Here is a 110,347-nt window from a genome sequence, read left to right on the forward strand (position 1 = left end):
TCCATAGTGACTGTATCAATTTACATTCCCACCAACAGTGCAAGAGGGTTCCCTTTTCTCCACACCCTCTCCAGTATTTATTGTTTGTAGATTTTTTGATGATGGCCATTCTGACTGGTGAAGGCCCTCATCAACTCTTGACTGAATTATTGTAGTAACTTCCTAACTGGAGTCTTTGACTTCATTCTGGTCCTTCAAGTTTATTATCCAACTGTCAACCAAATGACATACTTGAAAGATAATTCTAGATTCTGCTTCTAGTGTAACCCAGTAAGCTCCTGATGGATTGACTTTATCATATGTAACAACTATAAATTCAGGGGGAAAAAAAACTAAAGATGCAGAAGTGGAACCAAGAGCAGGCAGTTTCTGGGTGGAAGTCAACACTTGGTAGAGAGGAATGGCATTAGATGAGTGTCTCATTTTTATGATATCTTGCCTGAGAATGGCCCAAATCTCTAGCTGAATCACGAACCACATACGTGTGGGGAGGAATCCAAGCATCCTAAGAATCAAAGAACTAAACTGACATTTGAGATGCTGCCCAACAGAAAGAGAATCAAACCAAGTTAATTGCTTTCTTAACCAAGCAAACGAAACACCTCCAGAGGCATGTCCCAGAATCCAGAGTGTAACATAATAAATCCAACATCCATGATACAATCCAAACTTACCTGGCATACAAAGAAATATAAAAATATGACCTAGTCTCAAGAGAAAACACAATCAGTGGACGTTCACCCCAAGATCTTATTTCCAACATCTGGAATTGGCAAAGATATTACAATGGCTCTTACAACTATGCGTGACGATGTAAAGAAAAACATTCTCATAAATGTACAAATAGGCAATCCCAACAAGAAAATAGAAGCTATAAGAAGTTACCAAAAGGAAAGTTACCAAAAGGAAATTTTCCTTGATTGAAGACATAAACTGGCAAATTATAGAAAGCTCATGAGAGGTCCAATAAATTGCATTATTTAATTGCATGTATAATAAAAGTATCTCTGGAAGGTAGTTAACGAGTTTGATGTTACTGTCTCTGGGGATGGCAACTGGCTTTCTAAGGTAGCAAGAATAGTAGAAAGACTTCCCACTATATAAGCTTTTGTATCATTTGCATTTGAACCATGTAAATGCATTGCCTATCCAAATATAAATTCATAAAATGGAAATAAAAAATAAAATCTTTAAGTTCAAGTGGAGGAATGGGGCTTAGACAAAGGAAGATACACTTTCTTTGAGATAGGAGGCAAAACCGAAGGGCAAGAGTCAAGTAGAGACATTTGTTAAGTTGGAGGGTCAAAGTATTGGGATTAGGTTATGCTGCATATGAAACCCAAAACAACGACTGCTTAGACAGACAGTATCTGGAGTTGGCAGTCCACACCTGGTATAACAGCTCCACAAGGTCAGTCCACACTTCGTCTGTTCGGTTCTGCTATCTTCATCACATGGCTTAAATCCTAAAGGTCATTTATGGTCAGTAGTTGGCTGCTTATACTCTATCCATTTTTTTCCCCTGTTCTAACCTGGTGAGAAGAGGGGATGATGTGATTGGAAGGGGGATTTTCAGGGCTTCTCCCTGTAAGGTACCTTCATAAAAGTTCTATATAACACATCCACTGGCCAAAAGTTAGATCCACGGCCACACCTAGCTGCATGAGAGTCTGGAAAATGTAGTCCTTATTCCAGGCAGCCCAATTTAATCAAGCTAGGTTCTGTTACCAAGGAAAATGTGTATTTGGTGGGCAGATGGCAGTCTCTGCCTCAGTGAGCAAGTTGAGGGAATTTCAACCTGATAGCTTCTATTTTCTCTGAAGGTGGAGACATAGTGATTTGCTGAAAGGGCAGAAAGGGGTATGTGGCTGGCATGAGGACAGTGGTAAAAGTCTGAAATAACTAATGTGAACAGTAAGAGAGATAACTGAGGTGGGACATGCAGAAAAACATGTTTCAGGTGGGTTAGACATCATGCAGTTGTGGTGCATCAATCTTCAAGGTGGTGTGATTTTTTTTTTTCCTACGGCATTCAGCAATCTGGGAGTAGCAGGTCTGTGACGGAAGCTATTATTTAGGAAGAATGTGCATAAGGTTAGTGAACAGCACTGGGGATCTGTCTCAAGTTTGTTGCTGCAAATACTGTGACATAATCTAAAAATTCAGCAGATTCTGATCCGTGGCTTGCAGGATCTCAGTTCCCCGACCAGGGACTTAACCCGGGCCACAGCAGTGAAAGCCTGGAATCCTAAGCACTAGGCCACCAAAGAACTCCCTCTCCTTTTTTTTTTTTTTTAGCAGATTCTTAATCATGGTTAGAATTTTCTAGTCTTATACATACTCTGTATCCCAAGAGATGGCTCAAATTTTTGAAGGAGGTAGAGGAGGACTGCCAGTTGCAATAAACCAGGTGAGTGAAACTAGTCCTGAAAGTCCTTTTAGATTTCTCTGATGAAATGTAAAAAGTGTCTCCAAATTCTTTTTTTTTTACTGATTTAATGTATTTATTCTACAAATATCGAATTAATGTCTGCAATATGCTAGACATTGCCCTAGTCAAATGGAGGAAGTATCTAACTTCATTAAAGTTTACCTACTGGGGCAAGAAAGACAGCAAATACATAATGTCGAGAAATGGTCTGCATGTCGTTCCCTCCTGTGTAATTCCAGGAGTCACAACATTTCTTGCAAGAGTCGCCCAATCTATTCTCTCTCCCCTCCAAACCCTTCTACTTACAGTTGCCAAATCAATCTTCCTATTTCCTGTCTAAATTATGCCTTCATTTGAATACCTTCAACGGCTCCTTTGTGCCTGTTGAACAAAATTTAAACTCTTTACTGACACCTACCTTTTTACCTACTTTTCATTAACTTCCCGGTATGTGTCCTATGATCCTGCCAAATTACTGTCACCATTCACCAGAAAAAATGATCTCCAATTTTTCTGAGTCCCAGTTTGGACGCAATCATTTTAGAGGGATGGTGGTTGTAGAAGCCACACTGCAAAAGAAGAAATGATTAGTGTAGTAGTCATGAGGGCGGTACACAAATATTCTGTTTTTCCTTCAGGGCACACTGTAGAGCTCAATGTCCCATCTCTTTGAAATCAGGCTTGGCCACATGACTTGCTCTGGCCAATGAAATGTGGACAGAAGTGGCACGTCTCATATCCAGGCAGAAGTTATGCAAGTTATCGCATTTTCTTTTTTCCACTGTCCAGGGTCCCAGTGCCTGCATCCACTCTACCATGAACATATAGAGTAAATGAGAAGAAAAAAATTCCTGGCGTTTGAAACCTCTTCAATTTAGAGAGGTTACTACAGGGTTCCTTAGTCTTCCTAGACTAGTACAACTAGTGAAGAGACAGAAGTAGTAAATGTAAGCCACTGTTTGGAGGTTTTTTAATTTTAAAAATTAACTTCATTGAGGCATAAATTATGTACAATAAAATGCATCCATTTTATGTGCACTGTTCAAGGTTTTAATAAACATATACACCTGCTTAACCACTATAATTGAGATATAGAACATTTCCATCACCTCAAAACATTTCCGCATGCCTTCTTGCAGTCTAGTCCTTCCCCTCACTTCTCCCAACCCCCAATCCAGCCTCAAGCAAACACTGACCACCTTTCTGTTACTGTCGACTACTTTTGCCTGTTCTAGAATTTCATATAAATGGAGTCATGTAATATGTATTTATTTTGTGCCCTTTGAGAGGCTTTTAGACTATAAATTGCCTTTATAATTCAACATACCTTTTCACTCATATAAAAAATAAAGGTTGATTCAGTCTAACTAGGGTAATTAACCTGTACCTCCCTGAATTGTTTTTTCATTTCAAAAAGCTATACTAATTATACTTTCCTATACTAATTATACTTTACATTACAATAGAGTTCAAATCCATCATAGCAAAACTATTATTTTCTACTTAGTTGAGAATTTTACAAGACTTTAAGCTTCATGAAACATTCTATTTTGTTGACCACTGTTTACCCAATGCCTACAACGCTGTCTGGCATGTATTAGTTGCTCAATAAACATCTGTGGAGTGAATGGATGTTATTTCCCTTGAATTGCCTTTATATAAGTCTGTGTTAAATTAATGGGATGCTTTAAAATCATAATTTTAATTACCATGCACTCCTAGAGGATAACGTGTCTTAAGTGCCTCTATGCCACCTTAGGTGGAAGTAGAGGATGGAGATCCTGGAGGAGGCATGGCCACTAGTACTGTCGAGTACGTATGTTTCTGTACATCGTGCAATATACTTTTGTTGTCTGGTTGCATTAAAATGTTGACCAAAAAAATCAAGAATATAAAATTCCACCATCATTGTGTCCGAATACCTTTGTTTACCCATTCTCTATTTTATTCATGTTATGTCGTGACAAGCGCCTCAGCCAAATTCTGAGTATTTGGTTCTAAAACAGGATATGTCACAAACGAATTGTTTGACCCTTGACACTCACCTGTAAAATAGACACTCTGACCTCCTAACCTCTGAAGAGAGTGATGAAAATCAAGTGGGAGGAAAAGTGAGGAAGCACTGCGAAAAACATATTGAGGAACACGAGAGGGTAACTCTAATTTGAGTCATTACTACCCGCCTCTGCCCACTCCGCTCGGGAGGCTGTGGCGCGGGACTGCGCAGGCGCGCCCCGTCGGCCCCGCCGGCCCCGCCCCAGACCGTCGGCCCCGCCCCACCTCCGTCGACCCCGCCCAGCCGGCGCCCGGCGCGCGCACGCCGCCCGGCGTCCTCGCTCCCGGGGCGTAGCCCCGCTTGCGCCGGAGTCTCCGAGGTTCCCCCCAGCACCGGAAGTGACCCTGGCGGGTTTGCCTTCAAATTCTCGGCGAGTGGAAGCAGTGCCCTGAGGCTGCTGACGGTTGGACCAGGCAGTGCTGGGTCCGTGAGCACAAAACACGGTGGTTGGGGCAGAACAGGGCAGGGCCCTCCTTCCTCGCTGCCCGGAGCCCCGCTCGGCCCTCCCGCTCCGCCTCCCGCTCCGCCTGCCGCTGGGCGGCTTCCCGAGGAGCCTCGGAGACACAGGTGAATGTTGGCTCTCTCGGTCTCCTGGGGGATCCCCGACCCACGTGGCCGGCTCGGCGAGGGATTCGGGAGCCTGTGATGCGATCCCACTGCGCATTCTGCTGTGAACTTGCCGGTGCCTGCGCCGAGGTCCTAGGTCCTTGCTGTTGTCGCTGACACCTGTGGCTCGGGTGAAGGTCCCCCTACCGGAGGAGTCCTGTCCGGCCGGAGACTTCTGGGGGCTCCTGCCGATCCCACTCTAGGCCTGTCCCCTTAGAGAAGTCTCCGGCCGAGAGAACCTGTTTTTATTTCCTCGCTTTTTTGACTGGTCCTCTCCCGAATTCGTCCACGCCCCCGCCCGAAACCCTCTACCCTAAAAAAAAAACCAAAAGCCTTGAATTTGGGGATGCAGCTTCCTTTCTTATGTTTTGTTCGGTAGGTGTGCCATTGTTGAGGATGTTATTTCTTATTTAGTTTATTCTGGAGCCGGGCGTCCTCTGGGAGGCTATGGCCCTTTTTGTTTAGAGTTGGTACCTTTTACAAAACGTATCCCTCGAAACTTTGTTTCATATTGTATATTATATGGTGATGAAGTTAGCGATGAACGTGGATCCTTAATGCCTTGCAGTGGAGAGTCTCAGGCCCTTATTTACTCAAAAATAATTTTCTCTTTTAACTGCGAAGTGCCAATTTTATATCAGTTACTAACTTTTATATCAGTTACTAACATTGCTGCTCTCTTGAAAGCACTCATTTGTCTTCCTCTTTGAAATCAGACCTTTAGATACTGCTGAGGACATTCCTAACGTTTTAGAATGTGTGAGATAAATCTTTGCCCCATAGTCACAATGCTAGAACACCAAGGTATCAAGAAAGATTCTTGTGATGTTCATACAGGCCTAAATATCTCAGTGTGCAGCCTTATGTTCTTTTCCAAAGGAGATGGTTTTGTAATCAGTGAGTTCTCACACAAAGAAATAGTGGCAAAACTCTGTCTTGTATTAGTATTAATAACTTGTGACTTGTTTTATATCTTTAAAAAAAAAAAAAAGGCAGTGCCAATCGACTTTCCAACATTCTTAGACTATGAAAAGCTATATAAAGCTCCTTTATGGCATTGGTTATTCAAGACCTTTTTACATTTTATAGATTCAGTATTAGGCATATTATATAGTCTACAATGGATTCTGCATCTTATTTTGAAACTGGTATCACAATTCTGACAAATACTAAGGATTAGAGAATCTTGTAGAATTTACTGTATTAAAAACAATGTTGAATTTCTGTTTACAACAGTGGTTCTGGATTGTTTGTTTTTTAGCTGTTTGATTGGTTAAAAAGATACTCTTTGTGGACCACACAGCATCACATTAAGTTTGCTAGAAATTTTGCTGTAATATTGAGTTTTTAGTGTTTAAAAAAATTTTGACTCTGTTATTTGAATTAAAATTTCATGTTGCATCTTACTTAGTTTAAATGAATGAATTTAGTCATTAAGATAAATAAATAGTACACTTAAGCAAAAGGGTGGTTCTGATAGGAAGGATCATGTAAAGGAAAAGCTTGCTGTGAGATAAAGCATGCACCACCTATGCTTATGTCTATTTTTCTCTTTAACAATCTCTCTTTAAAAACCAACAGTGTGTTTTTGGACAGTCTCATTTTTTATAATTTTATAACCTCATTTTTGTTCTATTAATTGAACCAACAGGTAGTGTTTACAGTTCACTGTGGTTAAAATTTGGTCTACAGGCTTTTCTTCACATATATTTATTTCTTCAAGTACTGCCAGATATTGTGTCAGGTAGACCCAAATTCTGTCTTCCTAAAGTGTAATTTTGGCAATGATAAGGATATATTCTTGAAAATTGAAGAATCTCATAAATTTATAGTGTTGACATTCATTTGAGAAGAAGAATGATGCTAAAAGAATAGGAAAATTTGTTTTTTGTCTAACATTTAGTCATTGCATGGTATTTTGATACATTTTCAGTAAACACATCGTTTCTTTGATAACCAAGAATTTTTCAGGTCATTTTTAACGTGGCCTTTACATTTGTTTGTTAGAAAATGTCGATTCATTGGCTCCTCAGGAATTTTATCTGACTAGAAAGAAGTATCCATAACACGGAACCTTCAAAGAAGGCCTGGAGTGACTTCTGTGAATTTTGGAACATTGAGCCCTGGCCCTCAGAAATACAAAAGGACAACCTATATATAAGTAACAACTTAATTTAGATTTTTTTTTTTTTTTTTAGTTGGGGGAAGGGAAGAAAGATCTGGAGGGAGTCTGTTAAGGAAAAGAGAGAGAGAAGGAAAAGACGTTAGAGTCGTGCTGTCTCTGCTTATCCAGATCAGCGATACACTGCCAGCAGCCAGCTGCAGCTGTACCCTTCTAACATTATTGCTCAGACGAGTGTCGCTGTAGGGCATATATAGCTTCAGAGCAAAAGCAGTCACACAGCTCTGGTAGGGATGAGTTGAGGATCAAGCAGTGTGAGAGTGCTGAGGGTCAGAAACTGGACAAAGGTAAGAAATCTTAGTAGTTAGACAAAACCTGACAGTATTCATTCATTCAAAGATTTACTGAGGGGCTTCCCTGGTGGCTCAGTGGTTAAGAATCCACCTGCTAATGCAGGGGACACGGGTTCGAGCCCTGGTCCGGGAAGATCCCACATAAAAAAAAATTAAAAAAAAAAAAAAAAAAGATTTACTGAGTATCTGATGTGTGAAAGGAGCATGGTTCTAGGTGCTGGGGATATATCCATAAAATAACAGAGAGCCTTGGTCCCTGACCACAGAGCTCTTACTAAGATGGAATATTTTCAGTGGTCATGCTTTTCAGTCATGGGATTTTTTTTCCTTTTCTTTTGGACCTCAGATGCTCAGTCTTGAATTACTTACAGACCTCAGTTCATAGCTGTATTGCTTCATGACAAATTACCCGAAAACTTAATGGCTTAAAACAACAAACATTTCTTGTCTCACGGTTTCTTTGGTCAGGCTCTGGGCATAGCTTGGCTAGGTGCTTCTGATTCAGGGTCTTGCACAGGCTGTAGTCAGGGTATCAGTCAGGGCTGCATTTATCTCAAGGGTCAACTGAGGGAGGATCCAACTTCCTGCCTCCCTCACATGGTTGTTGGCAGGATTCAGTTCCTCTGGACTGTTGGACTGAGGGCCTCAGTTCCTCACTGGCTGTTGCCCTTGGGCCTCCATCAGTTCTTTGCCATGTGAGCCTCTGCACTGGGCAGCTCACAGCATGGTAGCTGGTTTTCCCTTAGAGTAGTCCAACGAGAGAGCAAAAGACAGTAAGCGAGGTGGAAGTCCCAGTCTAATCTCAGAAATGATGTTCCATTATTTTTGTATATTCCATTTGTTACAAGCTCACATTGAAGGGGAAGTGATTACACAAGGGTATGGACACCAGGAAGCAGAGGTCATTGAGAGCCACCTTACAGGCTCTCTGTGATTATTGATGGATATAAGGCCCTTCTTTTGTTGTATTTATTTTTGGTTACTCCCCTACCCTTCATCCTCTTTTTTCATTCATAATTCCCTATCTCACCCTCCACAGACACTGTAATATATTTAATATATATTCTTAGGTGTGTACGTGTCCTTTAAAAAAGAGTGTTTTATACACCATATATTTTGGGTTGGCCAAAAAGTTCGTACAGGTTCCATGACATCTTAGGGAAAAACCCGAACAAACTTTTTGGCCAACCCAATAAATATAGCATAATTTTAAGTTTATAAAATGATCTTGGCATTTAGACCTTGTTCTATGTCTAAGTTTTTTTTATACCCAACCCTGTATTTTGATGACCTATCCATGTTGCTATTTGCAAATTTTGTTCATTGCTTCCATCTGCTACGTGGTATTCCATAGGGTGCATCCACCATATTTCCTTATCTGTTTTCTTAGCAGGGAATAGATAGGTTACCTCCAACTATTGATTTCTCAAACAGTTCTGTCATTAACATCCAAAAACAAGTCCCTTTGTGGATCTGTGTGAAATTTCCTCTGGAATATTTACAGAGAAGTAGGGTTGCAGGGTCATAGGATATATGCATACATAATTTCTCTAAGTACTGCCAGATTGCTCTCCAAAATGATTATACCAGTTTATGCCCACACATTGTATGTGAGAATGTCCTTTTTCCCAAATAATTGCCAATACTTAGTATTATTGGATTTATTAATTTTTTTAATCTGGTAAATGTAAAAGGGGTCTCTCATTGCATTCTTCTATTACTAGTATCTGTACTTGTTAACCGTTTGGGTTTTCCCTTCCATGAATTACACTTTATGCCTTTATGTGCTACCCATTTTTGTATGAAGTTCTTTTGTCCGTTAGTGTGAGGAATTACAAGGATGGATTTTCTCAACTTAGATTATAATTGCATTCCTGGGATAAACCTTCTTGGTCATGGAGTGTGTGTGTGTGTGTGTGTGTGTGTGTGTGTGTGTGCGCGCTGATACATTGTTAGTTAGCTAATCGTTTTTTTTCTTTTTTTTAGTTAGCTAATCTTTTATTTAAGATTACCACATCATGTTCATAAGTGAAATGGACTTTTTATTGCTCTTAATTAGTTTTGAAATTGAGATGATTCTCACCTCATAAAAAGTTGATCAGTTTTCCCCTTGTTTTCTGGGCCAATTTTTATGTGATTGGAATTAGCTTCTGTCTAGAGGGTAGGTAAAAACCCACCTATAAAAACCCCATATCCATATATCCACATCCTACTAAGTACAAAGACTGTGCTTAGTTCTTGTATATGGAAAGTTTCAGGGAAGATGCGTTTAGCATTTATTGAAGACCTACTCTTTGCCAAGTACTATGGTAGGTACTCTAAATAGCCATTTATTCCTTCTAGTGCAACTCTTGGAAATAGTTACTATCCCAATTACAGATTTAAAAACTAAGGCTCAAAAAAAAAAATAAAAAAAAAATAAAAACTAAGGCTCATTAAAGTTAAGGGGCTTGACAAAGGTGGCAGAATTACATTTCTAACCAAGATTCTTCTAACCTCAAAACACGTGTGTTTTCTGCTGTATCACAGTGCCCTCCAAAAAATGATCTAACATTCTACATTTGTTCTGCAGATGTTCAATAAGCCTTGTACGTCACGCACTGAAGTTACCATCTCAGACCTTTCCTCTGTAAATCCTGCCCTAAAAGAACTTAGAGATTCAAGGTAGACAAGTGCCTTGAGAGGAAGGCCCCAGTAAAGTGCCAGGGGACTTTAGAAGGGGGAGGGCTTATTTTGAACTGGGAAGTTCAGAAGGTTGACATACTGGGAGAATTGCCATCTGAGTGGGGTTTTGACACATAGGTAGGGTTTGACTGTGGGAACTGAGAAATTTCTTTGAAGGAGTGGAAATTAGCATGAACAAATGTATAGAGATGGAAAGTACATTGTGAGCGTCTTCAGGGATCCTTGGAAAGTATACTTTAAAAAAACTCTTTGTAGTACTTATTTTTAAGAGGTAATATTAAATGTTTCTTTCTTTTTTTTAGCTTATAATTGAGCATGAGTCTTCTTATGATTAGTGAGAATGTAAAATTGGCCCGTGAATATGCATTGCTGGGAAATTATGACTCTGCAATGGTCTATTATCAGGGAGTTCTTGATCAAATGAACAAGTATCTATACTCAGTCAAAGATACATACCTCCAGCAGAAATGGCAACAGGTAAGAATCATGACTGATGTTTGTTTTAATGGTTTAAAATACTCAGATGTAAATAGGTAGTGCTTTTGCAGCTATACATTAAGAGTGTATAATTTATTACATGGATTTGTATATAATGTTTCTTAAAACTTGATTATTATATTAGTCCATATTCGCCATCATCAGTATGATGAGTTCTACTCAGTTATTCTAATTTTTGGTATCTAATAGTAATGGTTTTGAAATTTTTTTCTAGATCACATTTTTACCTGGTAAAATTAGAATTGACTTTATTAAGCCATTGTTGAAACTGCAGATGACACCTGAATCTCACAAGTACCATATTCTCTATAGAACATCATAAAGCAGACCATACTTGCATCCCACGTGAGGAACTTTAGTCGCTGAGGACCAGTAAAAGTTTATAGGTAGAAACTATAAACAGGTCCAGTTGAATATGGCATTTATAATAGGGTTCAACAATGTCACAGGAGAGAAATATTATAGAAATTAATAGTCTTTTTGTGCTGGTCTTCTAGGTAGAGTATTATCCCTCAGATTCTACTAAACTGCTTTTTTCATAGTATTCCATATTTGTCCTAAATTTCTTTAAAAGAGAGAAATATTCTACTTAAGTTCAAATATTCTTTGAACTTAACCTCTTAAGTCTGCCTCTGCATATTTTACGTTAGAAGGGGAAAATACTTTATTTCATAAAGAGTCTTAAATTTGTCACTGAAAGACTTTTAAGACCTTTTGTTCTTAGGCCAGCAGCTTTTACTTTAAAAGTCTAAGCTTTTTTATAAGGATATTTAAATCATTTAGTTTTAAAACCAAATATTGCTAACTTCATTTCAGTATTTCATATATATATGTGTGTGTGTGTGTATATATATATAGTTTTAAAATTGAGTCAAGACTGCTTTTAAAAAACATATATTGGTTGTGTGTGGATTGAGCCATTTATCCTCTGAAGCTTTATTTTTCAAACTGTGGGATGCAGTCCATTAGTGAGTTATGAAATTAGTGGATTCTGTTCAGCATTTTTAAAGTCAATTAAGTAGCATAAGAACCATCAAAGCGCAACTTGCAAAAGTATTGTTTTTACCAAACTTTGAAGTTACGGCTAACTTTTAAATTTGTTATGCATTTTGAATAAGAACCATAAGTCAGTCATGATGGCTTAATTAGCCAGGATACTTAATTCATTTTATCAGAATTAATTTTGCAATTAGAAATAAAGAATTCATGAACCATTATTAAAATTTCAACAGAATATTTTGGTATGGTTTCCTGGATATCTGATGTCAAAATGGAGGCTTCTGACATCTTTAATAAATGGCCCAGCTTAATCTTGGCAGTGATTTATTAGTTATAGAGATTTAAAGAGCCATATTCTCCTTTGAAATCAGGTTTGGCAGGAAATAAATGTGGAAGCTAAACACGTTAAGGATATCATGAAAACACTAGAAGGCTTTAAACTAGACAGCACTCCATTAAAAGCTGCACAGCATGAGCTTCCAGCATCCGAGGGAGAAGTCTGGTCCCTGCCTGTACCTGTTGAACGAAGGTAAGTGGAGACCCTTTAAGAAACACACTGGCACAGAAAACTGATAGCATTGGTTCTACCTAGGAAGAGAACTGGGGACTGAGAGACAGGAATGGGAGAGGGTTTTTTACTGAATACCTTTTGTAACTCTTAAATTGTATATCATGTAACTCTGCCTCATTTCAGTAAATTAAATTTAGGTAGACATAGACCAAAAATATGCTTTTGTGAATGAGCTTAAAGTAGTGGAGGCACTGTTATCTTATGGAAGGAACATGGGGATGGAGATTGAAATATCTGGGCTCTAGGTCTGTATTATTATTTGTAGCTCTGGGAAAATCATGTAACCTTTCTAGAGCTCAGCTTTTTGTTATGTAAAGTGAGGGAATTGTACTAAAACAGTGGTTTTCAAAAAGCTATCACAGAATACTGCTATTTATCAAGCTATACTGCTGCTAAAATTTAAAAATGGGCTTTTTAGTTCACAGAAAAAAAGAAAAGATAAAATGTTCTCAGTTACAGGTTTTTCTCTGGTGTTTTTATCCCCAGCTTCCTACTACCTGGTACCAGCAAGTGAACAATTAGTGAAAGTTGGTATTTACTGAAATGCAAAAGAGCCAATTACGCTCCGTTCCACTGCATATTTTTTAACTGACGAGTGTGCAAGTGGGTGTCACTTATCTATTTTACTCACATAACAGATTTCCTAGTTTATATTGTGGGTTTAAATACATTAGTGTAAAATAGAATTGTACAAAGAACACCGACTTTCAGGTTCTTTGTCCCTTAACCAGTTGGAGAACCTTGCATTAAAACATTGCTCAGGTGTTTTTCAGGTGTTTAAGATTCTGTCATTATAACTGTTAATTCTCAATTGTATTTTATGATAGGTGCTAGATATTGAGTGCTCACGGAGTTCTGAGCACTAATATAGGATACACATGTTACTTTATTTATTTCTTACAATAAGCCTTCCAAATAAGTCATATTTTCTCTGTGTTTCAGGTAAGATAGCTGAGGTAGAGGGAAGTTAAGTAACTTTTTCCCATTATCACGAAGGTAATAACTGGTGGAGCTAGGATTCGAACCCAGATATGTTTGATTACAAAGCTGGCACTCTGCCATACCAGTCATTCCCAAACTCTAGCATACATAAAGATCTCCTGGGATACTCATTCAGAATGTGGATTCCGGGGCTTCACTCCCAGAGAATCTGGTGTAATAGGAGGTGGAGCCCAGAAGTCTTCAGGTGATTCTGATACAGGTGGTCAATGGATCACACTTCGAGAAGTACCATACCAAAGTGTTTCCCCCTCCAGTTTAAAATTAACTGATGGGTATTGATTGTTTCTTAGCCACTTTGATTTTCTTCAGCTCCAGATAAAAGTACTAATGTTCTATTATTGACGCTGATACCTTCTGAATATTTACTAAATTTTACCCTTACTCAAAGTACTTTTATGTATATTTTCTGTTTTATTTTAGAATTCACTAAAAATAAAAAAAAAGTACAGCAATAGGCTCATTAAAGAAAAATAGGAAAATGCATAAAAGTAGGGGGGAAATCCTAGAGTCATCCTAGTGCAACTTCTAGCCTTTTATGCATTGTTTATTTTCATAGTTGTAGTTGTGCTATATCCATAATATAGAACCTTTACCCTGTTTTTCTTAAAAATCCTAGAAGTAGACAACAATTATTATACACTTACCAAATACCGTGTTAATTGCTTTACATATATTACATGTATTATTTAATTCTCAAAACAGTCTTAGAAAGTAGGTACTAAAGTTTTAGCCCCAATTTCTGATAAGGACACTTAAGGTTAGATAGGTTAAGTAATTTGCTCTTTATATTGTAAACGTTGATAATTTATAAGCCATCTTAGACCTTATTCTCTGCTGCTTTTAAAGGGTTGTTTGCTACTCTTTTGAGGGATATAACCTACATAGTTAACCATGCTCTTATCCATTGTTTCCTCTTTTTTTTTTTAAATTTTATTTATTTTTGGCCACGTTGGGTCTTCATTGCTGCACACAGGCTTTCTCTATTTGCGGCAAGCGGGGGCTACTCTTCGTTGCGATGTGTGGGCTTCTCATTGCGGTGGCTTCTGTTGTTGTGGAGCACGGACCCTAGGACATGCAGGCTCAGTAGTTGTGGCTCTCAGGCTCTAGAGCACAGGCTCAGTAGTTGTGGCTCACAGGCCTAGTTGTTCCGTGGCATGTGGGATCTTCCCAGACCAGGGATCAAACCTGTGTCCCCTGCGCTGGCAGGCAGATTCTTAACCACTGGGCCACCAGGGAAGTCCTCCCCTTTTTTGTTGTTATAAATAAAATGAATATTTTTCCACATTTATGATTACTTTTTCTTAATTTCAAAAGTAGAACTAATAATAGATGAGTCAAGTTGTGTTTTTATTTTATTTTACCTATGAATATGTCTTACTCCTACTTTCTTTTTTTTTCCTCCTTCTGGAGAATCATCATTTGGCCCTTGTATTAGTCTACTCTGGCTGCCATAACAAAATACCACAGACTGGGTGGCTTAAGCAACCCTGGGTGGCTTCTATTATTTCTACCATATAACCATACTGCACCACAGACAGCTATGTCCAGTTTAAATGCTAGACCTTAGATTTCAGTGACCTCAAGTTTATTCAGTTCTATCTTGTGTTCAGTTGTTGCCTTTGCTTCTTTAGTTCATAAACTAACTTACACACTATGTGTGTTCAACTAACTATATGTGGACCAACTCCAAGAGTTGATTATGATTTTCATGATCTTGTGTTTGATTAGACCCTCACCAGGACCTAGAAAACGCCAGTCATCTCAGTACAGTGACCCTAAACCACAGAGTAACCGTCCAGGTACAACTGTCAGAGTTCACCGTCCGTCCGCACACAGTCTTCACAATGACAGAGGGAAAGCTGTTCGTTGTCGGGAAAAGAAAGAACAGAATAAAGGAAGAGAGGAAAAGGTAAATGTTACTGATTTTCATAAGTGAAAAAGTTATTTATTAACCTTAAAAATGAAGACTGTACAAATTTTAATAATTTTTAGTAATTAAATCTGCTACTCTAATAAAACCGTAGTCACACCCCACCTAGGCTAGGATTTTTCCTACTCACTATTCAACAGCTATTTTTGGTTGTTTTTTGTAACTTTCTATCTTGATATAATTTCATACTTGCAAACAAGTTACAAGAATGGTATAAAGAACTTCCAGTGTGATGAATTGGGAGATTGGGATTGACATGTATACACTGATGTGTATAAAATGGATGACTAATAAGAACCTGCCGTATAAAAAAATAAATGAAAGAAATAAAAAAGAACTTCCATATATTCTTTACCCAGTTTTACCAGTTATTAATATTATGTCCCTTTTGCTTTATCATTTACTCTCTGTATATATTTTATTTTTCCTGAAGCACTGAGAGTAAGTTGTAGAAGTCATGCCCTTTTACCCTTAGATATTTTAGAGTGAATTTCCTAAATACTAGGACATTGCTTCACATAAAAACAATGTAGTGATCAAAAATCATAGATTTAACATTGATACAGTACTGTTATCTAATACACAGACCTTTATAAATTTTTGCCAGTTATTCCAATAATGTCATTTATAGCTTTCCCCCCGCCGCCCCGTGCCAGGACCCAGTATAGAAGCATACATTGCATTTGGTTGTCATGTTTCTTTAGTCTCTTTTATTTTTTTATTTTTTAAAATTTATTTATTTTATTTATTTTTGGCTGCATTGGGTCTTTGTTGTTGCATGCGGGTTTTCTCTAGTTACAGTGAGCAGGGGCTACTCTTCGTTGCAGTGCGCGGGCTTCTCATTGCGGTGGCTTCTCTTGTTGCGGAGCACGGGCTGTAGGCACAGGCTCAGTAGTTGTGGCATGCGGGCTCAATAGTTGCGGCTCACGGGCTCTAGAGCGCAGGCTCAGTAGTTGTGACGCACGGGCTTAGTTGCTCGGCAGCACGTGGGCTCTTCCCGGACCAGGGCTCGAACCCGTGTCCCCTGCATTGGCAGGCGGATTCTTAACCACTGTGTCACCAGGGAAGCCCTCTTTAGTCTCTTTTAATGTGAACATTTCCTCTGCCTTTATCTTTTTTGGCCTGACTTTTTTAAGAGTTATTTTGTAGAATGTTCCTCAGTTTGGATTTGCCTGATGTTTCCTCATGATTAGATTTAAGGTTGTGCATTTTTGGCAGGAATACCACTGAAGTGAAGTTTTGTTCTTCTCAGTGTGTCATATAAGGAGGCACAGGATGTTTATTTGTTCTATTACTTGTGATACATTGGATCACTTGGTTAGGGTGGTGTCTGCCAAGTCTCTCCACTATACAGTTACTCTTTTTCCCTTTATAGTAGTTTGTGGGGAGATACTTTGAGGTTATATAAATATCGTATTTCTCATTAAAGTTTCAGTTACTTGCTTTAGCATCCAGTGATTCTTGCCTGAAGCAGTTATTCCTCTGATAATTGAAAAATCATTTTCTAATGCTATTATCTCTTCTACGTTAATTACTTGACATTGAACTGTAAGAAAAAGTTCTACCTCTTCCCCTTTATTTAATTTTATCAGTATGGACTGGTGGACTCTTATTCAGTGAATTAAAATCTATTACTATCTTTTTGATGCTTAAATTGTCCAAGATTTGAGGAGCGGGAGACCCTTGAAGCTGGATCTTAAGTCTTTTTGACACGTACTCACCATTCTCTGAGCATTTCCTCATTTTCTGGCAAAATAGGATGTTCCAGGCTCTTCGTGTATTTACCCCATTTCTCCAGGAAACCCTGGTTCCTATTAGTGAGGAATGAGACTTATAAACCAAGATCTCAGTACCAATTAACATTTGAGGGCCTGTGCTCTCTTGCAGTAAGAAGTGTATGGGACTCTGAGAACCTGGTTTCTGTCCTCTCTACTTCCACCTCCCCAGTCCCTTGCCCCAGGCACATACCTAGTCTATGAAATGGTAAAGTACAGGCTCACTTGTTGGCTTGTTGTACCAAAAGGACCCCTCCACACCACCTGGGCAGAGTGAAAACTGGGTTATAGCAAATGTAAAGCCCCCAGTGCTGCCCATTCAGTCCTTTTCAAAACATCATATCAGCCCGTACTTCAAGATCTTTTTCCTAAATTTGCAATCTAACTTTGTAATTCTGCTTGAGAACCTCATCCAGTAACCAGCCAAGCCACACCTTTAAATACAGCCTTCCTTGTTGATATAGATACACATGTGCATTTAGCTCTTGATTTTGTGTCATCGCCTTTATTCCCCGCCCTCCCTGTTTCTGGAGGTCATTTGCCATTGCACATCTGGATAGTCAGTTCCTTGAGTCCCTCTCACCATCGTTCTGTAGTCCCGTATTTCTGTACTTTCAGCAACAGCAGTTCTGTCGTAGTTCCTGAAACAAGGAAGGGTATGGGGAAGGTGGCTAATGCCTCGGGCCTTATGCAGTATTATCAATACCAAGGTTGCCCTCGCCTGTCATCTAGGGTTTGGGTTGTAAGCCTTTTAACCATCTGTGGTTTGTAGAGGTCAATGTCCTATACCTTTTTCATTTTGTATCTGTACTTTTATACCCTGAGAATTGATGTGTAGAACCTGAGGTACTATAATCAGCAAATCAGTTGTCCAAGATAAATTAAATTGAATTAATATGATTTGCTTGTTAAAACAGGAAGATATAAAGCTTTTCAAAAATATAGCATAGTGATTAAGAGTGTGGGCTTTGGAATCAGGTAGACTTGTATTTAAGCGCCATCCCTGCTGTTTCTGGATGTATTACCATAAGCTACTTGGTCTTTCTAAATTTTATCCCCTCATATGTAAAATTACTTTTAACACCTGTCTTATAGAGTTTTTGTAGGATAAATAAAATAACTTTTTTTAAAAATTTATTTTATTTATTTATTTTGGGCTGTGTTGGGTCTTCGTTGCTGCACGCGGGCTGTCTCTAGTTGCGTTGAGCAGGGGCTGCTCTTCGTTGTGGTGCGCAGGCTTCCTCATTGCAGTGGCTTCTCTTGTTGTGGAGCACGGGCTCTGGGCACGCGGGCTTCAGTAGTTGTGTCTCACAGGCTCTAGAGCACAGCCTCAGTAGTTGTGGCACTTGCGGTTAGTTGCTCTGCGGCATGTGGGATCTTCCCGGACCAGGGCTTGAACCCATGTCCGCTGCATTGGCAGGCGGATTCTTAACCACTGCGCCACCAGGGAAGCCCCAAGATAACTTTTTTTTCTACCTAGTGTGTGCTCAATAAATGTTAGCTATTACTTCCCAAACATTCCAGGTAACTGAGATTTTTGTTATATACGCTATTGACTTAAACAGTTTCACCATTGCATTTTTTAAAATGTTAATGGAATATCTTAGAGGTTGATGACTACATTCAAAATGCTCTTTAATTTATCTAAATGCAAAAGTAGAATTATTAGGTTAAAAGTAGGATAAAAATAAATTCCCCAGGAGGAGGCTCACTTAAAAAAAAAGTTCTTATTTACCAATGGAAGTATTTTAGCCTTCAGTTTAAAACATATAGTGTTTCCATCACTCTTTGATTCTCTACTGTTTCAAGAATAGGGCAAGAGGACAAAGTATAATAAATAAACATAAAATCAGCTACATTAAGAGGAGATCTTATCTGTGTCTTTGCTGAGTGTAGACATGACTTACGTGCTAAAATCCTCAGGACTTGACAGCCAAAGAACAAGTGTATAGAATAGATTTTCTTCCCAAATCAACCAGTGTGTCTTTGTCGGTAATATGTGCCCAGTGTTGAGAAACTTACATTTGGGGAGATCAGAATAATATATTTCAAACAATTATAGAACAATTAGATGCTAAACTGGTAGTAGCTAGTGACTAAAAATAGCAGAATTCTTAGAAGGAGATGGTAGTAGTCAGAACGCTTCATGGAAGAGATAAAGCCATTAAGTCATAAAGAATGAATAGATTTTTTTTTTCCTATTTAAAACCTTTTGTTGCCCATTCACTTAGAAAATCAGAAAATAGAGCAAGTGGAAAAAAAAAAAACTCAGACTCACATTCTTACCCACCCAGAGTTCTGTTAATCTCATGGTATATGTTTTGTTTTGTGTTTTTTTTTTTTAATTATTATTTATTTATTTATTTATTTTTTGGCTGTGTTGGGTCTTCGTTTCCGTGCGAGGGCTTCCTCCAGTTGCGGCAAACGGGGGCCACTCTTCATCGCGGTGCGCGGTCCTCTCACTATCGCGGCCTCTCTTGTTGCGGAGCACAGGCTCCAGACGCGCAGGCTCAGTAATTGTGGCTCACGGGCCCAGCCGCTCCGCGGCATGTGGGATCTTCCCAGACCAGGGCTCGAACCCGTGTCCCCTGCATTAGCAGGCAGATTCTCAACCACTGCGCCACCCGGGAAGCCCCGGTATATGTTTTTAATCCTTCTCTATTGCGTGATTTTTTTTTTTTTTTTTAACTGTAACCGGAATCATAAAGTAGCCTGTTCTTTTCGATTATGAATGTATGCTAACAATCTTTCAATGTTGAGTTGGTCTATTCCTCTAAATAGTAGCTGTACAAATGACTAAAGAAAAGGAAATAAGAGCACAGAAACAAGTGTCTTCAGTGAAATGTCTCTCTTAAGTCTATTGCCCATTATGCAAATAAATTTTTTTTTAGTCTTGAGTTTTGAGAGTTCTTTATATAGTCTAGAGACTAGTCCTTTGTCAGTTATGTATTTTGCAGATATTTTCTTTAAGTGTGTAGCTTGTCTTTTCATTGCTTTAGCAGGATCTTTCACAAGGCAAAAGATTTTAATTTTGATAAAGTCCAACATTTCCTTTTATAAGTTACGCTTTTGGTGTCAAGTTTGTAATTCTTTGCCTAGCCCTAGATCCCAAAATTTTTTTATTTTTTTCTTAAAAGTTTTATAATTTTATGTTTTACATCTAAGTCCATGATCTATTTTGAGTTGATGTTCGTGTAACGTGTGAGACTTAGGTCAAGGTTCATTTTTTGCCTATGCATGTTCAATTGCTCCAGCACCATTTGTTGAAGAGGATTTGTTATAGCACAGGGAACTACATTCAATATCCTGTGATAAACTATAGGGAAAAAACATGAAAAAGAATGTGTATATATATATATATATATAACTGAGTCACTGTACTGTACAGCAGAAATTAATACAACATTGTAAATATACTTCAATAAAATAAATTTTTTATACCTTGCTCAAAAATTATTTGGGCATATTTGTGTGGGTCTGTTTATGGGCTCTCTATTAAGTTTCATTGATATATGTATCTGTCTCTCAACCAATACTCCACACAGTCTTGGTTACTATAGTTATATACTGTGTTATATATATAGTAAGCTTGAAATTGGGTAGACTAATTCATCCCATTTTATTCTTCCTTTTCAAAGTTATTTTAGCTATTCTAGTTCCTTTTTTTTCATGTAAATTTTGGAAGCAGCTTTTCTACATCTACAAAGAATCTTGCTGATATTTTGATAGGAATTATGTTAAACCTATGTATCAGTTTGGGGGAAATTGAGATCTTTGTTACACTGAGTGTTCCATTCCGTGAACATGTTATCTCCTTTAGATCTTTGATTTCTTTCATCAGCATTGTGTAGTTTTCAGCATACAGCTCTTGCATATATTTTGTTAGATTTTAAACCTAAGTATTTCACTTTTCTAAGTGATTGTATAAGTGGTATTGTATTTTTTATTTCAGTATCCACATATTTATTGCTAGTATATAGAAATACAAGTGACAAAAAATTTTTTTAAATTGTGGTTTAAATATGTATAACGTAAAATTTACCATTTTAGCCATCTTTAAGTATGCAGTTCTTAAAGTGCAATTGAGTACATTCACATTGTTGTGGAACTATCACCACCATACATCCACAGAACGTTTTTAATTTTGCAAAACTGAAACTCTGTGCCCGTTAAACAATAACTCCCTGATAAGGAAAACTCTATTTTTCTTTCTGCTTGCTACTTACAAAACACTTCTGTACTCCAAATGTGTAGGAATTTTTTTCCACATCAAGCAGTTCTTTGACACCAGTTGTGTGTCCTACAGTGTAACTCAACTGGCATCAGATCCACAGGTTAAGAGTTCAGTTGCACAGGGTGCCCCCACATCACATGCCAGTTGCAAGTCCAGCTTGTCACCTGTGCTTCTGACCAACTGGTATAAATCAGAGGTTACCAAAACTCCCCCCTTGGGTTTGATAATTTGCTAGAGCAGCTCACAGAACTCAGGAAAACAGTTTTCTTACTAGATTACCAGTTTATTACAAAGGATGCAATTCAGCAACAGCTAGATGGAAGAGAAGCCCAGGGCAAGGTATGTGGGAAGGGACGCAGAGCTTCTTCCATGCCTTCTCCAGACACGCCACCCTCCTAGCACCTCCGCATGTTCACCAAACCCTGTCCTTTCGGGCTTTTGTGGAGGCTTCATTACGTGGATATGATTGATTAAATCATTGGCCATTGGTGATTCATTGAACCTCCAACCTCTCTTTCTCCCCAGAGGTTGTGTGGTAGCACTGTAAGTTCCAGCCCTCTAATCACAAGTTTGGTTCCCCTGGCAACAGTCCCCATCCTGTGACTAACTAGGGGCTTTCCAAAAATCACCTCATTAACGTAAACTCAGGTTGAGTTGAAGGGGCTTGTTATGAATAACAAAAAACCCCTCTTTCACCTTTACTGCTCTGGATCTATTTCAGGAGCTGGGAACAAAAACTGAATATTATAACAAAAGATGCTTCCATCGCTCTTATCAGTTAGGAAATCATAAGGGTTTTAAGGGTTATATGCCAGGAATAGGACTAAAACTAAGTATGTATTTCTCATTATAAATCGTAATATCGCATTCCCTGTTCCTTCTGCCTGCCCACAGCCCCTGGCAACCACTATTCTGCTTTCTGTCTCTATGAGTTTGATTCCTCTAAGTACCTCATATGAGTGGAATCATACAGTATTTGTTCTTTTGTGACTGGTTTTTTCTACTTAGCATAATGTCTTCAGGGTTCATCCATTTGACAGCATGTGTCAGAATTTCATTCCTTTTTAAGGCTAATATTCCAGTGCATGTATATACCATATTTTGTTTATCCAGTCATCCATCAAAGGACACTTTGGTTGCTTCCACCTTTTGGCTATTGTAAATAATGCTTCTATGTCATGGGTATGTAAATGTCTCTTCAAGACCCTGCTTTCAAGTCTTTTGGAGATATATATATATATATATTCATATACAGAAGTATTTGTGTATAATTCTGTTTTTAATTTTTTGAGGAATCACCAAACTTTTCCACAGTGGCTGCATCATTTCACATTTCTACTAACAGTGCACAAAGTTCCAATTTCTCTACATCTTTGCCAACACTTGTTGTTTTCTTTTTTTAAAAAATAAATAAATAAATAAATAAATAAATTTATTTATTTATTTATTTATGGCTGCGTTGGGTCTTCGTTGCTGTGCGCGGGCTTTCTCTAGTTGCAGTGAGCAGGGGTTACTCTTTATTGTGGTGCGCGGGCTTCTCATTGCAGTGGCTTCTCTTGTTGCGGAGCATGGGCTCTAGGCGCATGGGCTTCAGTAGTTGTGGCACGCAGGCTCAGTAGTTGTGGCTTGTGGGCTCTAGAGCGCAGGCTCAGTTGCCCCATGGCATGTGGGATCTTCCCAGACCAGGGATCGAATCCGTGTATCCTGCATTGGCAGGCAGACTCTTAACCCACCAGGGAAGTCCCTGCCAACACTTGTTATTTTTTGTGTGTGGTTTTTTTTGTTAGTTAGTTTGTTTTAGTTTTGTAATAGCCATCCAAATGGTGTGAACTAGTATCTCACTGAGGTTTTGATTTGCATTTCCCTAATGATAAAATTGACTTGTTATGAATATTTAGTATCCTGCCACCTTGCTGAAGTCATTTATTAATTCTAGGAGAATTTTTGTAGATTCCTTGGAATTCTCTGGGTAAACATCATGCCATCTGAAATAGAACAGTTTTATTTCTTCCTTTTGGATTTGTATGTGTATATGTCCTTTTCTTGCTCTATTACACTGGCTACAACTTCTAGCACTATGTTGAATAAGTGTGATGAAAGTGGACATCCTGATCTTAGTAGGAAAAGCATTCAGTGTTTCATCATTAAATATAATGTTAGCTGTAGAATTTTTTTGTGTGCTTCTTACCAAGTTGAAGAAATTCCCCTTTATCCTGAATGGATGTTGAGTTCTGTCACGTGCTTTTTGGCATCTTTTGTATGATCGTGTAGTTTTCCTTCTTTGCCTGTTATTATGTGGATTATATTGATTTATTTATTGTTTGAATTTTGAACTAGCCTTGCATCCTTGGAATAAACCTCACTAGGTCATGGTATATAATTCTCTTTATATCTTACTGAATTCTATTTGGTAATATTTTGTTAAGGATTTTTGCATCTATATTTATGAGGGATATTGGTCTATAATTTTTTCGTCTTGTTTTTTTAGCTCTCTTTGATTTTGGTATCACAGTAATAGTAGCTTCATAAAATGAATTGAAAAATGTTCATTCTGTCTTCTGGAAGAGATTGTGTAGAATTGGTAGTTCTTGTTTAAATGTTAGATAAAATTTTCCAATGAAACCATCTGGGCTTGGATACCTTTTTTGGAAGTTTTAAAATTATGAATTCAATTTCCCTGGAAGTTGAAGGGCTGTTTAAATGATCTTTTTCATAATAGTTGACTTGTGGTAGTTTGTGTTTTTCAAATAGTGATCCATTTTGTCGAAGTTGTCAAATTTATGTCAAATTTATTTTGAGCACCAAAAAGGAGTCTGCATTCTTTTTAACCTCTCTACTGCTTTCTTTTACCTCCTGGTAGTTGTTAGTATTTTCCCTTAGAAATGTCAAAATTTGAAATTCCATAGCTCCCCTTGGCCGACCTATTATAGAATTGTTTCTCCTTTCTGCCTATCTGAAATTTGTTTTGCTTTGTCTGCAAACATTCCCTCAGCACTGTGTTCTATGGGAGAAAATAAGGTGAGAACTGTTGATATAAAGTGCCTTATATCTGTGTTTCCCTGGGCTTGCAGTTGAAGTTTCTAATAGTCAGGAACAGTGTCTTCTTTCTATCCCCCGCAGCTGCTCGTACAGAATAGATTCTTGGTAAGTATCTGTGAATGAATAACAACTTCATAAATACTTAGAAGAAAAGATAACCTCCTCTTCTAAGTGTTATACGACACCTTCCTTGAATCTTTAATGTTCCTATTGGATACTAAATATGTACATTGTGAGACAGGCACTTATTTGGTCATCTAGTGTAAGACTTTGAATATCATAAATATTGGTTAAGTCTAGACATTAGTACTGACTTTAGACAGCACCAGTGACAAAGAAATCATCATGTTATGGGCAAAAAAATGTTATGAATTTTGGAGATGGGGTAACAATCCTAGTACAAGACCAAGTAAATGATTATTTACACCAATATAAAGTTTCATAAATTTTCTTGGCTTATAAAATTCACGACTGTCTCAGCAGTTTTTTTACAGCACCTCTAGGACAAAAAGAATACCCATCCATTTGAAATTTGGTTAAAACAACTGTTTATGTCCCAACAACACCTTTTGGACACTGTACAGTTTCTCAGACCTTGGAGTCATAGTGGACATTCCACTGTCATTCCTCTTCCACATTGATTTTTCCCAGTATATGTTTTATCACAGCAGCTGCCAAAAATCCAGCTTCACAAAAAATATGGGATTATTGAAAGGAATGCAGCAGTCTTAACGTAGAAACTGTGAACTACCTCGAGCTGGTAGTTCACCCCATGTTCAAACAGGTGTTTTTGTACTTCCCTCAAAAACCTGAAAAATCCCGCAGTGCCCTGTGAGTTCGCTGTTGTGCCTTGGAGTGCTTTAGTGTGCAGCTTGCGGCCCTAATGACTGTCATCACAGAGGGTGGGAGGGAAAATCTCTCTGAAGGACTGAGGTGTCTTTTGGAGGGATGTGGGAATAGTGAAAAGGGATGTTTTGGGAGCATCAATGGGGACCGAGTACATGTTAAAGATTGACCCATAATCTTAGCTAAATAAACCATCTGTCTATAACCTTATCTCTTCTAAAGCTTTGAGTTAAATGCCATACATATCTAATATTCACTAGGGACTACAGTTTATCTCAATATTAATTTTTACTATTGTCAGTTCATATGCATAATATTTTTATTTTTCTTTAATACCGTTGTCATATTTTTTATGTAAAAATAAAAATTCAGTATGAAACTCTGATGTTGATGTAGAAAGATGACTTGTAGTCTTTGATTCTGTCCTTATTACTTGTACTGTTACATTAGCTTTTTAAAAAATGTCACTTGAGTCCAATCTTTGTTTCTGACTCATAGAAACAAAATACAATTTTTGAGTCAATCAAAAGCTCTTGTTTTTTCTCTCTATTTGTGTAGAACAAATCACCTGCTGCAGTTACAGAACCAGAGACAAATAAATTTGATAGTACTGGATACGATAAGGACTTAGTAGAAGCTTTGGAAAGAGATATAATTTCTCAGAATCCCAATGTTCGATGGTAAGTTATATCACAACAAAATAATTGGATGTTGCTTTTTGGAACAGAAAATGGAACAAATGTGGGCATGTACTGAAGATCAGTCCTTGAGGATAGAACCTGAGGACATACAATGTGAGCATGACACATAATGAAAAACTTGACTTTGGTTCAGGCTGTACCAGTTTTTGTCTGAGATTTTTTAATTTAATAAAATAAATAAATAATAATAAAATTTTTATTGAATTAAAAATTCTACATACAGAATGGGAACAAGATCACAGAAATTACATCTTCTTTTTGGGACATTCTCCAATGGTAAAATGGCAGTCATTCTTATGCATGTGTATTGCTTGTTATCTTTAGGTTTATACAATATATGTTGCTTTTATATCCTATTAGAGCAGTGGTTCTTAACTTTATTACTGTTATATCTAAGGGGTAAATTAGGAGTTTGGGATTAACATATACACACTGCTATATATAAAATAGATAACCAACAAGGACCTACTGTATAGCATAGGGAACTATACTTAATATTTTGTAATAACCTAAAGGGAAAAGAATCCCTTTGGAATAACCTAAGGGAAAAGAATCTGAAAAAAAAAAATAGATATAGTTGTATGTCTAACTGAATCACCCTGCTGTACACCTGAAACTAATACGACATTGTAAATCAACTATACTTCAATTAAAAAAATAAAAATAAATATTATATCTAATCAAAGAACCGTAATTTATCACAATGAGTTATAAATCTCCCTTTCCCACAAAGTTAGGTACATTCTGTTATATGTTTTTTGTTAAAACTTTAATTATGTTTAGGTATAGTTTTGAGGGATATTTTAAAACATATTATCCTGTCATATATCATAATATATTATCATGCCATGTGTACCGGTTGTTGTAGTAGTAGTAGTGTCCCAGTGGTTGGAGATGACGTCACGGCAATCTCTATGATACTCTTTAATCTTGGTGTCTACCTCTTGATAGGGTTGGGGACAAAGCAGCAGTTTCGCAACCTGTGTCTGCTTTATGCCCTTTTTATTCTTTATGGGTTTTTTTAACGGGCTCATTGTTTCTAAATCATGGAATTTATGGAATGAGCATTTTAAGAGCAGAAGTTTAAAATGAGATGGCATAATAATACTTAAATTGTAGGCCTGTAGACCTGTGTTCTCATTCACCAAGCTGAAAATCATTACTCCCAAGAATTGAAGATTCAGGGACTTCCCTGGTGGTCCAGTGGCTAAGACTCTGTGCTCCCAATGCAGGGGGCTCGAGTACGATCCCTGGTCGGGAACTGGATCCCGCCTGCTGCAACTGAAGATCCCGCACACGGCAACGAAGATCCCACGTGCCGCAACTAAGACCTGATGCGGCCAAATAAATAAATAAATATTTTTAAAAATTAAAAAAGAATCGAAGATTCAGATTGTGCTCTTTCTATATACTGGTTGGTGTGGCAGGCCTCGTCACAGTGTGTTAGTTCACTAGTGCCTAGGAAGAAGCTTAGCATTCGGTCAGCAACGTCAAATCATGTGCTTTCAGCGATTCTCAAGAATGACTACATAGAGTTAAATATGTGATCTAAGGTTGTTGATAAAATATCTTCTCTTTCAGGGATGATATTGCTGATTTAGTAGAAGCTAAAAAGTTGCTTAAGGAAGCTGTGGTGTTACCAATGTGGATGCCAGAATTCTTCAAAGGCATTAGGAGACCATGGAAAGTAAGTGTATTACTATAACGGCATTATCAAAGCAGATGGCAAGTGAATTGCTATAGAAAGCCAATATTTATCTGTGTTGGGGGAAGTGGGAGGAGAAAGTAGAGCAGGTAAAGAAAATTTTAAACTATGTTGTGTTATTCAGAACTTTGTTTAGACCAAGAGCTACTGCAAGGTTTCCAGAATAAGAAATAGGTACAGGACTTCCCTGGTGGCACAACGGTTAAGACTCCGCCTGCCAATGCAGGGGACATGGGTTCGAGCCCTGGTCCGGGAAGATCCCACATGCTGCGGAGCAACTAAGCCCGTATGCCATAACTACTGAGCCCACGTGCCACTACTACGGAAGCCTGCGCACCTAGAGCCTGTGCTCTGCAACAAGAGAAGCCACCGCAATGAGAAGCCCGCACACAGCAACGAAGACCTAACGCAGCATAAATAAATGAATGAATGAATAAATAAATTTACTAAAAGAAAAGGAATAGGTACAATGTGGTATTTGGAAAGTTGGACACATAGCAGATTTATAATGAGCTTATATTTGCAAAATATGAACAGGTCACCTAATGCAAAAATATTCCATTTTACGTGTTGTGTTGCAGAACTTATATCTGTATTTCTTGGAATTGTTCTTAAGAAATTAATAAGGTATATCTGTATCTAATGAGTACTTTTTAAAAGTCATGGGCTGATACGAAAAGAGACTGTCCAAAAAAGTCTTGGGTTTGGGAAATGTGCTAATGGCTAACTCTGTACTTATTTTTAAAAATTCTTGAAAGGTTAAGTGATAAGCAAGATACAAAATTATAGACATACAGCTATGTAAAAAAAAAAAACAACAACAACTAATTTGAGCAAAAAGACTAGCAGGAAATATATCCAGATACTAATAGTACCTGTGTTAGGGTATGATATTATATCAGTACTATAATATTGATTATATTTTTTCTCATCTCTTAGTTCCAATTTTTTAATAATGTGTAGTTACCCTACTTTTGTAATGGAAAAAGTAAATTTGTGATAAAGTATCCTTCTGTTTATCTTTGTCTTTTACTTGTCTTAATATTATGTGTAAGTTGGTTGAAAATTGATCCTTAGTAATGGAATTCTTGTGAATTAGACCAATGGCACATAAATCCTTCACTGATGCTCTTATATTCCCAACAGGGAGTGTTGATGGTTGGCCCACCTGGCACAGGAAAGACCCTCCTTGCTAAAGCAGTAGCTACTGAGTGCAAGACAACGTTCTTCAATGTCTCTTCATCAACTCTGACTTCCAAATACAGAGGAGAGTCTGAGAAGCTTGTTCGTCTTCTGTTCGAAATGGTGAATGCTTGAGCCAACCCTAATGATTCTTTACCTCTAGAAGGGGAGAAAGTGAGTTGTAACTACAGCACGTAGAATCGCTAGGCAGGATGCTTTTGTGCCCAGAGTGTCATTCCTGTGCTCTTGAAGGTAGAAAATTTTTATTCATTACTAACATGAATAACTTGCTTTTCTCTTTGACTCCTTTTCTCTGGAGGAAGGGCTGTCTCTGTTAGCTTATGGACATGCTCATGTTACGGGATCTGCATTACTGATCTGCTATAGGAATGTGAAATTATTAGGGTTTTTAAATCAGGCTTCGTTATAGTAAATGCAGTATTAGAACAATAATGAGAAAAGGTGAAAATCATAAGTAGATATGGAACTGAGATACCTCCAGTCTATTAACTATATCAAACACCCTGAGTTTAATTAACCAGTCTTTGGATTAAGTTCTTCGCTTCTTTGAGTTTCTTTTTCCTTCTTCCACTGCCACTCATCTGAGTATCAGTAGAAGAAATGTAATTCAAGTTCTGGTTGAGTGTTTAGGTTGAATTCAACAGCTATTTAGACTTCAGACTTTAAGTTTCACTTACTATTTCCGTCTTACCTCATTTAAGAAATTGTGTAGTTATATGCATGAGGACAGAGTTATGTTTATTATATAGATAGTGAAAAAGATTTACATTCCTGGTCATGGTGGACAAAACCTTAGGTGACCATGCTAATATTATATCAGATCTTCCTTCCTAGGCTGAGAATAAAACAAACAAAACCCCTCACAATTTCATGTTATCTGTTTTCTGTAAAGGCTTCTTCCTGTTTCAGTTCCCATTTTCTTTCTCCTCCAACTTCGATAATTCATAAGGCAGGATGTAAATTCTGACAGGTTCTTATGGATTATTAATAGTCCATCCCACAATAGGAATCTAATGGAGAACCTCTTAGATCATTTTGAAAAATTAGCTTGCTATTTGCTTCAGGGGTAAAATTATATTGTCTGTATTCCAGAATAACTAGGCTTTTTAAAAATGTAAGCTAGGGGACTTCCCTGGTGGTCCAGTGGGTAGGACTCCGCGATCCCAGTGCCGGGGGCCCGGGTTCAATCCCTGGTCAGGGAACTAGATCCTGCATGCATACCGCAACTAAGAAGTCTGCATGCCGCAACTAAGACCCGGAGCAGCCAAAAAAATAAATAAATAAATATTTTAAAAATTTTATTAAAAAAAAATGTAAGCTAAATAGGGTGAATGGGGACTTCCCTGATGGTCCAGTGGTTAAGACTCCACGCTCCCACTGCAGGGGGCACAGGTTCAAACCCTGGTTGGGGAACTAAGATATCCCACATGCCAAAAAAGAGAAAAAAAAAAAAAAGTAAATAGGGTGAATGGCTAAGTGTGGCGTCTTTAGGGTCAGGTGGCCTGGGTTTAGATCCCACTTCTGTCACTTTCCTAGATGGCTAACTGTGGGAAAATTCCTCTCCTGTCCCTCAGTTGCTTTATCTATAAGAGGAGGACAATAATTTAGGACCTACCTCTCTAATGTTTGGAGGGTGAAATCAGCCAATACATGTAAACTGCTTAATACAGAGCCTGACTCATAAGGACTCATAAATATTAACTGTTACTGTTTAAGAGTTATTTGATTTTTTTTTTAACGTAGGGTTTTATATTAAGGAAAAAGGACTATTTTCTTCTATGAGGGAAAGCCTCTTACAAAGTGGTAATTTGCAATACTTTTGTATACTGCAGTTTATAAAAATATATCAGACAACTTTTTTACTGGCTTCCCTGGTATTGCCTAGGAAAACCTTAACCATCTTTAAATAAATCCTGGCTTATCTGGAGCACGCTACTTTGAGTTGCCCACTTGAGCAGCGGCTCAGTCACAAACCAGTGCCTGCAGATTGGAGCTTCTGCCTGTCTGAATTTTGGTTATGGCTCATTTGAAACCACCTTGATTTTCTTCTGTTCATCATATGGACTTTCTCGAGTAAAATTGTACTGCCTCTCAAATCTTGGTTTTGACTATAGATGACTGCCTCTCTCTTGAGTGCCCCTCCCCCCGAATCTCAAAGTGAGCATTCCTCAGGACCTGTATTTTGAATAAGGCCACTTAAATATTATAAAAGTCTGTCCAGGGTTTTTCATGTGACATGGTAACAAACACATATAAAAACTTAATTGTATAGTTTTTGTTGTATTGTCAGGAACTTTCATTTTCAAGTGTCAGAAATCTAATCAAATGAACAACAATGTCAGTTGTTCCAGCAAAATTCCAGAGATTAATGTTCGGTCTCTTTTGAGTCACATGCTTATGCCTGGACCCTCCTGGGACTCCAGCAGAGTTGGCCTCTCTTGAAGTAATGGAATAAGAATGAGACAGAGATGATTTACAAATGAAAAAGGGAGCTTCTCTTATCAGAAGGAGTCGTGCTGTGCAGGCAGAAACAATTGGTTTCCTCTCCACGTCTCTCTACATTACTTTCTCAGGTCATCCAAAGCCAATTTTAAATGTGTCACATAGCCTCTGCTTTAAGTCAGACCTTTCTACACACCCTCAGTATTTGGGAAGACTCAGTCTAGTAATTTTTGCTTGAAATTTAATTTTTATTGTTGGTTCTGTTGGTAGATGGTTGCTGGCTAGAATTTCAGTTATAAATTTTCTTGCATGTTTGCTTTTTTCTTTCTTTCCCTCCATCCAGTTTTTTTTTTCTCCTTCTGTCTGTTTCTTGAAAAGAAAGTACAAAATTTTTTGTACACAGTACCTAAGATCCAAGTAGGGATACCTTATTAAAAATGTATTATTAGGGCTCTTGGTTAAGAATCTGCCTGCCAATGCAGGGGACACGGGTTCGATCCCTGGTCCGGGAAGATCCCACATGCCGCGGAGCAACTAAGCCCTTGCGCCACAACTACTGAGCCTGCATGCCACAACTACTGAAGCCTGCGTGCTTAGAGCCCATGCTCTGCAACAAGAGAAGCCACCACAATAAGCCTGCGCACTGCAACGAAGAGTAGGCCCTGCTCACCACAACTAGAGAAAGCCTGCACACAGCAACGAAGACCCAATGCAGCCAAAAATAAATAAATAAAATAAATAAATTTTAAAAAGTGTATTATTGTCCATCCATTATTATTATTATTATTATCTTACTATCCCTTTGGAGGCAATAGATGACTTAGAATTCAAGTTTTTAACTAGAAAAGAAAGTGAGATTTAACTATTAGGATTTTCCAAGTGAACAGACTAAAACTGAATCTATACTTTGGAAGCACTGTGCTTTCAACACAGTTAATCACCTCTTAGAGGATACTGAATTATAACCTCATGGTCCAAAGAATTGATGGACCCAGTACAATTGCATGTTCAAATCTGTAATGTTCACTTGCCATTGTGGACTTCCATTTTTAGAAGAACCTTTAAAATGCTGTTTGATCACTTAAGCTCTGTTTTGAGAAATCTTTGCCATCATTTACGTTCAAGCTTTCTTGTGCAATGATTTTGTAAGTTTGGATATTTTGGTTAGAAAATGATTAACAATAAACATTAGTTACTATAATAAAATGCTTATCAACTATACTCCAATTAAGAAAAAGTCTACTAAAAACAAAAAGAACAATAAGTAAATAAAATTAAATGCCTCTTCAGTCTCCTTAAGAAACGGGTGATACTATTGAGTCTTACACAGCTGTTTACTAGATAATACTTGACTAGATCTATTAGTTAATGGATTAATCTTCCCTGTCCTTTGGTTTGGGGAAGAAATGCATTTAAGGTACAAAAATAAACTTGGGGGATATTATTCAGCCATAAAAAAAAAAAATGAAGTACTGGGACTTCCTGGTGGCGCAGTGGTTAAGAATCCGCCTGCCAATGCAGGGGACATGGGTTCAATCCCTGGTCCGGGAAGATCCCACATGCCACGGAGCAACTAAGCCCGTGTGCCACAACTACTGAGCCTGCGTGCCACAACTACTGAAGCCTGCGTGCCTAGAGCCCATGCTCTGCAACAAGAGAAGCCACTGCAATGAGAAGCCCGCGTGCCGCAACGAAGAATAGACCCCACTGTCCGCAACTAGAGAAAGCCTGCGCGCAGCAACGAAGACCCAATGCAGACAAAAGAGTGAAGTACTGTACATGCTACAATATAGATAAACATTGAAAACATGCTAAGTGAAAGAAGGCAGACACAAAAGGCCACATATTGTATGATCCCATTTATTTGAAATGTCCAGAATAGGTAAATGCATAAAGACAGAAAATAGATTTGTGATTACCAGGGGCTAGGGGGAGGGAAGTATGGGTTATTTTTGGAGGGCAGTGAAAATGTTCTGGAATTTGATAGTGATGATGGTTGCACAACATTGTTAATATACTAAATACTGAATTGTCACTTTAAAATGGTTTAAGTGGTGAATTTTATGGTATATGAATTTTATCTCAAACAAAAAAAAACTGAGGCCATTAAATTGACCTCTAATTGACAACTTAAGAGGATAAAAATCAGTTGACCCTTGAACAACGTGAAGGTTAATCTGCATATAACTTATAGTGAGCCCTCTGTATCCACGGTTCCTCTACATCCTTCGGTTCAACCAACCACAGACTGTGTAGTACCGTAGTATTTACTATGGAAAAATATCCACATTATGAGTGGACCCATGCAGTTCAAACCCGAGTTGTTCAAGGGTCAGCTGTACTTGTATTAGTCAAGTGAAAAATAGCAATTTAATTAGAATCCCTTAGAGGGAATCTATGTGATTTTATTTAAGGTAATGGTTCTCTTTAACAAAAATTTTTCTAGAACTTTAGAACACTTGTCAGTATCTGTAAATGTCTTCCCACCATTGTTGTCCATATTATTGTAGTGTACAGGATAATCCTGTATTTATATGACTCATAAACAAATACATGTTGAATATAATCAGTTATAGTATTGAAGAGTATAAAAAATTGCCACGTAAGATTTAAGTGTATGATAGGTCTATACTGGAAGCTGTATCTTAGCTGGTCCCATTCTATCCTCTCTCCCCAGTCTTAGGCAAAGGGGGCGCGATGCACAGGGTGGCAGGCTCCACGGCTCTGTTCTGATTGCTAAACTATACATGACTTTTCCATGAAATAAAAACCTCGTGTTGCATGGCTTCTCCCTTTAGGCTCGATTTTACTCTCCAGCCACCATATTTATCGATGAGATAGATTCCATTTGTAGCCGCAGAGGGACTTCCGAAGAGCACGAGGCAAGCCGAAGGGTGAAAGCCGAGCTGCTGATTCAGATGGACGGTATGCGAGTGTCTCTGCGTGAGCTGAGCGAGCCCCACTCACAGTGCTGACCCACACAGCCCCAGTGACGCGGGGCTGGCCAGTAGGTCCTGGAGATTGCCGGCGGTAAACTGGGGGCACTGACAGTGGTGACACACCAGCAGTTATGGCTGTTTATTCACAGGACACCCTCTGTCATACACACTGATCTCATTTTTAGCCATGAAATTGAAACAGATGCCGATTAACTGGCCTTAGAGAGGGATATGTATGGTTTTGAAGAATTTTTTAAATTGCTATGTAGTTGTGCTGAACTAGTCTTTTGATCAAATCTATTTTGAGTCCTATTTTTTGCACACTGCAAAAACTCATTTTTCTTGGACCACAAATTCACATACGTACCAGTTAGCTTTGTAAGTCTTAGGGAGGCTTGATGATTACCCTGCTTTTAATGTTGTGCTAAATATTTGATGATCTTTAAGTAGTTGAGCTTTGTTTTTTATTTTTTTACTGTGTTCTTATCCTTCCTCAAGGTGTTGGAGGTGCTTCTGAAAATGATGACCCTTCCAAAATGGTTATGGTTCTGGCAGCTACTAATTTTCCCTGGGATATTGATGAGGCTTTAAGACGACGTCTTGAAAAAAGAATCTATATTCCATTACCATCAGGTATCTTTATTTGAATCAGAAAGGTCATGTTAACTCTTAGGTAGTTTTGCTTAGAAATTTTAAAATTTGGTATTAATTAACTTTCCTTTAAAAGACAAATGTAGGATGTCTTTCCTTATTTTAACTGGTTTGGCTATATCTGGAGCCTAAAGCCTTGATACTAGGAAATTTAAAATTCAATGAAATACTTCCAATTTTAAAAAATAAAAATTAATTAATTAAAATTTAAGAATAAATACAATAAGAATAGGTCTTAAATTTTTTAAGCAAATGAGCTCTAAGAATTGGAAAACAACTTCTCAAAGTAGACTGGAGAAAAATAAAACATTGTTTATGTTGAAGGCTTATATTTTTAAATTTGCTTCTACCAATAGCAAAAGGCAGGGAGGAGCTATTACGAATAAGTCTACGTGAGCTGGAATTGGCTGATGATGTTGACCTTGCAAGTATAGCAGAAAACATGGAAGGTTATTCAGGTGCGGACATTACCAACGTGTGCAGGTATGAATTATTTTGGAAGCATAGGTGTTTTTTTTCTTTGTTTTTTGAAGCATAGGTTTTTGTGGGTATAAACTTCTATTATGAAGTTTTTATGCTGAATTAAGATAGATGAAGAATAAAGACCCACATTATAATCTAGTCAGAGACACAAGTTTTGGTATTAAGTTAGTGTTAGCTAACAGCTTCTCTCCTGTCTCTGTGATGCTTATTCTTTATATTATGGTTACACTTTTAATAAAATTTAATTGCTATCTTATTATATCCTTTTAATTCTTCTTGGGCTTTTTGCTCAGATTCAACTGCTAAAAAAACAACTCAAGAACAGGCCTTATAGTCCAGTACTGGATTCTGTGCAGTACTACATATGTATATGTAATAAGATAATTACAGAATAACATACGCACTGAAAAATTTTTTTGTTTACACGTTTTTATTCAACCAAAACATCATTTTGTGGTTTTTTGTTTTTGCTTTTTAAATTTAAAACCTAGGGATGCATCCTTGATGGCAATGAGAAGGCGTATTGAAGGTTTGACCCCAGAAGAAATCAGAAATCTTTCAAGAGAAGAAATGCACATGCCTACAACTATGGAGGATTTTGAAATGGCTTTAAAAAAGGTTTCTAAGTCAGTATCTGCTGCAGACATTGAAAGATATGAGAAGTGGATATTTGAGTTTGGATCATGCTAAATTCTCACATGCAAACTGTGAGAAGCCTGCATTAAGTGTTTGAATAATAATTAAAAGTAGTATTTCATTGCACCAAGCGCTATATTTTTTTAAATTTTCATAATGGTAAGAGTGAAAAAAAAGTATGATTCTGAATAAAGGAAATTTTTTAAAGTTACAAGCAAATTTGTTTTACTTTAGCATTACTGTATTTCTCTTTCACTGACAACATATGTTGCAGCACAGATGCTATTACTTAGCTTGGAAAACTGTCTTATATGTACATCTAAGTATACCATCTTCTCTTCCACTGCCTGCGGCCGCTGTTCCTTCTAAAGAATAAGACTGGCTCTAGCTCCACAGGTGCCAGTGGATAGCTGAAAATTCCTGAACATTTTTATACAAGTAGCCATTTGATGCATGAACCACACCCAGTGTGCTTTCCTTCCTGCATGGTGTTATGGTAACTTCCCTCCTCGTCCTGAGAGAGCTTTAAAGGCCCTTCATTTTACTGTGCATTTAAAAGGAAAAAACAATATACATCTATATAAAACCTTGCCTGCCTGACTTTATTCTGCCTGTGTAAGAGGCTGCACTGTAGGCAAGTAGGTACTTTTAAGCCTGTGCTGCTCTTTGTACTCCAGTGAAACTCATTAACCCGTCACTCATGGATACAAAGCATAAATAAAATATGTAATAGTTAATGGTGGAAGTAAAAGTTAATAAATGAAATAAAGGTTAATGGTATAAAATTTAGGTAAGATTTTATTTATAATTACTTGTAAAAAAAACACTTACTGTGGCATCCCAACCATAGAAAACAGCCTCACAGGTAAGGAGAGAAGTCAGGATGGGAATTGCTGACTGCAGAGTCTACACTCTCCAACAAAAGCCTCCTACATTGTTCTCACTAGAATCTTCAAGCTTATGCTTAATGGATGAAATAAGACCCTGTCATCATTTAAAGTTAGAACTGGTGATTTTTAGCAACTGAGAGAGTGAGGAGGACATAAAAAAATAAAGTGTTACCAGCTGGGTGACTTGAGGATCAAATTGTAAACCGCATACTATTATTTATTCATCTATAATATGGAGATAGCACATTACAGGGCTGTTATTCCTTATTAAAAACAGCTAGGCAGGACTTCCCTGGTGGCACAGTGGTTAAGAATCCTCCTGCCGGACTTCCCTGGTGGCGCAGTGGTTAAGAATCTGCCTGCCAATGCAGGGGTCACGGGTTCGAGCCCTGGCCCGCGAAGATCCCACGTGAGTCCGTGTGCCTAGAGCCCGTGCTCCACAACAAGAGAAACCACCGCAATGAGAAGCCCACGCACCGCAATGAAGAGTAGCCCCCGCTCACCGCAACAAGAGAAAACCCACGTGCAGCAACGAAGACCCAATGCAGCCAACAATAAAATAATTTAAAAAAGAAAAAGAATCCGCCTGCCAATGCAGGGGACACGGGTTCGAGCCCTGGTCCGGGAAGATCCCACATGCCGCAGAGCAACTAAGCCCAGGAGCCACTACTACTGCCCGCACACCTAGAGCCTGTGCTCTGCAACAAGAGGAGCCACCACAATAAGAAGCCCACAACAAAGAGTAGCCCCCGCTGACCGCAACTAGAGAAAGCCTGCGTGCAGCAACGAAGACCCAACACAGCCAAAAATAAATATTAAAAAAAAAAAAAAAACAGGCAGAATGAATCATCACTCCTTTACTACCTTCATCTTTCCTCCACACATATTTAGCCAAAATCTAAGGTGGTTGGTCTTAAAAACCAGTCATTTCTTTTTTGAATAATGTGTTTTAAATGATGGGTTGCAATCAAAAGAAGAATTTTAATAAGTATTATATGTCCTAGATCACATTGTAAAATATACATCAATTTGGGTGATGGTTAAACACTATTGTAGGGTAAATAAGATTATATTTAGAACCACAAGAGCAAAGGCACGTTGTAATTCCGTGACATTGATGGACTCATTAACTGATGTGAGCCTTGGGTTTCAGCCAGTGTTATGTGAAAGCAGCTATTATATATAAGTAACTCTCACATGGGCACAGTTTTTATTCCAAAAAGATTGTACTTTTTTCTTCAAAAAAATTTATTTTTAGAGTGAGAACATGTCACTATTTTAAAATCCTGGTTCATTCAAGGTAAGTAGTCTTGGTACAGGATACAATTAAATCATGATATACTTCAGTGATTTTATACTGAGTCACATACTTAATATTAAGGCACATTGTACTCAATAAAAAAATAAGTGTTAAGTTCTTGAGCTTTTAAATTAGAATTTCATAAAGTGCTTTTCATAAAGTCTTATATATTATAGCAATTAATTGTATATAATTTCATTAACAAAGGCACCTTGAAAAGTATTGGCACATGGCATTTTGTCTTGCCTTTTTTTTTTTCTTTTTGGTAGTTTCAAAGTTTCTTCACATCTTCTCTTCCATTTTGTTTAAATTTTCTTGAATAACTCACCATCTGAACAGCCAGACCCATTAATAAGGTGAACTTTAAATATCACTTTAAAGGTCAAGTTTTAGGCAGTTTTAGGAGTTTAGCAATTTCTTTACTGTACAAACTGATTCCTAACGATTTAAAGAAAATTATATTCGAGTGGCAAATTTGAACCAATAGACTAATTCTGAGTCCATGATTTGAGATGGTGTATTAAACACATGTTTTATCTTCAGGGTTTTCTGCTGTTTTCTCAGTACCATCTGGATATAAGTTGACAGCTGTCACAGGCATAACATTCACTTTATCCAACTGAAGAATTCCTCTGAAATATAAAAATTAAAATTAAAGTAAGATAGGGTTACTTCGAGGTTATAATTAAATATATACCTGAGGTAATTTTGCTTCATTTTATTTAGTTTATGATGGTTATATAAATCCTAAGTCCAAAGTTCACTTTAACCAAACTGATTGAGGGAACAGAAAGGAATAAGAGGAAGTTCTTTACCTGGTACTGTAGGAGATGACAGGCTAAGTTACAGATCTCCAGGGCAGACAGAGTCCTAGATTTGCACAAGTTGGGCAAAAAGACTAGGCCCAAGCATCTTTCTAACCAGTACTCCAGTGGAATGCAACCTTAGATCTTTAGACAGCATTTCTCCTGTTACTAAAGTACCTGACCATGGAGATCTTTGGATTGGATCCAAAACCCTGTATTGCAAGCTCAGTATTACCCTAATCAGAATGTAAACAGAAGTTAGTTGCTTATAGACCTGAACAAGCTGATTCTGAAAGTGCACAAGGGAGAAACTGCAAGAATAGCTGTGACATTTTTTTTAAAAAGAACAATGCAGAGAAGAGACAGTTGCCCTAACCAGCTAGCAGAGAATTTATTAAAACACTATTTATTAAATTAAAACCATGCTACTGGCACAGGAATAGACAAGTAGATCAGTGGAAGAAGAGAGTCCAGAAACAAGACTAACGTACATGGGAATTTGTTCATAATAAGGTAATATTCCAAGTCAACGGGCAATAGAACAATGGCCTCTCTGGGAAGCAAAATCAACTAGCTCAAACAATACACAAAAGTGATGGTAAAAACTAAGTTTTAAGAAAACAATGTAATTTTAAGATGGGAAAGGTCTATTTGAGAAAAAATTAAATCCTAGAAGCCATAAGGGGAAAACATGAATTGCCCTGAGCCCAAATTTAAAATTTCTGTATGACACAGAATACCATAAATAAAAGCAAAAGACAAATCATAGTCTGGGATTTAAAAATATACATATATCTGCAATACATATTATGTATGTATAAGACAAAGGAGTCCTACATGTTAATGATTACAAAAGGCAATACAACTGAAAAATGGGCAAAGGTTCTAAATAGGCTTGTCACAGGAGAAATATACACAGCTAAGCATCACAAAGATGCTAGACTTAGCTAGACCTAGACTAGTAAAGATGGTAGTAAGAAGAAAATGGAAATTAAAATGAGATTTTTGTCCACAGTATAAAAAGCAAAAAAGATTGCTATCAGGTGTTGAGAAGATGTTAAATACATATACTCTGACCCAGTAATTTCACCTTTTAGGACTCTATCCTACATAAATATACATGTGCAAAGAGATATATGAACATTTAAGAATATACACCAGAGCATTATTGGAAGTGACATGAAATTGGAAATTACCTAAATGTTTAATGGAGGAATGGTTATATTATGGCATACCCATACTGTGAAACACTATGCAGCCATGAAAAGAGTAAGTCCATATATGTATTGATAGGAAAAGATCTTAAGCCTATGGTTACCAAACTGCACTGAGACCCCTGGCATGGCTCACAGAGGTGCTACAGAATATTTAAAAATTTCAAGACTTCCTCACACAGAGAAAGAGAAATATCGTATGATATCGCTTATATGTGGAATCAAAAAAGAAATGATACAAATGAACGTATTTACAAAACAGAAATGGACTCACAGACTTAGAGAAAGAACTTATGGTTACTGGGCGGGGGAAGGGTGGAGGGAAGGCACAGTTAGGGAGTTTGGGATTGACATGTACACACTGCTATATTTAAAAAGAATAACCAACAAGGACCTACTGTATAGCACAGGGAACTGTGCTCAATGCTATCTGGCAGCCTGGATGGGAGGGGAGTCTGGGGGAGAATGGATAGTAGATGTATATGTATGGCTGAGTCGCTTTGCTGTGCACCTGAAACTACCACAACATTGTTAATCGGCTATACTCCAATATAAAATAAAAAGTTAAAAAATAAAATTCAAGACTTCATGTGTAATACTAGCTTGAGGGTAGTTCACAATTTTAACATTAGATTGTACTACACATTCTTTTTTCAACGAAGTCTCATCTTTGCAAAGCTGGATTTTGGGCAGTTATTGTGATAAAAAGCAAATACAGTACAAAAAACTAATGTTGAATGGGAAATGAGGGTGGCAGTGTCCAATCTGATTCTAAGATGTGAGTATTGTGTAGTGCCCTGTAGGTACACAATCCCATTAGTAAGTTAAGAAATAAAAAATATTTTTTCTTTCAATTTTTTTTCTGGCCTAGGTAAGGGCACCAAGAAAAAATTCCTGGCACACTGAGTGCTATGAACCAAGAAAGTTTGGGAACCTCTGTTATAAGTGAGTAATACAATTTGTGGGACAGTTAAGAGTCTAGACTGATAAGTATCTAGTATACAATGACATCAATACACAGAATTTGGATAAAAGATGCATACCCAAACAGTTAACAATTACTACCTCTAGATACAAGAATTAAAGAACAGGGAAGTGAAAAGGTACTTTTAACTTTCTGTATTGATAAAATTTCTACTACCAGAAAGAATCCTCAGTACAATTGCCAATGATAAAGTATATTGAAAATTAGGTTTTTAATTTTACATTGCATTTTTTTCACACAGAGGAGCCCATGATAAATAAAACATTTGGTAAAAGAACAATTAAAAAATTTACAACACTGTTTTCTATGTAGATTTGCATAATAAAGATCAAAAAAAAGTTCTGAGCTTCCTGGCAGTCAGAGGAAAAAGGAAGGAACTATTAAGTTATAGAATTTTCATTATTAGAAAGAAATGGGAAATGGGAATCCTCCAGGGGAAACACAAACTAAAAGGTGGGAGGGGCACTAATATTTCTTTACTCTCAGTTGCTCTGCTTGTATTATGACTTTGACCTCTAACAATCCTTTAAGGGAGGCATTAGTTCAGTGTTCCACATGAAGAAATGGAAATTTTGAAGACCTCTTGACAAGCAAGTGGAAAAAAAGCAAATGTTTAAATTGGGTCTTTTTTAAAAAAAAATAAATCCTGTGGTCTTCTCCACATAGTCCAATGTAATTTAGCTAAGCCAAAAATTGTGGTCATCAGGCTTCCCTGGTGGCGCAGTGGTTAAGAATCCGCCTGCCAATGCAGGGGACATGGGTTCGAGCCCTGGTCCGGGAAGATCCCGCATGCCGCAGAGCAACTAAGCCCGTGCGCCACAACTACTGAGCCTGTGCTCTAGAGCCCGCGAGCCACAACTACTGAGCCCGTGTGCCACAACTACTGAAGACCGCGTGCCTAGAGCCCGTGCTCCGCAACAAGAGAAGCCACTGCAATGAGAAGCCTGCGCACCGCAATGAGGAGTGGCCCCCCGCTCGCCGCAACCAGAGAAAAGCTCGCGCGCAGCAAGGAAGACCCAGTGCAGCCAAAAATAAAATAAATAAAAATTAAAAAAAAAAAATTGTTGTCATCTCTATTGAGATTTACTTCTAGTAAGATGACTAAAATGACTAGTTATTTAACTTGTAAAAATGTCAACAATAAATTCATTTTTAAATTTATAAAATAATTTCTTACAGTTAAAAAAAAAATCAAGCTGTACAGAAGGGGAAAAAGTGAAGGTCTCTCCACTCCTGCTCTCATTCTCACTTATTAGACATAACATCTCCCTTGTCATTCTGGAAATCTTCTGTGCATTTATATACATATACACGTACTACTTTTCTTTTACCCAAATTGGATGATACCATTAGACAACTTTTTTCCCCATCTAATACATCTTGGACTTCTTCCTTTTATAAGCTGCACAGAATCCCACTGCATGTGTGAACCATTAGCTATCAACCTCCACCTATAAACAGTTCAGAGGTTTCCTCTTTTGCTTTTGTTTTTTGTTACAAGCAGTGCTGCCATGAATATCCCGTTAGTCTTCAAAATTTTACTTCATTTTAAATTGATACTTTGGGGTTGAAAATAGTGAAGCCCTCTTGTTTCATTTCTTTCTTATTATACACATTGCCATTTTCCATTATAGAGATTTGTTTCCTTTCTCTCTCTAATAAACTAAGTTCTTACACAGCAGAGTTTGTCCCATCCACATATGAATTCCCAAGACAAGTGTCTTGACCATAATAGGTATCTAATAAATGTCTTTTAATTTTGCTAAAGTTGAAAGATGGGCTAGAAAAAAAAGATGTTATTTTCCCTCCCACTTCTCTTATCCTTCCAAATTTTTATATTTCCCACTCTGAAATATAGTAAATACAACTACTTTTTAATCATTAAAAATACTAAAATTGATCCAAAATAAGAAATACTTACTTGTATTCACAAACTGGGAAAAGCACCTTTAAGATGGTTATTACTATAACTGCTCCTATAATTCCAACCACCATGACATTCAAAAACATAAAGAATACTGGGAAAACACTACACCAGAACCTGCACAGATCTTTTCTGAACTTTTCCATCCACTGACACATCACCTTTAAAAAAAAAGGGTTTTGATTAGATATGCAAGTTTCATTTGAGCTCTAAGAAACTTTAAAAATTATGTTCTAGTTTTGGGTGATGATAACATTATATACCTTGACTGTGGTGGTGGTTACATGGGTGTCTACACTTCTCAAAATTTATCTAACTGTACATTTTAAGTGGGTGCATTTTATTTTTAAATGTACCTCAAAGTTATTTACAATTTAAAAAATTATGCAAAACAGGCACAGAAATGTTGCTATACTTTACAATTATTTACACTGCTGTCTAACTGTAAACCGAGTGAAAATAATTGCTAATTGACAAGAAGAAGGCTAGTCCACTTACAGAAAATGGACCTGTCAACTATGTGTTTCCAATATTTGGAGGACAAGAGAGGGAGAGAGAGACAAACATATCAGTCGCTTTTGAAACAGATGGGGCATTCACTGTGCACAAAACCTACTTCTGTACTTAAAACAGTGACAAGAAACTCAGGTGTGCTCTGATGGCATGGGCTCTGAAGACTCTGTCCTTGGTCTTCCTTGCTCTGAAGGAGACGGGGCAGACAGTGAGGGCGCTAGGGTTCAGGCAGCACAAAGCGACCTAGATTTCTCCAGCGACCCCATGTAAGCAGTCCTAACCTTCAGTGAGAACCTCTTCAAAGAATCATCTCTGGAATCCATTTCAACTAACCACACATCCTGCTCATTTAAATGTAAATTATTCCGAGCGAGGGGCCTAGCTAACATAGAGAGAGATTCCAGGATACTCTCTCTGAACCCAGAATATCTTCCCAGTCAGCAGTATAATGTCACTAAGAATATACAAGTCCTTAACAGGTGTCAATGCGTATTTACATTTGCACCCATCTTATTTCAGTCCTCACAACAACCTGACGAGAAAGGCATCACTTTACGGACCTTTGCTGTACGGATAAAGGAAAAGGTTAGAGAGGCTAGGAACTTGTCCAAGATGATACAACTAGCGAGTGGCAGAAGCAGGATTCAAACCTAGGCAGTCTGATTCCAGAAAGTACACTCTTAACCAAGCGTGCTTAGTCACTGTACACGGTCCTGAGGGGACCATGCATGTGTGTTTGTGTTAGAAGTCACAGAATAAACAGACAAATGGGGACATGAGAAAGACTCTGAAAGGGAAGATCCCAAACAAAATGAAATCCAATGCCTTAATCATCATTATCTGACTACATTACTAAGTGAAACTTGAAAAGGAAGACAGGAATACCTAAAAATATCACATTAAAACAGTGATGAGTTCATTATTAACAATATCCCATGGATCCAATCCTCATGGTTTCCACCTCATTTTAAATGCTGATATTTATTTTCTTTACCATAACCATAAATGCTTGTAGTACATATAAAGAGAACCCCAAATGCCTGATTTACCTTATACGAAGATGGAGGCTCTGCTCTGAGAGGAGTTTCAGGTAATTTGCCAGGTAAAGCGTCTTCATTTACAGTGGTTTCCACATTCCTGATAAGATACTGGCTGGTGGTCTGCAATGAACTAACACTTTCTCCTGAGGAGGAAGAGCCAGGTTACCAAAATGCTAGGCTTATGCTGGTGTCTCTCCCACTAGTTCTAAGACTACTACACCAATAACATTTCAGATAGCAAGAACATACATTTTTCCATGGGAGAAAAACAAACATTTGATTGTTTAGCTTTAAATGCCAGAAAGGAACCCCAAATTTAGATAGTTAAAAGGGAGGGAGCTACAGCAGTTATGATTCTGTCACATAGAAAGTCAAATTTTTTAAAGTTCTGTGTTTCAGTGGGAAAAATGGATACTTCCTCCTCTAAATGAACTTAAATGAATGACATTCTTATTATGTATTTTGTGATGATTACCCAGAGTAAGAGTAGATAGATGATTACAGCAAAATGTCACTCTGTAATCAGCATTGATCACATTCTGCAAAGTCCTCAAATGGATATATAAAGCAATACATGTTATAAAGCATTTTTAAGAGAAGCTTACTTCGAAACATATTAATTATGATTAAAAAGTTACCAACTAAAGAAATAATTTCCTTAACACTTTAAATAATGGTCTTTTAAAGTACCTTTTTTGGAGAGGTTGGGAAGGGTAAATAAAATGTCACTGTCTCGGGAAATCGAGTACAGCATGCTTTCTTCCAAAGGCAGGGTGTAGTTTGAATGTCTGAGTATTCCCTGATTCTTAACTAGAATATCTATTTCAGTAACGTCCTTCTGTTGAGCCTATGAGAAAATATAAGCAATTACTCTTTATTTTAAATAATGGCACAACCTGGTAAGAAACTAAAATTGAATTTTCCTCCCTGATTTCTGAAACTAAAAACCTTGTCCTAGTCACACACAATTCCTCTTTCTTTCCCCCCCACTTTAAGGCATTTAATTTGCAACTTTAATCACACTCCTGTGTGCTGACTATTAGAGGCTCGCTCTCAGTTCCATTTCATTGACTTGGAGAGACTTAGCCAGAGGAGATGGCAGCAGAGCTGCGAACCAAATTCAATCTCTTCACTTACTTGCTCTGTTTAATGATACTTACAATATTTTAAAGTGATATAAATATGTATGAATGTGATCTTTTTTAAAATTAAGACTTCAAATGCTAAACAAGTAAAAAATTCTGAGTGGATACACGCAACACTAACGTAACTTTTTTCCTTATTAAGTCAGAAATAAATAATAAAATAACTGAACACATGCATAACACTGAGCACAAATCTTTATAATTTAATTCTCAATTAGTAAGCATACTATCTTACTTGTTTTCCATCAATCTCTACTACCTCTTCTTGAACGACAATTAGTCGCAAACTGGAACCAGATGTCATAGGCCACTCATGAACTAAAATCCTTACACTGACAATTCCAGAATATCCTTTTTCCTCCAAATTTTCCAGATTTTCATTCTTCACTATAAAAAAAAAGTAGTGACAGCTTTGAACAAAAATTGCCACCAAATCAGTTACTGAATTTGATTATTTTGATGACATTTACATGGAACGAGACAGTTGTATACCAATATCCTTGCCTTTCTTCATCTCTGACCTTATATTGATGTTTCAGATCTATGAAAACAAAGACAACTTGACAAATCCTTACAATCCTTATACTCATTTGAAAAGGGGAAAATGCTTGATGGCCTTTAGATTTTGTACCGAACTCCACACTAGCCACAGCCTTCCTATTCTTTTATATAGATTGTCAATGAGGAACCGACAAGGCGTTAACTATTTACAAAGCAGGCCAGAAGACACAGACAATCCCATGTTTTAGCAAAGTGAGCACGTTCATCCATCCATTCATTCGTTCAGAAAATCCAGTGATAGAAGGGGCCCAAGCAGTGAGGACACGAGGCTTTTTCTCAATCCTGTCTCCAGTAAGCGACTCGTTACTGTTGGAGAGCTCAGGAATGGGGAAGAGGGTGGGAGAGCCCTTAATGACTCTCCACTAATGGACGATGGGGTAGGATCAGCTACCGGCCCTGCTCCTCTCTAGCTGAGAAACCCCACCCCACCCTGGCGGTGACGGGGTGTGGCAGTTGCAGCTGGCTTATAAAGCCAAGAAAGTGAAAAAGATAGAAAAAGATAAATCAACAGAAACCAACGAAACTGCCACAAAAGAAGCATTTTGCTTCTGTTCCTCAAGTGTTATTGTCTGAGAATGACTTGCCAAAAAGGAACCCAGATGGATATTCTGCACGCATATCCAGCTGTTTAAAGTGATGCTGTGCCTTTGTAGAGCTGTTCCCTTGACCTAGAACGCTCTCCGTGGGCTTCCCTGGTGGCACAGTGGTTAAGAATCCGCCTACCAATACAGGGGACACAGGTTCGAGCCCTGGTCCGGGAAGATCCCACGTGCTGCTGAGCAACTAAGCCTGTGCACCACAACTACTGAGCCTGCGCTCCAGAGCCCACGAGCCACAACTCCTGAAGCCCGGGCGCCTAGAGCCCGTGCTCTGCAACAAGAGAAGCCACTGCAGTGCGAACCCCGCACACCGCAACGAAGAGGAGCCCCCGCTCGCCGCAACTAGAGAAAAGCCCGCGCGCAGAAACGAAGACCCAACACAGCCAAACATAAATAAATAAAATAAATTAATTAAACAAAAAAAGTTACAGAATGCTCTCCATTATTCACTCTCCTCCCATACATTTTTAATAAACTCCTACTTGGGTAGTTCTAGATACCATATCCCTACAATGCTGAGTTCATGCCTTTTTTTTTTTTAAGCACTAACTTTCTCGCAGTGTAGCTCTTAGTTTAGAAACCTGTCTCCTCAACTAGGCTGAGTTCTTTGAGAGAATGCATCAAGTTTATTGTTCTATAGCCTTTGTGAATCAGTGATTCCACCCAGAATTATAAATACATAATTTAAAGTAAATATCCTATCATAAATTGTCAATAATGTTCAGACACCTGGTCTAGTGGTTCTAAATCCTAACTATGCATCAGAATCACCTGGGAAGAGTATAGATGCCAGAGCCTCACTCTAATCTTAATAAATCAAAATCTCTGGGCAGTATAGACTAACATTTGTAATTTTTTAAACAGGTACAGGTATTTTGATTGAGAAACAAGTGGCCTAACCCTTGGTCTCAATCTAAGTTCACAAACCTGTTCTTCCTTGACTTCTCTGTTTCTGTTAATAAACCCACCCTTCTCCAACCTACCAAGGACAGGAATTACTAGGTTACCTTTGACTTCTTCACCCTCCTCCTCTGTATCCAGTCAGTTGCTTCCTTTGGACCATTCCAAAGTATCTCTTATATTTGTCCTTTCCGTCTCCACCTACCTCCCCACTCAATGCCTAGTTCATTAGCTACTTACTATTACGATACTTACCTACTCTCCCCTTCCGTAATCCCTCCCCCCTTCAAACCATTCACACAACAGCACCAGATTAATCTTACCATGACATGGTTTTGATTATACAGTCTCCTTGCGCAAACGCCTTCAGCAGCACCCCTTTGACCTCTTTGCTGGGTCTCTGCCTGGTCCTCCTTCTTCAGGCTCGTTACAGTGTGCCCTCTCTCTAGTCTGCCTAACTTCACTCACATCCTCTGAGGCTCCTAACTGGAAAACTTCCCTTCTCTCGTGGTCCACGCCAGTGTTTTCACTATTTACCCGTCAGTCTCCCTCATGGAACAGTAGGAGTCACAGCCTAGCTGTATGCCCAGAGGCCAGCGCGCTAGGACACAGATTGAACGCAGGAGAAAATGCTGTCCTATAAATACCTCAAAGCAGGGACTCTTCAGACTCCAAATCGGGTACTGCTGCTGTAGAATAAAACTAACAACAACAAAAGCCCTCCATATGCTGACTTGCCCTACTGAGGCAGACAGCTTTCCAAAATGGCTCTCAATGACCCTTGCCTTCTGACGTTCACGCCCCTGTGTAACTGCCTCCTGCTGAGTGTGGGCTGCACCTAGTAACTTGTTTCTAACAAACAGAATACAGCAAAAGTGCTGGAACGGCACTTGTGTGATTAGATTATAAAAGACTGTGGGGGGCTTCCCTGGTGGCGCAGTGGTTGAGAATCTGCCTGCTAATGCAGGGGACACGGGTTCGAGCCCTGGTCCGGGAAGATCCCACATGCCGCGGAGCAACTAGGCCCGTGAGCCACAACTACTGAGCCTGCGCGTCTGGAGCCTGTGCTCCGTGGCGGGAGAAGCCACGATAGTGAGAGACCCGTGCACCGCGATGAAGAGTGGCCCCCACTTGCCACAACTAGAGAAAGCCCTCGCACAGAAACGAAGACCCAACACAGCCAAAAATAAAATTAATTAATTAATTAACTAAAATACTTATTAAAAAAAAATAAAAAATAAAAAATATATAAAAAAAAGACTGTGACTTGTGTCTTGCCGGCACTCTCTCCCTGACACTCTCTCTCGTACTCTCACTGATAAAGCCAGATGCCACGTTGTGAGATGCTCTACAGAGAGGCCACGTGGCATGGAAATGAGGGAGGCCTCCAGCTAACATCTTGTGAGGAATGGAGGCCTCAGTCCAAACAGTTCACAAGCAACTACATCCTGTCAACAACCATGTGAGTGAGGTAGGAAGCGGGCCTTGCCAGTCGTGCCAGAGCCGGAGAACCCAGCTAAGCCAAGCTCAGATTCTTGACCTGCAAGAACTAGGAGATAATACTGACAAAGACTACTAAGTTGGGGGTTAAATTGTTACACAGCAGTATAACTAATATATCTACAAAGAAGAAGTTTTTTTTTAAAGAATTAAGGATAGAAGACTTTTTGTTGTAGTGGCATTTAATGTTTTAAAGATTCTTGCAACTGATAAGATAGGCTTTTACTTCCACTTTCAAGGAAATAAACTCTATGCAACTGGGATGACTAGAAAGATGACTGTAACAAGTAAAGCAGCCAGACTGCACTCCGTGTCAAATCCCTAATAAATACAGCACCCGTGGGATATTATTCAAGCCAGGAATGGCGCTTCTTTTCCTAGCTATGACGGATTAGCTTGTAGTACACCAACTCTCTCCCTGAGAACCACTAGAAAACATGTAAAAATGTAAACACACAAACAGACACTCAAATCTGCACTAAAAAAATACTAAGGGGAATTCTTTAGGCAGAGGGAAAATAACCCCAGAGGGGAACACTGATATTCAGGAAGGAATGAAGAGCAATGGAAAGGGTAACTGTGAGGGTGAACATAAATGAATACTGGACTACAGAAAACCATTAAGTACAGCTATGTTGCTTAGTGTTTAAGAACCCAAAGAGTTAAAATGCATGACAATAACAACACAAAAGCAAAAAGGGGGGAATTCCCTGGCGGTCCAGTGGTTAGGATTCAGTGCTTTTACTGCTGTGGCCTGGGTTCAATCCCTGGTCAGGGAACTAAGATCCTGCAAGCCACGTGGCACAGCCAAAAAAATAAAAATAAAATTTTAAAAAGCATAAAGGGAATCAGTGGACTTTACATGTTCTAAGGGTCCTACATTGGTTGGGAAATGATAAAAGTACTAGTTTACTGATCTCAAGGGTAACCATAGTAAAATAATATGAAAACCAACAAGATAGAGGGGAACGATGAAACAAAAAGTAAATAACCCAGAAGAGGGCAAAAAGAGAAGAAAAAGAAACAGAACAGGTGAGACACAAATAGGAAACAAATAATTAAGAGAGAAGATCTAAATCCAAATATATCAGTTATTACATTAATGTAAATAAATCAAAATTCCAACTAAAGACAGATTGACAGCCTGAATAAAAAAAAAAAAAAAGAAAAGAAAGAAACCACAAGTATATGCTGCTTGTAAGACATTCACCTCAATTATAAGGACCCAGGAAGACTCAAAGAAAATGGAAAGATACCGCAAAGCAATCCACATCCCTCCCCCATGCCTGGCCAAAAAGCAGTTATTGGTAAAATAATACAGATAAAGCTGATTTTAAGGCAAGAACATCACTAGAGATAAATAAGGACATATTATAATGATAAATGAGTGGATTCACCAGGAAGACATAACAGCTCTAAATATGTATGGATTTAGTAATATTGGGTCACAATATATAAAGCAAAAATTGACAAAACTGAAAGAACAGACAAATATACATAGTGGAGATTTAACATACCATTCTCAGTAATTGATAGGGCAAGCAAAGAAATAAACAAAAAAATCAGTAATTCCATAAAAGATTGAACACGATTAACAAATTTGACCTGACATACATAGAACATCATATCCAAATAACTACATAATTAACTTTCTTTCAAGTACACACAGAAAGCAACATTTACTAAAACTGACCATCTGCTAAGCCATACAGCAAGTCTCTAACTTCAAAGGGTTAAAATTATACAGATTATATCTCTGATGATAGAGATGGAATCAGTAAAAAAAAAAAAAAAAAAAATCCCAAAATGTTTGAAAATTAAGCAATATACTTCAAAATGACCCACAGGATAAGGAAATATCACTGTAAATAATTAGAAAACACCATGAATGGAATGATAATAAAGATATATAATGAATTAAGTATAGGATACAACTGCTCAGAGAAACATTTACTGTCTCAAATGCATATATTAAAACAGGTAATAGGAATACTATACAAATTTTTCATATCCTTTATTTCATTCAAATAATGGCACATTCCAAGGTAACATATTTGCTTGTCTTTAAACAACTCAAGATTTTAAAAGGTTAAAAAGGAAAACAAAAAAAAATTTTTTAATAAAAAGGAAAACATTATATGGACATAAAGGTGGAAGAATCAGAAAGACAATTCACTTTTCTCTTTATTTTTTACAACTGTGATAAGCACTCCTCTGAAGATTTTGCCTCTTGCTTGTAAATCTCCATTTACTACCTCCAGGCACATTCTTACATTGTTATCAACCTACCAGACATGAAGTTCCAAGCAATACCAATCTCATGACAGAGAAAATGTGAATATGCCAGAAATAACCAATATAAAGTAGGAAAAAAAGTACACACAAGTGTTATTATATACTCTAGTAATGATGTGTAGTATTAATTTGAAATGGAAATATATAACATCAAAGAATTGTGTTTCACTAATTTAGTATTATTAAAAACAGAACAATTACAGAAGTAATTTAGCAGTACTTACCTATCAAAGTCTGACAGCTTATTCGGGTTACACCACTATTTACAGGGAAGTCATTTACATATACCTGTCCACTCTCATAGGTTATGTTAAGAACAACCTTAAAATAAAGCAGCATATACATTAATTCCAATGGTTTACAAATGATGACAAACTCTTCATGTCAAAAATACATTACCTAACTAAATTGGATATATAGATTAAAAAATAAAATAGGCTGCATGATACTTAGCTAAGTGATATAATAAAAACATAACCAAAAGAGACAAACCTGTTCTTTAGATACCTCCCCATCATCTTTCAGGGTAGTTACATTAATTCTGATGCTGTCCTGCAAAACAAATATACAAATTGGGCAGGTATACGTTTCACAAACTGAGAATAACTCAGTTCTTTTTCTTCTCCCCTCAGTTATACTTACTGTATGATCACTTATGGCAACATTAAAAGAACACTTTTAAAAACTCATCAATTTCATCCTTACAGCCTTTTAAATACCCTTCACAATTCCAATTTTTTATAAACTATATACTTTTCCACTTAATTATGAAATATATCACATATCTGAGCATATAAAATGCAAATATAGAGTTTAAAGGAAAAGATTAACACTCACATACTTACTACCTAGGTTAAAAACTAGAATGTCATCCACACTTTAGAAGTCCCCTGCATGACCTTTTCTGTCACATTCCCCTCATGCCCCTCAGAAGGAATCCCTATATTGTCTTCTATGTTAACATTTCTTGCTTTTCTTTATAGTTTAACTACCTGTATTATCTCTCTCTAAACAACATATTGTTTAGTTTTATCTGTTCCTGAACTTTATATGAGTGGAATAATATTATAATGTACTCTTCTGGAACTTCTTTCATTTAAAATTGTTATGTATGCAGCTGTAGACATTTATTTACAGCATTGTGTAATATGCCATCAAATTGTTACCGATTTACTTAACTGTTCCCTATCAGTGGACATTTGAAATGTTTCCAACTCTATTGTTTTCATGTACAAAGTTGCTCTAACCCTCCTTACATGTGTCCCCTAGTGCCCATGGGCAAGGACTTTCAGTGCACAGTTTCAGTGCCTCTCAAGGTATGCTCAAAAGCACTCTACTCAAATATTTAAGTTTAGTCATGACATGCTTACTACAGACAAGAAAGCACTATTCTAAGTAATCAGGGTCACAGGAACTATAATTTGTTATCTGTAAATCAAATTCTTTCCTAAGTGTATTCACAGACAGACATTGTTACCCTAGAATAAAAACAAGACTCCTCTTAAATACTTTCTTTGTGAGGATATTCTTAATTTTGAAAAGACAAAAATTATTCTAAACATCAAACCAATATACGAGTGTATTTCTTGGCACTGTGAGCAACTCCAATACTTTATGTATTTCTAACAAATGAGAGACTAAGACTGAGTGATTTTATGAGATTGGCTTGATTCCTGGGACAACCTGAGGAAAAGGATTCTAACATGTAAGTTCATACCATCTATTCAGGATGACTTTGGTACACTTCCCAACTCCCATAGGAGCCCAGGAAGCTTTAGGACTAGTGATTCCTCAGATCCAGCCTGGCTTTCTCCTGGCCCACCCTTATCTAGAATTAAGTGTGGGCTAGAACAAATAAACTCATCTCTAGAACAAACTAACATTCAATAAATCATCAAGTTGGTGGCTGTATTGTTTTATGCCCAAATTCCAGCCAAGAATTCATTCCTCTTTTCAAACTAGAGGATCTGTTTGAAAACTGTAGACTAGTGTTCTTCTAACAGCCCAGAGATTACCCTCCACTCATGGTGTTCTGAGAAACCTTTTTATAGCTTCTGCCTTTCAGTAGAGAACATACACTATATTGTGAGTAATTTATTGCACTTACGTACATCATTTGCCCAGTAGAAATATGCAGTTTGTAAAAGACAATTAACAGACTGTATAGCACACTATATTTTCCAGAGAACTAACTTCAGTCAAATTCCTTTTGATCCTCTTGAATGATTTCATATCAGGGGAAACTCTCATCCCTTACTGCCTCCAGACCCAAAGTTCAGAGCCAGGTCATATTTCTTGTTCTTCCTGAGAGCCTCTGACTGAACTGGAAGTTCAGGCTTGTCAGCCAGGGCAGTATATGCTTTAAAAGTGAGTGGCAGAACTGAAGTTTCTCCCCACTCATTTTCAGTTCTCCTCTAATTCCTTCACTCACAAATGCCCATCTGGAACAAAATGGCTTCCTAAGGACAAAGGTAATAGATACCTGGTTTAAAATAAGTCTGAGGGAAATACATGAAATAAATATTTACACATATAAGAAAATAAGTGTCCTCTGGATGCCTCCCTCTCTTTGGTGACCAAGTCATTTTAATATTAGAAGAATGCACTGTAAATTTTTTTTATTTCACAATCTTTGTAACAATTTTTTTCCCAATTTTTTTTTAATTTCACAATCTGTGTAACCTTAACTTCTGACAACTACATATGTAAACAAAACATAAAATGCGGGACTTCCCTAGTGGCACAGTGGTTAAGAATCCGCCTGCCAATGCAGGGGACACGGGTTCGAGCCCTGGTCTGGGAAAATCCCACATGCTGCGGAGCAGCTAAGCCCGTGCACCACAACAACTGAGCCTGCGCTCTAGAGCCCGCGAGCCACAACTACTGACTCCGCGTGCCACAACTACTGAAGCCCGCGCACCTAGAGCCCATGCTCCACAACAAGAGAAGCCACCGCAATGAGAAGCCTGTGCACCGCAACAAAGAGTAGCCCCCGCTCACCGCAACAAGAGAAAGCCCGCGCTCAGCAACGAAGACCCAACACAGCCAAAAATAAATAAATAAATTTATTTTTAAAAAAACAACAGAAAAATGCTTATAACACAATAAATCTGAGTCACTGAAGAGATACAGGGAGAATTTTCCTGACTTCAACCAGTTTTCTTACAGTTAGGTCAGGCTGGATACAAAGATGAACAAATGAACAGATGTGTGATAAAGCAAGTATAGTAAAACATAAATGGTAGTCTAATTTGGCATTATTCAATATGGTATCCACTAACCACATGTGGCTATTTACATTTAAGTTAATTAAAACTAAATAACATTTTAAAAACTCAGTTCCTCAATCACACTGGCCACATTTCAAATACTCAGTAACGACAGTAGTCTAGTGGCTACTGTAATGGAGAGAGCAGACATACACCATCACTGCACAAAGGTCAACTGGACAGCTCCTATCAAATATGCATGACCACTGTAAAATTCTCTCAAATGTTCTGTACATTTGAAATTTTTCACAATAAAACTGAAAAATTTTTAGATCAAGAGGCCTCAGTTTCCTATATACACCTTTCCAAGGAATGAAATTCTCCTTCTAGTTGCACAGCATTCACTTAACCTACGAAATTCTGAGTGTAGATCTAGACTTTCCAAAAGTAGAAAGAAGTCATAAGGAGAACTGAAATGATGAACTCACTAAGAGCCCCAAGGTGTGGTGTATTTTCAGCTTGCAGTCTAAATGTTTTTTTTTTTCACATTATAGGAACAGACTCAAATGTCTTTCGGGTTTATAAATAACTATGATGAATCTTTAAAATCTGGAAAAGGGAAAAACAATGTCTCTATTTCCAGAACTCTAGGAATTATTTCATTTTTATTTGGTCTCTTGATCTCACATCCATATTTTTGAACAGCTGCAACTGTGGTCCACATACTTCAGATATAAGTGGTTCTTAGAGCTTGGGATGCTGTGGCTTCTTGGAATGTCCCAAGAGAACTGAAACTAAGCTATGCTATTATTCAACCCAGGAAGGGTAACGTCGTCACTCTCAAACACTGAAAGTAAAAAAGTGACATTTATGGTGTCATTCACCCCTGAATTTTGAGCATTCAAGTCTTGATATAGTAAGAAAAGGCGCACCTATGTCGTTTCTCTTCATTCTGGGAAAATCTCATTTTAAAGTCTTCAGACGTTTCCCTACCACACACTGAATTAATGAAAGGCAAATACTGGTTAATTCCACCCGGCCAAAGCAATAAGAACCAGCCACCCTTCAGGACAAGCATGCAGTGGTTCCCAAACTTTAGCCGACCTCGGAATCACCTGGAGGGCTTGCTGCAACAGAGTGCTGGGCCCCTACCCTAGAGCTTCTGATTAGCCCGTTTCTGCCAGGTTCCCAGGGCATGCTGGTGCGGCTGGTTCCACCGCGCTCGAAGATCCACTCCTCTAACAACTCCCGCCAAAGGGACGACGTCGGGGTCAGCGTTGGCCTTCAGCCTCCCTCCCTCTCCGGCCCAGCGACCCGGCTGGCGTGCACCCGGAGCCCTGCGCGCCGGGAGAAGGCATTCCTTCCCGCCGCCGGCCGGAGCAGACAGGTGGCCTGGAAACGCTCGCGCTCGCTCTCAACGGAGCAACTTCCACGTTTCCCCAGCACTTAACACTGCCTCGCCCCAGAGCCCGGCTCTGAAGGCGCCATTACAAAAGGCTGAGATCGCTAGTGATCCGCTACTTTCGACGGCACACCCCCATCAGGACTGCAACTGCCTGGGCTGCCGCAACAATCGGTTTCGCTGCGCCGCGCTGAACCTCACACGGAAGAGCCTCTTTTGATCTCTCGCCTCCCCCATCCCCTGCCGCCTCCATTTCCTTGGCTGCTTCTCCCCACTCCCGCTTTGGGGGCCCGGCCCCCAGCCCACGGCCTGCCCGCCGGAGGTGGGAGGCGTCGATGGGGACGCCGCAGTCCCACGTCCCCGGTCCCGGCTTCTCCCGAGGATACCGGCAGAGCCGCGTCCGCCGTGCCCTACCTTCGGGGCTCGGGGCAACAGCGGCGGCTCAAAGGTGCCCGTCGTCAGCCACCCGGTGACTGGCAGGGCCGCGACGATGAGCAGCCGGAGGGCGAGCGGCGCCCGCGGAGCGCCCTCCATCTTGGACAGGCCGGCGGCGGGCGGCGGGCGGCGGGCTTTGGGGGGGGGGCGGCTGGGAGGCGAGGGCCGAGCTGGCCCGAGGGGCGGGGCCTTTCGGAGGGGCGGGGATTGGAGGGGCGGGGCGGGGGCGGGGAGACGGCGGGGCGGGACCCGGAAGGCTCCGAGAGCTGCGGAGGTCTAGGCCTCGGGGCCGCGAAACAACGTTCGGGGGCGGGGTCAAGTCAACAGAAGGTCTGATTTCGTCATTAGACCGGCACTCTGATTTGGAGAGAGTTTCCTCAACTAAAAGAGTGTAAACATTTTCATTGCCATTACTTTTGAATTAGTATATACTGTATGTGTACATAGGTATGTCTCTGTGTGTATATGTTTACATATATCTACAAAGTGAAAATAATGGTAATGTATCAGAACACTGTTGTACATGAAAATAAGGTATATCACGTTTAAAGGCGCAGATTCATTAAATCGGTACTTCTCACCTTTGTTGCACTTGGGAATTGCCTGAGCACTTTTAAAAATTACTGATTCTGGTATCTTCCGGGACACCTGAGTTTCTGATTTACTTAGTCTGGGCAGCCGCTTGGGCACTGGTAGTTTTTAAAAGTTCCCCGGTGATTTACTGTGACAAGGTTGAGGATCAACCCCGCATTAAGTTCAGCATTCAGCGGATCGCTGGAGACGCGAGGGAACAACACTCCACTGGAAGCCAGGCCACCTGGGCTCTCAGGACTTTTCTAGTGAGCTTATCAATCTATAAATTGAAGATGATAGATTTTCTTCCCTCTTTCAGATTAAAAAAAAAATTTTTTTTTGATGAAACCCTCTAAAGCAAATGTGAAATGAAATGAAAGAAACCCCATTTAAAATAAAGTCTAGAGCTTGCCTGGTGACGCAGTGGTTAAGAATCCGCCTGCCAATGCAGGGAACACGGGTTCGAGCCCTGGCCAGGAAGATTCCACATGCCACGGAGCAACTAAGCCCGTGCACCACAACTACTGAGCCTGCGCTCTAGAGCCCGCGAGCCACAACTACTGAAGCCTACGTGCCACAACTACTGAAGCCCGCGTGCCCAGAGCCCGTGCTCTGCAACAAGAGAAACCACCACAATGAGAAGCCTGCGCACCGCAACGAGGAGTAATCCCCGCTCGCTGCAACTAGAGAAAGCCCGCGCGCAGCAACGGAGACACATCGCAGCCTAAATAAAATGTTAATTTTTTTAAAAAAGAAAAGAAAGTCTGGGAGATGGGGGGAGGGAGAATAGGATGTAGGCAGTTAAAAGGTACAACATCCAGTTATAAGATAAATAAGTTATAAGATAAATAAGTACTAGGGATGTAATGTAAAACATGATAAATATAGGCAACACTGCTGTATGTTATATACAAAAGTTGTTAAGAGAGTAAATCCTAGGAGTTCTCATTACAAGAAAAAAATGTTTTTCTATTTCTTTAATTTTGTATACATATGAGATGATGGATATTCATTAAACTTACTGTGAGAATCACTTCATGATGTATGTAAGTCAAATCATTATGCTGTACACCTTAAGCTTATACAGTGTTATATGTCAATGATATCTCAATAAAATTGGAAGAAAAAATGATAAAATTAAATTTAAAAGTTAAAAATAAAATAAAATGAAATCTGGAAGGACTGGAGGGGGAGCTCTCATGCATGATCACTCCTTGGTCTGCAGACCCCAAACAGAAAGAGAGAGGTACCATGCATGTCCAAAAGGAAGAGGCTTACTGAAATACTCCAGCAGAAGGAAGATTTTATCTTTACTCAGCAGTAGCCTGCCAATGAGAAACTGCCACATTCAGCCAATGAGAAGTTTGAACTCCTGCCCTCTTCCAATGGATTTCTACTCAAAACAGTCCATCTTAACCTCCCCCCTTTTCTCTATAAAAGCAAGTCCCTCTCCTTTGTCCTCCAACTTAACCTACGGTTCATCTAGTTTTCATGTCCCTTACTGCAGTTTCTCTGCTATTCCTGAATAAACTCATTTTGCTGGTAAAATAACTGGCTTATTTTTAAGGTTAACACAGAAAATGCCAAGAATTCAGACATTTCAGGTTAACAGGATTGCATATTGATTGAGAAGAACTTGGAGATGTTGCCATTCAGGGAGAGTAAGAAACAGTCTTTCTTTAAAATAAAACTTTTGAAAAAAAATAGTAAAAAAAAATAAAACTTTTGACATGAAAAAGAAATCTGTTTCTCTCTTAGCTCCTCTTCCTCTTTTATCAACCCCTCCCCCCATGCCTGCGTTTTTAGCTAGGGTAAACCACAAAATCTTTGGCCAAAATTGTTGTATGGTAAACTACAGTCATTCAACTAATTCCTTGCCTACGATGAGATACCCAACAACATTATTAACTGGCAAGTGGTTTCTGCAATGAAGCCTCACCCACTGGTGGGTTCCAACTGCAACCACTGGCCTTTTCATTGTTTCAGACCTCTGGGATTAAAAACAAATCGATTCTGGGACTTCCCTGGTAGTCCAGTGGGTAAGTCTCTGCGCTCCCAATGCAGGGGGCCAGGGTTCAATCCCTGGTCGGGGAACTAGATCCCACATGCATGCCACAACTAAGAGTCCGCATGCCGCAACTAAGACCTGGTGCAGCCTAAATAAATAAATAAATAACGAAATCGAATCTAATGGTCAGAACATACGACATATGTGGATCTGTGTAATTTGAATTAGTAATATATGTACAAGTTTCCAAAATACATTTGAAAGAAAGAGTAGCTGGGGAAGGTGAGTGACGTAGTCTATATGTCAGTCACAGAGCCCTCCCCTTTGACCATCCATTATTCTTACACTTGTTTGTCTCCAAAAGAGTTCAGTTTGGCTATAGAAACCCAATGTATTTCTGTGTACATTACATGCTTTAAGTTTCTTGAAGATAATCTTTCGTATAGCAGAAGATATTGTTTAAAAAATTTAATACATAGATAACTATATGAGGTATAAAAAATACATCTCTATTTTCATGCAAAATAGTACTCTTTGACTCCAAACTTTGAGGTATTTCCTTTTTCAACAACTGATCCTAGGGACTTCCCTGGCAGTACAGTGGTTAAGACTTCACCCTCCCATTGTAGGGGGCACAGGTTTGATCCCTGGTCAGGGAACCTGCATGCTGGCGCGGTGTGGCAAAAAAAAAAAAAAAGCAAAAACTACTGATCCCATTGTTTTTATTATTCTCACACTCAAAAGTTGAATTCCTCTTTTTCTGTAATCCAAAAGCAGGCTTGGCACCAAAGAGAAGTCTGGGACATAATCTGTATCTGTTTCCAATTTCTGGGAGAGAGTGAGTCACTGCATTTCTATTGCAACACAGTCTACTCCATTATCTTCCAGAGTTACTCAACTACACATTTTTGAACTTCCTGAAGACCCCCAGGAGATGATAAAAAGGAAATCAAGAAAGATATTCCTTTTACATCTCCAGAGCCATCTACACATTTTATATTATTTTTCTCCTAAGATATTTTAAAACTGCTTTTACTGTACCCTTATTCTCTGTGCATTTATAGAGATTAAGCTTTTTGCCCTGAGTTACAGGATACTAAGTGATGGAGCTGTGGTTTTTAACCCTGGTATTCTGAATTAATACATTCTATTGGTTCATAGACGTTTTTTAAAAAGTAAAAGTCATAATTTTCTTTGTTGTTATATGTTTATAGAGATTATTACAAAGTGTTCTGTTCAATTGACTTTCTAAGAACATGATCTGGGTTGAGAGAAATGAAGAAACAGGAAATTGTGGGAGATCTTTGCCTCTTTCTCCACCACAACTGTAGCCAGAGGGGCCCCAGGACAAAGAGGCTGTCCCTGCTTTCTGCTCCCCCAGCTAACTGATTCCAACAACCTGAAAGCATGCAGAGACATCTGTGTCCAAGGATGTTAAATTAGTTGTAAATCAGTGTTTGATTTGTATTCTGATAAAAATTCTGGAAATAAAAGATTAAAATAAACATCAAAATATTTTAAAATACTATGCGATTTCAAAAATATAGGACATCTGTGATAAATATTGCAGGAAGAATTCAATGGTGGAGGTAGAAATCCTTTTGAGAGCCTATTTAGGGATGATTTTATATTCAGTAACACAGCTAAGTAGGTAATGTTTTGTGGTAAGCCTGCATTTTTTTTAATTTTATTTTTTTAAGACTTTTTTTGGGTTTGTTTTTCAAGAAACTGCATACATCATTAGAGACAAACAATAATTTAAATACCATGCAGTTTCTGTATGTACAAAACCTAGGCCATAGAGATCCAGTTTAATTTGTATCCTATTTACACTGTCTTCCTCATACAGCTGTTGTCTGTTAAAGCAGAACACAGGAGAGTGCTCTGATACAAAGACAAGCTATGTACAGACACCAGGGAAGCAAAAGCCTGCATTTTTATTTGTCTTCTTTGAACTTTTAAGACTTTTTTAGGAATGGAAGGGGCCTCCATGTGGAAGCAGAAGCAGATTGCAGGATGTCTTTTCTCTGCCTTCATTGGGCTTCCAGTGTTTGGGAGTGCATTTTCTTCTTTTGAGTCAAGCTTCACTCTATTTGAGTCCCTAGAACACAGGAGCTGCACTTTATCATCTTCTACCTCATTTGGTGGCAAAATTATGGGCAACTTCATAATCTATATGTATTAACTATATTTTCTTTTTTTTTTTAATTTATTTTATTTATTTATTTTTGGCTGTGTTGGGTCTTCGTTGCTGCACACGGGCTTTCTCTAGTTGCGGCGAGCAGGGGCCACTCTTCATTGTGGCGCGTGGGCTTCTCATTGCAGCGGCCCCCCTCGTTGTGGAGCACGGGCTCTAGGCACATGGGCTTCAGTAGTTGCGGCACACGGGCTCAGCAGCTGTGGCTCACGGGCTCCAGAGCACAGGCTCAGCAGCTGTGGCGCACGGGCTCAGTTGCTCTGCGGCACATGGGATCCTCCCGGACCAGGGATCGAACCCCTGTCCCCTGCATTGGTAGGCGGATTCTTAACCACTGTGCCACCAGGGAAGCCCTAACTATATTTTCTTATTTTCTGTATTCTGGATGCTCTGTTGTCTGGGGCCTGGCTGACCCAAGAGAGACTCCCAGGGCTAAGCTAATTTCTAGAGTCAGTAAACTGCTCCCCTGTGAGCCTGCCTTTCATATGTAAACCAACCAATCCAGAGCCTATACTCCAAATCACCTCCACTATCAGGCTTTTATTAAACTCCAGGAGGCAGTACTTCTCTGCCCTAATCATCCCAGGGCCAAGTACTAGAACACTAGAGATAGCCTCCAAACCCCAGAGCCTACTGAAATTATTCAAACCAGCCAATGCTAATCCTGCTTATGCTGCCTTATCTTGCCTTCTCCATAGAAACCACAGTAAAGACTTCAGTCTATGCTTTCTTCTTGCTCCTTCTGCCTCCTGACCCACCCTGGTGCTTTCCCATGTGGTCCTTCATGGCATGATGTGTCCCCTCTCCTCTTGGGATCTGTTGTCCTCACCATGTGTGAGTAATAATAAAACCCACATTTCAAAACATTATACCAATATCTACTGAAAAGGTCATGCTGAAATAATCACAATAAAGAAAGAGCAGTTAGTCATGGAAGCAACCTAAATGCTCATCGACAGACGAATGGATAAAGAAGATGTGGTACATATATACAATGGAATATTACTCAGCCATAAAAAGGAACGAAATTGGGTCATTTGTTGAGACGTGGATGGATCTAGAGACTGTCCTACAGAGTGAAATAAGTCAGAAAGAGAAAAACAAATATCGTATAGTAACGCATATATGTGGAACCCAGAAAAATGGTACAGATGAACTGGTTTGCAAGGCAGAAATAGAGACACAGATGTAGAGAACATCTTATTAGTCATCAATTTTATATACATCAGTGTATACATGTCAATCCCAATCTCCCAGTTCATCCCATCACCCCCTCCCTCCCACTTTACACCAAGGGGGGAAAGTGGGAGGGAGGGGGTGATGGGATGAACTGGGAGATTGGAATTGACATGTATACACTGATGTATATAAAATTGATGACTAATAAGAACCTACAGTATAAAAAAAATTAAATTAAATTAAAAAAATAAAATGGCAAAAAAAAATAATTAAAAGGAAAGCACTTAAAGTCTTTGACAAGGACAGGCAGATGAAGAAACAGGTGAAGATTGCTTCCAGAGAGGGCGGAATGCCCTGCTTCCCAGCCAACCAAAGTGTTCTCAAAAGCCCCTGGATCTAAGCCCCTGCTATAGTAAGGTTAAGATTTTTATATGAGTGGGGTTGGATAGGAGTGGAAGCTGACTATCTCAGGGGACTCAGTATTTAGAGATAATCATGGAAAATGTAACCATAAAACCATAAAATATGTTAAGTGGTATATATGTAAAATTTAATATTTAAGACTGTTTATCTTTTGAATCACTTAAGTAAAAGTTGAAAAATGGTAAGTCTCTTTTTCTGTATACACACTTTTTTTTAGAGCAACTTAAGGTTTAAAGAACAATTGAGGAGAAATTATGGGGAGTTCCTATATACCCTCTCCTCCATCTCCCAGTTTCCCCTATTATTAACATATTGAATTAGTCTGGTACATTTGTTACAACTGATAAACCAATATTCATACACTATTATTAACTAAAGTCCATAGTTTATAATAGGGTTCACTCTTTGTGCCATACAGTTATTCGGGGTTTGGCAAATACATAATATCTACCATTATAGCATCATACAAAATAGTTTCACTGCCCTAAAAATCCCTGTGTTTCAACTACTCATCTCTCCCTCATTCTGCCAGAAACTTGGCAACCACTGATCTTTCTACTGTTTACATAGTTTTCCTTTATCAGAAAAGGAATAGTTGTCATATAGTTGGAATTACACAGTATGTAGCTTTTTCACACTGGCTTCTTTCACTTACCAATATGTATTTAAGGTCTGCCATGTCTTTTCATGGCTTGCTAGCTCATTTCTTTTGATCTTTAAGTAATATTCCATTGTATGGATGTTTATTCCAGCTTGTTAAACCAGTTTGTTTATTCATTCACCTATTAAAAAAATGTCTCAGTTGCTCCTGAATTTTGGCAGGTATGAATTAAGCTGCTATAAACATTTGTGTGCAGGTTTTTGTGTGGACATAAGACTCCACTTATTTGGGTAAATACCTAGGTGAGTGATTGCTTGAATTCATGGTAAGGTAATGTTTTGCTTTGTAAGAAAATGCCAAACTCTCTTCCAAAGTGGCTGTACTATTTTACATTTCCCTCAACAATTTCATTGTTATTTTAATTTGCATTTCTTTAATTAATTGCCAATATTCATTCATTCAATAAATAATTATTCACCTATTATGTGGCAGGCTGTCATAGGCACTAAGGATAGAGCAGTAAACAAAACAGACAAAATTGGCCCTCCCTCTGGAGCTGACATTCTAGTAACAACATACAAATATAAACAAATTCCTAACTAGCATGTTAGCTGGTAAAAAGCACTATGTAGAAATATAAAAGTGTATGTATGTGGGGTTAACTTTTTTTTTTTTTTTTTTAAATCAATTAATTTATTTATTATTTATTTTTCGCTGTGTTGGGTCTTCGTGTCTGTGCAAGGGCTTTCTCTAGTTGTGGCAAGCAGGGGCCACTCTTCATCGTGGTGCACGGGCCTCTCACTATCGTGGCCTCTCTTGTTGTGGAGCACAGGCTCCAGACGCGCAGGCTCAGTAGTTGTGGCTCACGGGCCTAGGTGCTCCGTGGCATGTGGGATCTTCCCAGACCAGGGCTCGAACCCGTGTCCCCTGCATTGGCAGGCAGATTCTCAACCACTGCGCCACCAGGGAAGCCCAAGGGTTAACTTTTTTTTTTGGCCGCACCAGGAGGCATGTGGGATCTTAGCTTCCCCGATCAGGGATCGAACCCGTGCCCCCTGCAGTGGAAGTGCAGAATCTTAACCACTGGACCGTCAGGGAAGTCCCAGGTTAGCTTTAATTATAGTGGTCAGGGAAGGGCTCACTGAGAGGTGACATATGAGCAAGGGACCTAAAGGAGGTGAAAGAGAGCTATACAAGTAACTGGAGAAAGAGGGTTCCAACCAGATGAGACAGCAATGCAAAGGGCCTCAGGCAGAACCCCTCACCCCATCCCCTGCCCCATAGTGTTCAAAGAATAGCAAAGGCTAGTGTGACCTCATGGGACTAAGAGAGAAGACAGGAAGAGGGGTGGCAGAATATCATGTAAGGCCTTGTAGACTATAGAAACTTTGGTTTTTAGTCAGAAATGAAGTTACTGGAGGTTATAAGTGTGTATAAAATGACATAAAAAAGAGCGGTCAGCTTGACCAGTAGAGTTTGGGGAATAAACTTTTCATGGAAACCCTCAAAGGAAGACAAAAGTAGTTTCATAAGTCTTCTAAGTTAGAGTGTCAATGAAAAAATTAATAGTCAACCTATGAAATAAATGGAAAATTTTATTTGAGCCAACCTGAGGATTATAAGCTGGGAGATAGTCTCTCAGAGAGCTCTGAGAACTGTTCTGAAAAGGTAAAGGCGGAGGCCAGTATATATGTGATTTTGGTGAAGGGGTACATGAAATCAATCACCTTAGTAGGTTACTGTTATTTGAGAGGAACAAATATCTTAGTTAACGGTTTTAGTGCTTTTCTAAGTGTGAGAAGATGCAAGAAACCAGGTTCATGAAATTTTCTCCTGAAAATATCTAACTGAGGGCCAGTTCTGTCAGTTTTCCCAGAGCACAAAGTGCCTCATCCTGATCTTCGCCCTGAATTCCTTTCAAGGTGTATTATAGGCCAGTGACTGCAGCAGCTAATGACTTGATTCTTGTATAACTGGATGGTGGGCAACATTTTTTATTTTACAATCCCTTCCCTTTAGGTCTTAATTTCAACCAAGGTTTGCGAGGCATTTCATGACCAATTTATCCCGGGGTGCTAGGAATGCTCATTCCCAGGTCAAGCGAGGATTTCGTTGATAGGCTACTCAATGTGCTATTACTGTACTAGACCCTGTTAACAGTAGCCCAAAGCCTCTAGACCGCCTGTCTTACTAGTCCCTTACGGTCCAGGAAATGTTCCCTCTTGTTGCTTCTCCTCACATTTAGAATTACACTATTACAATCATTGATCTTGAACTTCTTTGTCTTGCCTTAAAATTGTTTTCTCTTATTTCATCAAGAGCACTGATAAAACCAGTAGAGATACAGGCTGAAGCCTACCATCTTTAGCTTGTTGCACTAGGGACCCACCCACCATCTGCTGCTGTAACAGTTGTAGTCTTTTCCCTAGACACAATTAGCCAGGAAATAACTCCCTGTTAACCATCTTTCTGGGTAGCAAATTCTACCTTTAAGGCCTAAAGTTTCTGATTCTGGGAGATAAAAAGAGACCAACTAGGAAACTCCGAGTAGTTGTCCCAACAGGGCAGGGGAAGGTGGCGCCACGGTCGCCCCCCCCCGCCCCCCCTGCGGCGAAGGGGCGCATTAAAGAATGGTCCGCCCCATTCTTTTTTTTTTTTAACATCTTTATTGGAGTATAATTGCTTTACATTGTTGTGTTAGTTGCTGCTGTATAACAAAGTGAATCAGCTATACATATACATATATCCCCATATCCCCTTCCTCTTGCGTCTCCCTCCCACCCTCCCTATCCCACCCCTCTAGGGGGACACAAAGCACAGAGCTGATCTCCCTGTGCTATGCAGCTGCTTCCCACTACCTATCTATTTTACATTTGGTAGTGTCTATATGTCCATGCCACTCTCTCACTTCGTCTCAGCTTACCCTTCCCCCTCCCCGTGTCCTCAAATCCATTCTCTACACTACGTCTGCGCGTCTTTATTCCTGTCCTGCACCGAGGTTCTTCAGAACCTTTTTTTTTTTTTTTTTTTAGATTCCATATATATGTGTTAGCATATGGTATTTGTTTTTCTCTTTCTGACTTACTTCACTCTGTATGACAGACTCTAGGTCCATCCACCTCACTACACATAACTCCATTTCGTTCCTTTTTATGGCTGAGTAATATTCCATTGTATATATGTGCCACATCTTCTCTATCCATTCGTCTGTTGATGGACACTTAGGTTGCTTCCATGTCCTGGCTATTGTAAATACAGCTGCAGTGGACATTGTGGTACATGACTCTCTTTGAATTATGGTTTTCTCAGGATATATGCCCAGTAGTGGGATTGCTGGGTGGTATGGTAACTCTATTTTTAGTTTTTTAAGGCACCTCCATACTGTTCTCCATAGTGGCTGTATCAGTTTACATTCCCACCAACAGTGCAAGAGCGCCCCATTTTTTTTTTAAATAAATTTATTTATTTTATTTATTTATTTTTGGCTGCATTGGGTCTTTGTTGCTGAGCGCAGGCTTTCTCTAGTTGTGGCGAGCAGGGGCCACTCTTCATTGCGGTGCGTGGGCGTCTCACTGCGGTGGCCTTTCCCGTTGCGGAGCACGGGCTCTACGCATGCGGGCCTCAGTAGCTGTGGCACGCGGGCTCAGTAGTTGTGGCTCACAGGCTCAGTAGTTGTGGCTCACGGGCTCTAGAGTGCAGGCCCAGCAGCTGTGGCGCACGTGCCTAGTTGCTCCGCGGCATGCGGGATCCTCCCAGACCAGGGCTCGAACCCGTATACCCTATATTGGCAGGCGGACTCTCAACCACTGCGCCACCAGGGAAGCCCCCCATTCTTCGGATGGACACAAAAGGGGCACAAATCCTTCACAGAAGCCCCTTTGAGTGACAGGCTTCCACGCCAGTCGCCAAGGGCTAAGGACGATTTTCAAAAGGGCCGCGCCATGGGCGGGACCCACGGCACCGCCCGACAGCCGGGCGAGGCGGGGCACCGACCAGATCCGCCCAAAGGAGCCTCCCGGAAGGGGGCGTTGTCGCCGGAGGGATGACGTAAAAGGCGTCGCGCCGAGGGTGACGCCGGCGTAGTTGACGTCGGGCTGCGCCTGTCACCCCTGGGGCTTGTTGCAGAGGAGGAGCGGGCGCCATGGCGGTTCTGCTGGAGACCACCTTGGGCGACGTCGTCATCGACTTGTACACGGAGGAGCGGCCGCGCGGTGAGGCCCGGGCCCCGCTCACCTCTCCGCCGGGCAGCTATCTGCTTTACCCACTTTGCCTTTTCTGCCCGGTCCGCGTGGACTGGTTGGAGCTTCTGGGCTGATGGTGCCCGCGCTGCGCTGTTTTATTAGCGGGCCTTGGTTGAAAAGTTTTTTTGAGGAGCAGCCCTTCTCCGCATCTGGTGCTGGGTCCGGGTGGCGGGTGCTTGTGGTTATTAAATGCGTGTGTGTGTGTGTGTGTAATGCAGCATATACAATGCCCATAGCTTTTGCGGCTTTACTGCTTCTCACTAGTCAGAGGAACGCAAGCAGTACTCCTTGGTGTGCAATCAGTATATCCTGATGAAAGCAGGGAGGATGGGCTTGGAGCCGTGAGTGTGGGCATCCCTCGTGGTTGGAGGAAGGGCTGTCCGGAGGTGTGCACCCAACCTTAGCAAACACTCATTGATCGCTCACTATGCGAGACTTTGTGCCAAGCCGTGGGATGGGCCTCTTGTCCTTGAGGGTCTAATTTTCCATTGGGGGAAATAGGCGCCGCAACCCATTTAATTTCTTAAGCGTTGTAGTGGAAGAATGTGTAAGTTGCCATGGAAACCAGAGGAGGGTGTAATTTTGGCAGGGGGCGGGGAGAAGCAAAGCTAGCAAAGAATTGAGAGCACTTGAACTAGCTCTTTGAAAGATGAGTGGGAGCGAGGGTTTTCTTGTTTGCTTGGAATTTTCTGGAAATAGCAAGTAGATCCGCGTGGCTTGGCCGTGGAATGGCAGACTGCGAGTCTGGTTGTATACGTTTTTAGGTTAGGTCAGGTCGTGAATAGCCTTGTGTACCCTACTGAAGCCCAGAGTCTTTGAAGGGTTTAAGAGCAGGATGGAGGCTTGGCAAACTTCTTGTTTTAGGACGATAATAAGTAGCAGTGTGGAGAATGTTTCAGAGTAGGGAGAAGCTGGAGACCAGGAGAGTTTAGTTACAACCAGGGTCCTGCCCCCATGGAATGCAGTCTATGAAAGAAGATAAAACAAGCTGCAATATGGTACCATGAGTGCCTCCTGACGTGCTACACTTTATCCCATGCTCACTTATCGCCACCCCTCAACACTCAACCATACCTCTATGCCTTTCTCATACTGTTGCCTCTACCCCACATTTCTCTCCACTGTTGTCCTTTTGGCAAAGTTCCTGCTTATTATTCAACTTTCAGATCAAGCATGATCTCTTCTGTGAAACTCTCCAGTGTCCCTAAGCAGAGTTCGATTGGTTTCTTGTGTTCTGTCTCAGGTCTTTTATAAATCACAGTACATATTTTGTTATAGATTTACCTATTTGCCTGGAATTATTTGCAAGTCTTGGTCTCCTCTCAAGAATGTAAACTCTAAGAGAATAGGGACTGTGCCTTAATTATCTCTATATCCTGAGCACCTGGTGCAGTGCCTGACACTTTGAGGGCATACAACCAAAGGTTCATTATATTGAGTAATGCAAATATATGTGTTGTATTAGGACTCTTTGTGCAAGTGATAGAAACTCAACACAAACTGGCTTAAAGAAAACAGTTGATTGCCTCATGTTACTGGGGTAAGCTTTAAGGATGGCAGGACCAGGGGGTACACAGGATTTTATAGGGAATTGTATTTTTCATATTTTGGATTTGCTTTCCTTTGAGTTTGACACTCTCCATGTGGAGCAGCACCTGGCAAGTGAGTGGGCCTTTTTCCGTAGAACTATGAGAGACTAAACGGGAGGTAGGGTTATCCCACCTAATTAACACAGACAAAATGGACAAGCAGTGTTTCTGCAAAGATAGCTTGGGACACTAAAAACATAAGTCCACCCTATTTGTATATATTTGTAAGCATGTGATTGGGTATCTACTTCTATATGTAACTACTTATCAATTTATAGTAGATATATCCAGACTTATTTTTCTTTTTTCCTCCCTCCTTCTCTCCCTTCTTTTTCTTTCTTTTTTTAAAAAACTTTTTATTATAGAAAACTTGAAACATATACAGAAGTAGAATCATGTAAATGAACCCTCATGTGCTGATGATCAGCTTCGTTTAACAGTTGTGAAATGTTTCATTTATAGCCCCATTCCACTGGATGTTTAAATTTTTTAATTTTTTTTTTTTTTTGTCGCACCCCACGGCTTGCGGGATCTTAGTTCCCCCGCCGGGGATGGAACCCGCACCCCCTGCATTGGAAGCGCGGAGTCTTAACCACTGGACCGCCAGGGAAGTCCCTCTTAAATATCTTTTAATCTATAAGTTCTCCCCCACCCCATTTTAAAATTAAGACTTTATTTTTTTAAAGCACTTTAAGGTTCATAGCAAAACTGAGGTGAAGGTACAGAGATTTCCCGTATCCCCCCTACCCCCAGTGCACAGGCCTCTGCCATTGTCAGTACCTCCCACCAGAATGGTACATTTGTAATACATTTGTAATGTCTCTACCATGTAACATTGTACATACTTTACATTTATTACTACAGTGGTACATTTGATGAACCTATATTGACACATCATTATCACCCAAAGTCCATTATTTATGTTCGGGTACACTCTCGATGGTGTGCATTCTGTGGCTTTGGACAAATGTGTAGTGACATGTATCCACCATTACAGTATCATACAGAGTAATTTCACTGCCCTAAAAATCCTCTGTGCTCTGCCTGTTCATTCCCCTCCCCCACATCTCCTGGCAACCACTTATCTTTTATTGTCTCCATAGTTTTGCTTTTTCCAGAATGTTACACAGATGGAACCATACAGGACGTAGCCTTTTCAGATTGACTTCTTTCACTGAGTAATGCATTTTAGGCTCCCCTGTCTTTTCATGGCTTGATATCTCAATTCTTTTTGCCTTGAATAATATTTCATTGTCTGGTTGTACCACAGATTATTTATCCATTCACTTACTGAAGGACATCTTGATTGCTTCCAAATTTTGGCAGTTATGAATAAAGCTGCTATAAATATCCGTGTGCAAGTTTTTGCATAGACCCGTTTCCAAATCCTTTGGGTAAATGCAAAGGAATATGATTGCTGGATTGTATGATAAGAGTGTGTTTAGTCTAGTCTTGTAAGAAGGTCCATATATTATATTGGTTGATACATCTCTTAAATATCTTTTAATCTGTAAGTTCCCTCCACCCCCCTTTTTTCCCTGAAAAATTTTTGAGAAAGAATCTGGGTCATTTGTAGAATTTTTTTCATTTTGGATTTGACTGATTTTATCCCTGTTGTATCTTTTAATGTATTCTTCTATCCCTTCTATTTCTCACGAATTTCTACTTAGATCCAGAGCCTTGATCAGATTCAGGTTTAATGTTTTTGGCAAGAATATTTCACATCAGGTAGACTGTACTTCCAACTGCATCACATTCAGGAGGCACTTGATGTCTGGTTGGATCTTTTTGTGTTGTTAAAATTGGTTAGTGGTTCAGGTCCGTCTACCTGATATATCTGTTATAGTGTTCCCATTAGCTTTTCACCTAAAGATTTTGGCAACCATTGTTGATCACTACTTAGATTCATTATTTTTGTTTTCTAGTTAAAGGACTATTCCTATATGTTTAACAGTAACTCCAGGAATACATTTTTTTTCTAGAAAAATGATCAAAAGCCTGATATTCAAGACCCTCCAATAACTTGGCTTCATCTTACCTCTCCAGCTTTTTAATCCTCTATTCCTCTGTGTCACTGGAGAAGTTATAGAAGTTAGACTAGTCTCCTGGACCCTCCCCAAAACATTTAAATTCCCACTTCCAGGGTATTTCATAATGTCTTCCCAGCTTAAAATGCCCACTCTCTACTCTCTGGCAATCCAGTTCTTTTAATGTTCCCTTAAGCCTCCAGGAGGTCGTCTCATTTCCCCAGCCAGAAACAATCTCTTTTCAACTTGTGTGGCATATTTAAAACCACTTTTAAACTTTGTACCATTTAAGTGCACAGATGGTATTATCAGGTGTGCCCACTATTGTAACTATTTGTGTTCAGGTGTAAGGACCCTAGTTTAGTGTAAGCTCCTTGAGGGCAGGGACCGCCTCATATGTCTTTCTGTCTGTTTGGTTTCTAGCTTAGTGCCTTGAGAAGTTGTTAGCATGTTTCTCTACAACTAGTCTATAAACTTGTTAAGGGCAGAGATCAAGATTTAATGGCATTTGACCTAACAACAGTGACAGGTACTTAGAAGATTCTCAGTCAGTGTTTATTGGATAAATGAGTGACTTTATTTAAAAAACATGGTACATGATAAGTATATGGATTTTTGTGAAGGGCTATTTAATCATTGTGAAAAAAATGGTCCCAGATATTTTGTTTTCTCTAATATAAATAATCTGTACCCATTTTCAGATACTCTGCTAGCTCCTTTCCAATCATAGTGTCCTCTTTAGTTTTTTTTTTTCTCTTACAAAAAAATCAATTCATCAACAAATGATTGCTTATCCCAGATAAGTTTCAGTTTTCTATATAGTTCAGATGCCCAAGAAATCAAAAGAAAAAGAGAATAAGGTGATAATTTAAAACATATTGCCTTTTTCTAGGATTACTACCTTTTTCAATGGCTTTGGACATTTGACCATTTGGGGAGGAAGTTTCTGTATGGTAGTTTAGAAATTAAACTATACTAACTGTGCTTTTACGTGGTTAAAAATATATTTGTGAACTACTGTGATAAATTTACTATTTACTTTCTTTCAGCTTGCTTGAATTTCCTGAAGTTGTGCAAAATAAAATATTACAATTATTGCCTTATTCACAATGTACAGGTGAGTTGGTGGATATTAGTCATGTTCTTTTTTTTTATTTTTTTTTTAAATTTTTATTTTTGGCTGTGTTGGGTCTTCGTTTCTGTGCGAGGGCTTTCTCCAGTTGCAGCAAGTGGGGCCACTCTTCATCACGGTGCGCGGGCCCCTCACTATCGCGGCCTCTCTTGTTGCGGAGCATGGGCTCCAGACGCGCAGGATCAGCAATTGTGGCTCACGGGCCTAGCTGCTCCGCGGCATGTGGGGTCTTCCCAGACCAGGGCTCGAACCCGTGTCCCCTGCATTGGCAGGCAGATTCTCAACCACTGCGCCACCAGGGAAGCCCCTCATGTTCTTTGTTATTGGAACTATCTAGCAAGCTCTCTGAATTAACAAAGTATCCTATATATTATAGAGGGATTTTATCATACAGACTGGTGATCCTACAGGGACTGGCCGTGGAGGAGAGTCAGTTTTTGGGTAAGTTCTTTTATTTTCAAATGAGTAAAAATAGAATTACCTCTTAACAATGTTAAGTAGCATATTTCAGTCTGCATTTTAAAATATGGTTCAAATATAGATTTTCCCCAAGTTCCATAAAAGTCTATAGCAAATAAAAGGAATATTTTGAATCATAGTGGCATTTCTGTAAAGAAATGGTAACCTGGGACTTCCCTGGCGATCCAGTGGTTAAGACTCTGCCCTTCCACTGCAGGCGGCACGGGTTCCATCCCGCAAGCCATGCGTGCAGCCGGAAAAAACCAAAAACAAATGGTAACCTTATATGTTAACCCTAGCGCCCTATATGTAACCCTAGTAGTTTTATATTTCATGTTGAGTATACTTATATTTTATAACCTTATTATATGTATTTTTAGTCAACTGTATGGTGATCAAGCAAGCTTTTTCGATGCTGAAAAAGTGCCAAGAATTAAGCACAGGAAGAAGGGCACTGTGTCCATGGTGAACAATGGCAGTGATCAGCATGGATCTCAGGTTAGGAAATGGGTGAGGAGATGAGATTTGCTGGAGGGAACCCACAAAATTATCTTTGTAAACTATCTAGTAATGAGAGAATTTCAATCAAAGATATTTGTTAGAAGAAAAACATGACACTATTTTTTCCTATGTTAAAAAAATCCTTATTATTTTGTTCCTTTAAAAGTAAAACATGTCCATTGGGAGGAATTTAGAAAATACAGAAAAGCACAAAGATGAAAATAACATTACCTACAATCCCACCATTCATGGAATATCACTGTTCACAGTGTGGCCCGTTTCCTTTCAGTGTTTATTACTTATTTCAAAACAGGTCATGTTGAGCACCTTTCATTCATTGTCACAACAGCCCCATTGGAGTAGATGCTTTTTTTTCCTCACAGTTTACATGTGAAAAAACTGAGATTTGGTTTGTTCAAGTATTTTAAACAATCAGAGCATCTGTATTTATTGATATTTTATGTTTAAGCTTTGTGCCTTATACTTAGTAGTAGTGACAAGTAGGTGAGAATTCATGCTATTAATGTAGTCTTTTGTAACTGATTTCAGTTTGAATTATATATGTATTTGTATTTATTCTATGTCTTTCTATATAGTTTCTTATTACAACAGGAGATAATCTAGATTACCTTGATGGTGTTCATACAGTGTTTGGTGAGGTGACAGAAGGCATGGACATAATTAAGAAAATTAATGAGACCTTTGTTGATAAGGACTTTGTACCATATCAAGATATCAGGTATGGTTACAGTTTGCTATTGAAATGTACTAGAATGTTTTATATGTGATGTTTGACAGGTAATGGGGATGGCATATGTAGGACTGGTTTTTGGATAATTCTAAGATGTGACTATAAGAATCTTTATAATAGTGAAGACCTTTATTTAAAAAAATACTTGTACTAATTATAAATGCTTATGTTGGGAGGAATTACTAATCCTTTAGCTTTTAAAAAATGCAGATTATTGAGAGATATGACAAAATTACTAAGATTTAGTCATTTATATTACATCTTAGCGTAATGCAGAGTAATAAATATAATATATAATATCAAACAATCAAAAACAGTAACACTAATTGTGAAAGTATACACTAGTAATATCCTTGTGCAATAAAATTTAAGAGCTTATGGGTTTTTTTGGTGTTAGAGATACTTAAGATATTTGTTATAATTTTTATAAAAAGTAAAACATGGATTCTGAAATGACATAAATGTAACATTTGACTTGGATTTATTTTGTAAGGATAAATCATACAGTGATTTTAGATGATCCATTTGATGATCCTCCTGATCTATTAATTCCTGATCGATCACCAGAACCTACAAGGGAACAACTAGATGTAAGTAGAGTCTTCTTGTGATTGAATGTACATACATATTAATGTTTTGCATAAAGTTTACTTTTTACCTTATTAAAACTTACTTCTTCAGAATGATTATCTTGCTTGATCAATAATACTAGGACAAGTTTAGAGTTCTTTTTCTCTTCCAGGGAGATACTCATTTTTCTACCTATCTTTTTATTTCCCTAATATTCTTTCCTTAGTTCTGGAAGCTTATATGAATACCTTGGGGAAATATTTCTCTTATATCTTAACTCTAGATAGGAGTGTAGCTTTAAGGCTAAATTAAATTATCAGCTTGTGAAGGAACTTTTCAACTGGGGATACTTTTGAGCCAGGCTAGAACCCAGAAATTTCTGTGGCATAATGGAGACTTTTTCCCTCAGATCTTTTAAGGTAAAAATTTCTGCGTATGAGGCTTCCTCAAAGCTGAATTTATCTTTATAGTTGCGATTTAATGCTTAATTTCTAAGACCATTTATCTTCTGTATTCAGTACTTAGTTGGATACCAGATAGTTCCTATATAAATGTTTATTTTGATTTAAAAATAAATTAGATGCCTAGTCTGGCTAGTATTATTGAATTCATCTAAATCAATTTTCAGAGGTAAGTTTGTTTCACATTTGTGAAACATGTTCTAACACATTTGATGGAACTAAGAATAAAGCATAATGTCTCTCATGTTTCTTAGATATTTCTATGCTTTAAGTATATATATGAGTAACTTCTGCCTTACAGAGTGGTCGAATAGGAGCAGATGAAGAAATTGATGATTTCAAAGGAAGATCGGCTGAAGAAGTAGAAGAAATAAAGGCAGAAAAAGAGGCCAAAACTCAAGCTATTCTACTGGAAATGGTAAGATAATTACTTTTTTCAAATAGTTGTTCAGCAGTATATTTAATACATACTCATTGTGAGTTTATTTCTGACTTTTTGATAGTCTTTAAAATATTAAAAAATTTAGCTAAGAGTTTTTTTCTGGATTAAATTTTGTATGACATAATAACACATATGAAAGTAAACAAATTTGATTCCACTATTAATATAGTGCCAAGTGCCGTTTTAAAAAAATGGGAAGTGGATATCCAGCTTACAAATATTAATTGGATTTCAGTTGTTTATACTCACCTCATTTTTAAAGAGTTTCTTGGACTGAATTTTAAGTATATTAGAGAATAATTCTTTGTACATCTCAAGTATTGAGATTAAATAGTAGAATACTAAGTACAGGATAAAACCTGGGCAGAAATTGAGCACTCTAAAGTATACTCTTTTCTGTATTACTAGCAATATGAAGTCGTTTGGGGAACAGTTATTCAGTACGTGATTAGTTGACCTACTAGGCATTTTTTCTGTTTCTTATTTTTGTGGAATAGGTATACCTTTCACGTAGTAGGTTATCAATAATATTGGAATGGATAGATAATAATTAAGTTTTTATTACTATCATTATTTTATACAGTAGAGCTTTCAGGTTCATTACCTGTTTTAAAATCCGTATTAGCATCACTAGTCTGAAGGAACAAATACTAAAGACTATAATTCAAGAAAACTTTACTGAATTAAAAAAAATTAAAAATGCACAGTTTAATGAGCACACTGTGTTATCTGAGAATATTGACCCAGAATAGCCAACACCAATACAAATTCTAAGAAAATTACTGGACTTAAAAGAAAAACCCTTTGAGCACCTGGGCAGCAAGAGTAAGTGACTTATAAGGGAAAGAACATTAGCTTATCATCAGAGCTTTCATCAACAAAGTATAGAAAGTTTATGCCAGAATAAGAGGGGTTAATATTCTTTGAGCTTTTTATTTTCAGATAATTTCAAATTTACAGAAAAATTACAAATAATAACACAGACAACTTCTATATACCTTTTACCCAGATTCACCCATTTTTAACATTTTGCCACATCTGCTTTGATCATTCACTCTCTCTCTCTCTCCTCTCCCTCTCTGTCTCTGATTATACATGCACATACACACATACTATTTTGGGGGACCATTTGAAATTGCGGTGCAGATATCTTTTCTCTTTCATTAGTGTGTATTTCCTAAGAGCAGCAATATTATCCTACATATTCACAGTACAGATACCAAAATCATGAACTTTAAAATTGATAGAAATTACAGTCTACATTCCAGTTTTGTCAGTTACTTCAGTAATATCCTTTATAGCTTTTTTTTTCCTGCCAGTCTAGAATCCAGCTCATGATCAATCATCTGTTGCATTTAGTTGTCATGTTGCTCTAATCTCTTTAATCTGGAAGAATTCCTTAACTTGCCTTGTTTTTCATTACATTAACATTTTTGAAGAATACAGGTCATTTATTTTGTAGAATATTCTTCAATTTAGGTTTATCTGCTGTTGCCTTGTGATTAAGATTCAGGTTATATATACACCCATAGCCAGAGTACTACATAGGTGACATTGTATCCTTCTCAGATGTCACATCTGGAGGTGGATAATATCCATCTGCCTCTCATTGGGAGGTGTTCATTTTGATCACTTGGTCAGGGTAATCCATTGTCTGGGGTCTCCACTGCATAGTTTCTGTTTTCCCCTTGCAACTAGTAAGCCATCTGTAGCAAGGCACTTTGAGACCTTCAGATATCTTATTCCTTGTCAAACTGTCCCTCTGGATTTCTTAGCCATCCATGACTATTGCTTGAACCAATCTTGACTCTGATGGGTGCAAAGTGGTGATTTCCCAACTCCGCCGTTTTTTCCACACTTGTCAGCCTGCCTTCTGTTGTAAGGAAGAGCACTCCTTTATTATCGCTACTTATCATGTATTCATTATCAATGTGGACTTGTGGATTCCTTTTCTTGTTTTGTTTTTAATAAATAGAACTTATTTTATAGAATAGTTTTAGATTTACAGAAAAATTGAACAAGAAGTACAGAGAGTTCCTATGTACTCCCTTCACCCTCCCCAACAGTTTACCTTTTTAATTAGCATCTTGCATTAGTGTGGTACATTTGTTACAATTGGTGAGCCAATATTGATAAATTATTATTAATTAAAATCCATAATTTACATTAGGATTCACTCTTTGTGTTGACAAATGCCATGTATTGTACAGAATAGTTTCACTGCCTTGGAAGTCTTCTGTGCTCCACCTGTTCATCCCCCTAACTCCTGGCAACCAGTATCTTTTTTTACTGTCTGCATAGTTTTGCCTTTTCCAGAATGTCATATAATTGGAATCATACAGTGTGTAGCCTTTTCAGATTGGCTTCTTTCACTTAGCAGTGTATACTTAAGGTTCCTCCATGTCTTTTCATGGCTTGATAGCTCATTTCTCTTGATTGTTACATAATATTTCATATGGGTCTACCACAGTTTGTTTATTCACCTATTAAATATCTTGGTTGCTTCCAAGTTTTGGCAAATATGAATAAAGCTGCTATAAACATTTGTGTGTAGAATTTCGTGTGGACATAATTTTTAACTCATTTGAGTAAATACCTAGGAGCACAATTGCTGGATTTTATGGTTTAGCTTTGTAAGAAACGGCCAAATTCTCTTCCAAATTGAATTACCATTTTGCATTCACACCAGCAAGAATGAGACTTCCTGTTGTCCTACATCCTTGTCAGCACTTGGTGTTGTCAGTGTTTTGGATTTTAGCTGTTCTATTACGTGATCCTGTGTCCTTTCAATTCTCACAATTAACAAGTTTCCTCTATTTTTTAAGAACATCGGTTTTTATTTATTTGTGTATAATGTAATGGTAATTCAGCTAGTGTTTTGCAATATTGTTTTGACCTTCATAGCTGTTACGAATATTTTAAATTTCCTTGTAGTATTTTAAAGTTATCTTTGACTAAGTAGTATAACAAGTTCTTTTTTAACTCATTAACTTTTTTTCTCATTTGTGCTTCCTTTAGATGTATTTCTGCCATTATAGGTGCCTTTTGGGATTTTTACTGATTTGCTCTTCCCCATATATGTTGTAATGCTGCTTATTGGGCATAGGTTATTGCTATCTTTTGATAGACTTCAGAGACACTGAGCAGATCTTACTGGCTCAGTTGCTTCTTACTGTTTATGATTTCCAAGATTTCTCTCTCTCTTTTTTAATGTGTTTATCCAAGAGGAAACACTTTATATGGTAATCTTACCTGAAATCATCTCTGAGAGTTTTTGAATATATGTATGAAGGAATATTGTTTCCCCATCTAAAGGCTCATGGTAAACATACTTTTCCCACAAGGAAAACAACACCATCATCATATCATGGTTTTCTCTTACTGTCATCTGCTCTAGTTCTTTAGTAGGAAGTGGTAGGCTCAGCTCAGCACAGTAGTTGACCATGAAGTTGACTTTGGTTTGACTGAAGTAGAAGATGATAGTGAGGGTGAGATTAAAAAGCTAGAAACACTATCCAGGAATTGTTGGTGTTCCATACTGAGCAATAATGTGGAGAAGAATTGGGCATTACTTATTGCCGAAGGCTAGATTCAGCATGACAGTATTTTTCAAAAGTTTAAAAACAAGTAAAACTAAACAGTATGTTACTTAGGGGTATATACTTATGTGGCAAAACTCTATAAAGATCTGTAAGGGAATGGCCAGAAAGGAAAACCAAAAAACTCATTCGTGGTGAGAGAGGCAGAGGGATAATGGAATCAGGGGACATTTTAGTTCTTAAGCTAGTTGGTGGCATCATGGGTGTTTTTATTTTCATGCTTCATAACTTAGATATACTTTACATCAGTTCTTTCAAAAATATATTAAATACTTGAAGAAAGAAAAAGCGGAGATAAAATTGGGACTTTGAAGCCAGGTAGGCCTGGGTTCAAATCCCAACTCTGTTGCTTACAACTGTGTGGCCCTGGGCAAATTAGTTATTTAACCTTTATGAATTTTACTTTACTCACGGAAAAGTAAAATGGAAATTGCATGGTTGTTTTAAGAATTGGCAGTCATGTATATGAAGTGCCAAACATGGTCTTCACACAAAGTAGGGGCCGGGTAAATATTTTGGCTATTAATATTGTTACTGCCTGGAAGCATGGAGTTTTGAATTTTGAAATCTTTAAGATTTCTTCTCCTGAGCCTGTAGTTTATAATGTAAATTTAAATATTTCAGGGAATCAGCATTGTGGGCTAAATACTGGATGTTTAGAATGCGAATTAAATAAAGGAGTTGATTTATATTCTTGTTTATTTATCATTTAGGTGGGAGACCTACCTGATGCAGATATTAAACCTCCAGAAAATGTGCTCTTTGTGTGTAAATTGAATCCAGTGACCACAGATGAAGATCTGGAGATAATATTCTCAAGATTTGGGCCAATAAGAAGGTAGTCTCTAGAATTAGTGAAAGATTTAGAAAAACTAGGTATTAGTTGGTGGTTTTCTAATAACATTTTTGATGAGTCTGTGAACTCTAGGTGAATTTTATACGGGTGAGTTCTACAGATGAATCTCTTGGACAGTAGGGAAGAAAAACATGCATGTATATGTGTATGTGTAGATATATGTGTGTGTATATATTGTAATGTGTGTGTATATATTATACATTGAGTGATTCTCTCACTCCCAGCACAGACATTTTCAATTCTAAAACAGGAACTGAATGGAACAGTTTAAGTCTAGTTCTGTAGTATTCTTCTTTAATATTTTAAATATCTATCTCATTTAAATTCTCCCTAGAATTACCAGCAACCTATGTCAAAATTAATTTGAATCTAAGTTTTCTAAAATTTTTCTTTTGGTTAATTTTCCTTGTATTATTAATGCAAAAGTTTATGAAGCTAGTGTTTCTGTGAGAAAGGGGAATATTTTGTAATTGATTAAAAAATATTTTAAGTTTAGAATTTCCTTTCATTTCATGTTTTTTCTTCTATGAAGCCATTCTTTATTCTTCCTATTGAAAGAAAAATCTTTCTATAAAAGACTACCTGACTTTATTCCTCTACTCACTTATAATATATCATCTTTATAAAAATATTTCCTATACTGCTACTTCTTATTTTTAAATTGGAGACATTATATTCTGACTTCTTGCTAAGGAAGATGAGGATTCACCTCTATTTCTATCCTGCCCTCTTCATTCTCCCTGCCTACTACTTTGGTTGTATCATAATTTTGGTTAGATCTTTGTTCAATATTTACATTTTAATGTATACTTAAATATTGTAACAGCTGAACCATATGCTATAATGTGATTACTTTTCCTTTCTCTCACAATGTTTTATATCCCTGTTTCATTTCATGTGTTTAAAATGAGACTTGAGATACATGAGGAAAAAGGATTAAGCCAGGTGCTTTAAGTTCCACCTTATTGGCCCTTTCACTTGGTTAAGATGGATCAGTTCTTATAATAGCTAGACTTATGTGATTACATTTGAGCTTGGTTTATATTAAAATTCAAAAACCCCAAATCGTAAGTTTACTAAACATGTGTATATGCATGAATGTGTGTGCATTATTCTACAGTGACATTAGATAATCTGTAATTCATCTGTATTTGGACTAGAAATAAATTACAATTTAAAAGGATTTTTAGCAGTAATTTCCCTTTGCCAAAGGAAAATTAAATATTTTTATTTATTCTTCCCTCAGTGTTTTGGGAATTTAGGATTGTAGGCCTAGATAGGGCATTTATAGTAGAATCTAGATAATTTAGTTTCTAGACTGGTGAACTATTTTTTAAAAAATAATTATTTTTGAAGAAATTTGGAGAAATATAGTTCTGTGAATTTAACTTTGGCCTATTTTGTTTTTTACTTTTGAAGAGTAAGAGTGAATGCTTTTTCTTTAAAGTCACTTTTTTCCAAACTTTGTTTCAGTTGTGAAGTTATCCGGGATTGGAAGACTGGAGAATCCCTGTGTTATGCTTTTATTGAATTTGAAAAAGTAGGTCATAATATAGATATATTAAATTTGTATTTTTTTTGTTCTATGGTATTAAAATGTGAAAATGTATAGAACTTTTTCTAGTCTCTAAGATTAGAAAATTAGTTTGCCCTTTCTTTAGGCACCCAAGAAAAATAACTTTGTTATATTCAAATAGGGGATAAATTTAACATCTATCAATGTTAATATATGTATCTTTACTTTAGGTTCAGTTTCAACCTACATGAATGTATCTTTAAAATTTTAAATTTTTAGGTAAAGTTCTTCACATTCTATAAATAATTTTTCAGTGCTATTTAGGTAGATATAATAATTGAGTAATAGAAAGAGAACCAGTTTGGGTGTTATGATCTAGATATTAATTTCAGCTCTGTCACTGACCAACTATTCTATGATATTTGGCAGTTTATTTAGAATTCTTCTTTCTAGGCATTATCTTCCTTATAAGTAAAACTTGAGTATTAGATTAGATGGTACTTTCTAGATCTGTAATAAGAATGATAGCTTATGTTACTCAAGTAATTTTCTTTAAGCAAGCATTATGCTATTTGACCTGCATTTAATCCTCACAACTCTGAGATAGGTACTGTCCTCCTTCTCCAAATAAGTAAACTGAGACACACAGTGGTAGCATGACTTGTTTAAAATCATGTACCTAGTGAATGTCATAGCCTTCTGTCCTGCTGTTTTATTTTCAAAGAAATAGTTAATAACTCAATTAACATTTTATATAACAAATATTAACTACCACCCATATTTATAAAATTGTTCAGATTTAAAATGTTGTTAATACTCATAAATTTAGTGTAATTCTTTAAAAAAAACCATCAAATTTAAATGTGACTTATACAGTGACTAGGAACATTTATATTAATTCTATTTCTTCTTTGCACTTTTCTTCATCTGATAAGTAAATACAAAAGCTTGTATTTGCTCTTAGGATTTGAACTTAGATATGTCTGATGCTGTTCCCAATGTTTTTAGCCATTTTGCTAGGCTACGTTATTTCTTTTTGCAGCTTTGGACTGAAGTATGTCCAATAGTAGCTCATTCTAAGTTATAGTTATTCCAAAGTACTTGTCGAACACCTTTTATATTTCAGGCACTGCAGTAGGCCCTAGGGGTACAAGATGAATAATGGAGGGTTGAGGAAGACAGACACATAACACATTATACCTAGACACTGTGTCAGGTGTACCAGAAATAATATTTACAAGGTACATTGGTGTCAGCAGAAAGGAGATCTCTACCTTTAGTTTGCTATGAATACTTTTTGTCAACTTGACAGTGTTATTGCATCACTGAGCATAGATTATATTGTTTATTTGCTTACAAACATAATTTCATTTTGTTTATGGCAGATAGACTAATATCTTCTGCAGGTATACCATTTGCCATGAATACATAGTTCAGGTCAACTTTAGAGCATAGAGTGGTTCTAGAATCTATGGATTCTTTATCATGATTCAACATTCCAGTTTTTGAAGTGAATCTTTTATTTATTTATTTATTTTTGGCTGCGTTGGGTCTTAGTTGCTGAGCGCGGGCTTTCTCTAATTGTGGTGAGCGGGGGCTACTCTTTGTTGTGGTGCGCGGGCTTCTCATTGCGGTGGCTTCTCTTGTTACGGAGCACGGGCTCTAGGCACGCGGGCTTCAGTAGTTGTGGCACACGGGCTCAGTAGTGGTGGCGCACAGGCTTAGTTGCTCCGCGGCATGTGGGATCTTCCCGGACCAAGTATCAAACCCGTGTCCCCTGCATTGGCAGGCATATTCTTAACCACCGTGCCACCGGGGAAGTCCCTGAGGTGAATCTTTTGTAGCCTTTCTCTTTTCTTGAAAATTAGATTAAGCTACGTTATTCTGCTTCATAATTCTCCTGAGCGGTAGCCTCTTTGTGAGTATCCATCGCTGAGTCTTTTTTGCATGTTATGCAAGTTCTCTATGCTTTGGATAATCTGATCAAAACTTTTTTAAACTGAGGAATGAAATACATGCCGAAAACGTGCAGCTCATGAGTGAACAGCTTGATGAATTAATCACAGTTAATACACCCATGTAAATCACCACCCAGGTCAAGAAATAAAACGCCAGCAGAAATAAAATTACCGGAATCCCAGAGGCCCCACCTGTGTCCCCTTCCACAAACTTCCCCATTGATGCTACTTCTGATATAGATTTTGTCTAATTTTAAACTTCATATCAGTGTAAACACAATGTGTGGTTTTGGTGTCTAGCTTCTTTTGCTCAGTGTTAACATTTGTAAGATGTGTTCATTACTGCATGTAGCTTTTAACTTTTTTGTTAATTTTCATTGGAAATATGGTATTTTATGTGTGTATGTAAATTTTCACTGACATATAGTATTTTATTGTGTGTATGTAAATTTTCATTGCCATATGGTATTTCATTGCACATATATAACATTATTTAGATTTCCAGTCTGCTGTTGATGGACATTTGGGTCTTTCCCAGTTTTAGCTACTATGAATGGTGCTGCTCTAAACCATTTCTGTCATGTCTTTCAGTGTACAAATGTATGCATTTTTGTTGGGTATATATCCAAGAGGGAATTGCTGCGTCATAGAGTAGGTGTAGCTTCAGGAGATAATTCCAGTCAGCTTTCCAAAGGGATTATCCTAATTTTCACTTCCACTAGCAATGTATGGGAGTCCCTATTATTCTGTAGCTTTACCAACTCTTGGTATAGTCTGTCTTTTAATTTTTATCCACTCTGGTGGGTGTGTAGTGGTATCTTATTGTGGTTTTATTTTGCATTTTCCTGATTGAGCCCCTTTTCATATGTTTATTGCCATTTAAACGTCCTTTATAAAAATGAAATACCTGTTCAAGACTTGGCCACTTTGGGATTGGGTGTTCGTGCCTTTTTATTGATTTGTAAGAATTCTTTGTACTTTCTGGGTACAAACTCTTTTTTGGTTGTATGTGTTGCAAGTATCTGCTGCTCAGTGGATTACCTTTTTCCCGTTCTTAATGGTGTCTTTTGATAAGCAGAAATTTCTAATTTTTAGTTCAGTTTGTCAGCTTTTCTTCCTTATTGCCTATTTTTAAAGATGTTTGCCTACCTGAAGTCATGAAAATATTCTCTATGCTATCTTTAGAAGCTTTGTTGTGAAATTATCTTTCCCATTTAGATCTGAAATTTGATTTTTGTATATTATGTGTGTTGTGTTAAATTTCATTTTTCTTGCATAAGATAGCCAGGTGACCCAGCAAAATTCGTTAAAAAGGTTGACCCATTTGCATAGCTCTTCAGTACCAACTTTGTCATGAATCAGGTATCCACATGTGTAAAATCTGTTTCTGGATGCCGCACTGTTGCACTGGTCTGTTTGTCTGTCCTTGCACCACTCTCAAATTGTGTGAATTACTACAGCTTTATAATGTCTTGATATCTGGTAGTGTGAGTCCTCCAACTTTGTTCTTCTTAAAGATTTTCTTGGATATTTTTGTCCTTTGCATGCATTTCCATATGTGTTTTTTATAATTTTTAATTGAAGTGTAGTTGATTTACAATGTTGTGTTTAATCTAAATTTTGAAGAGATTCCTTAACTGTTGTTTAGGTATAAGTAAATTGAGTATTTGCAAATATTATCCTCCTGAAAAAAAGTATCTGAGAACTTTCTCTTTGGGGAAATGGCACAGTGATGGAATTATGCCTGCCTAAGGGTCATCAGTCAGATTTATCAAACATGCACTGATTGCCTACCATGTGCCAGATGATGGTCTAAATGATGTAGATTCAAAGATGAATAAAGTTTTGTCCCTTGGAGTTTATGTTCCATTTAGTTCTTGACATACATTGTAAATAAATATGATTATAACTAGTTCTTTTATCTGCTTCTCTTTGGATTATTTCTAGTTGAGTTGTGAACAGACCAAAAAATAAGTTTCCAGGGACCTAGGAGAAAATTGATCAGTGCTGGATTGAAATGTGTCATTTCTAGTCTTCAGATGTCAGAAATGGGGATGTGGGGCTTGCGAAGTTACTGACAAGAATTCTTATGTAACATAGACCTTGGTATCATAGGCCCACAATCCATTATCCAAAACCCTTGGGAGTAGCTGTTCCCATTTCAGACTTTTTCAGAATTTAGAAATGTAATACTGCGTGTGTGTGTGTGTGTGTGTGTGTGTGCACGCGCAACACACATATCTCTGGGTTATGTGGCACACTTCTGGGTCAGCATTCCATAATCACAGAAATACTTCTGCTGTGAAGACAAATGAATATTCATTCTAAGTAGAATAAGTTAAGGTTTATCCTTCCATTAGGTTTTGCTGTCACGTGGATTTTAACACCAAATTTATAGAAACAGTTTTCAGGATATTTTTGGGTTTTGAGTAAAAGGGACTATGGATTTGTATAACACAGTTGGTAAGTATATGTATGTGCACTGCAGTCAGACTGCCTCGGTTCAAATCCTGGCTCTCGCCCTTGCCAACTGTGTGCCCTTTAGCAACTTCTACACCGCTCTAAACCTCTGTTTCCTCTTTGAGAAAATGGAGGTAATAATAGGTAATACCTCAGAAGGTTGTTATCAGAGTTAATTGAGATAATAGATGCAAAGCATTTAACAGCATTTGGTGCATAGTAAGTATTCAAATTTTAGTTTTAGTAACAAGAAACTTTTTGTATTTTCAGTATTTGTTCTAGCTGCAGAAATCTTTCCTATAAAGATTTATGCTTGAGTTTTTATAATTACTATCAGGAAGAAGATTGTGAGAAAGCGTTCTTCAAGATGGACAATGTACTTATAGATGACAGAAGAATACATGTGGACTTTAGCCAGTCTGTTGCAAAGGTTAAATGGAAAGGAAAAGGTATGTTGGTTCATCTTCCTTTGTTTCTGTTCTGCTTTGCATCGTGTGTGTGTGTGTGTGTGTGTGTGTGTGTGTATCTCTTTTGACAGTGCTGTTAATTAGAAATGTTCAGTGATGTAACTCCTGCTATTTGATTTTACCTAGCTGCTATCTAGTATATAAGATGGGGGTATGTGTGTGTATTTGTATTTTTTAAAATTTTTTAACTTTTACTGAAGTATAATTGATTTACAATGTTGTGTTAGTTTCAGGTGCACAGCAAAGGGATTCAGTTATACATATACATATATCTATTCTTTTTTAGATTCTTTTCTCATGTAGGTCATTACAGAGTATTGAGTAGTGTTCCCTGTGCTATATAGTAGGTCCTGATTAGTTATCTATTTTGTATATAGTAGTGTGTATATGTCAAGCCCAATCTCCCCATTTATCTCACTCCCCCATCCCCCTGTTAACCATAAGGTTGTTTTCTGCATCTGTAACTCTATTTCTATTTTGTAAATAAGTTCATTTGTACTATTTTTTTAGATTCCACATATAAGTGATATCATATGATATTTGTCCTTCTCTATCTGATGTATAGGTGTATTCTAAACTGATGATGAATATATTTTCTATGTTTGACTGTATTATAAATCACTTATAATTACCCATTGCAGACATAACATGTTTCCAAAGTAATTATCATTTGGTGGTTTGGCTCTTCTAGATGCAAAACTCTTAAAAATTCTTTTTTCTGGGACTTCCCTGGTGGCGCAGTGGTTAAGAATCCACCTGCCAGTGCAAGGGACATGGGTTTGAGCCGTGGTCTGGGAAGATCCCACATGCTGCGGAGCAGCTAAGCCCGTGTGCCACAACTACTGAAGCCCATGTGCCTAGAGCCCGTGCTCCGCAAAAAGAGAAGCCACCGGGATGAGAAGCCCACGCACCGCAACAAAGAGTAGCTCCCGCTCGCCACAACTAGAGAGCCCGTGCACATCAACAAAGACCCAACGCAGCCAAAAACAAATAAATTAAAAAAAAAAATTCTTTTTTATAAAGTTTGTTTGTTTTAGTTGTCATATGGTACAAAATTGAAAAGATCTGTGTACTAGGTCCTATCCCTACACGTATGACATATCCTACATATGCATGTATATGTCAAATAAATTTCTGCTAGTGGTAGCATAACAAACTTAAGGTTGAATCTGTGTATACTGAAATACTACGGGTTTTTGATTGCTGATGCAGTGTTTTTATTTATTTATTTTTTATAAATTTATTTATTTGGCTGCATTGGATCTTGTTGCGTGCGGGCTTTTCTCTAGTTGCGGAGAGTGGGGGCTACTCTTTGATGCGGTGCATGGGCTTCTCATTGCAGTGGCTTCTCTTGTTGAGCATGGGCTCTAGGTGCACAGGCTTCAGTAGCTGTGGCACGCGGGCTCAGTAGTTGTGGCTCGTGGGCTCTAGAGCGCAGGCTCAGTAGTTGAGGCGCACGGGCTTAGTTGCTCCGCGGCATGTGGAAACTTCCCAGACCAGGGCTTGAACCCGTGTCCGCTGCATTGGCAGGCAGATTCTTAACCACTGCACCACCAGGGAAGCCCGGCAGGTGGATTCTTAACCACTGTGCCTTAACCACTGTGTTCTTAACCACTTCAGGGAAGTTCCTGAGATAATTCTGTATATTATGGATTAACATTTAAAAAAATTGAACATATCTTGTGTACCATTCACAGTGCTAAGTACTTTTCCTTATAGCCTTGTTTAATGATTCCAACAGCATTGTGAAATGTTGATATTATTTTCAGTTCCTAAATGAAGAGAATGACTTTCAGAGAATTGAAGTGTCCTACCTAGGACCTCCCACTAGAGTCAAGATTTGAATCCAAAACTTCTCACTTTGATCTGTTGCTCCTTCGACTATATACCATAACTGCTTCATCCATAGTGAGACTTCTAATGGCAGACACATGGCGCGTATTTTTCAGTGATGAAATGGTGCCTGTTTGTTACAGTTACCAGTATTTTAACTCTTACAGTTGTCTGTTTCACATTTATATGAAACTTGGCCTACTGGCCCTTTTCCTTTACAGAGCTTCTGGAATTGCCAAATAGATTCATCTCGTCTTTGATGCTTATAAGCCTCTCAGATCTCAGACACAGGTCCCAAGCCCTCAATTTCCTTTGGGCCTAATGTTCTCATAGACTTAATGGCTCTACTTGAACCCTGAATTATTTTCCAGTGATTGTATTCACTGCGTAATTTAGGATTTGTAAGTTTGGTGTTGTAATATTCATGTGTGTCATTAGGGGGCAGCATCTGGCTACCTAGCAAAATGGATATCTGATTTCAGTTAAAATAGTGGTGGAGAATGAATTACTCTGATTCTTTTGTTTTCTTCTCAGCCTTTTTCTATCCCCTGATATATATGCCACTTATAAAATAGTTCTTATATATTATACCTCTTATAAAATAATTATTGTTCTTGATGAATCAGGTGATTTTCTTACTAGGCTGTTTCTTCTTTTTTTAAATAGGTGGGAAATACACCAAGAGTGATTTCAAGGAATATGAAAAGGAACAGGATAAAACATCTAATCTGGTTCTGAAAGATAAAGTAAAGCCCAAACAGGAGTATCCTTCACAAGAACCAGTTGGTCAATATGTATTGACCATCCAATCTGGAGATTAGAGTGTGATACCTTATAAAAAGGCTATAGAAGACAAGTTCCTGAATCCAGATGGTTTGTGAAGAAATCACTTAGTTGATTGTTACCTCTTTTCACCATTTTACATATGTATACTTTGCTTTTTCAGTATATTCTCTATTGTATGGAGAAAGTTAAGGTTGAAAGAAGTTTTGAGCTTAATTCTTTTACCTCCCTACACTTAGGTTAAGGTTATCTCTTATTCTCAGAAGATCTGCAGGTAAGAGTTGTATTTTCTATATATAATCTTAATGTTTTAAATTTCTCATAGTCAGAAATTTCTTTGTTATAGCTAAGCTAAACGCTTTGTGTTAACCCTTCTTATATGTTTAACTTCTTTGGAGTTGGTGAATATGTAGATAACAAAATCCTGTTGTTGTTTTACATTATTAGATTGCTTCTTTCTGCATAATACATTGTCAGTCTAGCAGCAAATATTTATTGGGCTCCTATTGTGTACAAAAGTTGACTTTTATAGGATTAAAAAGAAATCCATTGACTTGACCCTTTAGTTTATAGATTCTTTCAAGTTTTAGGCTGAGACAAATAAGAAGCAATGAAACATACTTTTCATATTATGTCATTTTAGTTTGTTCATTGATATTCTCATTATAAATCTATCACTCCATACATGGCAAATGTTATTTCATATTATGTCATTTTAGTTTGTTCATTGATATTCTCATTATAAATCTATCACTCCATACATGGCAAATGTTATTTCTTTTGTGATTCTTTCTCGTAGGTAGTTTCTTGTTTCCTAGTTTCTGTTGGTGTTTTAGGGATTCTGTTTACCCATACTATATAGACATTTTTTTCCCAAGTATTCATCAGGAAAGATGAATATCAGGTTGACCTGTTAAATATTTTTTATTGTATTGGCTGTCTAATGCACAAAGCATTCTAAGGTGTTAGAGTTGGATAAAGTCTGGAGTATACTGACATAATCAGCATGAAAAGAGGCTTTCACATACAGACAAACCAAACAGTAAACTAAGATTGGTCTGAAAACATGGGCATTAGAGGGGGTATGATTGAAATCTTAGAATCATAAACGGTGTGGATGGAATACACTTGAGATTTATTCACCAAATCTTTGAAATTAAATTGAGGCCAACCACTAGAAACTGCAGCTGGAAGAAGGGAAGTGTGTAGGACAAATGAAAGGAAGGTCAGCTGTGGAGTATAAAGTAGAAGGAGGCATCTTCCCCGCATAGCAGGTGTTCAGGCTGAAAAGGAAGGATACCTAGTATTAAAGTGTTTTAAATTCAAGATGATAGATTACTGAGAGTTAAGAAAGGAACTCGGTGTGTTTGAGAATCAGTCTGTAGGCCAGTGCTGTCTAAGGGGACCTCCTGCAGTGATAGAAATGTGCAGTGTCTCCACTGTCCAGTATGGCTGCTAACCACATGTGGTTATCGAGCGCGTGAAGTGGACTGAGGAACTGGATTTTAAAACTTGTTTAATTTTAATTAATTCAAATTTAAACCACTACCCATGGCTAGTATTGACCAGTGCTGCTTTTAACCTTTTGAAGTTGATGGAGAAGACAGGCATGTCCTGGTGCAAACCACTATTCATTATTCACAAACAGCATACTGAACAAGAGAAAGGAATTCATGAATCTGACCCAGTAGGATGATCTTTACATTCCTGGTAATTGATAGGTTTCATTTTAGCAAGTCATTTGTAATCTACAAATTATAGGTACAATTATAGAGGGTCAGAACATATGTCTTCATATGTAGCACATATATATATATTTTCACATACATTATTACCATGGTGAAGAATGGGGATTCTGATGATAATCTAAGTACAGATAAGTCAATTAGAAAGACATGGGATGTACTTTATAGGTCATGAGAGAGAAGGTGCTGTTAAACCATTAATAAGATTCAAAAATAGAAGTAGAAGAGAGAAGTTTAACTTGGCTGCACTAGACCTCAGGGAAGTAATTGGGGAAGAGAGGACAGGGCGATCACAAAGTAGGATTTTGGAGAGATTTGACATCTTCTAAAAGTCTTGATTGTAGTGGTGAATAGAAGATAGTGGATGAGCAAGGAAGGAAGAGATACCGCAAGTGTCTTGGTGATATTACAAGTAATCAGCCGATACTTATTTGGCATCTGTTACATGCCCAGTGAAGTTTCGCAATGAAATGTAGCCCCTGGACCTTAAAGACATTAAGAACAGACATTAAATAATCACCATTAATTAAATATGTCTAGAATGTTGCAGAGAAGTGCATCTGTGGGATATGGGACTCATAATAGAGGCAAGGGGTCAGAGGATCCTCAAGTAATACTATAAGTAGTGACATTAAAGCTACAGCTTGAATATGGGGGGAGAGGAGGGCTGAGGTGGGATACTATCAATATTTTCTTTATCTGTGATCCATTAAATACAGTTTACATCTTGACTCTGTACAGTCCAAGTATAATCATTCTCACACACACACACACACAATTGAAACAACAGTGTTATAAAATAATATTTTCATTAGATGCCATGTACTCTATTTTCTAGTCTATGTTATTTTAAAATGTTGGCTTTTGGTGACCCACTAACTGGATTTTACACCCCATTGATGGATTATGATCAGTAGTTTGAAACACTCTGAAGCTCCGAAGCACTTTTTAAAAATAGTTTATTATTATTTTAAATATTTATTTATTTATTTATTTATTTTTGGCTGCATTGGGTCTTCGTTGCTGCGCACGGGCTTTCTCTAGTTGCAGCGAGCGGGGGCTACTCTTCGTTGCAGTGCGCGGGCTTCTCATTGCGGTGGCTTCTCCTGTTGTGGAGCACGGGCTCTAGGCACGCGGGCTTCAGTAGTTGTGGCACACGGTCTCAGTAGTTGTGCCTCACGGGCTCTAGAGTGCAGGCTCAGTAGTTGTGGCACACGGGCCCAATTGGTTCGCGGCATGTGGGATCTTCCCAGACCAGGGCTCGAATCTGTGTCCCGTGCATTGGCAGGCAGATTCTTAACCACTGCGCCACCAGGGAAGCCCACTCTGAAGCACTTTGGCCAGGGAGCAGCATGTGTAGAGCAAACACTGAGGTGAAATCATAGGCAAGGACTGTTGAATTTGTATCTGGAGAAGGAGACCATCCAGAAGGTACTGTGGAAACATTGCAACATGGTATAAAGGAGAAAAGAAGTTGGAGATAATGGAGTAATAATAGGATGGTACAGGCTGATTAGCTGTCGTTAGCCGTCTTGTGAAGAGCCAGAAGTTGCAGTGTTTTCCTACTGCATGAGACATCGCTGAGGAAGCGTAGAGCTGTGGCATGTGAAACCCTAGTCCTGAGGGAAGTGTGTCTACTGTTACTCTAGTCCCACACGCCACTAAAATAGCTGTGCGTTTTGGGCTTCCTCCTAGTCTTTCTTTTGAAAACCACTATTCTAGTCCTTGTCAGCCTTCCTCAGAATCTGTTTTAGAGTTTAAGATTATTTTTAGAAGAGGGTCTAATAGTCTTACATTTTCTCTTATTCTAAGACATAGTATATTAAACACTTATTTCTGAATTAAAACATATATTATTACAATTTTTATAACATTTATGTGAAATTTAAAAATGATTCACTCATAGTTCTACCACCTAGGCAAATGATACTTTTTATTTCTCCTTGTTCCTCTCAAGCCTTGATCTTTTTTTTTTTTTTTTTTTTTTTTTAAATAGAGCAGTATTTTTTTTTTTTTTAAAGGATTTTCTTATTTATTTATTTATTTATTTATTTTTGGCTGTGTTGGGTCTTCGGTTCGTGCGAGGGCTTTCTCCAGTTGCGGCAAGCGGGGGCCACTCTTCATCGCGGTGCGGGGACCGCTCTTCATCGCGGTGCGCGGGCCTTTCTCTATCGCGGCCCCTCCCGTCGCGGGGCACAGGCTCCAGACGCGCAGGCTCAGCAATTGTGGCTCACGGGCCCAGCTGCTCCGTGGCATGTGGGATCTTCCCAGACCAGGGCTCGAACCCGTGTCCCCTGCATTAGCAGGCAGATTCTCAACCACTGCGCCACCAGGGAAGCCCCACGCCTTGATCTTTTATAAAGCTTTATAAAGTTATAATCACTGTGTGGTATATACATTTTTTGCTTCAAGCTTTTTCCACTTTTAATTTTTTATAAACACCATTCCAGGTTATTTAATAGCATTCATTTGTCATTGTTAATAACTTCCTTTATAGTAATATATCAGTTGAAATACCCTGATGTATTTAAGTATATCTTTATTACTAGGCTGTTTATTGTTCTTAGTTTCTGTTATTAAAAATAATCCTAAAAAAAAAAAAATCCTGTTATGTATACAATAGGCCCTCTGTATCTGCAGGTTCCGCATCCATGTAGATGGAAAATATTCAGGAAAAATATTTCAGAAAGTTCCAAAAAGCAAAACTTCAATTTGCCGTGCAGGCAGCTATTTACTAGCATTTATGTTGTATTTACAACTGTTTACATAGCATTTACATTGTGTTAGGTTTTTAAGTAATGAGATGATTTGAAGTATGAAGGAGGATGTGTGTAGGTTATATGCAAACACCATGCCATTTATATAAAGGACTTGAGCATCTGCAGCTTTTGGTATCCTCAGGGGATCCTGGAGCAAATCCCCTGTGGATAATGAGGGACAGCTGTGCTTGTGTTCTTTTAACTTACTGTTATTTTATTTTTTATAGATTCTTATTTGAATTTAAACATGATAACTATTGATATGCATTGCTAAATTTTCTCCTATAGGACTGAACTAATTTACACTCAAAAGAAGAGTCACATGAGTGTCTTTTTCATCTATACAGCTTCTCTGGCATTGGGGTTTATAATGTCTTAATTTTTTCTAGTTAAAAATGTGCCTCATTTTCAAAGTTTAAGTTTTTCATTATTGACAAATATGCTTCCTTATTTTTTATGCTACTTACAGTTTTCATTTTTTTTTTTTTTACTCTCTATATTTTTGGCCCACTTACCAATTTATAACCGTTTATTTAAGACAAGTGTTCTTTCCATTTTTCCTGACTCTCTAATGAAGTAAAATGTGAATTAGTTTTGTTTTAGAAATATACTCTATGCTTCTGAGATGCTTCTTGCTTTAAAAAGCTATCTTTAACCTCATGGCCTCCTTTGTTTACCAGATTCTTATGTTTTGATGTATTACCGGTGTCAGTTCTCACGTTTGTCCTTAACTAGCTGCTGCAGTGCAAAATATGATCTTATACTAGATGAGCAGGCAGAAGACTCAAAGTCAAGTTACTCACACACAAGTAAAAAACACAAGAAGAAAACCCGCCACTGCTCTGAAGAAAAAGAAGATGAGGACTATATGCCAGTCAAAAATACAAATCAGGTACTGACTGATGTTCAGACTTAGCTGTAGAGAAATAAATATTTCATCCATTCGTAAATTACATCTTAATTTAGGAGATAAGGGTATAGTCCTGATCAGGGATGGATGTGTTGCTAACTCTTAAGATGTAGAATGGCTTCACTAGGGCAATGGACTTTAATTTTCAAGAATATATATAACAGATTATAAAAGATTGTTTTTGAAATAACTTAATATATCATATAGTTCCACATTGTGAAGCAAGAGTGATTGTCATACCTGTGGACACTCACTTATTCCCATCAAAAACAAGTGTGGTTATGGTAAAAAAGTTCTTCTAATGGATCGTGTTAATTTATCACCAAGTGTTATGTACGGCACTTACAGCTCTTGAGGTTTTAGGACCTGAAAAACGTTTATGCCCTTCCATATGGTATATATGAAATAAAAGCAGCACTAATAATTAGCTTGATCATCCCCAAAGCTTTCCTGAACAATACATTTTCTAAGACAATGATAATAAAAATTCCCCAAAGAAAATTAATTATAAAGAGAAGAAATCATTTCCAGCCTGCATTTTGGCTCTCAGTTAAATGAAAAGCAGATTACGTTATATTCCCTTGCTATGGTTTTTGCCACGTAAGGACATTTGAACCTGGGCCCTGGTAGACGAGGAGGCTTTCAGTTGGCAGAGGGGACTCAAGACGGTGAGAATGTTAAGCAAAGACACTGAGGTGGAGAGATGTAGTGTGACTGGCAAAGTAAAGGATTTGCTGTCAGAAAAGCTAGGTTTAGATTTCTACATTGCTAATCATTGATGTGACCTCATCAAATTATTTACCTTTCTTGAGCCACAGTTTCCTCCTCTGTGAAATCGAGATAATATTTATTGTCCAGGCATGTTAAGATTAAGTGAAAAAAAAAAAAATGTGTGTGCACACATTTTCTACATTAGCTCTTACTATTATTTTTACAGTCAAATCGTGTTTTAAATCACTTGGAATAATTCCTCTCTGGTAAGGCCATTAACTGGATCCATATTTCAATTAACTTGTTCTTTTTGATGTTTAAGGATAGCTTAAAATTTTTTCTTTTGTTTCGTAATTTTAAAAATTAATTGTAATCCAAAGTAAAATCTACAAAATGGTACATATAGAAAACCTAGCTTCCATCCTTGTCCTTTCCCCCTTTTCTTCTTTCCCCAAAGGTAACCGTTTTATGGTTTATTCTTCATTTTAAAAATTTTTAGCAAATGCATGTTTTATATATATTCTTAGCACCCTGTTTTCTAGACAGCCGATCTTCCTGCTCCTTGCTGTCATCCAGCAGAGATCTAATCTCTCTTCTTTCCATAGCCCTTTTACTGCTTAAAGATTCCCATCATTTATGCCCTGCCCTCAGTTTTTAAGTTACATCCTTGTCAATCCTTCAAGTAATTCTCACATGAATCAGTAATAGTAACATCTCTGGTGTCCTTATAATGCGAGGTGGATACTATTGTCTCCGTTCACAGCAAAGAAAGTAAAGAATAAAGAGGTTCAGCCACCTGCCAGTGGTTGTACACAGCTAGTAAGTAGTGGAACCACAATTTAAATTTGGACTTGTACCCTTACTGCTGTTCCTCTTCCTTGGAATATATTTCTGTCAGTTTCTTTTCTAAATCTTCTTACCTGGAATATATTCCTGTCAGCAGTTTTCCTTCCTAACTCCAGTTGTTAATTCTAATATAATTTGTCTCATAGTATAATATTCCAGTGTCATCCAATAGGAACATCTCCCTCTTAGTTTTTATACTCTATTAATTTAGCCGAAGATCACCCCAACATCTTTTTTAATGGTGGTTGTACCACACTTCTGTGACTATTTAGCAGGTTTCCCACTAAAACCCCTTAATCCCCCCAGTTAGCTACAGCTCCTCAGCCTGCACTTGTACGTGGATTCCTCGATGAGTTTAGGCCCGAGACACACATTGGTGTGTTTGAGATGATCAGACATCTTAAAAAACTCCAGAGACTGGCTGCATTTTAAGTCTGTGGTTCCCACCCTTGCACCCCTGCCTTTTTGTGAATCTTTTTTATCTTGCTGTTTGATTACTTAAAACTTTACAGTAGCAGTAGCAGATGTCTTTCTCTTTCTGCAATAATATTCTAACTTTATCTCTCCCTTCGAAGTGTATTAAAGCAATTGTTTCTGATTTTGTACTTTGATTTAATAATATAGCTGTACTAATTTTCTCTTCTTTCTAATAAAATAGCATCCATTTTTAAGATTTCAGTGGGCCTGGTTTTTTTCTGTTATTCTGCTTTTTATCCTTTTGATTTTAATCTCAAAAATATAATCGTTAAAGGGAATTTTCAGTGCTAGGTAATTTTCAGGTATAGCTCACATTTTCCTGTTTGGTGGTGTTTTGCTTGGTGAGCTTAGTTTCCTAAGAATGTTTTAACTTACTTCTTCAAGTGCTTTGTTTTTTATTGAATGACAGCCTTACTGTTCAATTCGAAATCTCTGTTTAATTTTTCCACCACATGTCTTAATTCCAGAGATGGTTACTGTGTTCTTGAGGTTTGAGTTTTACTGGGGTTACAGGAAATGAGTACTCAGCCGTGGGCTGCCTGGCTGAGAAGTCCTCAGGCTACTTGCCTGTCTTCCTCTGTGGTTTCGTAGGTGTTCAGTATTCTTATAATTTGGGACTCTGTTTTTGTTGTCATTTTAATCATTTAATATTATTTTAGTGATTTAGATGTAACTAAACCTCTGATTTACTCCCAGAGACCTCAGCAAGGACAGTTTTTGGTTGATTTTTTAATTTTTTGACTAGTAAACATGAAATTACTGGCTTGGTTAAGTTGAGTTCCTTAAATTGGCCATTTTATGGTGTTCTTTTTCTTTCTTTCTTTTTTTTTTTTTCCAGCTGCTTGTTGTTTAATCATCTTGTCTTATGTCTTAAATGTATAGAACAAATAGAATTTTTAAAAGTCCATACTGGAAAGGACTTAGAGCTCATGTGATTCGTTTCCCTCACGTTAGATATGAAGATCCTGACCCCACAAGCCCATGGGCCTTATAGTTTAGTGGGAGGACTGGAAGTTTAACATTTATTTTAATTCAGTTGGATGTGGTATTATTTTTTTCATTACTCTATACCACCCCCTTTTCAATTTTATATGTAGAGTTACTGATCAATGAAATAATTATCTCCAACCTATGGGGATCTCCTGAGTCTCAGTTTCCTTATATCTGGAAGGAGGATAATATTGTACTCCAAAAGCACTTAGCACTGTGCAAGCACATACTTAGATCTGTTCTAATATGGCTTCATCCAGCTGCCTAAACTTTTCTCCTTCGTACATACAGTACTCATTCTTCCCTGCTTTTCTGTTTTCACTTACACTCCTTGCATCAGCCTTCTTGAAGCCATTCCAAGCCCTAAGCCACTCATCCTTTGAGGCTCATCTCATGTCCGTTATAACTTCTCTATGAAACCTTCACTGATAAATCTAACCTCAAGAGCATTTCTTGTTTGACACATCTCCTAAATGGCAAAGACCATGTGAACCTAGAGCTGCCCGACTTCAAAGCTTGCGTAGCTTTGAAAACTGTGCCAAGTAGGAGAGGTTTTTAAGGTTTCGGTCCGTTGCAGATTTTCAGCTTACTCAATTTTTTCAAAGAATTAAATACTGCATAATCTTTTCTCTCTCTCTCTTATTTTAAACACTCAAAGCATTTAAGTGCCTGTTTGTATAATAATGTGCTGAAGACTTTATAGGATTATACATCAGCTAAAACAGTCTCTCCATTTAAAAAGTTTATTGCCTCAACCAGTACAGAAATAAGTACTAGGTGTGCAGTCAGAATAGTACATAGATATTTACATTTTGTGTATGTTACAGGAAGCACAAAAAATTCTTTTATCTAGGGATGTCACATTTTGCTCAAAAATAGTTGATAAAAGATTAAGCTGAAATACCTACTCATTTTCTACCTCCAGGACTCTTACAGAATGACAAGAACTATTGGTCTTGTGTGGGAAATGATGAGTCAGTTTATAGTGAGGTGTTCCACAAACACTGTGGAGCATAACAATCATGTTAGGTCTGTTTTCACAGATTTCGCTGCAATCTCTATGCCAGGCATAATGTACAGTATCTAGATAGTATGTGGAGTAATTGCGAATCATTTGCTTAAAACCCAGTCCTTCACCGTGGGTATTCATCACTTGGATTTTAAACCTTGATATTTACATCTACTATAATAATGTCTAAGGTGATAGAGTTGGGCACTTGGGAGTTCAGTCCTTAGAATTTTGCCTTTCTGTTGAGAAATCTTTTAAGAAAGTTGAATTTTATGAACTATTCTTGAAAGAGCATTGGCTCTGGTGTCTTTAGATTTCAGCCACTTGCGGAGGTACTCATTTTAATCAGGGATAAGACACGAGCAGAGATAGAATTGTTGTGTTGTAACTAGCCCTTTTTTGTATGGAAACGTTACTACTGCTCCTTAGTTACTGAGAGTAGAACTAAATGTACCCACTTTGTTGTCTTTGGGGCAATGAATTATTTCAGTGTTTGTTAACTCACTTTGAAGAAATATGTCAATAATGATTTTAATAAAAACATTTATCAGCTTAATCTAAACCAGAAAATTTATTTAGAGATTTAGAGAGGAGCTGTTACCAAAAAATACTTGAAAAGTAATTGCTCAGCTGCGCGTCTGGAGCCCGTGCTCCGCAACAGGAGAGGCCGCGATAGTGAGAGGCCCGTGCACCGCGATGAAGAGTGGCCCCCGCTCGCCGCAACTGGAGAAAGTCCTAGCACAGAAACGAAGACCCAACACAGCCAAAAATAAATAAATTAATTAAAAAATAATAATAATAATTGCTCAGACCCAAGTATTCAGAATCTGTTTCCTCCCTTTAGGCTGACCGACCTGTCTGAACCGTCTTCTGGCTGCGTTATTTAAATGATGTCTTCTTTATAGGGTTCTTACGGGGATTTTAGTAGTTTCGTTGTAGATCAGCGATGGAACCACATTTCTGGGGAGTGGAGGTGGGGGAGGTGGAAATGTGACCGCACATAACCAGCATGCTTGGTATTGCAATTTCACCCTAAAGACTTCTTATTTCAATTGGGCCATTTCAGTTCCTTGTTTTTGGATCTGATCTTCCAGTTCAGCTGAAATAGTAAGTGCAGAATAATGAGATCGATGAGAAAATGGTTAAGTCTTTTTCTGAATTATTTTTGCTTTTTAACTTACAAGATTCTTGGCCTTAGTGGTAGCGTTCAAATTTGAGCTGTTAAAACTGCTTGCTAATGGAGGACCTAAGTTTTGTTGATAGTGTGTACAAAATCATTATTTTACTGATTCACTTATACCTCTCTCTTTATTGCTTTGACAGGATATCTACAGGGAAATGGGCTTTGGTCACTATGAAGAAGAAGAAAGTTGTTGGGAGAAGCAAAAGAGTGAAAAGAGAGACCGACCTCAAAACCGAAGTCGTAGCCGATCTCGAGAAAGGGATGGCCACTATAGTAATAGTCACAAATCCAAATACCAGACAGATCCCTATGAAAGAGAAAGGAGTAAAAAGAGAGAACGAAGCAGGAGTCCCAAGAAATCCAAAGATAAAGAAAAATCTAAGTACAGATGAAAGTTGAAGAATCAGACATGAGTGGCTAACATATTTGCTCTTGTATAACTTCGAGTACCAGACGTTCAGATTTTGTGTCAAAGCAGTTAAAGACACTGCCTGTTATTTTTTTTTCACAGTAGGATTATGGCCCTTTTAGATTAATACTGATTGTACAGGGCACTGAAAGAAATAAAGAATTGAACATTTTCTTTGTATACTTTTTTACACTAATTTTATTGTTACACATAAATAGTAGTCTTCATTTTTAAAGTCTTTCATATTTTTCAGTCTTTATTTTTAATGAAGTATTTCATGCCTACAAAAATACACAAACGTGTATATATAAGGTATAAAGAATAATAAATACCTGCCATGTACCCATTGGCCAGCTTAGGAAATGAATATTACTGGCATTTTAAAAGTGCCCTCTCCTTCTCAAATAATTATTATTCTGTATTTTGTGTTTGTCATTCTCTTGCTTGTTATTATAGTTTTACAACATATGTATGTATCCTTAAACAAAATGTTAAGTTTTGTATGTTTTTGAATTTTATATAAATGGTATAAAGTACGTTTACTTCTGTGACTTGCTTTTTTCAGCTTAGTGTTTTTTGAAAGTCATTCATTTTTATTGCTATATTATGAATAGACCATAATTTATCCATTCTTCTGTTGATGGATGTTTGGGGTTTGTTTTTGTTTCTGCTATTGCAAACAATGCTGCTATGAACATTCTTTATCTAGGAGTGATTTGCTTGGTCATGTGATATGGATATCTTCATCTTTATAAGATAATGCCAAGTTACATTCTGCAGTGGCTGTACCAATCATATCCCTACCAGCACTATATGAATTACCTTTGTTTCACAGCATTTCTAATACTTCTTAATTTCAGACTTTTTAATTTTGCCAATCCAGTGGCTGTTAAGTGGTATATTATTGTAGTTTGCAGCAAGAAGACTTCTGTTACTCTTACATTTGTTCTTCTGTATGAAACTTTTTTTTTCTTTTTCTTTTTCTTTAGTTGCTTTTAAGGTTTTTCTTGATCACTGCTGTTAAGCACTTTGATTATGATGTGCTTGGTGTAGTTTTTTTTCCCCCCTTCATGTTTCTTCTGCTGGAGCTCTTTACCTGTAGATTTATGGTTTTCATCAAATTTGGAATTTTAGAGGCTTTTTCATTTTTTTTTCTGTCTCTGTCCTTCATTTCTTTCCCTCTGGGACTCTAATTGTATGTTAGGCTACTTGAAACAGTCTCTTAGCACTCTGATGCTCTGTTTTGTTTTATTTTTTCTTTAAGTCTTTTTATTTATTTATTTATTTTTCTGTGTTCCAGATTGGTTTCCATTGCTATGTCCTCAAGTTCATTAATCTTTTCTCCTGAAGTATCTAATCTCTTGTCAATCCCGTCCAGTGTATTTTTTACCTCATACATTATATTTTTAATCTTTAGAAGTTCCATTTGGGTCTTTTTTATATTTTCCATGGCTCTCCTTCCAGACTCCTGCTTTCCTCTAGTTTTTGGAACATCTGACGTATATTTATAATTACTGTTTTAATGTACTTGACCATTCTGTCATCTGTCATTTCTTGTCTGTTGCTATTGATTGATTTTTTCCCCCTCATTATTGGGTTGTAATTTCCTTCTTTGCACGCCTGATAATTTTTGGATTTTACACTGTTGGGTGCTGGAGCTTTTTGTATTCCTTTAAATATGTTGAGTTTTGTTCTGGGACATAGTTATTTAGAAATAATTTGATCCTTTCATAGCTTGCTTTTATACTTAATGAGATAGGACCAGAACAGCCTTTAATCTAGGCTAATTTGGCTCACTACTGAGATAATACCCTTCTGAATAATCTTCCTTATGCATGGTTTACTATGAGATTTCTCCACTCTGGCTATTGAGAACGAGAACTATTCTGAGCCCTGTATGAACTTGAATTTTGCCACTTATTCTTTTCTGGTTCTTTCCCACCTTGGGGTAGTTTTCTGAAATGCATACACTGATTAGCCAAAGCCTCAGGGGAACTCTCTGTAGATCTGGAATCCTCCCTCTGTAGCTCCTCTCTCCAATACTCTACCCTACAGATTTTGCCTTGGCTCCCCTAAATGCTCTATCCAGGGACATGCCCAGGCTCTCCGTGCATTAAGCTTGGGCAGTGGTAGGACTTTCCCTGTTTGTTCTCGTCTCAAGAGCCACTGTCCTGTACAGTTGTCCAATGTCTGAAAAACTTTATTGTACACATTTTGTACGGGTGTTTTGTTGTTTAATATGGGGAAGGGAAATCCTGCCCCTGTTACTCCATTTTGGCCAGACTGGGAGTCTCATTGTTTGAATGTGCATTTCCTAAATTCTAACAAGGTTGAGCTGCTTTTCACGTATATTATATTCATTCCTGATTGCTCTCTGTGAAAAGCTTATTTCATGTCTTTTGCCCATTTTATATTACGTTGTTGCCTTTGTCTTATATATTTCTTTAAGGAGTTAAAAAAAAATAGATTGTGGATACTAGTCCATTTTTACTATTCTATGTTGTAAACATTTTCTCTCAGTTTTTGGTTATTTTTTCACCTATTGATGCCCTTGGGAGGGCACAAGTTGTAAATTCCCCCCAACTTTTTTCCCTCAACTTTTTAGTATGAAAAGTTTCATACATGTGTAGCAACACAGAAACATAACGAACATCCATATATATTCCATCCAAATTAAACAGTGACATTTTGTTGTTGAACAATTTGAAAGTAAATTGAAAAACATGATATTTCACCTTTCAGTATTTCATCATGCATTTTCTAAAAAGCAAGTGTCCTATATCACCACAGTACTATTATCACATTGAAAAAAACAGTAATCTCATAATATGTAATATATAGTATATACTCAAATTTCTCCCATTGTCCCAAGGATGTCATTTTTATGTGTTGGTTTGTTTTTAAACCCAGACTCAACCAAGCTTCATGCACTGCATGTTGTTTTTGTCATTTTATTCTCTTAATCTAAAAGAGTTTCCTACCCATCCATCCACCCCAACCACATGTTTTTTTACATTTTTTTTTATGACATTGACTTTTTGAAGAGTTCAGGCCAGTTGCTTTGTAGAATATTCCACATTCTGGAATTATTCAACAGTATCTTCATGGTGTCCTCCATCCTCTCTACTTTCTGTAAACTATAAGTTAAGTCTTGATGTTTGATTGAAATTAGGTTATGCATTTTAGACAGAAATTTTTAAGTTTAATGTCAAATTTATTAGTCTTTCCCTGTGTGTTTTGTGCTTTTTGTATTTTGTTTAAGAAGTCCTTAATAAAGATATTCTCCCATATTCTAAAGGTTATAAAGCTTTGTTTTTTACATTTGACTTTAATCCATATTGAATTGTATGTGTGTATGTGTATGGTGTGATAATAGGAATTAAAATTCACTTTTTTTTTCCACTTAGGGATATAACCAACTGTCCAAAATCTATTATGAATGGTTCATCTATTCCCCATTGATCTGTCATGTAAGTTTCTATATATATGTGGGTTTTGTTTCATGGGCTCTCTACTCCATTGGTTCACTGTTTATTCCAGCACTAATACTAAACATCTACATTTCTGTGGCTTTATAGGAAGTCTTGATATTTAAGTAACCGCCCCCCATCTGTTTCATTAGGTATACCATGGCTCTTTTTTTCTGTGCAATTTTGGAACCAACTTGTTAGGTTTCCCAAAAAATTCTGTTGGGACTTCAGCTGCATTTGCAATCAAACAGTAGATTAGTTTGTGGAAACATCTTCATAAACTTCCTATTCATAAAGATAGCATACCCCTCCATATAGTTCTTAGAAGTTTCCTTTTAAAGCTTTTGAGCATCTTTTGTTAGATTTACTCCTAGCTTCCTTATCCTTTTTTTTTTTAGAAGTTATTTTATTTATCTTGTTTATTTATGTATTTTTTTTTATGTATTTATTTTTGGCTGTGTTGGGTCTTCGCTGCTGCACGTGGGCTTTCTCTAGTTGCGGCGAGTGGGGGCTTTTCTTCCACGCGGTGCGCGGGCTTCTCATTGTGGTGGCTTCTCTTTGCTGCGGAGCACGGGCTCTAGGCGTGCGGGCTTCAATAGTTGTGGCTCATGGGCTCTAGAGTGCAGGCTCAGTAGTTGTGGCACGCGGGCTTCAGTAGTTGTGGCTCATGGGCTCTAGAGCGCAGGCTCAGTAGTTGTGGCACACAGGCTTAGTTGCTCTGAGGCATGTGGGATCTTCCCGGACCAGGGCTCGAACCCATGCCCCTGCGTTGGCAGGCGAATTCTTAACCACTGCGCCACCAGGGATGTCCTAGCTTCTTTATCTTTTATGTTCTATTACAAATGATACCTTAAAACATTTTTTTTCTGTTTCCTGACCTAAGAAGTTTTATTTTTGACTACTCCTCTTATATCCAGCCGTTTTGCTAAAAGTCTTATATTTAAAATTTATAGGGTTTTCTTGTTTTTTTGGCCATGCCTTGTGGCATATGGGATCTTAGTTCCCTGACCAGGGAGGGAACCTGCACCCACCCCCTGCACTGGAAGCATGGAGTCTTAACCACTGGACCACCAGGGAAGTCCTCTTGGGTCTTTTATGTGGACAATAAGTGATAGTGGTGTTCTTATAGTGCTTGCTGGCTAAAATTTCTAGTACCGTGATAAAACTGGCCTGTAATCTTCCTTTTTTGTGTTGCTCTTGTCTGGATTTGATGTCCATGTCATAGAATAAGTTAGTGACTGTTATCTCTCTTTTTTTTTCTATTGAAATAGAAGAGAAAGATTTAAATATCTCTTCCTTGAATATTGGATAGAGGGTGCCTATAAAATTGTCTGACATTTGTATTTCTTTTGTGAGAAAATTTAACTGATGATTAGATTTCAATGATTATAGAATTGTTAGCCTTGCTGTTTCTCTCAAGAGTTTAGTCAGATTGGGGTTGACATATATACACTAATATGTATAAAATAGATAACTAATAACCTGCTGTATAAAAAAATTTGAAAAAAAGTTCAGTCATTCTTGTTACTACATCTTTCTGTGAGTTTGTCATTTTCATTGAAGTTTTAAATTTATTAACATGAAAATGCTCACAGTACACCTAGTAGAATTTTTACTACCCTTTTAATTTTGTCTTACTTGGTCCTGATGTTTTAGTGTGTCCCAGAAACAGCATATAGCAAATTGGATTATATTTAATCTAATTTTAACCTTAACTGATGAGTTTAGTCCTGATTATTTACTGATATATTTGGATTTATTCCTATCACCTTATTTTGTGCTTTTTTTTTTTTTTGGTTTTGGTTTTCCCTTCATTTTCCTTTGGATTAATTTAAAACATTAAAAAAAGAAAATCTAGGGACTTCCTGGTGGCGCAGTGGTTAAGAATCTGCCTGCCAATGCAGGGGACATGGGTTCGAGCCCCAGTCCGGAAAGATCCCACATTCCGCGGAGCAGCTAAGCTTGTGCGTCACAACTACTGAGCCTGCACTCTAGAGCCCACGAGCCACAACTACTGAAGCCCGCGCGCCTAGAGCCCGTGCTCTGCAACAAGCGAAGCCACCGCAATGAGAAGCCTGCGCACCACAACGAAGAGTAGCCCCCGTTCGCCGCAACTAGAGAAAGCCTGTGTGCAGCAACGAAGACTCAAAGCAGCCAGAAATAAATAAATAAATAAAAAAAATCTACCCTCCTCCCCCTCATCTTCTTTGTTTTGGGAAATTGCTTCTGAATTTACCATCCATACTTAAAATGTAATGGTAATATCTTCACCTTCCTCTCTAATTGAAGATCTTAGAAATCTTTAAGTTTCAATCACCCCTCTTCCAACTTTTGTGCTATAATCCTCCAGTATTTTAGTCTAAGCTTGTGATTTTTAACCTTAGAAATTAGACCTTATTGTTATTACTCTTTTTATACAGGTGATTGTTAGATTTACCCATGTGTTAATCATTTCTTTTTTTTTTTTTTAATAAATTTATTTATTTATTTATTTATTTTTGGCTGTGTTGGGTCTTCGCTTCTGTGCGAGAGCTTCCTCCAGTTGCGGCGAGCGGGGGCCACTCTTCATCGCGGTGCGCGGGCCTCTCACTGTCGCGGCGTCTCTCGTTGTGGAGCACAAGCTCCAGACGCGCAGGCTCAGTAGTTGTGGCTCACAGGCCTAGCTGCTCCGCGGCATGTGGGATCTTCCCAGACCAGGGCTCGAACCCGTGTCCCCTGCATTGGCAGGCAGACTCTCAACGACTGCACCACTAGGGAAGCCCTTAATCATTTCTTTACTCACCATTCTTCTTGCATCTCAGATCTTCCACATAGGATGTAATTTTCCTTCTTTCTGAAACACGACATTTGATATTTCTTCAGTGACAGTCTGTTGATGGTGAACCCTTAGTTTCTGCTTATCAAAAATGTTTTTAGTTCACCTATGTTCTTTAAAGTTGATTTTCTACATACACAATTTTAAGTGGACAGTTATTTTTTTCTCAGCACTTTGAAGATGTTCTACTATCTTTCATTATTGCTGTGGAGAAGCCCATTATTATTCCTAATGTCCTTACCTTGGAGGTAATGTGTCTTTTCTTTCTGGTTGCTTTTGTTGCTATTGTTGTTGTTGTTATAGTTAGTATAAATAATCTTTATTGAACTGCACTGAGAAGATTGCATCTACATAAGCATAAGTTGTAACATTTCACAACTCCTAAAAAGAATGTCAACAATTATAGTGGTCTATAATCACATTTAAGAAGCATATTCAACCATTTCTAAAGAAATGCTTTAACATTGTTATATTTGTTGTTATTAAACTTTTCATGTTGTAGATTCACATGCAATTGTAAGAAATAAACAGAGACACTTGTACCCTTCACTCAGTTTCTCCCAATGGTAACATCTTGTAAAACTGTAGTACACGGACTTCCCTGACAGTCCAGTCGTTAAGACTCCATGGTTCCACTGCAGGGGGCACAGGTTCGATCCCTGGTCAGGGAACTAAGATCCCACATGCCTCACAACACAGCCAAAAAACAAACAAACAAACAAACAAAAAACCCAAAAAAACTCTGTAGTACAATATCACAACCAGGATATCGACACTGACACAGTGAAGATGCAGAATATTCCCATTACTACAAGGGTCCCTCCAGTTGCCCTTTTTATAGCCACACCCACTGCCCTGCCTCTCCTAGTACCTCCTTAACCTCTGGCAGCCAATTAATCTGTTTTCAATTTCTGTAATTTTGTCATGTCAAGAAGTTTACATAAATGGAATTGCATAGTGTGTATCCCTTTGAGATTGGCTTCTGTGTCATTCAGCCTAATTCTCCAGAGATTCTTACAGGTTGTTGCATGTATCAATAGTTAATTTGTTTTTATGGCCAGTAGTGTTTCCTGTTATGGATGTACCACAGTTTAACCATTCACCCACTGAAGGACAGTAGGTTATTCACAGTTTGGGGCTATAATGGATAAAGCTGCTATTGATTTTTGTGTGAACAGGAATCTTCATTTGTCTTGGGTAAATGCCCAGGAGTGCAATTGCTGAATCATATAGTAATTGCTTGCATAAATTTTTAAGAAACTGCTGAACTGTTTTCCAGAGTGGTCATACCATTTTACATTTCCAGTGTATAGGTGATCCAGTTTCTCTGCATCATTGCCTATTTGGTGTTTTCACTATGTTTTATTTTAGCCATCTGGTAGATGTATAATGATATCTCACTGTGGTTTTAATTTGCATTACCCTAATTGCTAACGATGTTGAACATCTTTTCATGTACTCATTTTGTCATCTTCATATATCCCCTTTGGTGAAGTGTCTCTTCATGGTTTTTTGCCAATTTCTAATTGGATTTTTTTACTTTTAAGTTTTGAGAATTCTTTGTATATTCTAGATAAGAGGTCTTTGTTGGGTATGTTGTTTGCAAATACTTTCTCCCAGCGTATTGCTTGTTTTTTCATCCTGTTAACAAGGTCTTTGCAGAACAAAAGATTTTAGTTTTATTCAAGTTCAGTTTATCAATTTTTCCTTTTATGGACCGTGCTTTTGGTGTCAAGAATAAGAATTGTCTAGCTCTGGATCCTGAAGTTTTTCTCCTACCTTTCTTTTTCTAAAAGCTTTGTAGTTTTAAAATTGAAGTCTGTGATCCATTTTGAGTTAATTTTTGAGTAAGATGTAATACTTAGGTTGAGGTTCTCTTACGGATATCCACTCACTCCAGCATGATTTGTTGAAAAGGCTCTGGCAGCTTTTAAAGGTTTTTCTTTGTCTTCGGTATTCTAGAGTTTCACTATGATGTGTCTAGGTATGGATTTGTATATAATTTCTATGTTTGATGGCTTCATACTTTTCACCATTCTGGAAACTTCTCTACCACAATATTGCCTCTCCTCTATTCATTCTATTCTTTCTTTTTGCAATTCCAATCAGTTTTTTGTTAAACCTTCTCATTCGGTTCTTTGAATCTTAACTCTCATTTTCCACATGGTGTTTTCTGAATAATTTCTTCAGGTCTATATTCCAGGTCACTCATTCTTTCTTTCTTCCTATAAACCTAATTGGCTATTTAATCCATCCAACGAATTTTTGATTTCAGTGATTCATTTTTAGAAGTCCCATTTACTTCTTTTTCAAATTTGTATGGTTATTTTTATTTATTTATTTTGATAGGTAAGAAGTGGATTTATTTAGAGAGAAACACATTCCACAGACAGAGTGTGGGCCATCCCAGAAGGTGAGAAAGGCCTGTATGGTTATTTTAAATTTTCCTTGCTTATTTATTTCCATTCTGTTTTAGTCCCATGGTTACTTAATATTGTGTTTTTGACAATTCCAATATCTAAATTTTTTGAGAATTTGAATCTTTAGTTCTTTTCTGCTAACTTGTGCATAGTGGATTATTTCATGTGTTTCTGATTTTTTTTAAAATGGGGGATACATAATTTGGGACTACCAAGGTATCTAAATTGAGGATGCTTTTCTCCAAAGAAGATTTATGTTTGTTTTTTAGGCTCCAGGTGATGCTATCACCTGGAGCCATTTTAATTTCTTGGCTTACTATTTCCATGTGCATACATAGTGTACTTTTGAACCACAGAATATAGTGAGAGTTTACAAAATATTAGGGAAGATAAGTCTATTATTAGGATCTCTCCCCATCTCCATCATTGCAGAGCTGGGAAGATGCCTGCAGATTTTTTTTTTTCTTTCTAGCCTCGTCCTTCTCTGATGGTGAGCGCTTCTAACCTCCTGGCTTCATGTGAAAATCTTAGATTCAGTTCCTGAACTTTCTTTCAAGCCTAAAGCCTAGTCTTCATCAATGTCTGTCATCACTGTGGCCTGAGGCTGTTAGTCCCCAAAGCTCTACATCGAGGGCTGGTGGTTTGCTTACCATTTTGTTCACATATTTTTTTTTTTTTTAATTTATTTATTTTTGTCTGTATTGGGTCTTCGGTTCGTGCGAGGGCTTTCTCCAGTTGCGGCAAGCGGGGGCCACTCTTCATCGCGGTGCGGGGACCGCTCTTCATCGCGGTGCACGGGCCTTTCTCCATCGCGGCCCCTCCCGTTGCGGGGCACAGGCTCCAGACGCGCAGGCTCAGCAATTGTGGCTCACGGGCCCAGCTGCTCCGTGGCATGTGGGATCTTCCCAGACCAGGGCTCGAACCCGTGTCCCCTGCATTAGCAGGCAGATTCTCAACCACTGCGCCACCAGGGAAGCCCTGTTCACATATTTTTGATCTTGAGGAGTTTCCCCAACTGTCTTACAATCTCATCAACGCGTTTAAAGTACGACTGCTGTAACTTATCTGGATTTCTCTGGCATGTGGCTGTTTTACAGGGAGTAGGGAGAGGGGAATGCGAGTGCTTGCAGCTCAGAATACCCAGTCCACCACACTGCTAAGCGCAGACGTCTCTCCGCTAGCATACAGAATCCTTAGCCACCAATAGGAGGAAACTGTAATGCCATTACATAAGAAACTATCACCCTGAATATAGAAAAATAAGTATTGTCCACGCAGAAGATTCTAAAATGTGGTTTGAAAGATGAATGAGCAAGAGAGAAATGATGGTTGACTGTGACAGGAGTCATGAG

General features: G+C 38.0%; 3 protein-coding genes across 6 annotated transcripts; 2 read left to right on the plus strand and 1 right to left on the minus strand.

Annotated features, from left to right (window-relative positions):
* Nucleotides 1-5,001: 5,001 nt before the first annotated feature.
* Nucleotides 5,002-36,293, plus strand: KATNA1 (katanin catalytic subunit A1). Of its 4 annotated transcripts, XM_057528175.1 has the most exons (12): nt 5,069-5,468; nt 10,141-10,232; nt 10,556-10,730; nt 12,122-12,279; nt 15,052-15,232; nt 25,706-25,827; nt 27,430-27,535; nt 28,700-28,858; nt 33,997-34,123; nt 34,636-34,770; nt 35,145-35,271; nt 35,763-36,293. In XM_057528175.1, exons 3-12 carry the CDS (start codon nt 10,569-10,571, stop codon nt 35,959-35,961), a joined length of 1,476 nt encoding a protein of 491 aa, XP_057384158.1. In that variant the 5' UTR covers nt 5,069-5,468; nt 10,141-10,232; nt 10,556-10,568; the 3' UTR covers nt 35,962-36,293. The 4 variants fall into 4 exon arrangements, with proteins under 4 accessions (XP_007196954.1, XP_057384158.1, XP_057384157.1 ...); XM_007196892.3 differs by lacking the exons at nt 5,069-5,468; nt 10,141-10,232 and adding an exon at nt 5,002-5,054; XM_057528174.1 differs by lacking the exon at nt 10,141-10,232.
* Nucleotides 36,294-37,639: 1,346 nt separating this feature from the next.
* Nucleotides 37,640-56,777, minus strand: GINM1 (glycosylated integral membrane protein 1). Its single transcript, XM_007196894.2, has 8 exons — nt 56,605-56,777; nt 52,072-52,131; nt 51,804-51,900; nt 45,960-46,111; nt 45,270-45,426; nt 44,589-44,722; nt 43,024-43,187; nt 37,640-38,729 (listed from the first exon to the last, which is right to left on the minus strand). Exons 1-8 carry the CDS (start codon nt 56,722-56,724, stop codon nt 38,618-38,620), a joined length of 996 nt encoding a protein of 331 aa, XP_007196956.1. The 5' UTR covers nt 56,725-56,777; the 3' UTR covers nt 37,640-38,617.
* Nucleotides 56,778-67,670: 10,893 nt separating this feature from the next.
* On the plus strand, nt 67,671-101,323 carry PPIL4 (peptidylprolyl isomerase like 4). Its single transcript, XM_007196895.3, has 13 exons — nt 67,671-67,817; nt 72,513-72,580; nt 72,972-73,036; nt 73,435-73,552; nt 74,152-74,294; nt 74,800-74,896; nt 75,639-75,755; nt 80,092-80,216; nt 81,708-81,774; nt 86,506-86,617; nt 89,135-89,231; nt 94,500-94,647; nt 100,022-101,323. Exons 1-13 carry the CDS (start codon nt 67,748-67,750, stop codon nt 100,271-100,273), a joined length of 1,479 nt encoding a protein of 492 aa, XP_007196957.1. The 5' UTR covers nt 67,671-67,747; the 3' UTR covers nt 100,274-101,323.
* The last annotated feature ends 9,024 nt before the right edge of the window (nt 101,324-110,347 follow it).

This window comes from Balaenoptera acutorostrata, chromosome 14 (assembly GCF_949987535.1).
Source record: "Balaenoptera acutorostrata chromosome 14, mBalAcu1.1, whole genome shotgun sequence".
Lineage (NCBI taxonomy): Eukaryota > Metazoa > Chordata > Mammalia > Artiodactyla > Balaenopteridae > Balaenoptera > Balaenoptera acutorostrata.

Bases quoted from the DNA above. Each gene is read 5' to 3' on its own strand.
- PPIL4 (XM_007196895.3), top strand. From the start codon at position 67,748: ATGGCGGTTCTGCTGGAGACCACCTTGGGCGACGTCGTCATCGACTTG. The intron at 67,818-72,512 runs GTGAGGCCCGGG...ACTTTCTTTCAG, and splicing joins CACGGAGGAGCGGCCGCGCG to CTTGCTTGAATTTCCTGAAG. The intron at 74,897-75,638 runs GTAAGTAGAGTC...TCTGCCTTACAG, and splicing joins CTACAAGGGAACAACTAGAT to AGTGGTCGAATAGGAGCAGA.
- KATNA1 (XM_007196892.3), top strand. From the start codon at position 10,569: ATGAGTCTTCTTATGATTAGTGAGAATGTAAAATTGGCCCGTGAATAT. The intron at 28,859-33,996 runs GTGAATGCTTGA...TTCTCCCTTTAG, and splicing joins TTCGTCTTCTGTTCGAAATG to GCTCGATTTTACTCTCCAGC. The intron at 34,124-34,635 runs GTATGCGAGTGT...TCCTTCCTCAAG, and splicing joins GCTGCTGATTCAGATGGACG to GTGTTGGAGGTGCTTCTGAA.
- GINM1 (XM_007196894.2), bottom strand. From the start codon at position 56,724: ATGGAGGGCGCTCCGCGGGCGCCGCTCGCCCTCCGGCTGCTCATCGTC. The intron at 46,112-51,803 runs GTAAGTACTGCT...TTTTTTTTATAG, and splicing joins AAGCTGTCAGACTTTGATAG to TGAAGAATGAAAATCTGGAA. The intron at 43,188-44,588 runs GTAAATCAGGCA...TTTTTTTTAAAG, and splicing joins AGCCTCCATCTTCGTATAAG to GTGATGTGTCAGTGGATGGA.